This window comes from Thermobia domestica, chromosome 8, assembly GCF_964235325.1.
Source record: "Thermobia domestica chromosome 8, izTheDome1.hap1.1, whole genome shotgun sequence".
NCBI lineage: Eukaryota > Metazoa > Arthropoda > Insecta > Zygentoma > Lepismatidae > Thermobia > Thermobia domestica.
The window spans coordinates 258,626,606-258,770,784 of NC_137461.1; the positions used below are offsets into that span (position 1 = coordinate 258,626,606).

Sequence of the window (144,179 nt, forward strand, 5' to 3'; positions counted from 1 at the left end):
GAAAACTTTGAAAAATATAATAAATAATTTATTGTGTTAAATGCATTATTTTCTCTTCATTTAACCTTCTTTTTAGTGTGGCCCAAGGTACAGGACGGCTGTCCCAAGGTACATGAGCATATTGTACCATGATCCATTATGCAGAGTAATTTATATTTTACTATGAAAATTTTGTAAGGTGTGATTTGCGGTTACTTCCAAGGTAAATAGATTCAAGAAAGATTGGAGATTTAATTGACCTCGAAAAACTTGCATATATGATATTAGGAACGACGTCATTTCAATTTTTTTGAAAAGTGGCTCAAGGTACAACGATCTCCCCTACTTTAGTCTAATGCACAGGTAATGAAAAGTAATAAAGTTGTTTCAGCAAAGAGAAGCAAGTAGATGAATAAGCAATGCAACCATAGTCTAAGTTGAACCGAACACTATTGCAATAGAAAAATACAATTAGCATCCCAGGTGTGATATGAAAGTATACGAAACAAGTTCCGAGGAGACAAGAGTACTTAAAATTCTGAATGAGGGCATTAAGCAACGACCAAATGTGAAGTTAGGCAACGACCAAATGTGAAATCAACTGGAAACAGCTGCTGGTTATTGAAAAATAGTCTTTTTCTGTAAGAAATCAACAATGGATATTTTAAATCATTTGCGTGCAAACAACGTTAACTATGCTATACTATACTACAATGTGTTAAATTGAATATGTAACATTATTCAGTGAATGCATGCATACAATTAACATGAATCTACTTTTTGGCTTTAACCTTATACAAATTCTGGGGAAAAGTATGATACTTAAGTAAATTTCTTATACAAGAGAAGGAAATTGGATTTATTGTAATTTTAACAAGTGTGCAACGTATACATTAACATCATCAATAGTCCATGAGCCAGACATTTTGGTACCATCCGGGGGGGGGGGGGTAAAATCACCCAATACTTTTTGAACAGATACCGGTACGTGGTCCAGTATCTCAAAACTGTTTGGTGGACTTTCGTCTGGCACAGCTTTATGCCAAATATGACGCCATCAATATGGCCGCCTTTCATCATAGCAATTTTAAACGATTATAACTGCACTATCGTTCAAGGTAGAAACTTAATTCTTGCTTTATTTTCGAGAATATACTCCAGGCATATATTTCAACACCAAAACTTTTCTAATTGTTTCCGCCATTTTGAAATATAGTGCCTGAAAGTGGAGAAATGTCATGGTCACACATTCAGTCCCATCATTTAATTGCAAATAACTATGAAACAGCTACATTTACACAAAGCCACCACGAAATAAACAAAGTCATGCATTTAAGAGCTTTCGAACGACACCTGAATCATAACTGTATAGCCTATTTACAAATAACGGAAATAATTCATTTTATGCGCTGGTAGGTATGAATTTCTAAGAATTCAAATAGAAATTTTTCTTTGATTTTGATTTGGCTCGAGTTTAGCGTCCAATGGTTATGTCATGGCGGCTAAAGAGGACGTAGAGCTATTGATTATAGTGGAATCCGAACCAGTTTTTTCTTGAACTATATCCTCTCCGGAAATCCAGCCCAGGAGCACGCGCAACGAGGGCAAACGTCACTCCACTACATCAAGCTGGAATCTTCCGAAATTTTACGTGGATCTGACTTTTAACATAGAATGTGAATGAGACATGGTGATATTGATTTTGGCAGAAATCCACGACCTTTAATATGAATTGATCATTTACTGTGGTTCTAGGTTTATATTACAGTATTCATACCGGCGTGAAGTATATGCCCTACATTAAACAAACAAAAAAAAAAAAAAAAAAAACATTATTCTTAAAATATACGTTTCTAGATTGGGGATCCGTGTACAATAAACATCACTTGGTTTACCCTCACTGGAAGGACACCAAGAGGTTGTCTAGCTCACGGTATTAGTAGTCCGTTAACATGCTACATGCAATACTGGAGATAGACATTATATTAGGGGAATTAGACTGCATAAATTGTTGTACGAATTCTTAATGAGATTGACACGGAAATTATTTCTTAAATGGATGGAAATAAATAACCAAAACACCATCCAAGATCTTAATAACGCTATCACACATATTGAATTATTTCGTGACAATGTGTGTTAAGAGAATTTACAAGGTGCATTAGAGAATGTATCCAGTATTCGCATTCTGAATCTCTTCAAAGATTACCAGGAATTTATTTGAAACATAAATGGTGATTTATCCTCATTTTGGATTAGCAATGTTGATATGGCATATTGTTCTTGGCTTAGTTAGAGCTTCTAGAGAAGGAAACTGGCGAAGGCTGCAAATTGACCACTCGCAGTTGTATAATCACTTCACCAGAGAAGGATTCTCTGTACAGCTTGGAAGAAGCAATCCTTTTCCGAGAATTCCAATTGACCAGGCAATAGAGGACAGTTGAAAAGACACTCAAACAGCCGGTGGAGTTCAAGGGATATAGCCTTTGTACAGGTGCAGTGGGACCAGGTATTACATAACAGTAGATTACAGTTGCACATGCCTTAGGAATCTAAGAATGATGACTGATATAAAAAGAGATGGTTTGTCACATGCTGATCTCAAATTTCTAAGATACAGAAGGATGAAAAGAATGTACAGTCACTTCTTTACACAATGGAGGACAGTTGAAGAAATCCTTTTGATGGTTTAGAAGACTTGTCATCAGGCCCGCAACTAGGGTTTCTGTCACCCGGGGCAAACACACAATTCGGCCCGGCAAGGTTTAGTCGAAAAGTATCACTTATGGATTGCAACTGTAAATAACATTCTTAATGAAACCAGTTATATCGATTTTTAAGTACTTTAATCAAACTTACTTTAACTACAAAAATGTATTACATTCATTATGTGCTAACGAGTTTTAAGAGTAATGTTGTACATACTTTTTGCTGTAATTTTGTATGAAGAAATCAATACAAAATGAACTAGAAAATATCTGCCACATTATACAGTTATTAATTGAAATAACACATTTAGTTTTAATAACCCGAAGAATAATTATGAACATACGCTTTCATATTAAAATAAGAAACTAATAGAAAATAAACTAGAAAATATATATATATTTTCAATTATAACTATATATATATATATTTCAATTATAACTAGTATATCATAAAGTTATAATTGAAATAACATTTAGTTCTAATAAACCCAAAAATAATTTTGTACATAAGCTTTCATTTAAAAATATAAAAACAATACAAAATAAACTAGAAAATATCTGGTATATTATAAATAGAGCAACCCAAAAGCATAAAAAGCATAATAGCAATTTAGACATATGCTTGGTACCTTGAACATGGGTGTGGTTGTCTAAGGATCCAGAAGAAACTAATTTTAAAGAATAATAAAGCATAATTTTAGAAAATAAAGCATAATTTAAAATATATAGCATAATTCTTGGAAACTCTATTTAACTGCAAGTTTAACATATACTATATTAATATTTTTAAAACCAATATTTACGATCCAAAATCATTGAGAACATAACAATGCAACAATGAAAAGCTTATTTTTGTTTCTGTAAATTTTTCGGTGTAATCCTTTGATGTGGAGAAAAGAAGAAAAGAAAAGAAGAAAACTTTCCATCAACAATGAAGCGCACAAGAACTCCACACTATATTGTTATGTGTACCTCTCGAACTTGAGCACTTTCTGTACCTTTTGGGCACCTTTCTGTATACTTTCTCTTTCTGTACCGGTATATATGCACCTCTAAGGTGCACACAAGTGATAGAAAAAACTGATTCGAGCAAAGCATATCTCTTTACAGTGCATTAACTAGAAAGTTCATTAAATATGAAAGAAATTGCTTCATAAAATATTAATAAATAGATCAAGATATTTAGATTATTTAATGTATATTAAATATTATACATTATACACGATTAATGTAAAAAATGATTGAAATTAACAATAAAGCATAAGTTGGACTGATAGATAATTCAAAATGCCTCGAAAAGCTCTCAAGCAAAACTAATAGATAAAACTTCATACAACCTTCACTCGCAAAATCCCTTGGTAGGCGTACAAGAAACAATTAAATACACTGAGGCGTGTAAATTATCTTTTCCGCCACAAAATTGCCCTCTAGTTTAAAAACATTACAGTAATTGCGTAACATTACAGGGGGCGCATCTGAGCTAAACTCTTCAACCACCAGCAAGCAACAAAAATCAGGAACTTTTCGCCCCCGCCCCTATTGATAACAGTGTTTTAAACTTGAGAGCTGTTCTCAATGGAATTATACAGACAAACAGTTCCTTGTGGTAGGAAAAGGAAAGGGGGGCGGATTCTCTGTGGTCGCCCAAGGGAACAAATGCATACAATATTAGGTTTTTAATGTATGACATTACACCTATTTAGATGAGACTCTCTCTCTCTCTCTTTATATATATATATATATATATATATATATATATATATATATATATATATATATATATAAAATCAACGAAAAGAGGTTTCTAGAATAAGTTCCTCAAGGGAAAGGGTGCGATTTTTAAAACAATCGATATATCTTCTTTCCGGCGCCCCCTCCAACCACGCGCCCGGGGCACGTGCCCCCTCTGCCCCCCCTAGTTGCGGCCCTGCTTGTCATTGTCGACTGGCATAGTTGCTACTAGCGAAATTGTAAAAGATCTTCTCAATGCCAAAGAGAAGGGGATAATTGCTTTTATCGGTTTTAAACTAGACAGAATGAAACCCAATGAGGTACCAACCAAATACCATGACCATCTCCAGCAATTAAGGATTAAGATTTTCAGTGATATGCAAACGTCCAAGAAGTTGAGAATTTAGAATAAGGAAGTTGTTTTGAGAGATGATAAGCTATTTGGCCATATGATCTTAGTAGCTGGAAAGAGAAAACTCGACCTAACATTAGTTCTACAATATCAATTAGAACCACTTCCATGTGCTTTTTGCTAATTGTGATGGAACCATGAAGAAAACAAACAAGGCTAATCTTCGCAGATATCTTGAGAAAAAAGTGTATGCTGCAGAAAACATACCGAAACCATCAGCCTGTATAATGGAGGGATGTGTCTTGTTCACAGGATTAACGGAGAGCAAAAACTTTTGAAGAAGTATCAAAGAGCAGCAGCCTTGCTAGCTGGTGTAAAACGGGTTGCTTCCTCATTGGGAAAAGATGCAGGCAGAAGTCTTGTTAGTTTCCATCCATTCACTGGTTGTGATTCAGTCAGTGCATTTAGTGGCCATGGGAAGATTGGAGGCCTTAAATTTATAAATACTGATAATGAACTTCAGAAAGCAATGGTAGCTCTTGGGGAAAATGGCACCTTACACTAGAACTCCTTCAGAAGCTACAGGAACTTAACATGTAGGATCTATGCACAGAACTCACCTATCACTAACGTCGATGAGCCTCGGTACCAATTGTTCAGGCTGAAGAAAAATGACATCGAATCTGAGCAGTTGCCACCATGTGTGAATACACTGCACCGTCACGCTAAAAGAGCTAATTATCAGGCAGCTATCTGGAAGAGAAGCCTCGGAAAGCATCCCAACATTCCCAGCCCAGATGGATATGGATGGCTATTCGAAGATGACCAGCTATAAATTGAATGGATGAAAGGTCCTCCCGCTCCGGATGTAATTTTGGAGTTCCTGACGTGCAAATGTACCAAAGAGTGAAGGTCTCCTAGTTGTCAGTGTATTAGCAACAACATGAAACGCACACTGCCTGTAAATTTCAAACATGTAGTAACATGTTAGAAGAGGATGCTTTTTACATTCAGGAGAACACAGATGAAGACATGTAACATGATAAAGAGGTGTATCAAAGTATTACAATACTAATACATGGTTCACTTAGAAGCAATACCAAATGGAAAAAAAATGTGTAGATAAAATTTTGTATAGTAGCATACGTTCGATAGTACTATAACTTGTAAAATAGGGTGTGAAACCAGGTATAGTAACGTTCATACAATACTTATGAGGCGTAGTAAATTAGATACAGAAAGTTTTCCCTATACTTTAAAGATGATTTCAATACTGCTATTTTTTTACATTATAAAAATATTTTGGGTTATTTGCGTATATCATCATATAAAGTATTACGTGTGAAAGAGTAATAAATAAACAAGTTTATGACAAAAGATAGAAAAATAGTATTAAAATATTATATATACTTTACAATACAACATATGACTTAAAATGAAATATTTAATGTACTTTTTCAGTGAAAATATGACTGTATGTATGAGTTTGTGTGTGTGTGTGTGTGATACAGAGTATAGTTTATGTTTATTCATATAATAACTGTGAATAATATTTTGTACATTCAGCATATAAGTAATTATGTCATTTACGATTGCATAATCTATTCATATTTGCTTAGTAAATTTTACTGTGTATGCATCTTTGCTTAATTTCCTTTAATTTTTAAGACACATTGCAATTGTAAATCTAGAAATACAATAAATGATAAGTATTTATTTATTTATTTCATTTTCCGCCGCAAGAACTTAGCGTTCATGGCTTCGTCAAGAGATACAGTTACAATTACAATTAATAATAATAATAATAATTAAAGAGATACGCTACAATTAAAAATACAATTATTAGAAAAATAATATATAATACAATATTTTTTAATATTTTTTTTCAACGGAAACACTATTTCTTCTCAGAGAGGTGTACAACAAAGTGATCCCCTGGGCCCAGCACTTTTCTCTATAACCATTCACTCTTTAGTTAAATCACTGGATACCGAATTAAACATTTGGTACTTAGACGATGGAACAATTGGTGGTGAACCTGAGATAGTTATTTCATCGTTAATAGAAATAAATAAGAAGGCATCACTTCTTGGCTTGCGTCTTAACTTTTCTAAATGCGAGATTGGTTGTCTTGGAACAGATGAAACTGCATTCGACGAAATCTTTAGAAGATTTAATGAGGCCGCACCAGGCATACGCCCTCTAACAATTCAGAATGCTTGTCTTCTGGGTGCTGCTCTCACGTCGGAAGCACTCACTAACGTGCTATTGAATAAAATATCTACTTTAGAATTGTTCTTGTCTCGACTTCCTTCAGTTTCAGCCCATTCAGCCTGTTTCCTTTTACGAGCATCTTTGTCAATCCCTCGCTTAACCAATTTTTTACGATGCTTTCCATCTTGGCATGAAAGTTCTTAGCTGGAAAAATATGATACTGTCCTGAAAACTGGCCTTGAATCAATTCTGAACTGCTCCTTAAATGACGACTCTTGGACACAAGCATGTTTACCTGTTGGTTTGGGCGGTCTTGGTATTCGACGAGCTGTGGATATGGCGATTCCTACATTCTTAGCGTCATACCACGGATCTCTGCGTTTAATCGAAGCTCTCCTTCCACAGGGGTATTGTTTGGGCCCAGATGGTTCAGTTCAAGAAGGCTCTAATAAGTGGGCAAACTTAGCAAATCCCTAATAGCATGTTGGTTTGCAGCAAGTCTTTCATTATATTTGATTTTAACTTGCTAGACTTTCCGTGCACTGTACACCTGCTGCAGGCGTTTTGAAAGAGTTAGCCGCCAATGTCGTATTTTGATTTGCACTTGCTAGATTTTACTTGACTCGAAGGCTTGCTGTAACTTTGTAGCAAATGTGTCAGTTTTAGTTTGTACCAACAGGTGGCGCAAAAGTCTAATCTTAGAAATCTCCTCGCCAGGCCGCCACTTGTAGTAGGTGTCAAGTGTGTGAAGCATTAAAACAAGTGGATAATTAAGATAATTACGTAAGTATCCAGTATGTATAGATAATTTATATTTTAAACGTGTATTGTTTGACAAAGTTGTTGAGAAATATATACTGTGTGATTGTTCGTATACAGTAAATGTTCGGTTTGTAAAAGGCATGCAATGCAATGCAAGTATATAGCTGCAGAAGACTTACTACACTCACTTGCTGAACACCTCGTGTAGACTTGCAGTGCAAGTGGTATCCTTGCAGAGACTTGCGTCAAACCTGCACTAATTTGCTGCCGACTTGCTCTGCACTTGCAGTGCAAGTGGAAACTTGCAGTAGGCTTGCTGTGCAAGTAAACCCCTTGCAGAAACTTGCTTTGCAAACTTGCCATACACATGCAATGCAGGCGTGCTGCAAGTTCGAAGAGCGTCAACTAGGATGTTTGCATTAAACTTGCATCAAACTTGCAGACTTGCGTCACAAGTCTGCTGCAAGTTTGCCAGATTTCAATTGCAAATCTGCTGTAAGTTTGTTGGAAGTCATTTTTACTATCTGGGATACAAGCCTTCCGGAAATTAGCAAAAAGTGTTATCAGTCATCTTGGTATACACCAATTGCATGTCAATTACATAATCATTTGTTACAATCTGTTATTGTTCCGGAAGATAAAGCCAGGCTTCTTGCTGCCTCGTCTCCCGAAGCGGGTGCATGGTTGATGGCGATACCTTCTCCGCCTTTAGGCCTTCATTTGTCAAATGAAAGCTTTCGAATTGCTGTAGCCTTACGTTTAGGCTTAGCAGTTTGTGAGCCTCATCGCTGTCCAGCTTGTGGAGATGAGGTTAACCAACGTGGCCTGCATGGCCTTTCATGCATGAAGAGCGCTGGTAGATTCGCCCGACATTCCTCTGTAAATAAAAGTGTATTTTTAGAGAAAATATAAATGTTAATATATTTATTTTTTCATAAATATATAAAGAATTTAATGGAAATTTGTTTATGTGTAAAATATTTCCATTGTTGCATGGTTATTTTTATTATTGTAGATCTCTCTAACTTTATTTCCAAATGTCAATGCTCTTAATGTACTAGACGCCGTCAGAAATTACAAAAGAAAAATCTCTTCTAGTTCTTTACCAGTGGGTAACGTGCCCATAATAGCGGCTACGTCCCCTATTTGAATGGCCATGCTAATGCGTTGAATTAGAAAAGATTTAGCTCGAGTGTCTCCTGATTTAATGGCTATACGCTTGCCAATTTCGTTAATAAATTTTGCGCTCTCTTGATCTCAGGATCCACTAGATTCAATTGCTATTGCAATAAACCAATACTTATCTAGAAGATTAACGTATTTATTTCTTTTTTCTTGTGCTCTTTGTGCAGCGTTGGCAAAAAAAAAAAAAAAATCATTAAGTAGGTTTGCAATATGATGTTTATTGGTTATTTCTTGGTCATGGTGTATTTTTTTTTTTTTTTTAATTCCAATTTTCTGCAGTTTATATGCGGTTGATTGTTCGTTTACTAGTTGCCATAGGGTTTTGTTATTGTTATGAGATTTAGATATCCTATTTGATGTGTGCATTTTCTTTGCATCTTTTATTACTCCTTTAAGAATACTTCTATATTTATTAAAATATTCTTTTAGTTTCCTATTATTCGCTCTTTTCACAATTGTATGTAGTTGTTTCTCATGCAGGAATTAATTATGCCTCGTGTTATCCAGTTACATCTAGTTTTGTTAGAATATACCTTTATCTTCTTAAGTGGAAAGGCTATTTCGAAATAGTGCCTAACGGTATTAATGAACTGTCTGTAGTTATTGTTTACGTCATTTTCTAGTAATGTGTCCGTCTAGTCTTCCTTGCTAAGAAGATATTGAAAGTACTTAACGTTCGTTTCATGAAAGTTTCTTGCCCACTTACATTCTTTTCTATCAATTTTCCGATTTTGGAGTTGAAGTGTTATGCTTATTTGAACTGCATTATGGTCGGAGACTGATGTGTTAAAATTATTTGCTTTAAAGAAAGTAGTTTCATTATCTATTATAATTTGATCTATAGGTGCCTTCCATTTCAACTCAGGCAAAAAAAAAAAAATAAATAAATAAATAAATAAATAAAAATAAAAAAAATAAAAAATAAAATTGTACCATCACCATCTCAGATATTGTTGAAACTTTTTTATAGCAACTAGACATGTTTTTAAGAGACCCATATTTTTTTGTTTTGTCGAAAAAAATTTTCCCGCCAAGTAATGGGCCATCAAAGACGGGGAGTACAATTTATGAATTGTAAAAGACATGGAAAATGATCAACTTCGGAGCCTCACCATTCAGCTATGGAGACAGGTAGAGTTATAATTCTTGTTGTAGTATGTACATAGGGATATAAATAAACTATATTTTATTGTAGTTCGGTTTGCGCATGCGTACATTTTTGTACATAAGTTAACAAATGAACGTAAATTTATCTGAAAAGTCGAAGTTTGCGAATTTTTTTCGAGCTTTTCCGGTTCGAATTTTAAAATTCTGTTTGCACGGTTGGTAAGACCTAGTTACCCGCTTTCCGAAAAAAAATTGTATTGCTTCTGTGTCCAACCGTTTTGTCGCAAAAAATTCGAGAAATTGTAAAATTCTCAAAAATCGCCATTTTCTCGAAAACACCATCTTTTAAAATTCTGAAATTTTGTCAGATGGTTTAGCTTTACATGAATAATAAACACACCAAATACCATTCTCGACCAATGCTTCATGAATTAACTACAGCCTTTTGAAGTTAGCGAAGTTTCGTTAACTTTGATGTCACAGTTAGCAACACTGGAAACAATAAAAATGCAATGATTTGATTATGTTTGTGGTTCACATTAATTAAATGAAAAATAAAAGGTTTTCCTGGCTGGTTTTTTATTATTTTGATCAAAAAAGCGCTCTAAAATAGTATAATAAGCCTTCCCCCTTGTCCGCCGTTTTTTTTTTAAAACGAAGTAGTCTGAGATGGAAATTACGATTACGAAACACAAATTTTAAGTTCATTTACTTAAAATGGTCTTCGGAAGCAAAATTTCACTGATTTTTTTTTCACATCGACCAATCATTTGCTTGCTTGGTGTCTTCTTCGCTAATAGCAGTAGTACACTCACAACTCGTCCAGAGGTGGATCCAAGGAGTCGATCGCCCTCCCAGAAGAAACGTTCTTATTTTATATGTAAATAAAACCCATTCCAGTGTTTCGAGCTCTTAAAAGTAGCTCTAAGTAGCAGTATTACACCCCCCAGAAGTCCGTTCTGGATCCGCCCCTGCGTAGCACATTGTCGATAATCACAAAACACTTATTTTCACTTCCCTTAGGGCTATGCTCTTCTGGAAACCTGTACCCTGCTCAAAGTCCATGTGGAAGCATAAACAGCACTTCAACTGTACATAATTCATGAGTTATTCATAATTCTGCTACGCACCACTGGTTATCATAAGTATATGCAAGGGCGCCGATCCTGGGGGGGACCGGACCCCCCAAAGCTGATGTGGGGCCCCCTATTGTATTTATGAATATACAGTATTTGGCATAATTTGAATGCAATTTGTCTTAAAATCCTCATATATATACCTTCTGCATCTGAATTCCCCCCCCCCCAATCTACAGAGAAATCGGCGCCTTTGCGCATATGTATGTAACAAAAGTTCTTTTTTGCTGACTTCTTAAATCTACACTTTGAATTGCAGAACCTCGATTATGGGGGAAGCATGAAGTTAGTTTATGGTGACCCGTTACTGCTATAAAAACTTCACCATTTTCCGAAAGCCAAAGGTGACATCGTTAAATACCAGTTACCGGTCGCATACTTTCCTTTCCTTTCCTTTTTTTTTTAAGTTGTCGAATTCAGTTCCAGGCAACAAAACGAGAGTAATACCCGCAGTTTGTACTTGCACTATACTCACGAATTCTGCGGTTTTAATACTGTGTCTCTGTTTTTGCCTAAGGTTATGCCGCGTTGTCACATTCTTTACACCCCCCCCCCCCCCCAATACTGTCGCAGAGACCCTAGCATGGCCGGTTTCACTGCATAACCACTGCTTTATCTGACCTGTCTGCATCTCGAACATCTGAAAGCGATTTTTAAAGTGGGATGCAGCACCATCATAAATCACTGACAAGGTTTGGGAAATTGTAGACACTTATTTCCACGTATTCGAACCTTTTTCTATAACCTATGTTTTCGCTTTTCTTCGAGTATTTTTAGAATCTTGTCTATGGCTATGAGTTCATGAGCCGAATCGTGTGTCTTGTCGTCGCTTATTACAACAAAACTGTCAGTTGTTCCATATTCCGGTGATAACTCTGAATTTCACTTTGCAGAATAACAGTCCAGTTTTCAACGAAGTCCACATGAAGTAAAATAGAATTTGCATCTTGAAATTTTATACGATGCTTTTCGGTAGCAATTAATTCTCTTTGGATTTTCTTGATATAGTCATGAATTACAATTCTTATAGTTAAACCAGCAATGTACGATACGAAAACGGAAAGTGGCACACTTTTTTTTTTTTTTTTTTTTTTAACGAGATCATTTGTTTTCGCATACGGCGTACGTAACACTTTCATTTTCAGCAGGATCAAAGACTCCACACTTATTCCTTTCATTCCAGGACATTCACCACATTCTTGAAGAAGACAGCTGTCATTTTCAGCGGATCATACTACTAAAGGAAATAGGTCACTCATGACAGCTTCAATACAGGTTGCACCTTTGATTTGTTGCAACGCAGTAGCAGATAACTTAAAATTTGCACAATACACACACACACACTTCCCTCGCAGGTTGCGTACTGACCCACTTTAGTCGAATACTATAAAATTCCGAGTGACCCATTCTTATGCTGAGATTGTTCTGTTTAAAAGAAAGTCCGTAAATTTCTTTGATGGAACGCGTAAGAAAATGTTTCGATTTTTTTTTTTTTTTTTTAACTTTTTGTCCTTTTTCGATCACTGTAATGACATCGCACTTAATTGAGACTTTGTCTGGATCATTCCAAATCATCACTGAGGTAATAGTTCAGGCTTTTTATAGATCATCAGAATTTATTGGATGGCCATTTTAAGTAAACTTAAAATTCGTGTGTTTCGTAATCGTAATTTCCATTTCAGATTACTTCGGTTTAAGAAAACGGACGAGTAAGAGGGAGGCTCATTTTACTATTCCAGAGAGCTTTTTTGATCAAAATAATAAAAAACCAGTAAGGAAGACCTTTTATTCTTCATTTAATTAATGTGAACCACAAACATCATCAAATCATTGCACTTTTATTGTTTCCAGTGTTGCTAACTGTGACATCAAAGTTAACGAAACTTCGCTAACTTCAAAAGGTTGTAGTTAATTCATGAAACATTGGTCGAGAATGGTATTTGGTGTGTTTATTATTCATGTAAAGCTAAACCATCTGCCAAAATTTCAGAATTTTAAAAGATGGTGTTTTCGAGAAAATGGCGCCCAAAAATGGCGATTTTTGAGAATTTTACAATTTCTCGATTTTTTTTTTTTTTTTTTTTGCGACAAAACGGTTGGACACAGAAGCAATACAAATTTTTTTTCGGAAAGCGGGTAACTAGGTCTTACCAACCGTGCAAACAGAATTTTAAAATTCGAACCGGAAGTGCTCGAAAAAAATTCGCAAACTTCGACTTTTCAGATAAATTTACGTTCATTTGTTAATTTATATACAAAAATGTACGCATGCGCAAACCGAACTACAATGAAATATAGTTTATTTATATCCCTATGTACATACCACAACAAGAATTATAACTCTACCTTTCTCTATAGCCGAATGGTGAGGCTCCGAAGTTGACCATTTTTCATGTCTTCTACAGTTCATAAATTGTACTCCCCGTCTTTGATGGCCCATTACTTGGCGGGAAAATTTTTTTCGACAAAACAAACAGATATGGGTCTCTTAAAAACATGTCTAGTTGCTATAAAAAAAAGTTTCAACAATATCTGAGATGGTGATGGTACATGCTCTGCCTGAATTGAGATGGAAGGCACCTATACAAGATTTTGACTTTTCTGTAATGCGGGTTGGAGTGTTTATAGTGTGTTGTAAGCCGAAGGATTGCAAAGTGTTTGATAATATTGTTAGGTGATTTTATGGTGTCAGGAAATCAATGTTTAAGTCGCCACATAATACCATTGGTTTACTTTCTTTTTTAACTAGAGTTAACAATTGTTCTAATTTTTCAATGAAACGGAGAAAGGAGCTGTCAGGTGTTCTATACATGACTATTACAATGAACCTATGTCCTGATTTTTCGATTTCTATTACTGCATGCTCAAATGTCTGTTCCTCATTTAGATACATGCTGTTGTTTTTTACTTTATACTTTAATATTTTTCTCACAAACATTAAAGCACCCCCGCACCTACTGAAAATCCGGCAAAATCCACCAACACATATATAATTTGGTAGGACTGTACACTCTATTTCACCTTCCCTCAACCAGTGTTCGGTAATACAAATTACATCTGGGTTCATCAGCTCACTGTCGTTTCTAATTAGTATGACTAGTTCATCTATTTTATTTCTAATGGATTGTATATTCTGATGTAGTACATTTATATCAGTGGAACACTACATATTTCTATCGAAATCAATATCACAAAGTTTCATTCATATCGTATAATAAAAGTCAGGGTCATATGTTGACAACGTGATATTTCTGATATTTAAATTCTTAGAAATCTATATCTAGCAGTGCATAAAATTAATTATTTTCGTTATTTGTAAAGATACAGTTATGGTTCAGGTGTCGTTCGAAAGCTCTTGAAATGGACAACTTTGTTTATTCCATAGCGTTTTGTCTAAATATAGCTGTTTCATAGTTATTCGCCATTAAATGATGCGATTGAATGTATGACAATGACATTTCTCCACTTTCAGGCAATATATTTCAAAGTGGTGACAGTGATTAGGAAAGTTTTAGTCTTAAAATGTAGTCCTGGAGTATATCCTCGAAAATAAAGCAAGAATTAAGTTTCTACCTTGAGCGATAGTGCAGTTATAATCATTTAAAATTGCTACGGTGAAATCAGTAGGCGGCCATACTGATGACGTCATATTTGGCATAAAGCTGTGCCGAACGAAAGTCAACCAAGCAGTTTTGACATACTGGACCACGTATCTGTTCAAAAAGTATTGGGGGATTTTGCTCCTCCGGATGGTACCGTTGACCAGATTTTACGGGTCTGGCTCATGGACTATAAGACGAAATTAGATACGCTAATGAATTTCTGACAAGAAGAGGTCACCTAAACCAATAACAGCCAGGATTCATAGAACTTCTTCACAGTTAAATGTTAACGTTTTCGTCTTTTTTGGGGTAAGAAGTTGGATTTGGTTTCCGTTGAACAACTTATTATTTGCACCTCGTGTAATTTCTTCGGATTTCTATGGATTCGTATGGATTTCTTAAATCAATCCTTGACACTCAATAGGAACGTTAAAAGCCAGTGAGGAAACCTCGTAGCTTTGACTCTTTCATCAACCACAAGGAGTTTCCATCAGCACCTTTCTGCAAGTAAACAGCTAACAAAATGAATCTACAATCAACAGAACAGAGGTTAAAATATCAAAATGCCAAGCTGTACTCTATCTCAACGTTGGGAGATTTTTCTCCAACATAACTCCAAAGTCCTTCAACTGAAGAGTAATAAAACAATAGACACAAGTCTTGGCAGCTCATGCGAATATCTAAATCAGAAGATAATGGTGCAAAACTTGCTCATAGAAATTCTCACTATAAATGATTGTGGATCGGCAATTTTTTCATTCCTAACAGTAAAAGGTAAGAAGCTATGCATAAAAGTTATCTATTTCTTTGTTATAATGCAATTTATTTTAGAAGAACGTCTCGTTTATAAAGAATTCTTGCAAATCATTTACTAATTTGGACGATATTTCTTTCCTTGATATCTTAAAGTATTTGAAAAGTGTTTACAGAATTATCTTAAAACATTTTATATTAATATTCTACATTTATTTCTGAATTTAAATATTAAATCCACATATTAGTGGGAATTTCCATTGATCGATTTTCTTCAGTGTATTTATCACTTTCCAACGTCTGGCTTTCAAAACAGTTTCCACGATTGCCTTGAAATTTTCAATTGGACGGGTTTTCTGGAACATTGGCACCCATCATTCTCGTCCCCCACCAGAAATATGTCCTCAAATTTCCCTTTCCTCATAAACTTTACATTTCCCAGAATTGTAGACACACTTGACATGTAGAAAGGGAACATTGTACGTTTTATTTATTCCATATCCTATATTTCAACCTTTAAGGTCCTAGGGTCTTCGTCTCGGCTCTAGGAAAAAACTCAAACTGCTTATAAGTGGATCACATATTTCGATCTTTTCAAACTGAGATTGGTACTTCACCTATTCTCTTTTTATAGATGTAATGTCATATAGCAATCTCTAAAGTATCATTAACGGGCTGTAAAGATATCTGAAGTTAGTTTGCAAGTACAGTGCAAAAAGCCGTTGCCATTCAAAAGCGTAAGTAGATACTATTTATTTACGATTTAATTTGTAAGTTAGCTTGAATTTAATCTCTCATGCAACATCATTATCATTAGAGACCGGATGTTAGTCAAAATGCCTATTCTTTAATATTAAAGATATGATCAAAAATAATGCTTTAAAGTTTATATGGGGGTTATAGTTTCAATTTAAATCAATTTTAGTTTGCCTATTTCGCCCATTCCTGCCTAAATAGTTGCTTTAGTCCTTAAAGTTGCCTATTCTATGCATTTTCTTCAAAATAAGACTTTATTGGGGAAAATATATAATTTAGTATCTCAAGAAAGGATTCTGTCTCTTCCTAGAAATACAGTGAAACCTGTCTTTAGCGGAATCGAGCGGGACTTGCAAAAATTTCCGTTAAAGTCAGGTTTCCGCTTAATGGAGGTAGACGTTGGTTTTTTTAAAACACATGCTTATAATGGACATACTGTGAAAATGTTCTACGTATCTTTTTCAATTACAGTATTTCTTCAGTATTTCTTTCTTCTACGAATTAATACACAAAAAGTTTAAAGTTAATACAAAATATGTTAAGCACATGCTTTCTTTATTTTTTCCAGTAGTCAAACAGTGTTTTTTCTGTATGCATTGCTGCTTGGCTGCTCTACTTTCCGCACACACTTTGGCCTGAGAAATCGCACTAAGTAAATCAGAGTCATTTTTTCGTAAGGCAAATTGTTGCAGTTCTTTCAAACTTCTGAGAGCATCTCAATACGTCTTTATTCTAAGCTCTTTTTGGAACACGGTATTCCTCTTCTTCTTCCATCTCGTCTTCTCCTTTCCGACTTTCCGTATGATTCTTGATTAAGGTGAGGGGATTAAGGACAAATTGTGGGGGTGAATATGAGTAGTGGTTGGGGAAAGTCAACAATACCCAAAAAAAATTTCACAAAAGAACGAAGAATTTATCACAGACAGTATAATGTATAACACAGATGGCTGGTTAAAGATAGAAGTCAGTGGAGAGATTTTGTGAACCGGCATGGAACCTCCGGGTTCCATAGACCATAAAGAGAGAGTATATGTGTGTAAATATATGTGTATCCTCTCTCACAGGATATCTAAATGCTGTAGTCCGGAACTCATAATTTTCCGTTAAAGGTTTATTTTGCTTTCCGTTGTCCGCATAACACAGTTTCCGCTTAATGAAGGGACTTTTACACGTTTTTTACTGGAAAATTCACGGGACCGTGAAATATTTCCGTTTAAGACAGTTTTCCGTTTAATAAAGGGTCCGTTGAAGGCAGGTTTTACTGTATAACTGTTATTTGTAGTGATAAGATGTAAAACTTTGGACTGCTGTGTGTACTGATAAGTGTATAAAATTTGGACCGTTATGTGTGGTAATAAAGTGCTGATGATTCTTATTAAGAATTGCTAATATAGCGGCTCCACCAACGTTAAATTTATTAGGAGAAATTAGTTTGTTAAATAGAATTGTTGTATAGAATGTATTTACCAAACATACATGGAATACATGTTAAGCTTCGTTTCTCTATATATATATACAGTAAAACAAGATATTAACAAACAGATATGTTTTTAAATTCTTTGAACATTATTCACGACTTCAATTTATTTTTTAATTGTATTGAGTATTTATCTTCACTATCTCAAGTTACACTTTACTGCCTATTTTTTTTAATTTTAAGTGCCTATTTTCTAGGTTTTTATAGTGCCTAAACATCCGGTCTCTAATTATCATTAAATGAATACCAAAATTACCCCATAGATACAAGGCACATTACGCGATAATCTGAAACTTACAGATTGCAATAGCAATATCAGCATACACACATTAACGTTCGAAATAGAATACAGAGACTTCAACTATAATTAACCAGACAATTACGCAGCAAATACAATTCATTCGATAATAATAATATTAATATTGATTATTACCTTCTTTTAAATATAATGTCGACTCTACACGGTATTATTTTATCATTTATTTCAATTACAAAACGTTTCTTTTATTGATTACAGACGAGTCGTGCTGATTAGTAACTCGTGTAATTCTTAGTGCTAACAACATACTCGACTATAAAAGCACGTTACGATCTGAACGAAAGTACTCAGCTACGCATAAATATTTAATATGTTTTGGATGTCATGGTATTAATGTAATATATTTTTACAAATTATTTTTATTTTGAAACGTTTATCCAACAGAAAATGAGGATCGATTCATTGCCGGACTGGGCAGGCCTTTCACGCGAATTTGCTTATTTCCACATTCCATCTTTCCAATCTCTATCTTTTAGACACAGTGATTTAAAAAAAAAAAAAAAAAAATGAAACAATGATAACTACAGCACACAAATCAGTTAATCCTTCGATTATCTATTTCATATCTCTAATCGCTATTACTTTGTAAAAACGAAGTTAGATCTCGTGAGTTTATATCATTTCAAGAATTTCAGAAAGAAAAAATTATTAGGTGTGAAAATCACGGCCACTTCTCAAAACACTGCAAAGAAAACAGCAAATTCCCTACAAATTCGGAAATATGTAAAAGTTATGGAATTATTAATAGTGAATAAATGCGAGTATGTAATAAACTAGAGACTGTACCGATACACTATATGAGTCGTACTAATAACATTACACAATTGTTAACGAACGCAACCGGTACACATCAATTATGAATAGGACAAAGTAAACTGCATTTGTGTAAACACAAATATAACGAATTAAAAAAAAGAAGGAATACAGTTTTATGCTGAATCTGTAAGTTTTAAGAGATGATTTAACGAATAAAATACGCAATATTTACTCTTGTAAATACTATGACCAAGATATCAAAATGGAGGACTTCCTTCAAAACTGGAAATAGTGTTTAGAAGTTTAAATATTTCTTATTTTACTCATTAAATCCCCTTTTGAAACCTACAGATTCAGTGCAAAATCAAAATATCTTACGGCTCTTCAGACTATCTTTTAGATTCTACTACGTAAACCACAGTCTACGAAGAACATTAAGGTATGTGATCTACATAAACAATTCGAGTTTTCTCCCCTTCCCCCTCCAAAAATATTCTGGACGAATACCCTCAGGACCATCAGAAGTTTAAATGTAGGATATGGATTAAACAAAATACATTCTTACTCTTGAACATTTTATGAACCAACACCCACTCATGTTCAATACTGTAAGGAAGGGAAGCATAATGGTCAACAAAACACAAGACATATTAAAACATTAAAATATCTATGGATTTTATTGTACAACTTTTTTTTTTCTATTTACAAGAATAATGACAATATGATTTGTCAAGAGACTTCTTATTTTGAAAAAACAAAAAGCACCATCATATTTTATATTTACACACTGATTGTAGGTCATGGTTAACGTTTTTAGTACTCTTTGGATGAAAAAAGATTTTTATTGTTAAAGTTACATAAGTATTATTATTATTATTGCTAGATTTGAATCTACGTTAATTTCTTATTTGTTACTGAGGATGCCAACTTAATTGATATTACTATTAATTATTAGTGCATTTTAAAATGTATATATATATATTTTGGATGGTATAAAAGTTTGATTATCGAGATTGGTAGACAAGCAGACAATAATTTACATCAAGCGCACACAGTTCACTTACAAAGATATAATTTTCTTAATAAACTAGTTACACTTAATTCATACGACACATTGAAAAAGTGTGTTGTTTCAGTGCAATAGGAGATTCTATTTGTTTTAACTACCTAAATACTATTATGCTATCTTTTGTGTAGGTGGCATTGTTATGCTCGGATATACGAAAATCTGAAACACCCGTGATAAGTAGTACCAGATCGGGACAATTTTTTCCATCAACTTAAATGGGAAAATATATTTCCTTTTCTTTACTAAAATGTGCGAGGAATGTAATGTTGATATAGGTTGCTACTGTCACATAAGTTCGTTTAGCATGAGTTTTTCACAATTTGTGATGAACTTTGTTGAAAATATATATTGACGAGCTGAAATCAATACGTTAATTATCTAACGAAGTAATAAGTGGGTAATATTTTGTGTATTATATTAAATTTATTGCTGAAGTTGTATGCTGAAGTTCAGTCGACATCTTAGCAATTTTCCTATAGGGGTACTTTATATATACGAGGTGTGACACACAAAAAACGAGACTGTGTAGCCTGAAAAAAAGATTGGAGTTGGCAACAACTGTTTTGGTGATGTCATCCCACACACCACCTCTATCCATGCGGCCAGTTTCGACTTAACCGATCACGCCAGTTGGGGGTACTGCATCATTGAGTGAACACGTGCAACTGCATTCTGCCGGAAAAAATGTCTAATGTAAAAACCGAACAGCAAGTCAACATAAGTTTCTTATGAAACTTAAGAAATCAGCCACGGAAATATTTCAAATGTTAACCGAGGCTTATAAAGATAAAACTTTGTCTCGTATGTTTGAATGGCATAAGCGATTTTCAGGAGGAAGGGACAATGTGGAAGATGATCAACGTGCTGGGCACCCAAGGTCAGCAATTACAGACCAAAACATTGCCAAAGTTCGTGATGTGATCCGGGGTGACCGAAGATTGCGTGTTCGTGTAGTGGTGGAGTTAGTTAACTAGATAGGAAAGCTGTACGTCGAAAAAAAAGGCCACAGTTGTGAAGTGATGGATGGCTGTTGCACCAGGACAATGCACCCGCTCACACGGCCCTATCTGTAAAGTAGTTTCTGACCAACAAAAACATTACTGTGATGGGACATCCTCCTTATTCACCTGATTTGGCTCCATGCGACTTTTTTATTTCTTAAAGTTAAATCTTGCTCAAAGAGAACCCATTTTACATCAGTTGAAGAGGTTCAGGCAAAAACGGAGAATCTCCTGAAGGACCTTCCAAAAATCTCGTTCCGGAACTGTTACCAGCAATGGTAGCACCGAATGCAGAGGTGTGTGAATGCTGAAGGGGACTACTTTGAAGGTGATAATGTCACGGAGAACTGATTCTGTAAGTACAATGATATATTGGACCAGTTCTTTTTTTTTTTTTGTGTGTGTGTGTGTGTGTGTGTGTGTCACACCTTAATCATCGGAGAATATATTGTGAAGGTAACCATACACATACATATGCATTTTTTAATTTTCTTCTGACAGATGATGTTATTCAGGTGCGGCTATATGAAATAAAAATTGTCAACTAAACATTCGTCAAATATAAGTTTTATATGGACAGGAGGTCGTTCACCACCTGAACCTTTCTGATTGTCAAGAAATTTATCTGACACCTCGATGAAACTAACGAGGAGAGCCATCTGTGCGAACAAGATATGGCAGCAGTGGGTGGGACTTAAAATTAAATGAATCTCTATATTTTAAGCCCCTTCTATATAAGCGTCGCTACCCGAATCTGAGTTTGATTTCTATAGTCTACCACGTACCAGACCATATTCTTTTTAAAAGAACACTGCATAGTCTGAAAAATACGTACTATTAGTTTTCTGTAAGATGGGCAAAAATTTGGGCAGTTTTCCCACGGAACCAATACCGAACAAAATACAGGGTGACTAAAACAAACGGGAATTTTGAAAATAAATTAGTTTCATGAAAACATTTTTTTTTTTTAATTATTTACCTCATTTAATAGTAAAAATAATCCCATTTTAGAATACATACAGTACAGGGTGGCCACTGGTTTGGCCAGTAGCCACCGATTACTATTTGGTACCAAATGTTTACCATCCTCTTAGGTATTGATGAACATAAATATCATCTATGACTTACGGTTCCCGAGATATGGCTTCTTAACACTTTCAGCCCCATGTGTATCTTTTTGATACACAGTGAGGGTTTACTGATGGACCACGTGTATCAAATAGATACACATTGGCTGACAGTGTTCATAGCAAACTGTAGTCTGGTCCCGGGATGAAATTTACTCAAACAGGGTTGGGGCTGAAAGTGTTAAATCTTCCGAAATTGGAACTTCTTTAGCCAATATCTCGGGAACGTTAAGTCATAGAGAGATTATCTTTGTGTTCATCTTGGTACTAAATAGTAACCGGTGGCCACTGACCAAACAAATGGTCACCTGTTACTAGAATTGTACTGTATGTATTTAAAATGGCGTTATGTTTACTATTAAATAAGATAAATATTTTAAAAAAAAAATGTTTTCATGAAATTACTTAATTTTCAAAATTTCCTTTTTTAATCACCCTGTATATACGTATTCCTACGTCTACTACGATATGTTACAAATAGGTCCAGTAAAAAGTTAAGGTGTTCAGCATCACAAATGAAATGAATGAATGAAAAGAAAAGGCAGGACTGTATCAGAAAAAATATTCACAATCCAAGCTCAGAAAATAGTTTTCGAAAAAACCTACAGAATAACAAGTACAGATGGGCACATTTCCATCATATATAACAAGTAAAATTTAGTTGATACTTTCTTGAAAGTTTGGGGTCTATTCCCATAATACTATTCCCTATATCTTCATGTGCAGCCATGAACGAACATTAAGTGGTACTACAAATAACAGTAACACACGTTCATGATACGAAATAGATAAATATTATGTTCTAAAGCTATTTTCATTTAAAATATATGTATTGAAACATCACAATACGGAAAAGTATTTAATTTACTCCATTTTAACTTATCACTTATTCTCCTTATTGCTACAATTTGGGTTGTTCCTATTAAATGCTTTCATTTTCACTTATACGAAATCATAATAATAAAAAACACACTAATACTACAAACTTGTGATCAAAAAAAAAAAAAAAAAAAGTCAGAATATGAAAGTTTTTCCTTATTATTATTATTATTATTATTATTATTATTATTTTGAAGTTGGCAACCTCATTTTTAGTGTTTAAGGCACTACAAGAAACTGGTGTTCTAAAATCGGTGTTATGCTATTAAAATGAACCTGGAAAACTTGGCAATTCTCCAGATATAGTGAAATATTTTGAACTGTTAGAAATATATGTTTAATATTGTACATTCATTTATTCACTTCGTAAATCAATCCACATACCTGACTGGTCCACTAAGTTCCTTTACTTTCAAGGTACAAATCTGCTACGTAACCTTTTAAGTATTCTACAACGCACTTAAATAACATAAAAATATCAGCAAAAACGTAACAAAGAAAGAAATGAATTGATCCCGTCTTGTCGACAATTACTATTCATAGTATCTCATGGCGTATGTCCACAAGAAACAACCAAGAGATCGTAGCAACTCTCACAAGCAGAATAGAATACAATATCCAACTGGTTAAAAAAAAACACCTATAAAGTCTATGCTATAGGGTGACCAAAAGTCCCGCACTATCGGCAAATATATTATATAATGTTCTTGTGTTGTAGTGAATAATGCTATTGGAGGATGAACGTACGGAAAGAATACTGCTGTATGGACGTGAAGATCACTTACACCAAGATGAGTTCAATTGACGCCATCCCGAACAACAACCGGCAACCTACATCACCATGGAACGATTGCTGGAGAAATGCAAAATAATAAAGGACGTATGCGAAGCAATTGGCCGAAATTATGTCTCCCGTGTGTTCTACAAACATGTGTAAAACTTGACGGAGAGCACACTGATTTTTGCCTATGGTGTGGGAACTTTTCAGCCACCCTGTATAATTACATTAAATTTGCATCTTATCTGTAATATCTGGTAAAAATAAGCCTTGCAAATAACACATTCAAAAGTTAGATAAGAATAGAACAAAAACAAATGTAAACCTCGATTGAGGCTTTTTTAAAGTATTACAAAATTCAGATATATTTGGTGTTATATACCTAGGTATATTACTATACTGTAAGATAGCAAGGTGTTTGAGTGACATCACAAAAATATCGAGGCGATGTCTTCGGCTCTTATGAAATACAAAACCGAATGGTAAGAACAAACGAAGATATGTTATTGTACAGAGTACTGACGAGTTGTTCTACTTGTCAAAAATTTGTCAAAGAACATGTCATCAAAGTTACCGCTTAGACTAAAACTCCTGACAAATTTCTTAAAAATATTTTTAAGGTCAATGAGACACGATCACCAAATATTAGTACAATTTTTAAAAGGTTTTCTGCTCTTGACTCAATGCTCGTAAAATACTTAAAATTCGTATTTAAACGGTGTGACAAACATCTTGGCATTTGAAGGTGGCGCTCCAAGTTCCCTTTAAATGCTGCTAGCAAATGAGAGGCCAACGGTATTGCCATGTTTATTTTATACTCATCCACGTCTATCGTCTGCCACCTGATCGCGCTATAGTTCGTCTGCTTAGCCATAGCCACGCCCCTTAGCACTCGGCAACGTCGCGTCAGAGCTTGCGTTTTATTCGTTTAGCTGAAATGCCAAGATATTTGTCACAGGCTTTAAATACCTTTGATACTCTTGTTCCCTGAATTGCACACTTACCGAGAATAGTATTCATTAGACTTTCAACGCATTCTAATCTCGAAAGTTAGATAAGAATAGAACAAAAACATATGTAGATCTCGATTTTGGTTTTTCAAAAGTATTATAAAATTCAGATATATTTGGTGTTATATATATTAAATGCACGAACAAGTACAACATTTAAACATTACTTCCAAACTAATGGCAGTTTGTCATTTCTTCCCCCCTTCTCCCCGAAAAAAAAAGCTCAAAAAAAGTTACACAGAAGGTTTCTTTATAGACTTCTCGGTTTTGATGGAACTTAGACAGAACCTTATTTATCATAAGAAGTTTAACCTGGAATCAAACCACCTATAGGGTTATTCAAAAAAACGCGCCAGTTTTATTACATCATTTTTTTTTTTTTTTTTTTTCAACACACACTCAAAATTCATAAACATGTTCATCACACATTCCGATATCAGGTATGGTGAATGACGTCGGGCATATGACCTCCGTACTGCGCTGGCATGCAATAACTCTAACCGATTACATTGGACTAACCGCCACACAGTCATGAAAACCGCAATGTTTTGCTCAGAACGACCACTGCGACGACGTCCAGGACTTTTAATGTTCACTGTTCAACCCGTTTCAATGAAGTCTGCGAACTGTTGATTTATTCAGTGCTTTATTCCGCACTAGAACCGCGCGAAGTCGACTGACAGTTGCTGCATAACTTTCTCCGTTCTGATAAGAAGTTTTCACAATTAGTACACGTTGCGCTGTAGTAAACTGCTCCATGGCTAGACACAGACACTGGAAATTCAGACCAAGGCGACAATCGGAATGTTCGTGGATAGAGCAACAATATAAAACAATGTCAGCAACCGAGAAACAAAAATTTCCTCGACGATCCAAAAACCGGCGCGCTTTTCGAATAACCCTTTAGTTACCTGAAACTGGATACTGAATAGTAGGGTGTATCGAAAAAAACTTTTTTTCGAAATCCGGTTATGGCTAGTGCGGATTTTTGGCCAAATGGCATCAATAAAACATATAAAAAATCTCAACTCGATCAGACAACTCCTTCTGCTGCCGAGTAGAGCCCAAATATTAGAAAAATCAACAAAAGATTCACTTTTCAACTGATTTTCCAAAAAATATTTTTTAAATATTTCCTATATTTTTTGGTCTTTTAAATTATTGAAATAGCATTGGAAAGGAGAAATAAATACATAAAACAAATTTATTACGGTTATTTCTGTACACCACAAGCATAAAATCTAGTTAATTGTTTGTAAAAATGCACTGATTTTCTGGCGTATCGTACAATTAAATTTTAATATAAAATTATTGAAGTCTCTTGAATAACGAAGAAAACACTTTAGTGCTAAATTCTAAGAGCAGTAATAGTATAAATAATTTGCTCCCAATGCCATATGCATCTGCTTATCACACTAGATCACCTGCCGCCCACCTCTCCCCGAACGCCTCTTCTTCTGTACTTGCCCAGCTGAAAGGATCTGTCTTATCAGTCGCCAGTAGTCAACCAGCTGTGTCGAACCTGATTGTCGCTGCTTGAGTTATTTATTAGTGCTGTAGAAAATTTTAACTAAATAATTTGTTTTCGTGTGAAGTGCAGTATGCAGAAGTGACAACAGTGTTTTAGTTGTGTTAAGTACTTTTTATTAGGAGGAGAGTGACAGATACGCTGACGTTATGGCATCGACAAGTTTCTAACGGTCTGACGTTAGGAATAGCATTATTGGGACACCCAAGGAATTGGGTAGAACACAGCTACAAACCGTTGAAATGTATTGAGACAATACCTATGGGATCGAGAAGAAAAAATGAGAAATACGGGATTCCGGAAAGAGCCTTCAACAAAGGATTTATCTTCTACCGTCGCCAGGAAGATTGTAGAAAATTGAGATTACGCCTCAATCTTGTGGTTCTTTGATCTAGAAAAAAGTGCCTCTAGCACTGGCACTTTTCTTCCTTTTTCGCAGTTGCAAGCAAGAGGATCGGAACACTTACAAAAGGTTATATCAAATGAAATATTTTTGGCAGACTGTTGAAAATCAGCAATTCGTTTCGCAGAAGTTTGGAAACCGGACTTTGCTGAGTTTTGCAAGTCACGGACAATATTATGGTACTTCAATATTATTGCAACAACCCTTCTGACACTGAAAATTGCTTCGCCGCTGATTGAGGCGTAATCTCAATTTTCTACAATCTTCCTGGCGACGGTAGAAGATAAATCCTTTGTTGAAGGCTCTTTCCGGAATCCCGTATTTCTCATTTTTTCTTCTCGATCCCATAGGTATTGTCTCAATACATTTCAACGGTTTGTAGCTGTGTTCTACCCAATTCCTTGGGTGTCCCAATAATGCTATTCCTAACGTCAGACCGTTAGAAACTTGTCGATGCCATAACGTCAGCGTATCTGTCACTCTCTTCCTAATAAAAAGTACTTAACACAACTGAAACACTGTTGTCACTTCTGCATACTGCACTTCACACGAAAACAAATTATTTAGTTAAAATTTTCTACAGCACTAATAAATAACTCAAGCAGCGACAATCAGGTTCGACACAGCTGGTTGACTACTGGCGACTGATAAGACAGATCCTTTCAGCTGGGCAAGTACAGAAGAAGAGGCGTTCGGGGAGAGGTGGGCGGCAGGTGATCTAGTGTGATAAGCAGATGCATATGGCATTGGGAGCAAATTATTTATACTATTACTGCTCTTAGAATTTAGCACTAAAGTGTTTTCTTCGTTATTCAAGAGACTTCAATAATTTTATATTAAAATTTAATTGTACGATACGCCAGAAAATCAGTGCATTTTTACAAATAATTAACTAGATTTTATGCTTGTGGTGTACAGAAATAACCGTAATAAATTTGTTTTATGTATTTATTTCTCCTTTCCAATGCTATTTCAATAATTTAAAAGACCGAAAAATATAGGAAATATGTAAAAAATATTTTTTGGAAAATCAGTTGAAAAGTGAATCTTTTGTTGATTTTTCTAATATTTGGGCTCTACTCGGCAGCAGAAGGAGTTGTCTGATCGAGTTGAGATTTTTTATATGTTTTATTGATGCCATTTGGCCAAAAATCCGCACTAGCCGTAACCGGATTTCGAAAAAAAGTTTTTTTCGATACACCCTACTGAATAGTTAAATTTGCTCGGAAATTAATTTCTGTAATCATATAATCTGACAGACATCAAAATACAAAACTGCGAAAGGAACAATACTCAATACTGCATTTCGGTAACTTTTTTTTCATAATTCATACGAAAACTCAAAAAAGCAATTTTACAGTAGGACTACATAACCCTTCTAATAAATTACTTACTCAAGCTGCATCTATCATTCTTACAACATACACAATTACTTCGACAAAACAAAAGTTCTTCCATTTCTTTCCCACTTATGTTTTTACACAAAATAACTTAAAAAATGTACAAAACGAAATATACACGTTTATGTGATATATGTGTTCTAGATTCTAGAGCTACACAATAATCTTAATTGATCAACACAGTACGATGTTAACAACACCAGAAGACATTTACGAAACGAAACGTATGAAGAATTTACATATTTTCATGTTACATTACCAAATACAGAGTCAATTAAGCATAATTTAACATTCTCACGAGACAAAAGTCAATTTGTCAGCACTTTCAACGATATCAGATATATAATCCTCTGATAATTTCCTCTTATTACATTAAGCAACTATTATGTTAAGTATAACTTACATTACTGTACATTCGTATGGTGGTCAAATTTCTCAACAGACAACAGTGCAATTGTTAAAGCTATAGAAATCCTATTACCAGTGTACACTGAAAGAGAATAGAAATATCAGTGTGTTATTGTAGTAGGGTTGCCAACTTAGGAAAATAAAAAAAACGGCACTCCCTCAAAATTCCCTATGATATAGGTCTAAGTGTGAAGTATCTCTGTTCGGACCTATCCATGGAAAGGAAAAGTACTATCGTGAACAAAAGTGCATCAGCACCTGTATTCTGCATATCCTTAGTACATTCACTAATAATAGATACATTGTGCTATAAATCAGAAACTGCAATCGGCATTGATCATTTTATTGTATTTACCAGTAACTGCCACTTTAAAATTATCCAAACAGATGAACAAAAGTATTTTGGATCGAACTTTACGTGACAATTTTGGATTTGGAAAATGAAATGTATTCTTTAAACTTATATTTCAACTACAGGAAATTGCTTTGAGAAATCCTTTTCCGCTCTCAATAAATGTATAAAATTCCTTACAAGTAAATTTCAAATTTTCCCTGATACAGTCCCTGTCATCTCTTTAAAATTATCTAAACAGATGCACAAAATATATTAATCGTTGACAGATGGTGAAAGATGACAGTTTTGGATTTACAGAACGAAAGATACTTTTTATTTCGAACTAGATACAAATTTGAAAAAAAAAAAAAAAAAAAAAAGTCATAAAGGGGCTGGTAAGAAGTTTGTACCGGTCACCGGCTTAAATGAAAATAACAGCAATATTCCGGCCAGTTGGCAACCCTATGTTGTAGTTATAAGCCATGTTCTGCCATTGCCATTATGTAACGGTCACGCTATGAGGCACGAGAAATAATCAACACCGTTGAGAACATTTAAAGTCATCACTGTTTCTTGATATAGAACGACTTAGACGAACATAATCGTAGGCGCCACTTCCAGTGGAACTGAATTATTTAGATGGAATGGGTTGGGATTGAACTATACAACAGTGTGTAAGTGGTTTAATTTCGAAAATGTACCTGTGGATGGGAGGGGAAGCTTGTTCGGCATGTGCCACTACATTGGATTGCATGGAAATGTTGAAGCTTCTTTTCCAGTTTACTTGAAAGTTAAAAAATGTCATCATTATGTTTCCCCGAGTCGGTTACAAAAATATATTAGAATGTTTTGGGGATTGATTCCTCACATCAAAATAAGAAAGAAGTTCATATGAACCTGTGGTCGGAAGTGCACATTTTCGTAATTATAGGGTGCCGAAAACCTGAAAAAATTATCTTTAAAAGGTCCATAGTTCCACTACTGTGAGACCTATCGTAATCGGGTCAAGACATCACTGAGGAACTGGTATGTGGACTATCCAAATATCTATGTTTAAGAATACTCCAATACTTGCACACTAATTTTTAGAGCGGTAGGGGAAAGTGATCAATTACTCCCAAACAGACTCTCTAAAAATGATTCTGCAAGTACCGGTCTGAAAGATGGATATTTGAATAGTTCACATAACAGTTCCTCAGTAATGTCTTGACCCGACTACGATCGGTCCTATAATAATGGAACTACAGAGTGACCAGATTCTGACAAGCGAAAAGTAGGACACAAATATAATAATATATGATAGTTCACTGCGTCGGCAATACTCATGTCCTTATTTCATTTATCTTTAATCTTAAGTTAACAATTCGTTTTTGTTAAAAAAGAAAGTACTGAACAAAACTATTGAAGGAATTCAATACAACTCCAAACGTTTTGATGAATGATAAAGTGGTTTATTTTTATGTACGTACAGTGAAACTTCGTGTAGGGCTAAAGATTTTTTTTTTTTTAATCCATTTTCGGAGCGTGGGGTTATTTTAAGGAATGAGGAAAAATTTAGACCAGCACGAGGAAACTTCTACTTAACTTGGTTACATTACTGTCGTAAGTTGAAAAAGAAACCTTTCCTACCTTACCAATATTTCAACAAGTCCTTTTCAGTAAAAACAATGTACTGCAAAACAAAGGTTTGCTGATTGTTCTCCTTCCCTAATCTTACTTAGTACTCTTGGGGAAAAAATGTAACACGCAAACTTCCAATACACGACGAAATAAGAGCTCCTCGTGCCTATATGGTTAGCATATACACCTTCGACAAAGGAGATCCGGGTTCGATTCCCGGTCGGAGCTCATGTGGTTCGGATGCCACGTTAAACTCTAAGTCCGCGTGTGATATAATCTCGGTGCTCAAAGAGACGCTAAATTCCAATCCAACCGTCCAACGACGGGTTAAGTCATACCTTTATGACGAAAAATATTATAGTGAAATTCAAAGCGTTAAAAAAGTGTGACTGGGCTAAAAGCAGAACTTGGGTCTCTGGTTTACTGTGCAGCTACTCACGGGCATTGCCATAGAGTGCATTATCTCCGGTCTTGAGGTACTGTATGTGCTCAGCCATTAAGACAGACTACACCTCATCTCCTGTTGTGCCTGAACAACCCAATGTTTTATTAATGATGTATAGTTGTTCACATAGCGCAGAGGTTAGTCCACCGGCACGCAGATATACACCCTGCTTCAATTCAAGTTTCAGTCGAACATTTTTACCCTCTTCGACTTTCAATAAATTTCCACCTGTACAGCATACAGTGAGAGAAAGTACAGATTTTTCTTTATTATATAAAAGGTTCGGCGCCTATACCATAGGCCTACATCTTATACATATCAAGTTGCATAAATATCGCATAAGCGTATTTCTGTTTGGAATTCAATCTAAATCGAATGGTGTATTATATTTATTTTCATAATAAACAAAGTTCTAAATATTAGAACAAAAATTAAGTTCTTAAATGAACTCTTCACGTTCATTTGAAAAACATTCTTCCATCCTAAATATTATCGCTCCTATCGATTATCCTCAAGTATTCTTCAATCCTCCACTGAGGCCTCGAGCGTGACTATCAAAATGAAAACGAAACAAATATGACTCGCCAAGACTTAATCAGTCCATAGGGTAGACTAGAGTCAAATTCTAAAGAAGCATTAACACCGGACATGTGTGTGAAATGGAAAAGAAAATTAGCGTTGACCAACAGTTAACATTCTTGCTTCGCAATCGGGAAAGCTTCGAGTTCGAACCCGGCGCTGACCATGAAGTATTCTTTTTTCACGAATTTAACTGGTTCCCCAGGCGAATGTCGTACATACCTTTAAATATAGGCCCTAACCGAGCTCCTTTCGATTATTCTTTGTTACTGTACTATTTTCTTACTGTTATTTGTACTGTATTATTTACAATTGATACCGACATCAATTGAGATTGTAAGCTATACTTGGAAATAAGTAAATCAAACAGCTACTAATGCAAAATGTGTGGAGTTTGCTTCGGATGAGTTTGTTAAATTGGAAAATTTTCCAATGAAGCTCTGATAATAGGAAAATATCCTTAGAAATATGAATAAGGTCAACTAACAAATATATTACCACTACTATCTGACTGTATTTTAGAACACGAAACCAAACTTCCTTCTCACTGATACTTAAAGCAGTAGATTTGCTACATGTTAAATTTTAGTTCATTAATCTAGATAATTTTAGTTAGTTTTAGCTTAACTCAAACGAAAGTATGTTTATGATCGTTATTAATTAATTATTTATTTTTTTGTTATTTTTATTTCTAAATTTAAAATCTATGAATTACATATGACTTAATATCCTAGAAAAATAAAAATGGATAAAATATGTTTAAGTAGAAACGAAAACCAAATCAGAATTTTAAAAACCTTTCACTTCCACAAAAACAGCAATTTTAATAATTTCATATAACTTTATTCTTCGTTTAAACGAACAAACAAATAAACAAAGAGTTGATGCTGCTATCGAAAACGATCGTTTTTAAAGAAATTTAATTGATTAACTGATTATTTTTCTGTACATTTGATATCTTTTCTACTCTTGTGTTTTATGTTAATTCTCCCCAACACAGATTAATAAACTGGTACTGATCAGCGGCGGAAATCTGTCTTCAACATTGGGGGGAAGGGTAAGACCTTGTTTTTTTTTCGATGTCCAAAGCATTTATGAAGTTGAAAAAGAATGCTGTGGAGGATCAGAGTTGTTTTCAACGTTGGGAGGGAGCACATTTGAAGCTTATTCTGCGGGGACATCAATTTCATCTCACGTACCTCTGTGGCAAACGGACAAAAATCATCAAATTTCTCCCCAAAACACATTTCAAATCGGATTATTGAGGGGACAGTCCCCCTCATCCCCCGTTATTTGTGCCAGTGGTACTGGTACTATTAAAAAAAGAAAGCAACTGTGGAAAATATTAAGTCAAGATATCGCACAAGAGGAATTTAACTCGGAGCCCTCTTGATTACGAAGCAAGTACACACTATTTATTTAGTTTTGTAATAAATATTTTTGTCATATATTACCAGCATAACAATAACGAATCTCAATACAATCATTACGCTTTTTCAGTCTCTTTGCTTTCTTGTCCTCATGAGATGAAGTATCAAGAAACGAACAAAAATGTTAATAAATATTAAAGACCACCATACGACCTCTCTATCTATTTAGCGTGTTTTAAACACAACTGCTCTCATTCAATATCATTTTCAATGCTAACTCTCTTACAACAAAATGTTAAATATATTTTTACTTTCACATTGTTAATGAAACCAGTAGACCACCTGATAGCCAGAGGCTCAAATAATAAAATTTAAGTTTTCTAAATGTATTCTTGATAATACAGCTTGCAAAAATGTTAAAATTAAAAAGCAACAAATAGTTTATTTCAATTTCACTATCACTTCGTAAAATTGTTGGTGCACTTTGGAATATGTATACATACATACATACATACACATTACATACATACATACATACATAAATACAAATGTACAAACTGACTGGTGTCATAAAAATAATTGATATATATTTATGGTTTCACTTTACTTTGTACCAACATCAAAGCATGAACTACGGCTTACAAATGCGATTTTAGCCACGTACGTCTCTATAAGACGTCAGGTAGTTTGTTTTCTTCTGCCAAAATCACATGTAGTTTGTGGAAGATCAGAAGTGGCTTCGCCATCAGCGTTACTTCCATCTCACAGCTTTCAGCCGTTTACAAATGCCTCACAGGATTACTATTCTTGTACTCACGATTGTCAATTGTCCATTCTGCCAACCCGGGCTGCTAAGAGCAAATAATTGTCGTCTCCAATAGGAGCTTGCCTGTGGAAGACAAAATAGATTATTTGAAGACAACCTTACAAATACAAGGAAGTGTGTCACAGTTAGAATTGTGTGTCGGAAGTATGTGTTTAGTTGTTAAGAGTACGTCTGTCACTGTTAGAAGTATGTGCGTCACTGTTAAGAAGTAGTGTTTCACCGTTAGGAGTACGTCTGTCACTGTTAGGAGTATGTCTGTCACTGTCAGGAGTGTGTGTCACTGCTGTCTGTCATCAGTAAGAGTATGTTTGTCACTGTTAAGAGTGTGTCTGTCACCGTTAAGAGTATATCTGTCACTGTTAGGAGTGTGTCACTGATAAGAGTGTGTCTGTCACCGTTAAGAGTATGTTTGTCACTGTTAGAAGTGTGTATCACTGTTAGGTGTATGCCATTTAGGCTAAGGGAGACAATGAATTAAAGCAAATGAATGAATGATGAAAGAATTGGTGAAATGAGAAAATAGAAGAGAACGAGAGTACCCCGAGAAAACCCACGTACACAATGTTGTCCACCACAAACTTACTTGGCTGGGTCTTTTTCAAGAAAGCTGCAGAAATAACAAGTGGAGGCAGTAAGTTGAAAAGCTAAGTGAATTGAATGGAAACATGTTTCTGTACTCTTCTATCCAACAATAACAAAATATAGTGACTGGACTGAAGGGAATCAAATTCCTATCTGTCGCCTGAGGCTGAGTTTAGCCGTCTACTTTGAACTAAGTAAGCAAGCAAGCAAGCAAGCAAGCAAGAAAGAAAGAAAGAAAGAGAACACAGAAATTGAGTAGACGAGAGTTCGGCCGAGAATGACTTACCGAAGATTATCACTCATAACATTTAAGAAATTGACCATGAGAAAGTTGCTTGGTCAGTGCCCCAAATCATACGTGACATAGAATCACCAAACTCAGTATGGGGTATAATTATGATTGGTCGCAAGCAGTAGATCCATTCATGTTAGGTTAAAATGAACTTTGAAAATTGTGTGACTTTTTATTCATTATTTTTTTAAAGAGTTTCAGTTGCTTCGGCAAGTATTGGATACAAAGCAACGTCAAAGGATATATAGACAAATAGGTCGTAGCCGTGGGCAGGTTGATTGTTGGCACTAGTTTAGTAATGTTTATAGCTACTAGGGAAGAGGACGGAGCCCTTCAGCTTATGATACTCTACATGAGACAAAACGTCTCTACTATACCCTCACGAACAACATGAAACTGAATTTCGCAGAGGCAAATAGCGACAATATTCTTCATAATTACCATCATCAATTTGTAAACAAATCATTGGGTACTGATAAAAGTTGGATGGGTCTGTACACGTAACCTAAACAAGATTGTGCTTAGGCATAAAGTTTTAAGTGCTCCCGGTTCGACATCTCAAACAATGGTACAAGAGCTGTGCGTGAGAAAGATTATGCTGATCACAGCCATGAACACTGACGATATCGCTGAATAAGAGCTTTGTGACACAGGATAAAACTTACTGTATGTTTCGGGAACGCTAACAGAAAATAATGAGTCTGGGCGTTAATATCCGCAACTGAATGAGATTATGCAACTTACCGGGAGCCATCAATCCTCATATCAATGACAGATAGCATGCATAGCTACGGAATGGCTGTATGAAAATAAAAGCGACATGAATTCAACCCTCCTATCCACCTGATCTGCATTTTGCCCCTTGTGAAACTAAACTAAGTGACAATCCAGGGTTCCTACTGATCTGGAGAAATCTATTTCTCTGACTTCTCCTTGGCCTTTGGCAGAAAATTCCCTGACTTTCATGACAGGTGTCGGATGACTCTGATATATAAATAAGGAATAAATAACGATGAATATTTATATATGAGAACATTTATTCCACAGAGACAAATAATAATTGCTCATACGTACATTCTCCACTTACTCTCATAAAATATCTGAGCAACGTCCCATACTGTTATCATTTATGGTTGGAAAAATATATTTTATAAAATTCCCTGACTTTCTCTGATTTCCCTGAGTTTCCGTGGCCTGCACCATTTTCGCTGACTTCCCTGAACAGTAGGAACCCTGCAATCGATATGCTAACTTCAATGAGATAAAAGCTGCAATTCCACACATTGGTAATGATAGAATCGTACGTGGATGTAAGCATGCTTCTGGAAAGCTCACAATGTGTCATCCACATTAACGGGCACTATTTATAAAGTTACTAAAATTCTCAGCTTCGTGGCTTTTCTCGTTTATTATTTACTTATTACAATAAATGTTTACGTACGCAAAACATACAATCATTACAACTTCCATTTGTTGTACATTTGTTTAAGGCCAACTGAAAAAATGTCGAAAGTAGTCTCGACTGACTGATCCACTGTATTGATGTTTATTTTTACAGCATTACTAACAACAAAGTCTGGAAAGTACTGAATATCAATAATAGTAATAATAATAACAAAAGAATAGCTGATAGGCTCACGGTGTTATTGTTATCCATTTCAGAACAAAAGGGCATCAGCAAATATATATGAAATTTTCTTAATAAATACGTAAAATCTTCAACCTGAACTACTTACTTGCTCCCATACTTTGTTTCACGAGCGAGAATTCGTAAATGACTTCGATGTTCTTGTTCCAGGTTAAATATTGTATCACGTAGACTTGTCAACGTTTTAAAGCACGTCTGTACATCTTCAATAACAAGGTTAGGCAAAAAACATAATTGCTCTCCCGTATATACAGCCTGGCATTCACAAGCATCTGAAAGAACAAGTTAAAGAATTACAAACTATTCCACTCCACAATATGTAATACTATACACAACAAAATCTTGTTTATTTATAGTTATATTTAATTACATACGTTACATTTTTATAATGTAAGCTGTTTGAAAGGCAGGTTTTTAAATATTGTAGACTCAAAAAGGCTCACATAGAGCTCCTTCGTGGCTAAGCGGTTAGCATGCGCGCCTTTGGCGCGGGAGACCCGGGTTCGATTCCCGGCGGGAGCTCATGTGGTTCGGATTCCACGTTAATCAGTAGGTCCACGTCTCATATAGCCTCGCTGCTGAACGGGACGTAAAACTCAAAAATCAATCAATCAATCAAAAAGGCTCTCTTTTATATTTTGTTATAGATAGTTCAAAAAATCATGTTAAACGTTGAATTTTTGATGGCATCTGTCAACATTATCAATACAATTGTTTAAAAAAAAATAGAAAAAAGTGAAGATACGATGTATAGAAATTAATTCCATAGAAAATTACGAAATAAAAAGTATTTTTTAAAACTTCACAATATTCTTTAAAAATTTATAGATATCTTTTAAGATAACTACGTAGGTCACTACTTCAAAACAAAATAATAATAATAATAATAATAATAATAATAATAATAATAATAATAATAATAATAATAATAATAATAATAATAATAATCGTAATAATTATGATTACGATGATCACACAAGACTAATGCCACATAACGATTCAAATTTTCTCCTGGGAATTACAATTGATGGTCAGAACTAAGTTTGACCTCTTCGATTATAGACAGGACAGGAGATTTGCTCGAAATTGAATACAACTGGCAATCGCAAACCGTTGCTATGCAAAATATTAAAGTAGAAAAAGAAGTTTGCAACTTTCATATGTATGTAGCTCACATAGCATCAAGATCACGAAAGAGTGTATCTCAGTTTCTGCTATTTTTCAGGAGACAAGACGAAATTTTGCGTAAGTTTGAGAGTCTCTGACTAACAGCTATTCGCATTTTTTTTTCCAAAACTGTATTGTAAATTTACCAAGATATTATCTAATATCTATCAAAATAATAACTTATGTTTATAGTTATACTGATCTTTGAAAAAATGATGGATCTTGAGTTACGCCCTTTTCTGACTTTCATCTGATCTTATTATATGTTTTATCAAGATATGCCTAAGGAATACAACCATTTTCTAGACAGTGTTTACATATTTTGTATATTTTCTGACTGTAATATCTAATGATGGGAGTATACATACCACTGCTAACATATATAATGAGAATTGGTCCTGCAAAAAAATCAATTCGAACTTTGTTCGTATCCAATAATTTCAATTTATTGAAATTTCGAAAGTAGTCTTTTAATGATTCAGCTTCGTTATAAACGTCTAATGCATAAACTTTACATAGAAGCAACAGTTACAGATAACCATGTTTTTACATGAAAGCTAGCGCAGATTTCACTTAATGTGAATAAAAACGAGTCTCTCATATTTTGGAATTACGCAAAGTGTAGAATATTAAATATACACATATAATGTTTCCAACTAATTTCTTATTGACGAAGAGACAACTAAAATGTAATAAATTTTGGCGATCTTAAAATGGATACCATTTCCGAACATGATAAGTCCTTGTATTTTTCTTCTGATATTTTCCCTTGTTTATTATTAAAATGTTGAAGACTGATACTATTATTTTGACCACTTCGTCCACGTTTCAAATTAATCATTTTGTAAAACTCTTGCATGGGATTTGTCTTGAAAAATATTTTTATCAGAAGTCTTTACAAAAATGTAATTCCGTAATCTCTGTCCAATTGACACCCTCTTATTCGTCGTCCTTCCCGTCTCAAAAAAACTTAAGTTCTTTAGACAAGGTTTTGAGATATAGAAAGTCAGTGAACTCTAAAGACTGAACGTTGTATGGCTGTTTACACCTCGAGTTTGAGTTTGAAGGTGAGTCTAAGCTCTGAAATGACAAAGAGGTCATCAGCTTTCTTTGTAGATATTGAAATAGTACTGTGTACTGAATTCCTCTCATTTCGTCTATGCAGAGCCTAGAAGAAATGGAGCGTAATCTTATCAATGTTGATGAAATTTTCCACCGTATACAGAAGCATTGGAGGAACGACTGAATTTTTATTTGTGCACTGCATCCGTCACAGAATAAATGAACAAATTTAAGTCACTGCAAATCATAATACTTGAGGAAAGATACAAACGCGTTTGCTAACTCCCTTAACCCAAATATAGCAGGAACAGTCTTTCGAGGCTATTTTGTAAACTCCAACCCGGCGTTTGTAGAATACCATGTATTTCACAGAATTAGTTAAAGGAAAGATAAATTACTTATTAGATATCAAAAGAAGCAAGTAAAAAGGGAGTATTCACTTTAGCTCTCTTCACATTCTTCTTTGATCATACGAACTTTGCTTTTTCTTTGGACGTACATCTTAGACTTTTCTTTACAGTTTAGACTTCGTTTCTTTGTCACCTTCAATGTATGATTTAACAAGCTGCACTGGCCCTTTTTTCTGACAGTGAAAGGATAAATTTATTTCTTTATAAACTTTTCTTAAATATCCATTCTTGACTTTTAGTCTTCTCTGTAGTTCTTAATATATATAACAAATATTTTGGAAATATTCGGTTCCAGGTGCATTTTCCAGGGAGAAAGCGGACGATTTTACGTTTTTATTTTTTATTTTTTTTGGGGGGGAGGGGGCAGAATATATTTTAATATAAAGAAATAAGAATTCTGTATATATAATATAAAGAATTTAGTTATATAAAACAAATGGTGTCGCATCGTAAGTAAAATAATTTTAATTAGAAACTCGAACAGTTGCACCTGAAATAACTGCAACACATGAAACACATACAAGTATACTATAACAAACTAAATGTACACAAATCCTGGTTGCCATTTAAAATTCTATTTTAATGAAAATTCTGCATCCAGAAACAGTCTCTCATCGTTTTCTAACGTTCAAAAGATCCTTGCAGGACATACTCAAAATCTCAGCCTCTTGGGAGTTCTGCTCTCAATAGTTCATACTAACTTCTATTTGTGACATCAGTATATCACAATCGATCTAAATTGCGAGATGATGATGACAGAAGGCGTCTAAGAAGTTAAATCTAAATTATTGTCGAAGATACGGTTGGAGTGCTGGTTAGGAGATGAGATGTTGTATTTTTTCTCTGAATACTAAGTTACTTCGTTCGGTTGCGTTGTTAACACTGTGTGAGAAATCAGTTCTTCCAACTAAAAAGTGTACTCTCTCCATATAAAATATTTTTAAAAATGTCCAGTAGTATAATTTTTTGAGTTATTAAAGAAAATGAAATCTTTCAGTTTAACGTCTTACGAATATCCCTTTAGGCTATGGGAGACGGATGATTAAGGCAAGTGAATGATGATGGAAGAATGTGTGGAATGAGAATGTGAAAGGAAACGGGAGTACCCTTAGAAAAACAACGAACACGATGTTGTCCACCAGAAACTAACTTAGCCAGGGATCGAACCGGAGACCCCATGCACCAGAGGTAACAAGCTCTACAACTGAACCATCGTCGTCCGATTTATTAAAGAAACGGAAGAAATTATTGTAGGGGAAAAACAAAAATTAAACTTGCCAGAATAACGTAAAACTTACGGTGAAATGTAAGAGATGGGAACCTTAGATTTTATCAAACGAGAAAGGTGAAGTTTCCAATGTGAACTGTACTGAGATCAAACTAAAGCGTGATGTATTTTTGCTTCAGTTCATTTTCTTTATTATAGTGGTTAATGGTAAATGACCTACCGGTTAGCTGCTAGTAAGGTTACTACTGTTTCTGGTGAAGTATACTTAATATACTTAATACATCGACACCAACACTTACTTAGAACCTTTTCCAGCCGGTCCATATTTGTCATGAAAAGTGAATGGATCCTTTGGAGTTCTCGGTCTGGATCTAAGTTCATAGGAAAACCTGCTTCCATTTTCTGCGAGACTTCACAACAACCTGGTGCCAGCTCATTCACCGATTTACAACTAAAGAAAAAAAATGTTATAATATATAACAAACACAAATAAATATTTACGCATCTACTTAATCTTTATTTAATTCTTTTACTGAAGAAAATACAACTCTCTTTCAACAAACAATTTACTACGGATAATAACACGAGAAAGAACAATCTTACATATTCTAAACACATCGACATTAATGAATGAAAAGGAAATATAAACTACTACCATAATTTTGAGGTTTAATTTTTAGAGAAAATTACGCGAAACTGTGAGTAAAAACTACGACCACTACAACCTATAAACTGAAAGCAGATCGCCTATAGAAGATGGAGAAATAATGTCAAAAACAGAGGAAAGTTAGCCATATCGTTGGCAGCCTAATTGGTTAGAACAGCGTTTCTTAAACTGAAATCCCCGGACCACAAGTCCTTATCGCTGTCTGCTCTAGTGACCCTCTTAGACTGAGCGTTAGTCAGACAAAAGAAGAAGACAGAAAAGCTAAAAATTCAAGTATTTTTTAAAAAGTTTACCGTCCCATGATTACGACCTTTACGCTAAAGGAAACGGATGCTTAGTGAAAGTGAATGAGTGTGAATATATATGGAAATGTGATGAGAAATGGATTGAATAGTGGAATGAATAGATTAGGAGGAAACGAAAGAACCCCGAGAAAACCCACGCACAAGATGTTTGTCCACCACAAAGTTCACTTGGTGCTAGCTGGAAGTTCTACCACGGAGCCACCGCGGCCTCTCCTCTATTCATATTGTGTATTAAGTGAAGTAAGAAATTTCAACTTATGTTATTTTTTTCCTTCAAGACTCATTACATTTTTAGTATAAAACACTACTGTAATTAAACAAAGAGTGTTTCTCAGCTTTATTTGTTACAAGAGCTTCAAACTAGGGCAGTGAAAGACCAATTACGCTATTAGTGGAGTGAAAAAAAAGCAATGTTCATGACCATTATCATTATTATTATTAATAAGCCACACACGATACCGGTTGGTGCTCATAAAGAACAAAGGAAATTTTATGAAGCACTACTGAAAGTAATAAAAGTAATGCTTCTAAGAAGAAGAAGTTAATCAACGGTATAAAATTAGTTATGCTGTTCTTCTTGAGTTTAGCGCCCACTTCAGTATCTTGACTGTATAAGACGTGGACCTATAGCTTAGCGTGGAATCCTAACCACATAAACCCCCATCTATAAACGTTAGTTTTCTGAAACTATATGTGCTGAAGATAGTTTTTTTGTTAAAACGTTCAATTTTGGATAATTTTGGGTTCTCTTGGGCTAAAAAATGCAACTGCTATGTTATTTAATCCACTCTTTTATCGAATCGGTTAACTTGTACGAATGCTGCGGAAGATGTTTGAACCTTTAATACTCCAACGCTACGAATTTCCGGACCTATGAGTTGCTTCTTTTACAATCAAAAATTAAATTAGCCGTATATTTTTGACACATCCTATACAGGCATACTTACCACAACCAATGTCCGTTAATGAATGCCGCTGGATGATATTGTTTAAGTCTATTACTGTTATTTTGACATATTTTCGTCAATATGTCAATCCATTCTTTCTCTTCAACGCAATTGTTCGCCTGGAAAACAAAAGACGAATTATTAATAAATAAATAAATAAATAAATACAATCAAGACTTAACGAACACTTAAAGCATTCCTTATGTAGTATATAACTGTAGCATACGAAGTGTTCAAATTCTAATACAGTATTGTATTTGAAGTTATTTCGGCAGTCAGCATCTCACTTTCTTCTTAGCAGCAGCAGCACGAACACCAGCAGCAGCAGTAGTAATAGCAGCAGCGGTAGCAGCAGCGCAGCAGCACGAACACCAGCAGCAGCAGATGCAGCATTTTATTATTCTTTTTTTAATTATTGTTGTTGTTTTTGTTATTATTATTATTATTGTTATTATTATAAGATAAGGATAAAATAAATAGAGAAAAGCTCATTATGCATTAGCTCAATTTTACCTTAAAAACTCATCTTTGTACATGTTCCAAAGAAGATAGCAGATAGCAGATCATTAAACATGGAATTTGCGCAGTTGGTAATCTGTCTCTATGTGTAACAATAAATTCTTCATTTTGTAACATAACGCATTTTAATTATAGACTTTTTTCTCATCTCTTCTCAATTCTGATCCTATTCTAATCCGAAACTGCAGCCATTACTGAATGGCAGAGGTTTTATCTGCGTGGTACTGTCAGATCCATCCCAGTTCGCTCTATAAGGACTTTGCATAAACACTGTACATATTAAGAGGTTTAGGGTACTTTTGATTCTTTCTCCTGCGTGTCATGAATGTAGTGGTTCTCGTCCCCCGACTCCGGTACAAGTGTCATCATGGCAGGAAATTAAAATAATAATACAAAAATCAATAGGTTTAGTCAATGAAACAGTCGATTCTGAAAAAAAAAACTAGGGCGGATTCGCTTTTGTCATATTCGCAGCTTTCGGTGTGAAAGTGCTTTTATAGAATCGGTCACAGTTTTGTCACCTTTAGCCTGAATGTCCAAAATAATTCAAGTATAATTTCCATGATACTGTTTCAAAGTCATGCTAGAGTGACATAAAATAATATTAAAATGCTACTTCGTATGTTCATCACCAACTCCTTTTGATAATGAGATTTCAGAAACCACAAGCTTTAGAACGTTCAGTTTTTTGCTGGTCGATTTAAAATTTTGAATAGATATGCGTTTTAAGTACAGTTATTTTTCTATTCAACGTTTTAGGGATTGTTTTGAGCCCATAAGATTAACATTGTTCCTAGGGCGTTGCTAAGTCAAACAAATAACGAGGGGGAAAATTATATTATTATTATTATTATTTAATGATAATTTTTTCCCTTTAAAAGTGCCAATTTCTCGTTTGTGATCACGAAAAATATGCGAGTTTCTCGAAAACATACTGTTACACGAACCGAAACTCGAAAAATCGATGTTTAACAGAACTTCTATTCACTTAATCTCTATCGTGGCGCATTCTTATTTTTTTGCTCCAGAAAACAGTGTCAGGGGGAAGCTTTAGCCACAATATTGAACTTTCTTAGTTTAAAAATCTCCAAAATCTTTCTTAGTTTAGGAGTTACTTGCTTCAAATCCCAAACCAGCGCCGGAAGCGGAAAGAAGATCCAGTATCGTTTTATCAACGAGTTGAGTTGATTTTAGTTTAGCGTCCCTTTCAGCAGCAAGGCTATATGAGACGTGGACCTACTGATTAACGTGGAATCCGAACCACATGAGCTCCCGCCGGGAATCGAACCCGGGTATCCCACGCCAAAGGCGCGTACGCTAACCGCTTAGCCACAAGGGAGCTCTGTTTTATCAACGAAATAAGATTGTAAATAATAATTTGATAATGTTACAATGAAAATTCTTGTATCTCTTGCATTCCACTTGAGAGTCCTCCTTCACTTGTGTTTACAAAGGGACATATACAGATAAAGTGAGGAGGAAGGCGAAGGCGATTTATGTTCATATTAGAATAATATGCGGTATAGACAGCGCAGGTACAGCTAAGAATAATAATATGCCAAACACCCGCTTCAGACAGGCAGACTAACAAAAGAGTGGAGACGTGCAAAGGTTTCGTTTACTACTGGAATATTCTCAGATGTATGTACTGTTTTTATATTAACACTTTTTCTTTAGTGTACATTTATAACCTTGTGGCCCTGCGTAGGGTAGTCTCTAACGCTCTAGCCTTCGGTGAGAGCGGTCTCGGGTTCGATTCCCGGTGGGGATTTCGGTAGAAAAAGTATAAACAGCTTTTTCACGCCAGCCATCCTAAATGAGGTTTTCCTGGATTTTCCTCATTCACACCAGGCAAATGCCGGGGTGGTACCTAACTTATAGGTCCCAAGTCACTTCCTTCCTTTCCCAATCCTTTCTTCCTTCCCTTTCCCCGGATAGTGTGCTCGGCGAGGAACGTCATCCCTCAAAACGTGACGGGCTAACATGAAAATACATGCCGAAAGCCCAGAAATCTAAAATCCTAAATCCTACATTTATAACCCTAAAGTTTCGAATTTAGATCTTCATTCATTAGAATTAACACCCCCTTTTAGCATCCGTGATACACGAGTCGATATCAACAGCTTAAAGTGTGGTAAGAATATGATGCACTATCGCCCGTTTCACTCACGCCATGCTGTATTTCGTGGAACTCTTAGTAGCACTTAACAATATTCGAACATTTTGTTTGTGATGAAGTATTTACATATTTGGTAAGTACATATGCATTTTTGCTATCTACTATACGGACACTTGTTCACGAAGACTTACGGCTACTTATTCATAAAGTTTTAAGTCCCTTCTCACCAGGCTTATCATCACCAGTATTCCACCATTATTGGCAGGTCACTAGCCGCAATTGAGAAGCTTCCATACTTCATGGTCTTCAGCTAGCCTCTTCATCCTCACGTATGATTTTTCTATTCTAACACCATCGATCAACTGTAACTTCTCTCGCACCCTCCTCTTTTTCCTGCCACCATATGCTCTACCACGTCTTTCATGATACAGTTCCTTTGCAGCCACTGTCCCAACTAATATCTCTCCCTCCTCTCAATTACATCTCAAACTGTTCTTTTATTTCTCACTGTTCCTAACATCTCATTCGTTTTCCGCTTTACCACATAAGTCCACAACATCACAACACACTTCTTTGGCTTATTATTAATAATAATATGAATTATAATACTTTAAAACTATAATTTCTATAAAGCAAGGACTCTCTGTAGTACTGAGATGTGTTGCTGCCGCTGGTGGCGCTGACCTGTACAACTGATCAAACTACGTCAAAATTGATTTTGATTATTAAATACACAATGATTTTTAATTCCTAAAATTTCGCGACACAGTGGTTGGGAACCACTTGGCTAGTGGACCCAAAAGTAGCGTAAAATTCGTACTACTGAGCCATCAGGAATTGGACCCAGAGCTTAAGCAAGGAAGGTAATTAAAATAATAATCAGCCCAAGATGAAGCTTAATAAACTGACATTTCTTAAACCGCTCCAACACAATAACAGAAACCACTAAAATCTGTGCAATTTTAGCTTTTGATTCTGCAACAATACTTTACGTAAATTAGGGTTGTTCTTGCATTATTCTATTACCTACAATGCAACAGTATTTCATTACTTCACTAAACAATTACTGAAAATGTATATGTACATTATTTGACACACAAAATCTGATTCATATTGCTAATGTGAATCAGTACAATAACAATTAAAAATAAAAAGTAGAACGATTAAACAGAGCAAAATAAACACTGAGAATTGATTTTAAATGAGAATATTTTTACAATGAAAACAGCTGCATAACTAACGATCTCAACATAGAAATGATAGCCTGGACGGAGCATGACGGTCAAAGTATACACCCATTCTTTGATCCCAGGATATGATAGAAGAAAAAGTAACTTAATTACAGAGAGTTGTCTGATGTGAATTAAGGAATTTTTTGCCGAAAATATCAAGTAGGATAATGAACACACACACACACACAATCAAACCATACATATTTTTGCGCACATACAATAATCCAAAGAGAGATGAGAATCACTTCCTTCACTTAAATGAAATCAGTATTACATTATCTTGGTGTTAATATGCAGAACTGTCTAATAAAATCCCTCTCTCCTCAACAGAGTTCGCCAGAAAAATGTATACACTCTTTGTCATCCTGTATCAGGATATTGGTATTGACAATTGTTCTGAAATTTAAGTATGTTGTAGTATGGTTTATCTTTGTCATCCTGTATCAGGATATTGGTATTGACAATTGTTCTGAAATTTAAGTATGTTGTAGTATGGTTTATCTTTGTCATCCTGTATCAGGATATTGGTATTGACAATTGTTCTGAAATTTAAGTATGTTGTAGTATGGTTTATCTTTGTCATCCTGTATCAGGATATTGGTATTGACAATTGTTCTGAAATTTAAGTATGTTGTAGTATGGTTTATCTTTGTCATCCTGTATCAGGATATTGGTATTGACAATTGTTCTGAAATTTAAGTATGTTGTAGTATGGTTTATCTTTGTCATCCTGTATCAGGATATTGGTATTGACAATTGTTCTGAAATTTAAGTATGTTGTAGTATGGTTTATCTTTGTCATCCTGTATCAGGATATTGGTATTGACAATTGTTCTGAAATTTAAGTATGTTGTAGTATGGTTTATCTTTGTCATCCTGTATCAGGATATTGGTATTGACAATTGTTCTGAAATTTAAGTATGTTGTAGTATGGTTTATCTTTGTCATCCTGTATCAGGATATTGGTATTGACAATTGTTCTGAAATTTAAGTATGTTGTAGTATGGTTTATCTTTGTCATCCTGTATCAGGATATTGGTATTGACAATTGTTCTGAAATTTAAGTATGTTGTAGTATGGTTTATCTTTGTCATCCTGTATCAGGATATTGGTATTGACAATTGTTCTGAAATTTAAGTATGTTGTAGTATGGTTTATCTTTGTCATCCTGTATCAGGATACTGGCCTTGACAATTGTTCTGAAATTTAAGTATGTTGTAGTATGGTTTATCTTTGTCATCCTGTATCAGGATATTGGTATTGACAATTGTTCTGAAATTTATGTATGTTGTAGTATGGTTTTTCGCTCAACAAATGTACGCATTGTCAATTGTTTTCAGTTAAAATTATGTTGTACGGGCTTTCGCTCAATAGATGTGGGTACTGTGAGCATGGTTAGTGAGATAAGAAAATGGCAGCGTAAGTACGTTTTGAAGTGTTTTATCAGGTTTGGGAATGCCATCGAAGTACAGCGTCAGTGAAGAGGAAGAGGGGGGGGAGGGGTATGAACCACAAACCTGCCTAACAATCAAACGCACAACAATCGAACGTCAAGCGTGCACTTGCCATTTTCTTATCTCACTAACCATGCTCTCAGTACCGACATCTATTGAGCGAAAACCCGTACTACTGTACAACAAAATTTTAACTGAAAACAATTGAGAATGTCTACATTTGTTGGACGAAAATCCATCTACAACATATTTAAATTTCAGAACAATTATCAGTGCCAGTATCCTGATATAGGATGACAAAGAGTGTATACGTTTTTCTGGCGGACTCTGTATATTCCGAAGTTCCAACTGAAAATCCTGCTAATGACTTTCATTACTGTATGTACTATTATATCCTGGATGAAGTTTTGAGAAGTACTATTATATCAAAACTTCAACAGCCTGGATGAAGTTTTGAGAGATTCAAGAAAACTCAGACATAGTATAAACTTACAATGAACAAAATATATAGAAACAGTAAGGTACATTTTTCTTCACGGTTCTCGAAATAATCTCGCTGCGATAAACATATTGGCACTGTAAGATTAGTCAAAACACACTTAACTTATATTACTGTGTAACATGCACATAAAAATATATAATGTTATTGACATATACACACAAAGAAGAAAAGGAGAAAATGAGTAATTACTGAGAATCATCATCATCATCTAAGTTTTTACCCAGTTAGTTGGGGATCGGCTTTGCAGATCGCTATCTTCCACCTGTTTCCATCTTGTGTGATATCCAGTGGCGTATTTACGATTTTGTTTCGGGGGAGCTTTACTAATTTTCGGGGGGGGGGGAGCTTTGCCTGAAAATGTGAAAATTCTGCAAGATATTTAATATATTTTACTATAGTAAGTAAAATTTCGGGGGAGGGGCTTAAGCTTGGAAGCCCCCCCCCCCTAAATACACCACTGGTGATATCCATTGTGATACTACGTTGCACCATATTGTTATTTACACAATCTCCTCACTTCTTTGGTCGGCCTCGCGCTACTTTCTCGATTCAGTTCTATAGCACCCATTCGGTGAGCTACACATTCTGAAGGTCTTCTTTTTACATGTCCAAACCATCTCAGTCTACTTTCTTGCAGTTTTTTTCTACTACTGGTCTCACCTTTACTGTTCCTCGGATCACTTCATTCGTGATTTTGCCTTCCCACCTCGCTCCACAAATCCACCACACAGGGTGTCTACTAAAATTTCGTGACTTTTTCGTGACCTTTTCTTTACCAAATCATAAAATTTCCTAATATTTTCAAGAGCGAATTAGGCCGAATTTTCATCCATGCGATTAAAACATACTTTGCTTGCGATTTGGTAGTGTCTAAAGCCGATCATAAACATTTTTGGTGGTGAACTTTGACGTTTTATAGAACAAAATTTTCCAATCTGCACTTACATTTGAACAGTAAAAAAAAAAAAAAAAAAAAAAAAAAAAAAAAAAAAAAAAGGCTAAATTTCGAGACTTTTTCGTGACCGATTGACACCCTGCCGCATCATCTTCATCTCCGCAACATGCAACTTTTGTTCCTCTCTTAACTTCGTAGTTTAACATTCTGCTCCGTATAATATGGCAAGTCTCACTACTATTTTATAAATAGAAGTTACTCAGAATACATAACAAAAATGTATTAACAAAAAACAACAAAATACTACGAGCAGTCAAACTTTAAAGAGTCAACTTACTTGTACGTAAAGAGCGCGTTCTGCTTGTATTATTTGGAACATATTTTTCATCTTGAAAGAATCTTCCTGTAACCTTTCCACAGCCAGTATGTTCTCCAAAGGAATTCGACATAATGGTTCCTTACCTTTAAAATATAATAAAATTTAACATTAATTGATTAATTGATTCAAGTTTAATGGGCACGTCAGCATCGAGTTATTTGTCCCAGTAACGATCAACACGACTGATCAAACACAGACTGCCGTAAGCAAAATTTAAAAACGAACATATCAAAATAGAACAAAAAATAGTGCAAACAATATTTAGTAATAAGAGTAACAATAGAGAAAATAAAACAATAATAATATATAATAATAATAATAATAATAATAATAGAAAATATATAATAATAACAAATGGATAAAAAGTCAGAAATTAACGTTTGAGGTAAACTTTTCCACGTGGGCCCAATTGTAACGTACCCTTTTACCGGTACTTTACATTGTTATTGTTTTGCCCGTTACTTTGCATTGTTATTGTTGTGCTGTTGTTTTGTTAAGTGGCCCCCGTTTGGTATAGTCTTGCCATTAGTTCAAATACACGTTTTATTTGTTTTTACGTGTTAGCTATTAACGTTAGTTATTGAATTGTTTTTTTTTTTTTTTTCTATTAATACAAGTCACCGCAGGGTTATTCCATAACTGTACACTACATTCACATATAACTAATATCAATTACAAATGATTTTTGACGTCATATAAAATCATTCTAAATGTTCTAAGTAAAGTCTATTCTGTGTTTATATTGCCATAATAACAGAAAGATTTTTTTATTCTCTAAATCTTACCCCGTGATGTTAGTCTGTATTTTGTGATGATTACATAATCAACCATCGACAATCGATGTTTACTTATTGCTTGCGCGTTGCATGCTGGGTAGTAAAAATAAACATGGCGCCTTCCACCGTTTACGCTCTGAAGAGGTGGGGGGCGTCTATTGGATCATCTACACTTGATGGAACGGAGAAACTAGGTGATATACATAAATACTTTATTTTTAGCTTGAGTAATCATTTGTGTAGTTAAATATATTATATATATAAATACTTCATTGAGTTTTAACATTTAGGAAATTAATTATGATAAAATGTTAGTTATTATAATAAGAGAAATACGGTGTAGCCTGGGTTATGTAGTTGCCAGGTAATGCATGACGCTCCACCATTTTTCATTTGAAGTGAAATAAGTGACGCTGTAGGCCTCCGTAAAACCTTCGAAATTTTATAGCCCAAATTGGCTTATTTTAGGATCAAAGTGTACAAAATTTAATCTGGACTAACACATAAAGTATTTAGGCAAAGAAATGTGGAGGTCCTACTCGAAATTTTAATCAAACAGTTTTGGATAAAATGCGTCACTAGAAGATCGACTCAGCCTTGGATGAAAATCGTCGGGCAGCCGGTCATTTGGCTGTAGACATCACCGGTGACAGTCCTGGATCAGGCTCCTTCATGGAAATGTAGAGGTTTGCTCGAGGAGGGTTCTGGTGAGGTAGACAACCTTTAAGCAGGTAAAATCAAGTTTTACCTTTTTTTTTTTTTTTTTGTTTGACTTATTGGGACTGAGAACAACCTAATATACGGTACCATTTTGTGTTTCAAACTTTGAAATTCTGAAAACATTAATTGCTTAAATTTTATTTTCATCGGTACTCAAGTAATATGACAGTCATGTGTGAATAGTGCTTTTTGCTGCGTTACGCATCTTCTGGTCTCGTCTTAATATTATCGCTAATTCGCTAATATTATTATCAAAAATTCTATTATGCATTAGTACGACTATAGAATTAGCTTCCAGTACGAAAATTTTACCGGCTTAATTCAATGACTTAATTCGAAAGTTTAGGTTAGCTTCGGCATGGTCAAATAACTTGTTTTTTTATCTCTTCTGAGTAATGCGATGTATCAATTGATCCATATAATTAAATGAAATACTAATAGTATGATAAGGAGGGTAATAAACATTTTTTTTTGTATTTATTTCATCTTCATTTGTATATAGTACATATTCATTAATAGAGAGAATCAATGTAGTGTTTGTAAAATGTGACCCATGGCATAGGAGCCAGTATTATAATATGCTACACATGTTTGAGTTATGAAACGATTCCCAAAGTGGAATGATGATGTAGTATACGTATGGGCACGTGCAAGGAACATTTTATGCTATCACCTTATTTCTAATTAGTACTTTGTACTCTCCTGAGTTTAAATGAATCATAAATGGATCAATGCCTAATAATATGAAATAGTAGTAGCCAAACATCGCATGAATATTGTCTCACTAAAATATAGTAACTTATATTGATATGTTTGATCTAAAATATTAACTTATATTGATATGTTTGACCTGCCAGAAGACGCTATTAATAATGTAATGTATCATGTATCTGTTTATAGTTTTTTTTTCTCTCTTTTCTTCCTTGTACTGGAAAGCTATGAATATGTAAATTTTGTTACAATACTAACGTGGTTATTGAAATCTATGTAGTCATAAAATGTGAAAACTGAAACAATACAAAGTCAAGATATTTGAAAGCTAATAGATTCTGAAATCAATAACCTTGGTAAATTGTAATTCGATTTTTTTTCTTTCTTTTAATCTTCTTTCTTTGAATCAATAAATGATAATCTCCATTTTTGAATTTATAATTCCATTCCAGAAATTCATATTGAATACCTAGATTATTTGATAGTAATAAGGTACATTTTTAAGTTTGTGTCTAACATGTGCTAGATTGCACATCTACTAAAATCTCATTGAGGGTCTACCGCTACAGCAAGAACCTGTGATAAATGTTAAATTCTTGTTGCGCGTGTAAATTAGAAATCATTATTAATTTTCATTCTGATTTTTAATATTGGGTTAAGTTAGTCAAGCTACTGAATCTAAAATATGTTGAATTTTTTTTTTTTCAATCCAATCTGAGATTTTGTTTGGTATATTCTCATTTATTTTTATGACGTGAAATTGAACGTTACACAATCACTGTTCACTCAATATCTATCAAGTCATCTTCCAGCATATCAGATTTCAAAGAAACTACAAGTGGATTACAAACAGGTGGAGATTTTGTTCTTTTCGGGGAAAGAATCGCATCATTGAGCCGGCATATATGGTGGCTAAGTTTATGTCTGTGATATAAAATGAGCAGTAAAGAGCTGGAGATCGCCGAAGACAAACATTAATAGAAACACCTGAAGTTTTTAGGAGTTCGATAGTCGATTTGACTGAGATCTAAATTTCTGGATTTTTGTAATAAAATTTAAAAATGCAAATGTTAATCCACAAACAGAAACAACGTGATTTAATTGTCTTTATTAATGTGTGTGTGTACAAGAGCGCCAATTGCAAGCAGATGGCAGCATATTACTCCTATCTTTTCAATGTATGCTTCACGAAGCGACAGTAATAATACGTAAATCAAATTCAAAAGATGAATGTTAAAACGTTGCCCATGGACAAATTGAATCAATAATTATAGGAAGCATCTGTGCACTTTTTCCTCTTAATATTTTGTGTCGTTTATTATTAAAAGAGTTTTAATTACCAGAAGTATGTTGCTGAAGTGTAACACACAGTGTCGTTAACAATGAATGAAGAAAAGCATGGACTCTATTTGTCTTTGGGGAAAGTTCTCATCCATTTTTGACTAGGTATGAATTAATATTTAAATGAAATGAAATTCCTAGTTTTCCAAATCGTGGTTATGTTCTTTTGGCTAACGGAGGCTGATGATTAATGAAACTGGACGTTATGACAGAAGCGAGGAAATGAGAATGTGGGAGTAAACGGAAGAATTCCGAGAAAACTCACAGACACGATGCTGCCCACCACACACTCACATGATCCAAGATCGAATTAGAGAGCTCTTACAGCAGAGATGAGCGCTCTACATCGTGCCCCCAGACAGTAACCGCTAACAGGTGAAGTAGTAGTCTAATCTGAAGAATGATAATTCAAAAAAAACCTAACACCAAAAGTCAAATTGCGACTGTTTTTTGACTTTCGTGTTGTATTTTTTCTGATTTCTTGGCTTTTTCATGAACGATACACACATGATACGTGTAATGGTCCCTTCTTCTTCTTCGTATCAAAACCTGAGACTTAATCCCAAGAGACGCTTACATAATATAAATAAAATATGTTTATTAAGGGTAATTAGCAAAACAAATATAACTTAATCATAATACCCAAGGTTCAGGGAATTTTATATAAATTAGGCTTTTCCAATTAGAGCAAATTTTATTCAGGAAACCAAAAAAAGAGAATTTTCCCTAGTGGGATTAAAAGTTTCTTAATTAATAAAATTGAGTTCTCTAATTTGTTCAGTTGCCTAAAAAAAATTAGGTTCACCTCTTAGAACTAGAGGTCACCGCCTACTTAATGCCTTAAATTCTGCTTGCTTCAGTCCGAAAGCGTTCAATCCAAGAATAATTAAGATTTATCTAAAAGAGATTCTGAACATGCGTTCTCGTACAAGCCATCATAAACCTCGAATTCTCGAAAGACAGCCCCAACATTCTGAGCACTGTCTGGCCTAAAATTTCTAATTCAGGTATTGCCCTTTATTGGACAAACCTTCAGGAAAATAAACTGGCTATTAATCATTAATCAGGGAAAAAAGGAAAATAGGGAAGTTTCCTTCATCTAGGAAATTTCCTTCACCTTCATTCAAGGCTCGGTAATAGGAAACAATCTCAAACCCCACAGCCTGTCATCCCCCTACGTGAGGAATCAGCTGTGTAAAATAATCTAATCCAGCTAGTCAAACACAACTGACTGTTTAAAAAAAAAAAAAAAAAAAAAAAAAAAAAAAAAAAAAAAATCGGCTCCGGTTGCCATAGCAACGGCCTTCCCTAAAATTCAATCAAAATTCCTGTAACAGCCAGCGCCCAAAAACGGACGTTGCCTACAATAGATCTAATGATCCCTACTAAAATACATTTCACACAAAATTCCTATCCGGGAATCACACCTATTCTTAGTCTAAACCCCAAGGACATACAACCAGAAATTAAATGTTCCGATTCGTATTCCTCTAATATAAATCTAAAACTTGGTCCTAAGCCACAGCCATCTCCTCGGCTGCACCCTCGCTACTGACTTAAAAAAAAAAAAAAAAAAAAAAAAAAAAAAAAAAAAAAAAAAAAAGTCGCGAAGAAAAACGAGACCTCGGGAGCACGGAGGCTTCTCCCGAAAGAAAATTCCGTCTCAACTGCCTGAAAAGAATGAAGAATCTGCCGTCCCTATGCTATTTTCCTTCTTTCTTATATACTATTTTACAACCTCCCCCTCTCCGCAATAACGAGAGAAGCTGTCGTTCTGCTTAGCAGTGTTTCAAACTAAGCTACCAAAACAAAACTTTAGCCTGCTTTGGAATTATTTTCTCTAAAGCTGTAAAAGATATTTTTTGATTAACATACACACACACAATTATATATATATATATATATATATATACATTCAACAATATACAAAATGATCAAACAGAAAAAGTATATGTATATTTATATAAATGATTAATAAGTATTTACCATATTTTATCATGTTTTTACCAGCGCTGGTACTAACTACTAATTATATATGTATTAATAAAACCAAAGAAAATGATATGAACATTAAAATACTTTAAAATATATGTAGATATATACAAAAACTAGCAATGAGCCTGAAAGTGCTCATTGCATGCGAGATGCGTTCGAGTTCTAAGGTCTTCTTTTTCTTTTTTCAAGTACTATGAGCAGATGGAAGGATGTAGTTAATCTTAAAATACGCGGACACTCTTTGTGAATTTGTGATATACAAGATAGCACAGTGCAGTGCTCATAGTTCCTATAGCCGCTGATAGAGTAAGCAGCGTATGATCGTCCATTTTCCCCACCTCTGTGATGTGGCAATTACCAATATTCATCAACAACACAGAAAAACATATGATGATGGTGTAATGGGACGTGAAAAATTTGCGTTCGTGGATACGGAAGTTTAAAGAGAGTAGAGCGAAGTTCGACCACGGACGAGTTGGACCGACATGACTGCGTGAGTGAAGAAAGTTATTACAGAGGACAGCCGATTACATGTGCGTGATATCGCCTTCTGTGATGAGATTATTCTGCATGAAGACCTGAAAATGCTACACTGTTGCCCACAATGCTGCACGGGCAGTAATGTGTCAATCAATGTTAACGCGTGACGACACAATCAAAGAGTTTTCTTTTCATCAATTGTCACAATGAAGAAGACATGGATCCCGATTTTCAATTCTGAAACGGAAATGGCAGCAATCCTCAATCATTGTGTTCCAGAGGACACTACAGTAATGGCTGCATCTTACGAACGTGTTTTGAAGACAGTTCATTCCAATACTGTAAGCAAAACAACCTGAGAAGGCTGCTCCTCTGATTTTTCATCAAGACATTGCTTCTGCTCTTCAGGCTCTCTTAACTTAGGATTTTCGTCGTAATAAGAACTTTGAAGTGGTGTCTCATGCTCCATATTCGCCACACTTCACTCCTAGCTAATTTTGGCTTTTTCCGACAACGAAGAACCTCTGCGTGGACGTTTATATTACAGTCGGGCCGCTCTGGCATAAGTGATTTAAAAAGTGACACAAGTTTCAATTTTCTGAGGTAAGTAGTTTGTGACGAAAGAAAATAACATCTAAAAACTTAAACGAATCTTGTATATGGCAATGTGAATTTCGCACTGTGTATCTATCTTCAGTTACATGTTTTCTACTTTCGTTTTTCTCTAAATTATATAATCAGAAAGCCTAAGTGCCTAGTTCTTTCTTTGAGTTTCGCGTCGAATGCTCCATCGCGAATATTCTTGAACGTGTTAAAAATAAAGGTGTATAAAAGTATGATTCTTGTATAGACACACAATGTCGATAAAACATTCATTGGTACAAATTACAAATGATATTCGGAATCTAGCTTACCTTTGGCTTTGGAATATGTCAGATCTTGAGTGGTGAGTCTAAAATAACGTTGCTTGAAATTTTTTCTACCGAACTTTTTCCTTCCCTGGGCCCGTTTAATCATTATCCTGCAATAAAAACCAAACTATCATTAGAAAAAAAAAGAAAAAAAAAAGAAAGAAAGAAAGAAAAGAGAAAACTATTAATATAATGTTTCAAAATCAAAGTTATTTTCTACTCCTAAGCTTTGATCTAATAGTGACTGCTTAATGGTATAGTACAGAGGTGGTAAACCAACAGCAACAGGCACAAATTATTATGTGAACAATCTTGAAATTGCCAGCATAACTTAATGTAATTTCTTCTTTTTAATGATATGTATAATTCTTGTGCGTATTGAATTGTGTTATGGTCATGGAAAAAGTCATACAAACATCTTAGATGTGTAACAGACGTATTCTCCTTTGTTATCACTCTGCAATATAACTGCACTTTGTAACTGTAACAGTAAACAAAAAAAATAAGTAGCTACAAACAACAGCTGTGTTGGAACTTTTCACCCATATTAGCGTCCCAAGAACATGTTATCTCAGCCGTTATTCCCTATTGAAATCGAAAGTAGTAGATCTTCATGATTCGTTATTGGATCCACACAATTCGGAATTTTACTATAGTTTCACAGAGTGAAACAAAAAATACTTGTTTCTGAAGTAGCGTTCATCTCCAAGATCAGGAACATTAATCTCTAATGATTGTTTCAAATAAATTAACAAATGATACTATCAAATTTCTCTTGTACGCCTAAGTATCAAAGCACCCTGATAACAGACATTAATAAAGAAGAGCGTTTTCTAAACGTAATATACAAGAATTATTTTTAAGTAAGGTTCTTTTTGCAAACACTGCCCAATCACTATTTCTTCTGCGTTCAAAGAAACATTTATTTTCTGAGATTTGTTATGAGTTATCTATTTTTCTTGCCGGTTAAAAATTTATCATAACGAACTAGTTTTGGATACTATTTTCATAGTACTGCCGCCTATAATCGTAAATTATTCACGGTCGTTTTCAGTGTTCAACAATATCCAAAACGCTTACCGCTAAGGAAGCTCTTCAGATGGCCGAAGCGGTGCTCACCGCTAGGCGCAAGGTCTGGACTCCTAGATGCGATTTGTCACGGATGTTCTTCCCACTTTCTTTGAACATTCTGATGCACTTTTGCACTTTACTGTCACTCATTGCATTGTCATCATACACTTCACATATTGGCGATGATTATACTCAACTGTCACGTTTCTTGTTCTTTGGAGCTGGATGACCGTGTTTTACAATCGGTAATTGGCTTGATTTTCTAAAAACATGTTAGTTAAACACTACGAAGCAAACACACTGGTGCTGTGAATGCAAATGGCGTTTAATTGAGCGCACAAGATGTAGGGAGCCTGCGTGCACATTTATTTTCAAGGGCACACAAAATTTCATACGATATTCACAAATTGACTTTACTTAAAAATAACCCTCGTATATACAATAATATCTACCTTCGGAAAAGAAAACACTTTTAAAAACAAAGTAAACTGTATAAACGTCTTCAATTATGCATGATTTACTCTCATCCGGCAGAAAAGACAAATGAGAGAAATCCTTAGCTTACAATTACAAAATGGAGGCTAAAGGAACATTTCAGTTTCTTTTTTTTCCCCAATTCTTTAGATCTTTCTTGTTATTTCTATTTTTCTTTCTGCATGTAAGCCTATCATAACGTTTGAAGGCATTCTTATAGTTTTTCTTTCTTTATTTACTAATTTCCCGTTCACTGCCACATTATCTAACAAATCTCTTAAGTTTCACGTACCTCTCATTGAGATTCTTCCGTTATAATTTTACAAGTTCATATGTATGTGTAAGTGATAAATATTCAATATTCTTGTAAATTTAAAAAGTAGGAACTCTCAATGAGTGAAATTGACTTGTAACATCTGCTCATAGTAGCACATACACACTGTTTCGTGTGTATCTTGAGAACGAATTGGATCGGAAAAATTTTTTTTCAGTTTAACATCCCACGATTATGCCCGTTAGGCTAAGGGAGACAATGATAAAGCAAGTGAATGATGACAGGAGAAATGGTGGAATGAAATGTGGGAAGAAACTGGAGTACCTCGAAGAAAAAAAAAAAGCTACGGAAACTATGTTGTTTTCTACATACTTGGCCGGGGATAGAACCAGGGACCCCACGCACCACAGTAAGCGCTCTACCACTCATGAAGTTATTTCCAGTTAAAGTTGAAGATTCTGACACTAGGCGACGCTACGGGTACAGCTGACGCAAAGCGTAATATACCTAAACGGAAAAAGACCTGCTGGTTTCAGAATGACGATATTAAAAGTGAACCCTACTTACACCAAAGGGTTACCCGTAGCATCGCACACCAAGGAAGGGTTAAAAAAAAAAAAAAAAAAGTCTACCACATCAATCGTTATTTTCTGTCCCAGAAAACGTAATATTCTTCTCTATTTTGTACTAGCTATAAATTAAGACAACTGAAGGCACACAGTAGAAAAGCATATTATATTTTCTGGGACAGCAAATAATTATTTATGTGGTGGACATTTTTAATCCTCCCTTGGTGTGCAATGTTACGCGTTATCACTGGTGGTACTTTTGGTGTACGTAAGGTTAAGAAGTTAGTGTTTGGTTGTGTAAATACTTTCAATATTTGTGTTATTTCCTATAATATTTAATTCCCATATATATCCTATTTTCAGGAAAATCTTGCTTCTTCCTTGTGATAATGCTGACATGTAGCAGCGAAAATTCGACGATTCACGTAATTGTTGTTGAACTAATTTTTAACAGGATACAGAAGAGTAATTTGAGTACCTTTTGATTTTACTTCTACGTGTCTCAACTTATATTTCACATTTATTATTATGGTTTCACCCTGCCATACTCCCAACCTTTTGTAATCGATACACATACAAAACTAACGAGATCCAGTAGAATACTTAGTGAGCAAGACCAGAATACACTATAACCTGTCACCAGTTCGATTGATGTTACTTATTTTAATCTAGTATATACACAGGCAAGGGCAGATCCAAGGAAGGGGGGGCTAAGAGGCTATAGCCCCCCCCCCCCGCTTGACTGTCAGGTTTGCACTGGATAAAATGGGCTTCAATTTTGCTTTACACTGGATAAAACGACAAACTATGGTTTAGCCCCTCCCTTGATCATATTCTGGATCCGCCACTGTACACAGGTAATTATCAGAACTTGTTAATATTTACTACGATGATAATTCAAATAACTAGACATAGAGCGTTCACCTCCGGTGCTTGGGGTCCCTGATTCGATCCCAGCTCGCGCCGTGTGGTGGACAAACACCGTGCTCGTGGATTTTCTCGGGGTTCTCCCGTTTCCTTCCACTTTTTTCATTCCTCTCTCATCATCACCGTCTCCTTCAGCCTAACCGGCATAACCGTAGGACATAAACCTTAAAGATTTCATTTCATATTTTTTTCAAATAACTAGACATATTCTGATCACTTAGGAGCACTATATTTCCAAATTATTGATAACCGCTTCTTAGCAATTACATACACTTCTAACAAACATTAACCTCTAGCAGTAGTCACATAAAACATTTATAAAATCGAAATTATTCAAGACATTTTTATAATATTTCTTGTTCTAACTCGTAGCTATTGCCAGATAAAATAACATTTTTATCCAACAAATTAACTAAAATAAAAGTAGTAAATGCATGTTATCGTTACAATGCATGTTATACGCTTATCTTCTTAATACTGCCATGTTTACAATAATAAAACATTCAGCCTCGTTCTCCAGAACTAAATCATGCTACACAAGTTATGTTAAAAGACGACTATGAGGAAAATTAGTAAAAGAATAATCTTATCTTAAAATCCTTTTCAAAAAAATGACTTGAAACCTCTTTCTATTTTGTTTATCTCCGGCAGACTGGGAACCAGATGGTGACTATAATTTAAATCAATATTTAATTTCATTATCTGGAGTATAACAATCCCTAGTTACCGTCTGAATTGAACCGAGAGCACGCATATGTGCTAGAGCCTTTCTATTTCAACTGTGTCTTCAGAAAATATGTGAAACAAACTCCGGCCTCAGCCCCGCCATCCTATCGATACTTTCCCTTTTGCTTTGGGGAAATAACCCTATCCGCACCAAACTATTGAAGGATCTCAGCTACAGCAACTTTTCCCTTCTTTTTCTAAGGAGATATGGCAAACACACATCGACAGCAGCGCCAGCAGGGGTACACTTGAAATAGAAACACACTAACCATTTACTACTTGGTGAATCCACAAGATTCTGAACACTCACGAACATGCGCTACACTTTTCCCTACATTTTATCTATTTTAGCTGAATACTAATCCTTTAGACGAAGTGTGACGAAGCTCAATGGAATATTTTGAGCATGAACTTCAGTTTAAGTTAAGATTGTTCTTTCATTCCTTTTGTCCTCTGAGCATTATTAGATGTCAAAACACTGGTTTGTGTGAGAGAGGTTTCGTTACTTAATGACTGTTACTTTGTAAAATCATTTTCTAATTACTAAATAAAGAATAGTCATTTATGGAAATACATACCTCCTTCGTCTCAGCACAACGCAGCTTAGGAATAAAAATACATGCATTAATAATAGAAATATATATATGTGTGTGTGTGATGTGTGTTACACATATTATAATGTAGAATGAGCAACACTTAATCTTAAAGCGTTTATATTTAAAAATTACCATTATTTATTCCAATATACTATTATTACTACTTTATTCGTTCAGTTTATTGTTTAAAACAAAACATATGTTGTCAGAATACAAATAACAATATGTGAATTTTTTTGTGTATGTAACTATAGAAATTATCACCACTGAAGCTCCAATTTAAATTTAATTTTTAGATTTAAAACTTAAAGGTGGATGATATAGTGTGTCTGTAAAAGGTGATACGGCTGACGGCATCAGAAAGAATATCAACAAGTGGGTTTAAGGTAAAAGAAATTTGCTTTTATTTTGAATAGTTGTAAATGTTTAAACGATGAATCATATATGACATTCTTAAAATTTATTTTTGTTAGGAAGTTATTGTAACGCGCTAAAAAATTTTATTAATCTAATTTTAGAGTTTTATTTACTAACTTTTTGTTAAAATATGTTTCGTTACTTTAGTTGTGAAAAGTATAACATTAATTCAACTAAAAATACGCGGACAGACCAAACGTTCTTTCCCTCGTCATGACATAAATGTACTAGGCGTTTGAAATTCTACACAACTATAAGCTGTATCTCAAAAGTCATCATGCTAATTAATATCTTTACAGGTCCTGGTGAACTGGAGTTAATGGATCGAAACTAGGAGACAATTATGTTGGACAAAATTTGAGTTTCGAGCCGATTAGCTTTTGCATCTTCAAGAGAAATGTATACAAATATCCTTGAGGATTCACACGATGTTCAACAAGATAATTAAAAATGTGGACGCACAAGTCTTCAAGATGATCCGTGGCAGCAATTATTGATCTGTGGTGGCAAAAGTGGAACAGAAAGTGCTTGAAGATTCATGTTGATGTTTGTTACTTAGCTCGGAAAACAAATATCAATAAAGAATCAGAGCACAACTTGTTGCATAGCATCTTGAATATGAACGTGGTGACTTAAGGTGGGTTCCCAGGATGATACCTTACCAAAAACAAAATATGAGGAATGTGTACGAAGCATCTTGGTATGTGTAAAAGTCATTCAACAAGGCCATGCAGTGTGTGGAAATACAGATTGGATTATTTATAAAAAAGTCTACTATAACAGCGGCTTGTGCAAAAATTATCAACACTGTTAAAGGAACAAAAGGGTGCTTCCTATGTAAATTTGTTACTACTAGCTGACAATGCATCTGAAACTGTAATTCTATTTTCTGTCGTGTCTATAAACTTTGCTCTGTCCGCCGCATTTACCATGCATCGAATATTAATTCCTTCTTATAAAGATGTCTTCATTATTATACGACGTTTTTACTCAAGTAGGAAAACCGGTATTGCAGGGCTTATTCATAAATGTGGAAGTGTATGGCCATAGGAGCTGGTTATTGAAAAAATGAGAGACAGTGGATGAAATTTGAGATACCCTAGCACATCCGAAACCAAGTCAGGATAAGAACTTCTGGCCTACCCTATTATTAATTTTTACGTTTGTATTGGTACTTTTATTACATTGTTTATTATTACTGAATCAATTATTATGTCATATTTGCTCATTAAACAGATTTAACTATCATTAAGTTTCCCTTTCAACACAGTTAAGTAAATAAACATATATATATATATATATATATATATATATATATATATATAAAATGAACACTGCAGAACTAACGAAATGTATATTACAACTTAGAAAAAACTGGCAGGAATGATTATATTAGGCGAAGAATAAGTAAGTGTTTTATTAATTTGTAACTCCGAAATTTGATTTGATAAAATCAAATATATATAAGATTGTCCTACTAATAAGACAGTGAAAACAGCTATTTAAAAAAAAAAAAAAATGATTCGCACTTATTTAAAATTGCTTATGATGCTTTCAATTAAAAATACAATTAATTTTGTGTGTATTTATTTCTAAAGGTATTTGTCACACAAGAAAACTGTCAAAAGTGTATTCTACGGAATATCAGCGGGGGAAAAAAGAGCAAGCCGTATTACCACACAATATCCTAGAACTTACCCTTCTTTAAGCACCACTGGAGTATCCAGAGTCCGATCACACGGATTTGATGAAGCAGATATTATTTCCAAAAACTGTAAACAAAATGTCCAATATTACAGGTAAAGAACACTTACAACAATTACTTAAAGAGGTAATAGCATGTATATCAAATAATCATAAGCAATAAGTAGACGATCAATAAGATCAAAGAATGTAAATTTCTCAAGGGATACGTAGTGAAGGTGAAAATTTGTCGCTGAAATGTATGCGTTGGGATTGCTAAAGGTCAGTTCTCCAACTTGTTATGATTAATATTCAGAACACTTTAATAAACATCAAATGCTACAAACCAACTAAAATATACATTATTGTGATAACGCACATTTTAGTTTAACTATTTTAAAATCACTTTAACAATACAATTTGAATATTGGATTTATTTATTTCAGCTTCAATCTCCAAGCTTCTCAAATTAACATGTATACCAGGGAGAGCCAATCTTTTTAAGTCTGAAGGCTACCTGACATTTTAAAAATCACTGGCGGTCTAATTATCTGTTCACATCGACCGTGATAAACACGTTGGTCAGCCCTAGCATATACCGTACTTGATAGCGTATAAAATGCCACTATTTTCAGCATTCAACTTCGAGGAAAAAATATTTTCACCCACATTATTACTATTACAGGGTGTCTACCAAAATTCCAAAATGAAATTTCGTGACTTTTTCTTTACCAAATCATAAAATTTTCTAACATTTTGAAGAGCGAATTAGGCCGAATTTTTATACATGCGATAGAAACGTACTTTGCTTGCGATTTGTCATTCCATATCTCCATTGTCATTCCATATCTCCTCAATAAACAACTAATTTTGTTACAGTTACAAGAGTATGAATGCTGTTAGTGCTTTCGTCCGTTACTCTGCACGATAACTCTTGAACGAATGCATTTTTTATTTTAATTAGATACCAAAAGCTATCTAGGCCGAGTTCTTTAATGGAGTCAATCCGTTAACATCTTAACGCATAACGGTAAGTTCAACGATAGCTATCTACATCCCATACATGTACGCGATTTTTTTGTTTTTGCAATAGATAGCTGGAGTGATTCTCCTGATCGAGTTCTTTTATCAGGGTGTCTACCAATCTAATATAAATAAAACAGAGTTAGTATGTGTGTGTGTGTTTGTCTGTCTGTCTGTGTGCGGCCTGGGGACCAGACGAGTGGACCGAGAGTTACCAAATTTGGGTCACGGGTACCTTGGTCCTGGCCCAAGACCACGACGAAGCGTTTTTAATTTCGAACCGGGGGGATGGGGGGATGTTACTTTATGAAATGAGTAAGGAAGAATTTGGCTAGTGTTAGTAGATTAAATTACTCTTATTGTAAACTATCCGGAATAGTATATCTCAAGTAATCAAACTTGTATTGCTCCCTTTTGTTCACGCAACGGTTTAATTGAATTTGTAATGGCACGCTATCGATAGTCATCATTATGAAAGACTATAGGTGACACTTATTAAAGCCCTTGAGTCGCCACTAGAAACATTGTTCTAGAAAATATACTTCAACGCATCCAGATTCGTTGAACGAGTTGACCTTACCCCAGAGAGCAGACATAAGAATGTATAGACCTTTGTGTATAAGGGTAGTTGGTTTAAAGGATTATGACATGAAACATATACTCTCTATATGCAAACATACTTAACTACTGAAAACCAGCAACAAAGTAGTTTCAAATTTTATGGTTTATATTTTGTTTTCAAAATAGTAAGGTCCAATAATAATCAATTACAATAACTAAAACATTTCCTGAACTGACAAACGTATTTCAAATTATGTCATAATTTCGTTATTTTCCATCATCGTCATTAATCTTCAACTTTAGATGTTGGTCATGATCATAAATAATTGCTTAGACTTCTTTCTTCGATGACTTTCAGATGTATTGACTTCAGTTAGTTAACTTTCATGAATTATAAATTAAAATAATTGTGTTTGTTATCTTGTAGCTTAATATATATAAAACAATTATATGTGTTATTTAGATTCCTTAATTATTTTATCATTTCACTTATTTATACATTCATTTCTTCGTACGTAGCTTCATTATTTATTTATAAATTACTTATTATTTATTTATTATTTTCTTATCTTATTCTTCATATTTATTCGTTAACCTCACTTTTCATATTACTTATTTTTATTCATAGCTACAGATTACAATTACACAATTAGACTTGCACTTCCTTTCATGAAAATTCATAAAATACATATTTATAAAAAGATCTCATCGCTTCAGAAGGTTTGGTGTTTATTCTCCAATCAACAATTAACTTAATCGTCATTTCATGACTAAAATTATAAGTAACGTCAGACACAAACATCTTATGTTTTCTACGAAATACTGATATCAAAATTTAGACATTTTTATTACTAGTAAACACAATTAAATGTCCCACATTTGAGAATTATTAGTATTAGTTTACGTATACAGAAATTTAGATTTGGCTTCAAGATTTAACTTAATGCATTATGAAGAACATTTGGGAGAAAGCTGTGGCAGGATAATCCTGCCGGAATTAGCTAGTTATTCCTGTTTCATTATTACTCTCACTTATACCACAAATAAATATTAATCTAATTTGTTGTAATTATTTTATAACGTTTAAAACGTATTCTAAATACTTATTCAGATTCGTATCTGTTTTGTGACTTCAGAAACATAATCAAGATCTAGGAAATTGGATTTAGAATTCACTTGCTAAATTATCTTCTTACTTGTAAGAGATTTCATATATATTATATTAATAATTAAAATTTTTCTTCTTTTAACAAATATACATTGGCACCAAAATTATTTCACATTGCCAATCACTATTCTGTAACCTTCGGTGCAGGTTCAGATTACCTCAACTAATACAAAATATATTTAAACTAACAAATAATATTGAAACATAAATAATAAACATAACTGTGCAGGTCAATTATACATATAAGCACCATTAAACATCAGTAACCTGAAAAATTGTGATGTAAAAGCGAAAGCTGGAGCATCACAAACTCACACTACACTAGTTTGATTCACTACATGTTTGATGTGAATCATGAAACTACATCACTAGATGATGATTTAGTTTCAAACTAAATCATCACTACATGATTCACTGCATGAGATTTGATTGTTCACTACATATAACAATCTGTAAACTTTATTCTTACTCGTAATCGTACCTCTGTTCTTAAATCATCTTAACAGTATCCTCTGATTCTTACTAATTCATATAATTATTATATTCTTTCTAATCTTTGTCCTTACGACATATACTCAAAATCTTCCATGCATCTTGTTTATCTTAGCAACGACCACAAACTATCTAACATAAATCTTAGGCTACATCAGCATGTGCACTCTTTAGTGACACTTCCTGCCAACTGCCAACAGGGAAATGCATGTACTGGGACCGGCTTGGGGACCATACAACTAGACCAAATTTTGGTCACGGATACCTTGGTCCAGGCCCCAGACCAAGGCGAAGCGTTTTTCTCAAAATTCGAACCAGGGGGGTCTCAAGGGGGGGGGGGGGCGTTTACCTGGAAATGTAATAGTAGTAGAAAATGACCGATATTAGTGTCGAATTCATAGTTTTCGTGATCGCTGAGATCAATTTTGAAGCTCTGATCGCATTAACTTCCAAATTCACCCTATTCCGCTGCGGGCCGGGGGTTACCGGGGAGATGGGAAATACTGAGGCATGTAAAAGTAATCCAAAATGACCGATATTAGTTCCAAATCCATAGTTTTCGCGGTCGCTGAGATCAATGGTGACACTTTCATTACCAATGACTTGCAAATTCAGCTATCATTGTATGCGAGATGGGAGTCAGCGGAAGCGGGGAGGGGTACCGAGACATGTAAAAATAGCCCAAAATGACGGATATTAGTGTCAAATCCATAGTGTTCGCGGTCGTTGAAATGAATAGTGATACTCCCATAAGTGTTGATTTCTAAATACAGCCCCCATGCGAGGAACGGGTATATTCTGCTAGTCTTTTATATAAATCAAATTCCGTGACTTTCCCTGGCCAAATGATAAATTTTCCTGACTCTTTCGTTATCATTTTCTTAGCATAACTCATGAAAAATAACGTATATTTAAAGCATATTATGAGCTTTCACTATTGTTTATATGGTTATGCGCACTACACTACAAACTTACGAACTATCCAATTTATTTATCTCTAATTTATGACTATTTTATAGTGGTCTCCCTTCACCCCTCATAGCCACCCTTTCCACTCCCATTTATTACTTATTTCGTTTTGTAATGTTTTTAGCAGTCAACATAACACAATTTAATGGCAAAAACTTAAAAACAAAATCAACATACATTTTTCAGTGTTTTACGCAAGCATTTGGAAATTGTTCCTCCTATTCAATGACACTTTTAGTTAAACAAATAATCAACCGCGACTATCATCACAGACATTACATAATTCATCACATAGACACAACAACTTTCAGTGAATAACACTACACTTCACGAACAAGCTCCACATATAATACAGAGTAAAAAGTACACTTATGTCCAAAATTATTGTCGCATGTCTATAAATATGTTTTTCTAGGAATATAATTTGATAACGAATTCGCCCGGTATTTCTTATAATGTTAGTATGTGTATAACCGGCAAAGACATGTACGTGGCAAATTTCATGTCAAAAGAGCAGTAATAAGAACAATAAAACGAAAATAAAATTTTCTTGTCCATTTAGCAACATTTTATTTTACTCATTATAATTTTCGTATTTATAATTATTTTCCTATGAAATTTACCACAAATATACATTTCCCGATTACACACATAGTACCAGTATTAAAACTACCCTGCAAAATCATTATCAAGTTATATTCTTACAAGAAGACAGTTATAGATATGCGACAATAATTTTGGACATGAGTGTACATGACTGAACAGGGACTCGAACCCGGGATCTTCGGTGTATCGTGTCTATTCGTTAATTACTACACTACCCGGTCCGCGCCCAAAACATCCATACATTCTCGCACTCTTCGGTATTCGTCCATTGAGAACACGTGACCTGTAGTACCACAACCTAACTGTTGTGTTTGGGCAAATCCAGGATCTATGTTCAAAAGCTCTACATATGTTTTCATACTGGCTTGTACAGTCAGCAACAAAATTTCTTTCCGTTTGGTATAATTTATTTTGGGAATAACAGTGGTATGACTGAAACGTTCAGAAAATTGCGTTCTTTTTAATTTACTGAAACCTGTACTCAACTTGTCCTTCCATTCTGAAGTTATTTACGAAACTAATTTCATCACACGGAAAGAAGTTTTGTCGCTGACTGTACAACTATCCACAAAAGGTTTTCCTAAACACTGTGACCCAACAATCACCCACAAGACAGATTACAAAAATAAAACAGAAACAATATTCAACTTTAACGTACTCGGTTTCTATGGGCTAATCAATATACTTTTGCAGACTGTCTAGAAGATTATGAGTATTGGATGATAGAACTCGCTACAAAATCATTAACAACATTCTCAATATAAAAGTCTTGAGTAAAGAATTTTTTCCCTGATCTGTAACGAAATTCCCTGACCGTATAATTTCCAACTTTCCTTTTTCCTGACTATGAATTCCCTGACTTTCTCTGACCAGTAGACACCTTGTTAATGGAAGGGAGAATCAGAAACTAAAGTTACAAGGCCGATATTACTGGAGTTTTGTCTGTTATGGACGAATAATCTGGAGGAATGTGCGGTAATTTTAATACATGGAGTTGGCAACTGTGCAGAGTTTCAGTCGCCCGCCACCTACAGCGCTAGTTGTAGAGAAACACAAATGGCGACTTGTTTCGAAAACTGCTTTCATGAAGTAAGTCTGCTCAGTTATTCGATTTCTGTAGATGAAACATGTAATCGCGGCTAAAATTCACCGGCAACTGGAAGAGGTTTACGGAGAGACTGTAATGTTTCGTCAGCATGTCGGAAGTTTACGGCTGGTAGAGAAAACGTAACTGACGAGAAGCGCAGTAGCCGAAGCAAGTTTCCCTGAGATATCATCGACCACCCTCCTTACAGCTCAGACTTCGCTCCAAGCGACTTTCACCTGTTCCTATACTCGAAGGAGCACCTAGGAGGCCGACACTTTGCTTCAAATGAGGAGGTGAAACACTTCGTGACAACGTGACTGAACACGCAAGGACAGGACTTTTACCAAGAGGAAATCTTCAAACTAATCCCACGATCCAACAAGTGACAACCGATATGGATACTACGTAGAAAAATAATCTAATGTATGTATTATCTGTTGTCTGTATTGGTTGCATGAAATAACAAATACAAGTTTCACTTCAAGCTTTGTAACCTTATTTTTTGATCACCAGTGTATCACCTAATTACACGGATTATTCTGTAATTATTGATTTAATTCGTTTCTGGACAAAGTTTCGAAATTAATCTCTTGATTTTGACTGATTTTTTGCGAATTTTGTCGATACCTACCAAAATGCATTGCAAAGACAAGGGAAACCTGCTCCCATCTATTGGCGATAATAGAGTCTTTACACTAACCTTAATAAAATTTAAAGTATTTCTTCTTTAACTGTACGATCCCCTAATATAAAGGTAATACAAGTGTACTGTAAAACTACACTAGCACTATTTACTAAACTACTATTAGCACCTACTATTTCAGAGAAAGTATAAACGCAAGCTGAAACTTACCTGTCTCACAGCCTGTACATGTTGGTCCGTGTAAAACACTTTGTAGACCGCTGCCATGTACTCTTCTTTACAGGTTTGTTGGGAAGAACGTGAGCTTACCAAATTACCTACACTTTGAATTGTCTTTGAGATCAACGTTAAAGTTCTATTTGTCTGGGAATCCTATAAGTAACACGAAACGTAATTATTACCATTAATGTTAAAGTGCTAGAAGAATCAACATTGGTGTTACTCTTTATACAACTTATACTCTTTAAAAAAAAAAAAAAAAAAAAAAAGACAAATGAAGTTACTACATTTTCAGAAATAGTTGAGAGGGTGTGCATGTGAGAAAATCATGTATTTGAAATAAAATAGAATCCTTAGCTCGTGGTTATGCCTGAAGGTAATGAGAAAAAATTACTATTGCAATTGAATAATAAATGCAAAAACTGACGGAATAATGAAAAATATTAAAACATGAAAAACCCACTGAAGTGAGGTTAATCGCTATAAATGATCACTTTATTTTGGGTTGATAAACTGATAATGTTAGTAACTTCTAATTGCTTCTGGTATCATAAATACTGGAGATAATTCATCCAAAAACAATAGTAAATTTTAGTTGGTCATAATTATCACAATTTTATACATGGAAAACTCCTTTCTCTTTTCTCCAATTGCTGTATAACCTATAAAGTGCCTACTGCCAAAACTGGAATAAAATATGTAATTTACCCGTCCCATGATTATGCCTTGTAAAGTTACATAAGATGTATGATTAATGAAGTGAAGTATTATGAAATGGAATTATGATGTTGGAAGAAATGGAAGAACCCGACAAAACTCATGGACATGAAGTCCATTACGAAGTAATATTGCTTGGGACTAAGCTAGGAATCCTTGCATCAAAAGTGAGCGGTCTACCACTAAGCCACCACCAAGGTGGTACCTACATATTGCTAAATTACTCTAATTTAGGTATACTTCTTGATAGATACAGACACAACTATGTTATCGTTGTAACAGTACAGTCTGCTCTAAAACGAAAACATTCGTGAACTTTTTCTCTCGTTAATATAATTATTCTGAAACAGGCGCAATAAAAATTACTCCGACAGCATGCAATGCAAAATGGGGTAATTTTATTACGATTAGTAACTCGCTTGAAGCGCTACAGTGTGTGAAACAAAGGAAGGGATGATTCGGAAGCTGAAAGTAAGACGGCCAATTCCAAGATGATGATGATAATAATAATAATAATAATAATAATAATAATAATAATAATAATAATAATAATAATAATAATAATAATAATAATAATAAACAAAAAGTTTTGTTTCGCACATGTGCAAACTAAAAAGAGTATGAGAATCAGTGCCCTTTTTCTGATTCAAGCCAGCGCTATTGCTTGAATGAACTTCCCATGCCATTGGAATAATGATATACGAGAGTTTGAAAGAGTGTTGGGCTATACGTTTTTATTTATTGATTGATTTTTTATTTATTTATTTTTTAATCATTTCCTAAAACACAACTATATGTCTAAATGTACACAGTTTAATCTTAATATAAACATTTGAATTGGTCGACTTACTATTTGTTCAGTTGTTAATTCAAACAACTTTGGTCCGAGTATCGCAGCGGCGAAAAACCGCAAAAAGATAAAACCAGATATGGCTGAGTACCTTACTTCCTTGTTATCTGAAAGAAAGAGAAATTAGCACTAAAACTCGAATGTAAACAGTGTAAAATTCAATTAAAATACACTATGTTTATTTCTCACTCCTTATTCGGTATATTATACAGTATGTTCTTAATTTATTATTCCTTCGCTCTCTTGCACTCTTATCAATTCACCCGAAACATTACATTTATTTTCCTTCATTACATTCTAACTACTTCCAACCTGATAAGACGTCTACTAAAATTCACCCGAAACATTAGATTTATTCTCCTTCATTACATTCTAACTACTTCCAACCTGATAAGACGTCTACTTAACTTCCAAAATGAAATTTCGTAACATTTTCTTTACCAATAACATTTCGTAACATTCAAAAGCTAATAACAGTAGGGCTACCTATATTCTTTAGCACTTATTTTTTATCTTACCTCTACTTTCAAAGGCTGTTCCCTGGAGCAATAAAAACTTTGTGTCTTCTCACATCACTTTCAATATATTCATTGTATGTAGTCTGTTTTGTTCGGTAACTAACCAACAGCAAACACTCACAAATCTATTAATCTTAAAATTACACATGATGTACACTCATGTCCAAAATGACTGTCGCGTATCTAGAACTGTCTTCTTGTAAGAATATAATTTGATAATGAGTTTGCAGGGTACTTTTAATACTGATACTATGTGTATAATTGGGAAATGTATACTTGTGATAAATTTCATAGGAAAAAAATTATAAATACGAAAATTACAATGAGTAAAATATAATGTTGCTAAATGGACAAGGAAGTTTTATTTTCGTTTTATTGTTCTTATTTAGTGATCTTCTGACATGAAATTTGCCACATACACGTCTTTGTCATTATGCACATACTAACATTATAAGAAATACCGGGCGAATTCGTTATCAAATTATATTCCTACAAGAACATATATATATAGACATGCGACAATAATTTTGGACATGAGTGTACATATATTGACAAACCCTTAGCAATCCTTTAAAAATGTCACACTGATTGTAAATAGTTATACTAATGGATTCTATCTCTCTCTCAAGTTGCCTAATATTTTCTCCCCCTTTTTGATCTCCTGAAGTACTTCAACTTCCTCTTCGATCTGTTGTAACAATCTCCTTTTCTCTCTTTCAGCTCTTTCAGGTATTCTGCTTCCATATTGATTTTGTTTTGTCTTTCGTGTTCCTCATAGAATTTTTCATGCATGCGATAGAAGCGAGCTTTGATTGTATTTGGTAGTATTTAAAGCCGACCATAGATATTTTTGACGGTGAATTTTGACGTTTTATAGAAGAATATTTTCCCGTCTCTACTTATATTTGTACAGATAAAAAAAATCGTGACCCAAAAGCTAAATTTCTTAACTTTTTCTTGCCTTTCATGACCGTTTTCTGATTCCGTAATTTTCGTAACCGATAGACACCCTGTGATCTTTGTCTCATGTGATCACCCATTTCAAGATGGTACATACTTGAACGGTTCACAACTAATTCTCAGTTAAAACTGTACTAACCTTATACATAGTTGCATACGTCAATACTCAAATAGTAATACTCTGATAACAACCAATACATATTAAAGCGTGATCGCTGACGAGATAAGAAGGTTTCCAACACTTACCTGGAAAGCGTAAACTTGCTAATTCTTTGAGATCATGGAATGCTTGACACATTAACGATGGGCAGTTTAAAGCTGACGAGGTAATTGCTTGAAAAACCTTCTCTACGTAATCCTGCAACGAAAATAATAATAATAACAATAATTAATGCTTATTTCAAAATTACGTATGAACATAAAAATTTTAACTAACTGCCATAATTAATAATAATTTTCCTCTATTTTTCATTTTAAAGAAACATGAAGTAGTAAAGATCCGAAAAAATTCATCTCAAATGAAAAATTCAAAAAAACTATATAGACAAATACGCAATTCTGGTAGACTGAATTACTTTTATATATATTTCTCGTAAAAATATGAACACTTTCCAAATGAAACATTAGCCCATATAGAAAAGAAAAAAAAATGAAATGAGATCTTCAAGTTTTACGTCCCACGATTATGCTGGCTAGGCTAAAGGACACGATGATGATGAAAGATGAATGAAATGATGGAATGAAGGAAGTGGGAGGAAACAGGAGAAGCCCGAGAAAACCCACACACACGGTGTTTGTACACCACAAAGTTATCTTGGCGCGAGCTGGGATCGAACTAAGGACCCTATACACCAGAGGTGAACGCTCTATCACTGAGCCACCGCGCCCGCAATATAGAAAAGAAAAGTAACAGGTGAATTACTTCGTTGGTGCGAGACAATAATGTGTTGTAACTACTGACAGTGTAAAATTGATTCTGGATTCTTATTATCGCAGATCAATATTCGTGTTCCTCCACGGCGAACTCGTTCTTTTAATTTGCTAACTTACGAGACACCTAAGTTATCAATCATTAAGCGCTCCTTCTTTTACAGACTAGCGCAAAATTACAATACAATTTCAGCAGGTTTTAACATTTTTACTTCCGAACGAAACTTTAGGACTCAACTGAAGATATTATTGTAATTTGAATGTGTACCTTCTTTATTGTATTGTTTCTTTTTTTGGGGGGGGAGGGGGGTTCTCTTATGTTGTTCAGTTTTAGCCAAAGGCCTTGTGCTTTATGAAACTTTGTAAATACATAAATTATGTACTGCAGTCCTACTTTTATGTTGACACTTGCCAGAAGCGATGATGTATCAGAAGGATCAGTTAAGCAACGAATTTATATCCGAACAGGACGTGATGCTTTTACTAATCTTAGACCCGGAACAACCATTTCGAGATTGGAAATAACCAAGTCTGTCTCACGTAATTAATTCGTACTGTATATGCCTTCTTGTCAAGAAACATCATATACAGCAAACATAACTATTCTGCAATCGAGGCAGTGACTCATTATACTCCATGGATTTCGTGCTCGCGTTCGCCATCTTCAATAAGGCTCGCGTTCACTGTGCATCATTGTCAACAACGGGATTTGAACTTTTTCGAATTACCGCTTTGGTTTATTATCCACTTACGACGAAATCTTTTAGTTTAACGTCCCACGTTTATGCCTGTTAGGCTAAGGGAGACGGATGGTTAAGGCAAGTGAGTGGCAAGGCAATTTGGTGGAATGAGATTGTAGGAGGATACGGAAGTACCCCAACAAAACTCACGGGCACAATGCTGTCCACTACAAACTTACTTGTCAGGGGATCGAACCAGGGACCTCACATACCAGAGGTAGGTGCTCTACCACTGAACCACCATGACCCCATCCCGCACCCCCGCAACGCTAGTGCTCACACAGATTACCTTGAACTATTAAGCTCAAGGCGACTGAATCCGGGAAGCAGCAGAGCAGCTGTTCCGCAGTTGCTAGCAAAAGTGCATACTCACTCTATGTTTTGTTATTTACTTAGGGACCTATGGACTAGTTTCAGGCATTTTCCCCTCCATTAATAAAAGCTGTCAGTTTGCTATTTTAATGTTAACTATACTCAGCGCATGTATGTAGAAACCGATTCAGCAGGTAGAGAGAGAAAAATACGACTGGCAAAGAGTACTTTCTCATGTATTTTCAATCTACAGGATGGACCAAAAGAACAAAGAAAGAACAAAACTGTGTAGGTGTAGTATAGAAGTCTGTATTTATTGCTGAAAATAGGTAAGAAAGTATATGAAATGAAAATTCTAGTTTTACGTCCGATGATTATGCCCTTTAAGCTATAAAAGACGGATGATTAGGATAAACGTGAATCATTATTGGTGAAGTGAGAATGCGGGAGGAAACGGGAAAACCCCGATAAAACCCATGGTGTTGTCCACCACAAACTCACTTGACCTGGGATCCAACCAGGGACGACCTCTAGCACCAGAGGTCAGCGCTCTACCACTGAGCCACCGTGTCCCGAAAAAAAAAAGTAAGAGAACCATAATTTATCATACATACTTTATAAGTTTCACATTGTTTGTAATATATTCTATTAATTCTTAAAATTACATATGCAGTTCCTCTTAGGGAAAACGGACTTTTGAACCACCCTGTCCATCACAGCAGTTTTACCATTAATATACTACTAGGCTAATACATAAGTGACTGCAAAACTTATCATTCACTTTTACGATAATTACAAATTTACAATATATGTGATCGATTGCAATATAGGACACTACATCCTTATTATGAAAATTTACACTCAAAAGTAAATTAATGTGATACGCATACATTATCTACAGCCTTAGAAACAATACTTTAAGTACAATCTAATCATTCTCAGAAACCTAATCACACAAAAATAAGGAAAAAACTAAATCTTCGAATTCTTACCATTAAATTCGATAGATTAGTTTCTATTGTTGTAATATCCTTAATTCGAGTAGGGTCGATTTCACAGGGTTTTCGTTCCTGAAAAATCTCCTCTAGCACTGGTTTTAATGTACTATGCAGGTAATGCAGTCCAGCTAACTTCATAAACTCATCCATCATTTTTGACACTAAACTATTCCCTCGAAATATCGTATTCGCATCTCTGAAATGACAAATTTACAAAGATCATTAAATTACAAGTTAAAAATGTAGTGATTACTGATTACTCATTTAAATAAATCTTAAAATTCTTATGACCACTGATGTTTAACCTTATTCTCAATCCAAGTGTTATTTCATTTTTTTTTTTTCCTAACTTACCACCGATTTAACAACAATCACTAAAATTAACACTGTTAAACACTACTAACGGCTAACTAAGAAAATTGACATCACCACCGTCTTATCACAAGTTGTATAAAAACCCTTACATAAATCAACAGTATTTGTATTTAAAAAAATCGAACAGTGAACTATTTGTTAAGCAAATTTAACGAATATTAAAACCGTACATAATAACTGCTACGAAAAACTTTAAAATACAAGTGCTTCCTGGTGGAGATACTTGACAAATCTTATTGAAACAATGTTTGGTACTATTAGCCTCTCTTTTAAAACTACACCAGAATCACTTCCCAACACACCAGAATCACTTCGGTAGGTGTTCAAAATACAATAGGTATTTCATAAAACTAGTCATTACAAGTGAAAATAAAAATTTCTCTTTGATTAGATATTATAATCTTTTCGTTCATTTCTTATCTTAAGAGTTTCCAATATTTTTTAAAATACTTCTAGTACTAAGTGAATTGAGGAAGTACAGTGTAGAACTTTAAAATATGATAGGTACCCATCCTCGAATGTCTTTTACAGATAATAAAATCAAGACGTCTGTGTTAGGTTTGACATTTGATCAAACTATACCGTTATAGTACGGAAGCTTGACCTTTGGGTAGGCTAAGGCTGTACTACAAGGATAATAGAAGGATGAATACGTATAAAACTTACCTCGTAAATCATTCTTCTCAAAAGATAATTACATCTTCAGCTATATTGTAGAGTATACCAAATTTAAAAACCTTGAAATTATTGTAAATATTTAAACTTTTGTAAAAACCTATGTAAACAATTCAAGGCTGGCTTGAGTGCAATACCAACTGTCTGAATTGAATGAAGTAAGTTCGGGTTGTTTCCAAAATCTAATACGGTTTATTGAAATACGCCCAAAACTTATTTTATTCTATCAGACATACACGTGAAACTTTCAGATTAAGAAATATGAAAGGCGCAACATACTTCAGCTCTAGACTTGCCATTCGTCTATAAGTTACATCAGTGAAGAAGAGGCGGAGCTTTCGAGGTTTACTTCAGCTGCCACAAGGAACACAATGGAAGTTCCTTTTTATATTAAACTTTTGTAATAGTTTCAGACTCCTTGCTTCGTACCTCAAACACAATCTTTATACATGTGTTGTAAGAGCAAGTAGGAAATTAAAACCTTTTTATCACTCTTTTATCAGTTTTCTACTGTGATCAATACGTGTTTGTCTCTCTCTCTCGCAATATTCTGTGAGAAATCAACCTAAGACTCAGATAGACAGAGAACCTACAATCAAGTGTTCGATTCTCAGTTTACACTCCAGTATTTAGTATTCTTCACAAATTGACAATATGTTGAAGTAGTCTTGCACTAGTTCATCACGCTACTCCTTTTTCTTCTACTTTGTTAACTTTGATATTGTGGTCTTGTAAACTTCATAAACTGGCTACACTTGAAAATATATAACTAGTGCGTACGAAAAAAAGAAAAAGGAATGGTAATGTAGTCTATGATTCCTGTCACAAGTTTGCTTGTGAAACAATTTCGATGCGTCTTACAAGATGTTTTCCGAATTATTTTGCGCAATAACATGCTTATAAGTGAAAAACACAATAACAGCACGGAGAACAGACCTGTAGCTAGAGGATGCCCAAACGGGGTTCTGCTCCCCTTACGATCAACTTCAGTTCCTTGAAACGCACATAATTGTTTAGCCAATACTTTAAAACAAAATCAAGAAATTTTCATAGTTTACTTCGGTACAAACAAACTGAAAGTTCCGATTTAGTTGTCGGGTGGAACAAAGAACTCAGCTATAAATTTCAGTATGTCTGACCCAATGTTTCTCCAAGAGAAGGACACAGTTTCATTATTATTTTATTACACTTCACGGCTCTGTTATCATGCAGATTTGTCCTTAATCACTTGAAGGACAGACAGGAATTTCTCGTAAGTTTCCAACTTATTTATTATATGTTCCTTACGGTCACTAACTAAATATAAGGAATATTACGAAAGTAAGTAAGCAACACTCCTGCCAAAGATTATAACACATTCTGTTAAGGACAAAACACTATAACACCTGACTGAATTTTATAACTATTGCTATACCAACTATTGCTATGCTAACCATCTTATATACTTACGTCACTTTCGAGATTTCCCACTTGGAAAGTGCCCTTAACATAGGAATTATTGTACCATTATGCATAAACACACGAACTAAGGGTTCTGCAGCATCCAGTTTATTAGGGACCACTTCCCCTAAAATGTACGCTGCACTCGAGGTGACAGGCTGAAATAGAAAAATCATTTAGATATATATTAAATTTGCGGATAAGAACAAAACTCTCAATTTACAGCAGGAGTCTTCCATCCCCCCACTGCTCCCTAGGACTAGGGCCAATCCCTCAAATTTACCATTATGTCCCCAAAACCGTTTTTCTCCTCACCAAACCTACCTTTGTTTACCAAAATTTATCATTCTGCTCCCCAAATAATCTCTCAAGCGCAACATATGCCCTAAAAACAACCTGTAGCATCCCTACTTTACAGAGAAATTAATCACTATACATAGTGCATCACTGTAACGCAAACGTATGGGTATACACTATAAAAAGAACTTTCTTAAAGTGAAACAATTAGCGAGCACGAATTCCCTGGCTTTTCCAGGTATCCAAATCACGATTTAGAAATTTCCACGTTAATGTATTTAAAAAAAAAAAAATCCTTATCTATTATTCGTGTACATGTATATAGTGTCTGTGTGTAGGTTGAGAAGTTTTGCAACACGAACTATTTTATAAAATATCCCCTACCAAGCAGCCGAATAAGGCAAAAGAGAAATGGGTTCTGAAAAGGTAAAACCCGTACTTAAAATTCCCAGGCTTATCCATATTTTTTTCAACTTTTCATAAAACTCTCAATTTTTTCCAGGACGTTTTACCAGTGAATTTCCAGACTTTTCCAAGTTTTAAAGGTCAGTGGAAACTCTAATTATGTGTTACATTAAAGGGCAACAACAAAGAAGTATTTTGATAGTGTTCACTGAGAGAATTATATTATAGTACAATTTTCTATAAAGTAGTGACCCTATGTAGTACTGAACATTGTTGCTGCAGTTGGAGGCGTTAACTCGTACAGTCTGTCTTTTATTTATTTATTTATTTAATGATTTTTAAGTTCTAAAATTTCACGACACACCCTACGGGTCTACGCGACATACCGGTTGAGAACCACTGTGTCGTCTTACTCAACGTCTGCAAGTTCTTAGGACTTCCAGTTTTCACTATTCTTGAATCATTTCATGCAATGAGACCTCACAAGACAATATAACAGAAATATATACTGTAGAAAATTTTGTATAGCGAAAAATACATGAATACAGTGAAAACACTGAATAACGGACACCGATGGTATATGATTATTTATCCGTAAAAGAAAAGCGTTCGTTACAGAGAGATTAAACAAATTTACATTATTTACAGCTTATGCGATAATTATATGCAATATACCGTAAGTACCAGGATCATTCCATAAATAATGTAAGGTTTTAATATTTTTATAGTATTCTTTTAAAGGCATTCAATGAACTCTCCCAGCTTCTCAATGAGCGAGCCCCAACTCCAGAAAGCTTCAGTATTTTATCCAAGATGCCTTTTTTGTACAGCTGTCGAATAGCTTGTGTGGCAGCGACACCAAGTTTCTCTAGAGATGCAAAACTACGTCCAAGCATAGTTGTTTCAACTTTGGGAACACTGTAGGGAGCATGGGGTAACATCTCCCGATCGTTTTCAAGTAGCTTTTCACCTAGATATTCCGAAGTGCAGGTGAGCATTGTTGTGGAGAATGAGTGGCCCAGCCTCGAAGAAACTGAGATTAGGTTTTTGTGTACTTTGTATGTAGTTTTTGCAATAAGTCACGATAGAACGAGGCATGCCTTAAAAAAAATAACGGGGCTGGCAATCCTGTCAGTAGTATACGTAGAGTAGTAGGGAGCGCATGCGCGCAGAGCAACCTTAAACCTTCGAGAAGAGAATGATATACATGAGTTGCAGCTCTCAGTCGAGTTGTCTGTGAGCAGCGATCGAAGACAGAGCTGTGCAATCGTGTTGCCGGAAGAATGGCAAATGTGAAAATTGAGCAGCGCATTAACTTGCAATTCCTTGTGAAATTAAAGAAATCACCGAGTGAGTACGCGACTGTTGCAGGATTTATATGGTTATAATACGATGTCACGTACGCGAATGTTGAAGTGGTACAATCCGCGGCAAAAAACCTGCAACATGAGCATATAAGTTTATTGTGAAATGACGAAGTCTTTTGCTCCAAAATAAGTGTGCACGGGGGTGAGGCCGAGGTTTATCCTGGCGTGATTCGTTCCACTTAGACGTTATGTTCATTCCCTGTGCTGTTAGGCGTAGTTTCACAATAAACTTACATCCTCATGTTGCAGGTTTTCTGACGCGGATTGTACAAATGCTTCAGCGAGAGACGCGAGAATGTTAATGATGATAAAAGATTGAGGCGTCCTGTCACAGAAACAATAGAGGAAAATGTGGCAAAAGTGACTGACATTGTCCGGAAAGATCGCAGGATTAGCATTCAAATGATAGTAGACATAGTAGGCATCGATAAAGAGTCTGTCCGCGCAATCATTTGAACGACCATTTGAACATGCGCAAATTTTGCGCTAAAATGGTACTAAAAGAAACCTCACGCAAGAGCAGAAAGACTTCCGGAAGCACGTGTACAGTGACACAATGGAACGCCAGGAAGTAGAAACAAACTTGTTAACGAAAACCATTGGTGAGGAGACGTGATCTCTCAGCATGATCCTGAAACGAAAAAGCAATCCATGGATGGAAATCTCCCTCAACACCGCGAATAAAAAAGCACACAAGATCAAATCGAAAGTAAAGACCACACTCATTATGTTCTTTATTAACGACCTGCTCCTGATTGAATGGGTACCATCAAGTCAGACTGTGAGTAAGTAATATTAGGTTTTGGTGAAGCCGCGAGAGCACATGACAAAGAAAAGGCCCCTCTTGTGGAGAAACAATGAATGGATTATACATCACGGTCATGCTTCTTCGCATATTGCTTTGACTGTTAAGCAGTTTCTAGCAGCTAAGACGACTCCAGTGTTGGAACATCCAGCTAATTAGCAGGATTTGTCACCGTGTAATATTTCTGTTTCAAAAGTGAAATCCGCCCTCAAGGGAATTAAATTTCAGACTGTGGAAGAGGTGACCCCGAAAACGGCAGTGCTACTCAAGATGGTGACACCTAAAGATTTTCACAACTGCTTCCAACAATGGAAACTTTGTATATAAACGTCTACAGAGAAGGGAGGGGAATATGTTGAAGTGGATCACTTTATATTTGTGAGTTTGTAAAAATAGACCGTACTTTTGGCTAGCACCAGTCAAACTTTTGGCTTATTTTTTAACCAGACCTCGTACACTGCTGTGACACTTCTTCCACATGAAACTGTCTGTTATAATGATTTCTTAGTGATCATATGAAAAAAAAAAAAATCCTCATTTGTTTGACCTTTGAGCTCTCCACTCGTTTACGCTCATATGATTACTACGTGAAGGAGTAGCCTAACTAGAAATTGTACTACGGTCCACCGTTAACTCACTGCAAACTTCACGTAAAACACTGTGGATTTCTATCGAGTTTATGCTACATAAAATTTCAATCTTGACCTTTGGTGGTACCCAAAATGCATTTCCAATACTTGTGAGCCCGTCACTACAGAACTTACAAGCAATTCTAGCTCCTTCATGAACTGAAAAAATGAAATGAAATCTTTTGAGTTTTACGTCCCACGGTTATGCCGGTTAGGCAAAAGGAGACGGTGATGATGAGTAATGAATGAAATGGTGGAATGAAGAAAGTGGGAGGAAACGGGAGAATCCCGAGAAAACCCACGCACACGGTATTTGTCCACCACAAAGTTCACTTGGCGTGGTTCATGAACTGAAGTTCAAATAATGCATGGTTTATTACGATTCCACCATCCACTGTGTAACTTGTGCATTGTTCATAAAATGGCCTTCGCTTATTACTTATAAACGAAAACTTAGGCTAATATTAAAATACTGTACTGACTATTGAGTGTCCGAATTAAAGTATTTTCGGAACAGAAATATATTCATGGAATAAATAAAAGGAAATATATTCATGGCTCAAATTTTATCGTAAAATTAACGGCATTTGCTCTTTGAAACTGCACGAAAAGATGTAAACCTTATGAGGAAGAAGAAGTGAATTTGTCAAGAAAAGGAAGTTACGCATAGAATCCTTAATCATACGAGTGGCTCTCCAAGATTGTTTTTGTTTATTGAAGGTTTTCTAGGATTCCAACCAGGGAGTAATTTATTATGAACTGAGAAATGAAAAATTCAAATCGAGTTTGCAATTACTCTGTGTGGTGACTCACGAAGTCACTGGAGAAAGACATTTTGTGGGGAAAGGAGTCCTTATCTACTGTATTTGATCGAAGATTTGTGTCTTTTTCTGCACTCAATACATATGAAACGAAAATAATTGCTGTCCGGGTCTGTATCTGAGAGTACCCATAAACGGGAAGGTTTTGTCCTGTAGTAATACATATGAAGGGTAAGGGGAAAAAGAAGGAATGTCCACGTATGTGCTTTATCGGATTCTTTGTCCTATTTGTTGCTGACTCTTACTACTATTTGACTGTATATGCCACGCATGTGTAGATGTAGATATGTGCATGTAAAAAGTGGCAAAAAACTTAACTAACCCTATTCTTTTTACGCGGTTTACAATATTAAAACGCCGTTTTCTCGAAAATGTAGTTTTGTGACATTCCTTATTTTTTCCCCTTACCCTTCATATATTTTTAGAGAAGACAAAAAAAAAAAAAAAAAAGTCCATATTATGAAAGCATCTGTAAAGGCCACCTTTCACTGTATATGTTTTCAACGTGGGATATGGATTAGAAAATGATTTGAGAACAATAATAATTATTACAGAGACAACCTATTTCAACAACCTATAATTATAGATTTTTTCAACATCTTGTAAATTATATCAAACAACTAATTAAACACAGCACGCTTCATGCAATACTTACATCTATTTGCGGACTCTGCAGAATTAATTTCCTAAGCCCATCGTATACATGACTAGAAAAAACGTGATCAGCCGTATAATGGATCTTCAAACGTAGAGATCCCAGATCCGTTTTATACGTTCGTGTGTTCTCCCGAGGCTGTAGAAAATACCTGAAACGGAAACATTTATTCATTAAAAAAAAAGTTTGTACGTCACGAAAGAGTTAAAAATGTATTTCACTATGATTTATTCATGATATTTTACAGAGATTGTTTCCGATCTATGGTGAGGAAATTACACACTTTGTGCAGCACAACCAAACGGGAAGAGAAGGAAGCTACCAGTCGTGTGGGCACCTTGGACCACTGACTGTGTGTAACAGGTGTAGTAAGTGCATATAGGGACAAATGCCGCCCGAAATAAGTGCTTATTGGGAGGGCTATGTAACTACCGACGTGAACTACAGTTATAGTACCATTATCGAATTGTGCAAGCGTGGATTCACTGTGTCCGAAAATGGCATATCACGAGTGTTGAAAGCGGAAGGTAAGGCGAGGCGTGGGATGATTCCTGTAGGGCAGAAACAGGCCAACCCCCGACCTGCCACTAGCCGCACAGAAGCTAGAATTCGGGAAGTCGGGACTCTGGTCACCAGGGAGAATCAAGGAGTATCACGAACCTGCTACAGACATCACTGAAGACAGTACACAACATCATTCACCACGATTTGAGGTTGGTAAAGCGACGGAAGAGGCGTGTTCATAAGCTCTTACCAAAACACATCCAGAAACGTTGCACCAACTGTCGAAAGCTGTATAAGCGGTACCTGGCCGGTGAAAAGTGAAAGTTCGTTGTAACACTTGAATATGTTTACCTGAATGACTGTAAGCCACGTGCAGTTTTTTATCGATCGATAGTGCGAGGGACTTTCAAAGATGGTTCACTGAATGCAAGGAACGTTTTGGCACGGGTTTCATCATCATTGCTGGATACTCGTACCAGGGCAAGCTGACGTGTAGCTAAAAATACGAAGGTGAATTCGAAATATCAGGCTAACGTCCTGACACCTGTTTATCGCCATGATATTTCCCATCTCTAGGGGAGGGACAAGAATCGTGTGTGGGTGCATCAAGACAAAGCGTCAAGTCACACATCTCGCTCAACCCACCTCTTTTTCCAACAAATGGCAGTAGAAACTGGAATTCATGCCATTTCATTCACAGACATTCCAGTGAAGTTCCCTAATGCGTCACCGACGGACTTTCGCGCCTTCGACCTCCTGAAACGAGTCATGTCTCACAGGAAATCCCGCATCATTGAAGGGCTATGGAAAACCTATCAGGCGGAGTGACTGCGGCTTGACATGACTATACTGCGTGGAAACTTCGCTATCGGGCAATTGCTCAGATGAAGGCCACCAAATAGAGCACTCTCGACGGTAGCGACATGGTTTCTCTTAAAACGCAGTTTGAAATTGTCACCACAGATCGGAAACAACCTCTGTAAAGTACGAATTTATTCATAGCATTTACATAAATACACAATTTATAAGTACATAAATAAGCATAGCACCATATTTATAAGTAAAGTGAAATATTTCTGTTTTACATTGCCATGATTAAGTTCTCAGACTCAAGAAAACTACAAAAATTTAAAAGAAATGCTGAATAAATAACTGTGAAATTAAAGTGAAAGCAAATGATGTTATGAAAGCTTAATAGTATCGCGGACTTCCAATGTGAAAAAAACAAACTCCAAACAAAACCCAAAAAGGTAAATCGTGCCCACATACTTTCCATTAACGCTTAGTTGCGTTGTATCAATCGTTCATTTTAACCTAGTCATGATCGATTCGTTCTTTTCAAAAGGACTTCAATCATTCACTGTGACAAAGTAACTTTGGTCTCGAAAAGCACTTCAGGCGACGACCCATCATCTTACAACAAGGTCCTCTGTTTAATTGAAAACTGTGGATGTACTGAAAGGCTAGACATCAAGATTGCATTGAACCTGAACTTTTTGAAATGTTCTCTAAATTTTCTTTCTTGGAGTAACGCCCTTTCAGAAGGAAGCAATATAACCATGGCAGGTTGAACTTAGGATTAAGTCTCTTTCCACTTCATTTCTTGAAGAGCTCTGAATCAATTTACGACTAACATTTTTAACTTTTTCGTGGCTAGTTTCGCATCAATTCTTTTCCAAGTTTCTCTACATTTCTGAAAAAGTACAGTCGTTACAAAATACCACTAACTAAAATCGACGTTTTAATATTTCCGATATGTTCCCAATTGACACAGCACTAACTAGCAACTCCATTTTAACAAATAATATTTTGTTAAGAATCACCAAATTATATATACTGTATATATAAACATGAGCTGAGAATTATGATAGTGTAGTATTTAATTTCTGCAACCAACAAAATCGCAGGAATGTCCCGAAATCTGAAAAATATAAAGCTGACTTGAAGTTTCTTTTTTCAGTTGATATCAATGTCCCGGTGAAACTGAAACTAAGTCTGAAATAAACTTTATGCTCTTTCCCAGATTTTTGTGTTTAGATTCTCCAACTGAAGATAAGTGAATTACCACTATCAAAAAAATTAATTTCAGTTTTTAATCACAGGAAGAACAGTAATCTAAACATAGTAATAAGCTTATAACTAAGCATCGTACTTTAGCCCAAGAAGCCTAGTTCGTTACAGTTTTGAGAAATGAAGTTGTTTGTTTTTTTTGTCTCAGGTAGGTCCTGAAGGCGGACAGGAACCTTCCTCATGCATTTAGTTTAGTAACATTTCATTATACAGCATCTATCAGCAAATTTCGGTTTAACTTTTATATTTCGCGATACAATTCGGTTCATATTTAAGTTATTATGTTCTATAGCGTCTATCAGTAAATTTTTGTTTAACTTTTACATCTACCATTATATTAAGTGGTTAACGGTTGGCTGTCCTTGGTATAATCCATCACATCTTATCCAGGGTGTCTACTAAAATTCCAAAATGAAATTTCGTGACCTTTTCTTTACCAAACCATAAAACTTCGTGAAAGTCAAAAACTAATAACAGTACCTATATTCTTTAGCACTTATCTTTATCTTATCTCTATTTTAAAAAGCTGTTCTCTGGAGCGATAAAAACTTGTTGTCTTCTCACAGTTGAATAAACTGGTTATATAGATAGGTGGTTTCGGCGATGCAATGCGATTTGCATTGCCACTGCTCAGTGATGCCAACTGAAGGACAATCTCAAGAGAGAATTTGGGTCCGAATTACGCGGAACTATTATGCATGAGATAGAACCGTTGTTTGCTTGCGATTTGGTAGCGTTTAAAGCAGACCATAGATATTTTTGTCGATGAATTTTGACGTTTTATAGAACAAAATTTTCCAGTCTCTACTTATTTTTGTACAGATAAAAAATCGTGACCCAAAAACTAAATTTGGTGACTTTTACTTGACTTTCACGACCGATAGATACCCTGTTATCGACTCATAAGAAATCGACGATGCCAGATGAAAAATGAAATGAGTTTTTTTCAGTTTGAAGTCCCGCGTTTATGCCCTTTAGGCTGAGAGACGATGATTATGGCAAATGAATGATGATGGAATAATTAGTGGAATGAGAAAGTGAAAGGAAACGGGAGTACCCCCCCCCCCAAAAAAAAATGAACAAGACGTTGTCCGCCAGATGAAAATATTGGCTCGAGTAAAAAGTTTTATCTCAGTATGCAGTATTCAGCACTTCTCACATTTCCAAAGCTATTATACCTTCTGAGTCATTGTTATGTTCTCAACTCTTATGACTACGGTTATCAAACTGCATCTTACTTAAGACAACAGAACTTAGAAAACACTGCAATGAAAAAATTAATTGCATATATGTTTCATCACATACGTAGTTCAAACAAAGCACAACAACAGTAGCAATAGTCGTCTGACAGTGTTACTAGCCTCAAAATATAGTGACATATTATGCTATGTAATTTATAAGCGAATTGCATTTGCATTGTTATATTTTCTTCTTAATTATTTAAAGAAAGAAAAAAAATACTTACCAAGCACTGAGTTCCTTTTGAATCTCAAGACCTAATGGAATTCTGACTTCACCAAGAAACACATTCTCGAACATTCCCGGTGCATCATGCCACAGCGCTACGCGGATCTCGGAAAAGACAACTTCTTCGTCGTGTAGGTTGTATGTCGTCTCCCGATCATGATTCTGGCCTTTATTTGGAAGCTGCAACAAAAAGATTGTTGTATTGGAATCACAATACAAAAATTAATATAGCAAGAAAGTACAACAGTTCTTCACTGGGAGTGGAATGGTGTGCCAACATTTGGACTATTTATATTATTATTGTATTAAATCACTCTACGTAATACCAGAATAAAAGTTTTACCTGAATAGCGTAATTCCTATTTTATTTCAACGATAATTCTGTCAGCTAAACTCCTGCTAACTTCCCCGGGATGATTCTGCAAATTTTATTACTTTAACTGCTACTTCATTTTACTTTGCTCTTAACTTGAATTATAAATTAAATACATTTACAAGACTTGATTTTTTCAGTTACATTAGCGCCGTTGGCGATCCACAAAAGCAACTTATTTTATAATTAAAGTTAAGAATACATAGAACAGAATGGAATAAAGTAGTATCCAGGAAACCTTTGAAAAATCAGCCCGGAGAAGTTAGAGGAATTTGATTAATGAAATTATTGCTGAAACAACATAGAAATTATGACATTCTAGTCAAAATGTCATATATTTCAGAATGTCATATATGTCAAAATGTCAGAAATTTATATATTTTTCTCGTGCTACTGTAAGTAAAAAGGTCCGTTTGATCGCATGCGGTCTCCGAATTGTGCTTTCTTTGCACTACGATTTTCTGACTTTACCTACGCGCCATTTTTGCACTAAAATGAATTTACATAATCTATTAAGGTGAAGTGCATTATTTAGAACAGAACAGTTCTTTCCGTATGTTCGATAACAACTGTTCAAAAAGAGCTCCTTCGTGGCTAGCGTGGGAGACCCGGATTCGATTTCCGGCAGGAGCTCATGTGGTTCGAATTCCTTGTTAATCAGTAGGTCTTGTCTCATATAGCCTTGCTGCTGAAAGGAACGTTAAACTCAAACTCAACTGTTAAAAAAAAAAAAAAACGTTCCCCAATCTCTCTTGATTTCCTATGTGAACAAACCGCAAATCACGGATCTCTCGACGGTGACAGCTTCAAGCTAAAGCTAGTGTCTTCCAAAACACCAGGTGAGTACTTTCACTTTCGTGCAATTCCATTCTTTATCCACAGTAAGTTCAACACTAATCTATGATTCGTCTATAAGGAGTAACTGTAAGGCCTCATGTACTGGAATACGATGTCCTGTAGAAATTTATATGAAGTTGTAGTTCACGGTTCACCTTAGTTTTCACTTCTTTAAATGACATTTAATGTAAGTTAAGTACTGGTAAAAAGTAGCTAATGAATAAGGAACCCTGCTCACTCTACTTTAACAACTACAGTGGTAGGTTACAATCCTACTTTTCAATCATTTTCTTTTTCGTTTAGCCTTGATAGCATTCGTCAATTTCTCTTTTCGCCCTTCTTTTTGTAAAGTATAAATCATTCTTGTTGCCTTCAAGATTCCTTACCTGTAACACTAATATTCAAAGTTTGAAAAAAAAAAAAGTATTTATTAAAAAATGCAATATTATTTGATGCACCCTTGCACGCTGCTTGCCGATTGAACATTTCTTTTTTCGCATTTCACTCTCCACGATATGCAATACATGCAATAATCATGAACACAAAATAACACCCGCCAAAAGAAGTCAAATATTCTTGTAATATTTACAGATGTGGTATTCGGATTTTAACATACTTCTAATGAACTACACAATTTCAACCTACTGGGCGTTTAAATACATTTCAAGAATGAAAAGGAACCTATTAACTATTAAAATAAATGACCATGAACTATTTTGGATCACTTCAAGAAAGGAAAGAACAGCCTTCAGATCCTTTTATTTAACTTCCGTTCCTACGCTCTGTAAAAGTTCAGACTCTTTTGTACTATAAGCGGTCAGTGTTTTATATCAGAAGAATATTAACTGACATGTACACGTGATTACTTATGTAACGAAGCCGTAATTACAAAATTCATGTGTATGTAGTATTACTAATTCCAACTCTCAACCGAGGCCGCGATAGCTCAGTGGTAGAGCGCTCACTTCTGGAGTATGAGGTTCTTGGTTCGCTCCCAACTTCCGCCAAGTGGGCTTTGTGGTGAACAAACATGTGTGTGGGTTTTCTCAGGGTTCTCCCGTTTCCTCACGCATTCATCATTTCACTGTTATCATTCAGCTCATCACCACCGTCTCCTTTAGCCTCTGTGTATAATCATGGGACGTTAAATAAAAAAAATCAATTTCTCTACTCCAGCTCTTAATTTTCAGTTTGCCATAATCACAGAGGAAAGAAAAACTAGCCATCTTACTTCTGCTCCACTGACTTAGTGACCCTGCCTAGTACGTAGGCTAGAATCTGCCTTCGGGTAGAACACTTAAGGCACTGGCAGATATTCTAAGCCATAGTTACTTTCATTTAGCTTGCTCTGCGAATACAAAAGACACAAATATCGTTTGTGTCTTACGATATTACTAATTGAGGCACTTATATGTATGCGTCAAATTATATACTTGAATAAATCTACCTAAGTACTTCATATTATAAACTATAATTTAGTCTCAAAAAAAATTAAATCTAAGTTTTACGTCCCATGATTATGTCGGCTAGGCTAAAGAAGACGGTGATAATGAGAAATGAATGAAATGGTGAAATGAAGAGTGGAAGGAAACGGGAGAACTCCAAGAAAACCCACGCACAAAGTGTTTGTCCACCACAAAGTTCACTTGGCGCAAACTGGGATCGAACCAGAGACACCATGCGCCAGAGGTGAATGGTCTACCACAGAGCCACCGCGGCCTCGATTTAGTCTCGAGTTTTAACATACGAGGTTATCTGAGACATATTCTTACAGATTAAGGTTGCATTTGAACCCATGACTCTACACCAAAAATCGAACCCGAGTTTCCAACGCCATACTACAATTTCATACAACTAACCAATTCTATCGTTTGGCCCTACAAAGCAGTTTGTCATGCATCTGTTAAGGCAAATATTAAGTGAAGGGGAACTACACCATTTGGATATTCTCCATTATCACGTTTTACATTTTATTCTTTCTCTTCTAAAAGTATAACAGTCATCAATAAGGTAAACACAATACAATGAAAAAAAAGAAAGAAAGAAAGAAACAGGTAACAATAATGAAGGAATTACCTCAAATGTGAACGTTTCGTCGAAATGCGGACACACCGTTTTCTTCCTAACTTTTGTTCGTTTGCACTCTTGCTTTGTGTTTGAGTACCACATTGTAACTGTTGCAAATGGATCACAAGCGCCATTTTTGATTGTCAGATCACTGCATTCAATTACCCTGCAATCAAGAAAATTGTTAGTATATTATCAGAGATTGTCCCCAAGATCGGAATTTATAGGCTACCAAATATAAGAACATCAGGAAGAAACTGCAGCATAAAAAGGTAATTTTTTCAACAACTTTTTATTGACAACAATAAAGCAAAGAGCATTTTCTATAGTGTTACAAAAGATACTTAATTCACTTGTCTATTAGATAATGGTGTCTTTTGCTTTTGATAAATATTTTTTAGTTCTAATTTTGGAAATCTTTTGAATCAATTTCTTTAGGATTTCAACAACATTTCTTGCAAAAGTTAAAGTAAACAATATGCATCTATACATATCTATTAAAAAATATCGGATGTACTTTGTCCATTGTGTCTTCAAGATTTTTAATGAAAATTTCAGCCACTTATTCTATGACCTCTCTCAACAGGTAAATCACTTTATGAATCTGGCTCCTCAAGCGCAAGTTCTAAAATTGGAAAACTGAAAAACTGATCTCTTTATAGCTAGAACATTTGCACCTAAAGAGCAAAAACTGAACGCTATAGAATACATATTACTAAAGTAAATTAAGTATCAACTTTGACCCCCCCCCCCCCCCAACACATATATTGTATTATACATTAAATAATTTAAATTCTCTCAGGAGTCTTAATCAATAACACTTCTCCCGCTTTGAACTTTTTCTTGATTATTAATCCACGTGGGGGACATTCTTGAACTACCAAAATTATGAGATTATAGGTATACCTATATCTCATAATCTCATATCATTTATAGCAGTACAATACATTTCAAAAAGGGTTTGATCTTTGCATAAATAAAATTGTTCCGTTTTTTTTTTTTTTTTTTTTTTTTTTTAAACTGTGTTATTTTTTGGAGTATAAACACCATTCTTTCCGAAGTGTAGACTATTGAAATAACGGAACATTTTAGAATTAGTAATTTTGCTCAAGAGTATGGAAACTTTCAATTTTCCATTAATTAACAAAGGAAAAAGTACATATAAAAACTTTCACAGAGAAGAATTCGATTGGACACGACTTTAGGTGCCGTTTCAGGAGCGAGGCTATATGAAGCGTAGACCTACAACTGGATGTGGAATTCGAACCACATTAGCTCCCGTCGGGAATCTCACCCGGATCTCCCGCGCCTTCACAGAAAAGAAGTTAAAGTTATTTCTGCAGGAAGATTATAGATAATAGACAAATGTTACTGTAACTAGAACCATTTTTGTGAAGTACCATTGAAAAACATGTGTATTTTAACGTTTGCTCAAGTTTTCTACCATTATTATAAGCCCAATAGTGAAGATGTATGATGATATACAACACAAAATTTATGAGTTTTTCTTTATAATCTTACTCCCACATGCATTGATAATCAAGTTAGTATCAGGGAAAGTGTTAACTGATGAAGATTCCAGACAGGATTGAAATCATTTAATTTAATATAACCATTCGTTTGGGATACTTCATTTTGATTCGATTTTCATGTGAATGGTTTCACCTGTTGAGAAACGTCCCAGAATAAATACGAACTCTTTGAAGCCGCAATAAACAAGATAAGTCCATTCTACCGCTTTTTAGAAACAGGCACATTTGTACGATATATGAAAATTATAAATGTTTATCTAAATACGCCTAAAATGATTCCAATATTTCGACTGCTATGCTGCAGTCTTCTGCCAAACCACGTACAGTTTCGTTAAAACCAAGGGCTCCTGTATATTCTGATGCCTTCCTTACACCCAAGAACTGATGACATACTAGTAATTTACTTCATTGATGTATCTTACATTTACGGATCCTATAAATTTACTCTCTCAAGTACCGTAATTCCTTCTTCAATGATCGATAAACTCATCGGTGCAAATCCAACTGCTTTGTTCAAGAAAAGAAGGTATTAGGATATAAAAGAGCTTTCGGTGTCAAGTAAGTTTGAACATACACCGATCAAAATTTGGAGTCGATTTAACCTAGTTAGATAAGCAATTATAATTTTTACCCAATGAAGTCTGCGCATGCTGGTATTTTAAACTTACTATAATCTGATATATATCCAAGTTCGCAAAGGCCTCCGGAAAACGAAGGAGTAGCGCACAGCCGGAGCATAAGCATGCAATTATATTCACGTCTAGCCATGTATATGTTAGATTTGTAGTTCCTTACCTGACAGTAATCCTTTGTTGTTGCTGTTCTAAGTCGCTCCCACTCTTCAAAAACGGTTCTTGCTTTATTTCTATATTCACTTTTCCCTGTAACAAAATTCGGCAACAAATTAAATCATTGCAGAAAATGAGTGATTATTACAATTTATATAATGTAATTCCTTGTATAAAATAAAATACAAATTCTGACTAAAGCATACACTATCTAATAAATAATAGCGTTACAGTTTTGGCAAAGATAGACTATTATTTGTTAGATAATGTACACTTTGGTTAGAATTTGTCTTTTATTTTAGACAAGAAGTTCCAAAGATAGAATGATTGGTATTCAAATGTAATTTCATGAAGTAAGATTTTACTTATTTATTTTCTTAGCCAGTGACTTATATAAAGAGTCTTCCTTTTTTATCCTTTGAAATGAATTTAATGCTACATAATGCGAACCTCTTAAAAGTGTAATCTTCACCAATAAACTCAAAAGGCAGCCGTCTTCCTCTTCTGTATTCTATTATACTAGTTGTCTCCTTAAACCCTCAGCTCGTCTACAAATTGCCTGGGCGCTAGCGACATCTCTTGGTGCCAGGTAGGAAGCAGCGTTGCTTGTGACAACTGACATAGTGAGGTGCCTTGCGTTTATAATAAAAGATTAAGAATATCTACATAATTTCGCCTAAATGTTTATGCAACCCGTAACTATTATGTTTTGAAGTTACCATATTAGCGTACTCAACACTGATATGTGTGTACACCGATGAGTTTCGGGCAATAATTGAGTGAATTTAAAATATTTTGATACTTTTATTTCAACAGAATGTAAAACTCTCGAAGTTTCGTATTACGGTCACATACACTCACAGTGAGCTGTAATCGAGCAATGAATCATACAGCTGAGTCCCTGTCATATACAGACGCTTACCAATGTCACCGGTGTCGATGGTACCAACCATCGTCAGATGTCATGTTAGTGCGGCATGTATGCGGTAGGTATCCCGTGTGCAAAATAGTCTTTCCATTAACCTCACAGAATTTGTCCTACGTAACTATATTACACAAAACAACTTCTTCAGTTGTGTCGCCACATTATTTCTCCTACTACGGAGGCGTATGCGCTAAACGAAATAAAATGCAAGCAGCTGATCTTTCCATGGAGATACAGTACACTATTTTATTGTCATTCATTACAAAAACACGGTAATACTAAATTGTAACGAATTTTCTGGATCACTTTGTACAGAGCAGGATATGAGTGAGAAGGAAATAACAATCCTGGTCGAACTCAATCAGCAGAGAATAGAATTCAATCCCGAATTTTTGTTTCTGTGGCATTAAACCTAAGAAGTCGAGATTAAATCTGCTAAATAAAATTCGAAAATATTCAAGATTTCAGTAAGATAAGCAGGTTGTATTCCAATGCTATTAGTCCCAGTTTCGTAGACCGGGGTACACTACTTCTTAAATTAGGCCGCTTCTCAACTGCCTCACAATGTAGAGTGAACACCGGGAATTGAACCTGTGGTCAAGCTGGGAACTGAACCTGTAATTCACACACACCGGTTATACAGCAGCACTATTTTCGAAACCGTAAATAAATAACTTTAATAAAATAAATAAACCTCCAATCTCGTAATAGATAAATAAAAAAAAGAACGAAGTAACTCCTATCTCAATATCATGCAGTTGCCTCCACATCCTTCACCTGTCACAATAACTTTTATCTTTCACGAATACAAATTAAAAGGAAGTAAGTGCAACAAAGGAAGCAGCTTCAGTTTATCACTCATGTGATTTCATCCTGTCAAAGAGACTCCAATAAAAGAAGCTGTCCCACTTCCTGTTTATAACCACAAGTACAGACTGATCTAGGTAAACGTTTACCATTTTATTAGCTTCTAGCTTTCAAACGAATTACAACGAACACATGTGATCAGTAAATGCATGAAGATAATTTTGTTACTGGAAATATTGGAATGACGTCCACCTTCCCGTTTATTGACGTGAACAAACAGTAATGTTGTTAGTTAAATATTATTCCTGATAGTGTTGCGAAGTTGTTATATGCACTATCATTTCTTCATGAGGTGCCGTAAAGAAAAATCAAGGCAAGATAGCCTACGTGATCTGGGAAGTCATATGCTCGAATTGTTCCACAAACTCGTTGAAATGAGAGCAAATGTCTCAAGTGTTCAGCGTAAATAAATAAATAAATATATAAATAAAAATTACAATTTTCAATACAGACAGTGTGCATCAAACACCGACTATTTCAGAATGCGGTGATAATTTGACATTCTGGAGAAAAAAATCTGATCGTAGAGTAAGAAAAATCTAGAACCCATGGCAATAATGCATCATTCTTTTTCAGGTTCTTCCAATTCATGCTTCACATGCTATTAATATGGTCAAATGTTGGCTGGCCTCTCACAAGTACCACCTGAATAAGCAGTCTTCAGGTTTAATTGGCACTGGTGAACGTCATCGAGGAAACGCAGGTCGATATTCATCACATTCACTGATAAGAGAGCCCGTTACCTCGAATTTCCTCACAAGAAAAACAACAAAAAAGTTTGGTTTGTTTTAAATTTAATGTGCCTTTTCAATGCCTAAGATGTGAATTTATCGTAAGATTAAATCGTATACGTGGCCTCGCGTAGCATAGTCGCTAACGCTCTCGCCTTCGATGTGAGCGGTCCCGGGTTCGATTCCCAGTGCGGCACTCGGTCGAAAAAGTGTAAAAATCTTTTACAGGCCAGTCATTCTGAATGAGGTACCTAACATACAAGTCCCAGGCCTCTTTCTTCCTTCCCCAATCCTTTCGTCCTTCCCTTTCCCCGCTGTGATCGCCGAGGACGTCATCCCTCATCTAACATGGCCATAGATGCCGAAAGCCCACAAATCTAAATCCTATATCAAACTATATGTATTTCCACTGAAACTGGAACCCGGGTCTCCCGCGCCAAAAGCGTGATCGCTAACCCATCTAACCACATAAACAGTACACTACCCTTCCCGCTGATCTAGTGACTAGAGCGTCTAATTCTGGTACACAGTGTCCCGGATTCGATTCTCAGTAGGAGAGCCTTGAATGATTTGGACATATTACAGTGATTCAGATTCCGCCTTAAACTGTGCGTCCGTCTCTGTACGTCTGCGTCGGTGCTAAAACAAACTAACTCCAAGCCAGCCAAATAACCAACGTAGGAGCTCGCTATCGAAAGAACTGTTGAATTGTTCGGTACATTACGAACACTAAATAGTCTTTACAGCGTATTTCATCTTGTGTATCAAAGAATTTGTTATCCAGTATGTTTTCAGCGTATTAAAAAAAAAAAAAAAAAAATCGAAGAAAATACTACATACGAGGGGCATTTCAACAACTTTGCACACACCGCATGCGCGACCGTTTGAGTCGTGTGATTAAGTTCAATTTTATGTCAGTTGTGAGTCAGTTTGGACTTATGTTTATGTCTGTGTTGTGGGAAATTCAGTGTCAAAATAGAAGGTAAACCCGATTCAGGTCGGATTACACAGTGACCAGCGTTCCTATATCAAAATCGAAACTCTACGTGGAAAGAATCCAACTGAAATTTACAATGCTTTGCGGAAGGTTTGTGGAAATACTGTACTGGATCGTAGCACTGTATTACGGTGGTCAGCTCGTTTCCGTGAAGGTCGTGTAAGTCCTGAGGATAATCCAAGAAGTGGAAGACCATCAACTGCAACAGACTGCACCTTTGAGATTATTGTGAATGACATTTTTAGAGAGGATCAACGAAAACGTGTGAGGAAATTGCATATTAGGCCAGGATGTCTGTTATTTAAGTTTACAGAATTATTAATGAAAAGTTAAAGATGAGAAAAATCGCTGCCAGATGGGTTCCGCATGATCTGAGTGAAGAGCAGAAAGCAGGTCGCAAAAGAATCGCAGAATTGCTTCAATGTTACCGAACAGATCAGTTTTACGAAGGTTTGTTGCAATTGATGAAACCTGGATATGAGATTCTGAACCAGAACTGAAGTCTCAGTCGTCACAATGGAAAAGTTTCGATACAACAGACCAAGCTTCCAGTGAGGTGACTCGAGTGATCAGACAGCTCAACAATGAAGGCACTCTATCCGGAACAGAGAATTTACCAAAACGATGGGAAACTGTCATAAGCACGAATGGAGATTATATGAAGGCCTGTAATGGTATTTTGTACAATAATGGGCTATATTTACTTCCATAATATCTTTCAGTGTGCAGAACTTTTGAAAATACGCTCATGTTGACTCATTTATTACTACCTATTTTTCAATAAAGTCGCGTGTTACTTTTGGTGAGCTGTTCAATGATTCTCCCACAGCTACTACGGCAAACAAATGCAATATATTGTTCAAAGAGAAATTATACGTTAATAAAACGATAAATACTTGCATGGACCACCACGTACAATTGTTGGTTAATAAACAAAGAGAACTCTATGAAAAAATGCAAAAGAACTGTTATATCTGTGTGCACCTACCTGTACTTCACTGTCTGCATCTACTGGCATTATATGAAACCAATGATCTTTGTTGTGGTACTCGCTCAGATCTTCTCGTTTAATAGCTACTTTCCCAATTACTTTGTCCTGCTTCATAGGCCGATCTCTGTCGTATACATACACCGAGAGGAATCGAAATCGTCGTGGGACTTCAAACTGGAATTCCTGGCCAAAGAACGGACTGAAAAAATAAATAAATAAATAAATAAATAAATAAATAAAATAAAATAATTTTAGAATTATAAGGTACAACAGTGAAACTATGAGCTACTATCAATGGATACATATAAAAATTTTCAGTTGCTGAACGGTAAAACAAGCAATCTCTGGTGGATTGAGAACGTTTGAAAATAAAAGGGTATAGCGCATGCATATTACTTCCTGTTGAGACTAATAAAGTTTTAGTTTTAACAACTCAAACAAAAATGTTGAAAAATTTGGGAACTGATCCAAGTAGAATTGGAGATAGCCCTAACATCCTTACAGATCACAACTATCAAAAGCCAATTCACGGCAGACTTCAAAATGTGGATGAAAAGTATAGGTGTCAAATTGCCTTCCAAACTGCCTACTTACAAAAATTAAAAAGAACCTAAGGCCACTAGGTTTCTGGAAAATAGTATCTACCGTATTATTAAATCTACAAGATGTTTACTTCACTACAATGGATGACGCAGAACTACCAAAATATGGGTGCTATCCAAACTGACTAACGCTTAAATGATTTTACAACGAGCTCCACATTCATGCGTTAAGTATTCAATATAGCCATTGCACAGCACAAAATTTTAGCGCAGAAACATAACCTGAAAACGACTCAGCATATATTTTCTCAATTTACTTGGACAATCTGACAATATATTTCAAGCCTTCGTGATCCAAAGAAATGAAGATACATAATGAAATAAAATTTTTAAGTTTTACGTCCCAAGGTTATGCCGGTTAGGCTAAAGGAGACTGTGATTATGAGAAATGAATGAAATGCTGGAATGAAGAAAGTGGGAGGAAACGGGAAAACCCCGAGAAAACCCACGAGCACGGTATGAACCCAGAGAAAACCCACGAGCACGGTGTTTGTCCACAACAAAGTCCACACGGCGCGAACTGGGATCGAACCAGGGACCCCAAGCACCGGAGCTGAACGCTCTGCCACTAAGCCACCGCGCCAAGTTACATAATTAGTAAGTATGATTACAAAGGGATCTTTTAAAACTCGGGTCTCCCGCTTACCGTACCGGTTTCTTAACCGTTATATAATACACAGTTCACCCGAGACCAGCAGAGATCTTGCGGACGGTAGCTGGGGACGACCAGATGTGTAGTGATTAAGGTATGGCCACAGTGAGCCGGAGATCCACATACGATGGTCAGTCCAGTCACCCAACACGGCATATAGATATCTAATTTCACTTCCACTTACAAAAGGCAGCAGGATAATAATAAGCTCTAGCACTTTCCAATTTTTAGTACTTTCTATGAAACAAAGTAATTACTATCTAACTGGTATTGTTTATTCACAGAACAGGCGGTTAAATTACGCTGGGATATAAAATAGCAAGAATGTAGCACCCACTTTCTTCCCTAATACTTCTTAAGGATTATAACCTTGTTCCTTGTGGGTAACTCTTCATCAGCAAACTATATGAAACATGTACTTACAATTTTAACGTAAGACCGGTACCACTTCTACTTCCAGCGGAAACTGAACCAGAATCTACGTCAGGAACTGGTATGAAACTCTCATTTTTACATTACTTAAGATCGTTTCAGATCTCCTTTTATACATAATGATTCAGGGTGTTTACTAGAATTCCAAAATGAAATTTCATGACCTTTTCTTTACTAAACCATAACATTTCGTACCATTCTCAAGAGCGAATTTGGGTGCGAATTAGGCCGAATTTTCATGCATACGATAGAAGCATACTTTGCTTGCGATTTGGTAGCGTCTAAAGCTGATCATAGACATTTTTGGTGGTGAATTTTGAGGTTTTATAGAACAAAATTTTCTAGTCTGTACTTCTATTTGTACAGATAAAAAAAAATCGTGAAAAAGCTGAATTTCGTGACTTTTTCACTTTCATGACCGTTTTCTGATTTTGTAACTTTTTCGTGACTTTCGTGACCGATAGACACCCTGCGATTTCACTTCTTGGATGCTTGCATAAGTCACAACATTTCTTATCTATACAGAAAGCTTCATTTGGAGCCTTAAGCAGTTTTATTAGACGATAAGGAATCAAAAGCAACACATTCGACCTCTAAAACGTTTCATCAGATGACAGATGGTCAAATGCAACACACTCGTGCTCTAAAAGCTTCATCAGATGATAAGTGGTCAAAATCAATAAACTCAAGCTCTAAACAGCTTTATCAGACGATAAGGAGTCAAAAGCAACACATTCGAGCTCTAAAACGCTTCATCAGATGATAGGTGGTCAAAAGCAACACACTCGAGCTCTGAAAAGCTTCATCAGATGATGAATGATCAAAAGCAACACACTCGTGCTCTAAAAAGCTTCATGAGATGATAAGTGGTCTAAAACAATACACTCGAGCTCTATAAAGCTATATGAGATGATAATTAGTCAAAGGTAACACATTCGAACTCTAAAAAGCTTCATCAGACGGTAAGAGTTAAAAACAACACATCTGAGCTCTAAAAACCTTAGATGATAATTAGTCTCAATTAACATATTCGAGCACTAAAACTCAATCACACACAGAAAGCAAAATAACATTTCCTTTTATACATCCAACTTATACTTTATTTTCTGTGGAAGTTCATAGCTAAAACTCTGCTTGATAAATATTTGTTTAGCATCTCCTAAGTATCGACTAATGGGAAGATACGACCAAATTCTAGGGGCACAGAAGCGATCTATGTCCAAAAGATCAAACTAACGGTCCTTCGCACTAAAGATGAAAATCCGATCACCGAGCCACAGTGAAATATGAATTATCGTGTTTAATAAAGGAATTTTAAATTATAGGTTTTCAGTAAGTATTTTAAAAGAAAATTCAGACTGTGAAAAAGTCTTTTTTTATGTTAGTGAATAACTTAACAACAATACAGAACATACAAAATGTCGAAATTGAGCCACGTAGTATCTACAAAATGCTATTAAAAATTTGGACAGTAAGCCAAATAATATCTACAAAAATCTACTTTTAAGGTTTATCGAAACTTCTGGTCTATAAGAAAAGTTTTAGAAACAGTTATTAGTTTACTTAATAGTGATTTGTATAGGATTGACTGGCTTGGTTTGAACTAGTTGTTCTATTTAAATCAAATACCAATTGGTTTAAATCAAAATAATAAATTTAAAAGCAATCCCACAATTGTGTGAATTTATAGTGACATTCCACATATCTCAGACCATCTAGATCTTTTTTCATATATTACAAACCAAGAAAGCACGAATGTAGAGGATTTATTGGAATCAAAAGTACTTTCTGTATATGTACGACCTATCCACAGCCAGAGTGAACTCAATTGATTCGTATCTTTATTTCTTTCTTTTATTGATATGCAAATTAAATGAAGTCGCTGTATTTCTAACTCGGTGAATTAACTTTGACAAAATTAAATCTTCTGGATCCGTAGTCTTTTGAAATTGTCCATTTATTTTATTATAAGTGTAACTGTGTACAATGATTTCACTTGTGCAGTTGTGTATCTTTTTGCCTTTCTGAAGTGACTTTTAAAATATTCACAAGTATGCAAAGGTCAATACAACATACTTCTATGAGTTTTTGAGTACTTCTATGATGAGCAGGTACACTCGTCACCTTTGTAACTAAGGAGTCCAACGTTTAAGTTAAGATGGAAGACAATTTCTCTCGAGTGCAAACCGAGTAGTGGTACTCGCTCGTCCACCATAACCCCGTTGTTACAAAAAAATGTTAAGTTCAAACAAATTTATTTCTATCCATGTGTAATATAAACAAATAAAGTGAATTTATTTAAACCAAAAAACATGGTTTAAGAAAAACTTTTTCATTAAATAAAAAAAAAAAAATTGTATTTGTCAATCCTGGTTTTGGAGATACTGCCGGGTTCACTTGCTACAAGTTCTGATATTCTTCGTTGTCTTAGAAGTTATTCACAAAATGAGCCTTACAGCATTGGCACAGACCTTAAGACACGGGTTTGATTCCTGGTTCAGTACAGGACTGTTTTCACTCTGAATGTTCATTGAATTCATGCCTGTAAGAGGTAAGTAGTAGGGAAAATGTATTGCTTCCTCCCATTTTTTCTATCTTTACTAATAAAGCGTGTATCTGTCATCAGATTTCCGCATACAAAGGAGTCATCTCACCTACAATCATCAAATTTTGTGGATACCAGATCTAATCGTGTACGAAGTAGTTTTTCGATTTTCGACTTGAGAGGGCAATGGAGGAGAGCTCACACATTCTAGAAGTTCAAAAAGTGTAGAGCATCTCAGGAGCCCTTCAAGTTAGACAACACAAACTACTTTAGTAAGTTGTGGGTTGTATACCGTTCAGTCCGCGCGAAAAACTGGCACTTCTGCTGGTGTATACATGTCAGAATATTTCAATTTCCCAACTAAAAAGATAAAACGGGCAATAAAACCAAAATTTGTTACAGCTACCTGTTTAATTTTTACAAAATATTAAGGAATAAAATTATCAGTGCTGTTGAGATGTTGCCACGGCGAAATACCTACATCAGACTTATGACAACATCGTAATAACAGAATAGTGCTGTAAATAGTAAATCCTAGTACTTGACATTGATATTGACATAAAATCATTAAGTTTTACGTCCCAGGGACATCGCTTGTAGGTTAAGGAAGACGGATGAACCCCGAGAAAACTCACGGACACGATATTGTCCACCACAAACTCTCACCGCCTGGAACTGAACCAAGAATCCCTCGCATCAGAGGTGAGCACTCTACCATTGAGCCACCGACCCCTTTTTCACACAGGTATTGATTTTCGTTCTTGTGTTATTTCGACAATAGCAAATGAATAAGTGAAGCAAGTGTAGCGTAAACAGAGCATATTTCTTGTATTACTTGAAGTGTACTGATTGAATGGAAGTCTTGTATTGCCTGTCGTGGTGGAAGGCTCCTGTAACGCTTGAGGCATGGTGGACAGTTCTGTATTGTCTCGTGGTGGAAAGTTCCTGTATCACTTGAGGCATGGTGGACAGTTCTGTATTGTCTCTTGTGGTAGAAAGTTCCTGTATCGCTTGAGGTATGGTGGATAGTTCTGTATTGTCTCTTGTGGTGAAAAGTTCCTGTATCACTTGAGGCATGGTGGACAGTTCTGTATTGTCTCTTGTGGTAGAAAGTTCCTGTATCGATTGAGGTATGGTGGATAGTTCTGTATTGTCTCTTGTGGTGAAAAGTTCCTGTATCACTTGAGGCATGGTGGACAGTTCTGTATTGTCTCTTGTGGTAGAAAGTTCCTGTATCGATTGAGGTATGGTGGATAGTTCTGTATTGTCTCTTGTGGTGAAAAGTTCCTGTATCGCTTGAGGCATGGTGGACAGTTCTGTATTGTCTCTTGTGGTGGAAAGTTCCTGTATCGATTGAGGCATGGTGGACAGTTCTGTATTGTCTCTTGTGGTGAAAAGTTCCTGTATCACTTGAGGCATGGTGGACAGTTCTGTATTGTCTCTTGTGGTGGAAAGTTCCTGTATCGATTGAGGCATGGTGGACAGTTCTGTATTGTCTCTTGTGGTGAAAAGTTCCTGTATCGCTTGAGGCATGGTGGACAGTTCTGTATTGTCTCTTGTGGTGGAAAGTTCCTGTATCGATTGAGGTATGGTGGATAGTTCTGTATTGTCTCTTGTGGTGAAAAGTTCCTGTATCACTTGAGGCATGGTGGACAGTTCTGTATTGTCTCTTGTGGTAGAAAGTTCCTGTATCGATTGAGGTATGGTGGATAGTTCTGTATTGTCTCTTGTGGTGAAAAGTTCCTGTATCGCTTGAGGCATGGTGGACAGTTCTGTATTGTCTCTTGTGGTGGAAAGTTCCTGTATCGATTGAGGCATGGTGGACAGTTCTGTATTGTCTCTTGTGGTGGAAAGTTCCTGTATCGATTGAGGCATGGTGGACAGTTCTGTATTGTCTCTTGTGGTGGAAAGTTCCTGTATCGATTGAGGCATGGTGGACAGTTCTGTATTGTCTCTTGTGGTGGAAAGTTCCTGTATCGATTGAGGCATGGTGGACAGTTCTGTATTGTCTCTTGTGGTGAAAAGTTCCTGTATCGCTTGAGGCATGGTGGACAGTTCTGTATTGTCTCTTGTGGTGGAAAGTTCCTGTATCGATTGAGGCATGGTGGACAGTTCTGTATTGTCTCTTGTGGTGAAAAGTTCCTGTATCGATTGAGGCATGGTGGACAGTTCTGCATTGCCTATCGTGGTGGAAGGTTCCTATATCGCTTAAGGCATGGTGGACAGTCCTGTATCGTCGGAGGCATGGTGGAGAAATCATTTACTTTGCATTGCTGAGGGTACATGAATACTTTACTGGTGTTCGTGAATCAAAACAATATCAATCGTGAAACAGCTTTGCAGCTCTCTCGCGATGGTTATGCTATATATCTGTAAGGATGGAAAGGAAATTTTTATTTCCTTAAGAGGAGGTGTATTTATTGTGGTCAGTGGAAAGAAGTGCTTTATAAACCAGTACTACCCCTGTTTACAGCAGGCATTAGTCTGTGTACTTTTCTAGTTTCATTTTATGATGTCAGAATTGGTATTTTTGGTGAATTTGGTTGTTTGTATTATAGTCCTCTTTTTATGTGGAGAAATTACATATGAAATAAAGATACTTATATTGTGTGCTACCATATATCATTCGAAAATTATCTATTGTGCATATTATATAGAATAACCAGAATAAATGTTGACGTCTCCATAGCAACTATATATACAGAGTGTTTCAAAACAACACCGACAACGTTTGGGAGGTGATTCCTGACATCAAGATAAGACAAAAAGTATAGACCAACCTGGGTGCACAAATGCTTCCTTTCGGAGTTATAGGCTGCCGAAAACATGAAAAATTGAACTTTAAAAGTTCATAGCTTCAAAACTATGGGACCCAACGTAAAAAATGAAATGAAAATGAAATCTTTGAGTTTTACGTCCCACGGTTATGCCGGTTAGGCTAAAGGAGACGGTGATGATGAGTAATGAATGAAATGGTGGAATGAAGAGTGGGAGGAAACGGGAGAACCCCGAGGAAACCCACGCACACGGTGTTTGTCCACCACAAAGTTCACTTGGCGGGGGCTGGGATCGAACCCGGGACCCCAAGCACCAGAGGTGAACGCTCTACCACTGAGCCACCTCGGCCCCGGGAACCAACGTAGTCGGGTCAAGACTTCACTTAGGAACTAATATGTCCACTGTCCAAAAATACATGTGTTTCAGACTCCTAAGGTTCTCACGTAGCAATTTTTGCTCAGGGAGTTTGGCTACGGGTGTATAACTTGAAGTAATCACCAACTACCTCTATAAAAATTGTTGCGGAAGTACTGCAGAATTCTGAAGCATGGATATTTGGATAGGGCACATATTATTTCCTAAGTGAAGTCTTGACCAGACTACAGTAGGTCCCATAGTATTGGAGCTATGGACCTTTACAGTTCAATTTTTCGTGTTTTCGGCAACCTATAACTCCGAAAGGAAGCATTTGTGCACCCAGGTTGGTCTATACTTTTTGTCTTATCTTGGTGTCAGGAATCACCTCCCAAACGTTGTCGGTGTTGTTTTGAAACACCCTGTAGATTTTGTTCTTCATATACCATTAAATTAATATCAATGGGAGGAGCGGTGGCTCAATGGTAAAGCGAGATCTCTGGTGCATGAGATCCTTGGTTCAATCCCAGCTCGCTTCAAGTGAGCTTTTTGGTGAACAAACACCGTGTGTGTGGATTTTCTCTGGATTCTCCCGTTTCCTCCCACTTTATTCATTCCACCATTATCACTCATTTCTCATCATCAATGTCTCTTTTAGCCTAGCCGGCATAGCCGTGGGACGTAAAACTTACAGATTTCATTTTTAATATATATATTGTATACAAAGCAACAATTTCATTTGTGTTTTGAGTAATGTTTACTATCAGCAACAAGAATCTGCTGTAACCTCTTCTTTATCATCTTACTGAGAGAGGAAATGGAAATAAACAATTACAATGAGTAACACATCAGATATCACTGAATCATGCTGGCAGCAAATGACAGAAAAACTATGCTGTGCTTCCTGGACTACTTCCTTCATTTCCTCGATCAACATATCAATAGAATTTTTTATTGAAACAAGGAAAATCTCAACTCTCAGAGCAAGGGAACAAACCAGTAATGAATAATCTATGAATAAACCACTGAGCGTCCTATGTTAATCATGTTCCCTCCGTAAAGGCCGATGGGTAACAGGAAAGCATCTAATTGTCTATTTTTGCAATATCTTTGGTAGGTTGCTATGATCATCCTTTTCGCATCGTCCATTCCTGATTGGCCACGTCCCCGTTCTTGCGTTAAGAATATATTAATACATTCTGAATGACAAATTAAAGGAGCAATCATGGTGAGTTTTCTCTAAATACAATTTCATGGTCAAAATGCATTCCCCGGCCTTCTATCAGTAAGTCCGTTGCATCTTTCTCTTCTATGCCAAAATTCTTCTCCAGCTCCACATTTCGATTGTCTCTAATTTTATTCTTCCTGATTTCTTGGAAATGCCCATACTTCTAACCTAAATAGAGCAACAGCTGCCCGCGCGCACGCACACACACACACACACACACACACACACTCAAAAACTTAAAAAATATCTTTCTTACGTATGTCGATACGTTCTCCGAAGTCAGTTCCTGCAAAATGTCTTCTTCCTGTAGAACGTTTTCTTCCTGTACAATGTCTTCTTTATTTCTTACTGCCCTAGATTAAACGAATTTTTCTCTTCTTCCATTCAGAAATATTGTACAACCCAAATATTTAAACGTTTTCACTTCGAAAATTTGTTTTCTCTAAATGTACAAATTAAGGTGAAGAGGTACAATGTGCGAATTCGGGATACGAGAAATCCTCATATTATCGTGCAATACATCCATGATTCACCAAAAAATTAATGTGTTCTGTGCGGTATCAAAGTTAAAAGTTGATTTTTTTTCTCCTCTTTCTTTCCTTCTTCAGTGAGCAGATAACTACAGGAAACGTCTTTGGACATGCTGGAGAACTGACTGACAGTGTGGAGTTGCTCTATCAACAGAATGGTGGCCCCCATTTCCATCGCAATAATTTGTACGTTCTTAAATACCCAATTAAGAAACCGGTAAATCGGCCTTGTTAAAGCTGATGATCAGACACTCCTGTACTGGCCTGCACGCTCACCTGACTTAATCCTCAGATTTTTTTCTGTGCGAATTTCTTAAAAGCTCCGTGTTTGTGCCTAAGGAGGCTAAGGGAGACGATGTTTAAGGCAAGCGAATGATGATGGAAGAATTGCTGGAATGAGTAAGCGGGAAGAAACGGGAGTCCCCGAGAAAACCTACGGAGACGATGTTTTTACTACAAACTTACTTGGCTGGGAATCGAACTAGGAACTCCACGCACCAGAGATAACCATTCTAGCACTGAACCAATATGTCGCCCTAGACTCGATACAGAATTAACAAGGAAAGATATTTCGAGCAGTTGTAATGTATTAAAAAAACATGAGGACCTCCACATTACTGTAAAATTTCGTAACAATACGTTAAATATTAAAGCCAAGGTAAGATCACGAAAAAGCTCCAATCATTTATAATAGCCCTGTACATATCCACCCAGAGGTAATCTTTGCTGATCATAGAGGGGAATATGGTATCTTCAGAGGGTATCCTATTGTGGTCAAATGGCTAAAGCACGTGCTTTTTGTGCGCATGGCTCTGGGTTTACCTCCTGGTGAGGGTATCTGCCTCAGATACAAACCTTAGTTGTGGTTCGGATCTCATTTTAAACAATAGGTCCCCGTCTCATATAGTCTAGATGTTTAAAAAAGGGATGATAATCTCAAGCTATCGAAGTCATCTTAATGATCACATTTATTACATTTTCCCGACAGGGGGAAGGGGTATTTAGGATTTAGATTTGTGCACTTTCGGCAACTATGACCAGGTTAGCCCGTTACGTTCAAGAAATGGCGTCCCTCGGCAAGCATACAAACTGGGGAAAAGGAAGAAAGAAAGGACTGGGAAGAAAGGAAGCGGCCTGGGACCTATATGTTAAGTACCACCCCGGCATTTGCCTTGTGTGAATGAGGAAAACTTAGGAAATCCTCATTCAGGATGGCTGGCCTGAAAAAGCTTTTCTACACTTTTTCGACTGAGTGCCCCCACCGGGAATCGAACCCAGGACCGCTCATATTTTCCCGACAATTTGCTCTGTTTCTAATGTGACGTTCTGTACGAAATGTTATGGTTTTGTTGTTATAAGTAAATTAAGTAGCCCTTCTCGCTGGTCTAGTGGCTAACGCGTGTCCCTTTGGTGCATGGGGTCACGGATCCGATTTCCAATGGGACAGCCTTGATATTCGAACGCACTACGGTAGTTTGGTTTCCACCTTAAACTGTAGGTCCACTCTCATATAGCCTCGGTGCTGAACACGGACGCTAAACATCAATAAACAACAACAACAAAAACAACAAATAATTAAATATATATAGTTGAACAACTTAACCTTTTCTGATTCAATTTTCTCTCAAGGCATTGATGACTCTTGCTGTTAGATACTTTTTTATAATCGTCTACCCATCCATGTGAAGTACGTTTCGCTAACATCCATCTGTAACAAGAATCCTATTTACAGCAATCTAGCAAATAACTTACAGCACAATATAATGTAATATAATAGGGAGTGTGTCGGGCATATCTTCTACTAAATAAATAAGAGCACTCATCGATCCTGTGCCTGCACAATTAACCCTCGAAATTATTTCAGGGGTCTACGTCTCCTTTCGTTAATCGAGAGCCAAAGAAAATGGAGTTTGGTATCAGTGAATTAACGTAACATCAAAAATATCTTCTTCTAACAAAAAAGAAAAACGTTAAATAGAATAAGATTTAGAAGCAAGCTGATCAATTATTATCACTAACAACACATCAGAACACAAGTGGTTTTACTACAAATTTTTTGTTAGAAGACGACAGGTCTTGTGCTGTGTGAATTCATCGATACCAACTACAGTTGTCCTAGGATCGACTGACGAAGAAAGGTACGGACTCCTGAAATAATTTAGAGGGTTAATTCTGCAAACGCAGCTATATCTTTTAACTAGATTAAACTTTTCTGTGAAAATATCATACATTTCACAGAACTCGTCTACAAATTGTAATCTGCTAACTTTTCGATGATAATAATAATAATACACCTTTCATACAAAAGCCATACCCATAGGTAGAGAAGCACCAATGAAAAGAAATTAATAAACGGTGTTAAATAAACTACCGAAGAGCTTGAATTTTCGTGTCTTGCGTCGTTATGCAACACCGAGGTTATGAATCACAGAACCTACTCCGAGCCAGCACACACCAGAGCTTGAATCCGGTGCAGCGCGAGCCCACATCACCTCGCAAGATCAATCCTTACAGTACAGACTAGTCATTTAAACTGAATGCTCAATGACATCACAGTTTGCTCCTCCTTTTCTCAGTGAACAATACGAAGAAGGAAAAAAGGCAGAAAATTTAACGCTGATAAAATACAATAGTGACAGACGAACAAGAACATCGATAGCATAAGCGATGGTTCCATGACTACGCGTACACTAAAAACCCTGGTGCTTATTCCATTCTCCCACTGCATCTTCTCCCCTTCTTTGCTCAACGTCTTTCTCCCTGTGATTTCTCTGTTTGTATAAATGTGCTCCTCATCGGATTAGCATTAGGAATCAGATTTCTGGGCTTTCGACATTTATGGCCTTGTTAGCCCGTCATATATCAGGGATAACGTCCCTCAGTGATCACACCACCCGAGGAAAGGGAAGGAAAACAGCGACCCGGGATCTGTATGTTAGGAACCATCCCGGTAATTGCCTGGTGTGAATGACGAAAACCTCAGTCAGGATGGCTGGCCTGAAAAAGCTTAAACAATTTTTCAACTGAGTGTCGTCAGTTATACATCGGCCAGTTGGAAATGTCTGACAAGATATTCCTACCACATCACCTCCAAGAGATCACAACGCCACCGCGCAGCGTAGTTGCTAACGCGCTTCCATCTCATGCGAGCGGGCTTGCATTCGATTCCCGTGGGGGCACACGGTTCAAAAAAGATATCAATATCTTTTAGCTAGCTATTCTGGATGAAGTTTCTCCTAGGTTTTTCTCACCACAGGCAAATGTCGAGGTGTTCCCGAACATAAAAGGTTCCAGACCGCTTCCCTCCGATTTCTTGGGTAGTGTGATGGCCGAAGAACGTCATTCCTCATACGTGACGGGCTTAGAGAGGCCATAGGTGCCAAATGCCCACAAATATAATTCCTCAGCCAAGAAATTATAAGAGCGAGTTACCGATCTCAGAAAGAAAGAAAAAGAAAAAACACTGACGCATTTCGCAAATACAAATATTTTCTCCCTTCAGCGATACTTTTACGAAGATAGGTTCCGGTTTACCAATCAAACTCCTTTATATATTTACCTGTCGTCAGCCCGGGAGACAAAAATCTCAATAACTATGTGATGGATCACCATTTCCTGATTTAACATTGATCACCAGGGTTGGCAAACACCATAGTTTTTATTGAAAATAACAGAAAAACCCGGTTTTTTGGTTTAAGCCCGGTTTTTTGTTTTAATTTGCTCTACATATTTATATCACATATAGACAGAAATAAGTTTGCTCCGTCTTGGTGTTATTATGCAACAACCGGGTTATTCTGGAAGGAGTCACATAAGCTTAAAGCGGAATTCAAACCGCTTCACGGCTTACATCCGAGAGAAATTGTTCTTCATTTGAACTCGAAACCGGGACTAACTGGTCACTGATGCGATACATCTGCCGACTCGCTCACGAAGGACTCCTGATAAAAATACCTTGTACTGATCTTTACATAGTCATTTCAGAAGCACAAAAAGATAAACAGTTGCACAAGTGTAACTATTATACAGAATTATATATGGACAATTTCAAAATACTGCAGAGTACAGAAGAACTACGACTTTTATTAGTCCAAGTTAAAGAAATACGACGACTTAATTTGCATATCAGTAAGACAAGTGAATAAAGATACAAATTATTTGAGTCCACTTTGACTCTGACCCATTTATACATTAATAGATACCAAAGATAATTCTGATTTCAATAAATCCTCTCGTAGGGTTTGTATGACCCCCCCCCCCAAAAAAAAAAAAAGAAATACAGCATTTCTTCGATGTATTTTATCAATAGTAAACATTATTAAAACGGAACAATATTTAGAACTTTTCTTTGATTGAAATTACATAACAATAACAACAAACTATAAAAAATCACAAAAGAAACATTCGTAATTTTTTAAAGTATAATCTCTTTGAGTAATGAATGGGTTGAGTTGATTTTGAGTTTAACGTGCCGTTCAGCAGCGAGGCCATATGAGACATGGACCTACTGATTAACGTGGAATCCGAACCACATGAACTCCCGCCGGGAATCGAACCCGGGTCTCCCACGCCAAAGACGCGTACGTTAACCGCTTAGCCACAGAGGAGCTCGAGAAATAAATGGGGAATTTAGGTCTGAATATAATACGAATAATATACGGGAGTGAAACGTGATAACCCACAAATGTGTGTTCACCAAGAGTTTACGAACACTTACACTTTTACGAACATTTTTCGTTTTTTTTTTTTTTTTTTTTTTTTTTTTTAACAGCCAACCCTGTTGATCACCATAGAACAAAAATGGTAACAAATAGCGAGAATCTCTTTCCTGCAATCGGTTCAACATCCCAAGAATATACTTCAACTCTATCTTTAACTCTCTACTAAAACCGGAAGTGACCGAAATCCACTTTGAACTACCGCTTTCAATATTTACCTACACAAGCAAAAAGAATATGAGATAACGAGAAGTATTTTATTTGTTTATTTATTTTGGAATCACGTTAGCGTCCTAAGAATTGGTATCATCATCTCTCATGACCCTCTATTCTAATTGGAATTGGCACAAAACAACCACTTCCCGTTTTAACGGTATCGCTAAAGAGTAAAAAACGGTAAAAGCGAGGAGTTTTTCGCAATCAATTAATCGTCCCAAAAAATATATCATCTTTACTCTAATCTCTCTACTACCACTTCAAGTCTCAATATTGTTTGGAAAAATATCACACTATACAAACCAAACTCTTTCACGTGGTGTACACATGACACAGTTACTAATTACAGAAAAAGACGTGATCTTTTCCTATCATTTTGTTTTCATTTTTTCCGCTCCCCGGTAATTGTCACATAATTTCCCCTGTGTTCTTTTCATGTACTAGGATCTTTTTCTTCAGTCCTTCGTTTATATTTTCTACTGTGTTTTGTAGTCTTATTTCCTTTACGAAGCCAAATTAATAGAAATACAAATATTTACCACTGGTAGAAATTGCTTTCAAACAACCTAAGATGAACAGTTCCGCTTACCTGAGAGTTTTTTCCACCGTTGCCGTCCGAAAAATTTCCTCCTGGTCCAAGGACAGAGTACAATAAACATCTCGTTGTCCGACGGAGCCATGGCTTCTTGGAGGTAGATTCTTTGCTTCCGCTGGAAAAGTTAAAAAAATATTATTGCTCTTTATGCCTAAGGAAATAGATAAAGGAAGTACAACTATTCACTCTTAATTTTATATTTTCAAGTTACGTCCCACGTTTATGCTCCGAGGGTAAGGGAGAGAGTGACAATGACATTGATAATGAACGAAATTGTGGAATGAAGAAATTGGGGGAACCCTGAGAAAGTTCACGCACACGGCGTTTGTCAACCACAAAGCCCACTTGGAGTGGATGGAATCGAACCAAAGACTCCACGAACTAGACATAACCTCTACCCTTGAACCGCAGTTGTCCCATTTACGCTTTCGAAGAAATACATAATGGAGTAAATGCAAATTTCGAATCAAAATTCAATTTATAATGTTATATTATGGTTGTGAAAGAGTAGAGAGAGAAATTGTGAAGTCCATTCGAATTAATTAAATACTAGTTTCACTTTCTCCTCGATAAAGTATTTCGATAAATGCATCCGATTCGACCTATGACTGGGAACAATCTGAACATGCTTTGCAGCAGTCTGTTTCAAAGTTGCATTAATATTATATGTTTATACTTTTAAACCAATCACCTTTATCTCTTGCTATATGCATTAGTAATTCCTTTTTCATCAAAACTTGTCAAAATAAAATCAGCGTAATATTAAAATTCACACGGATTAACGAGTATTATTATAATGAAAATTAAGGATTACACTGGGGTCAAGAAAACAGCTGTGTAGGTTATCAGCTTATAATCCACATATATGTACACCTCAACCATTAATGAGATAATGTGGTGTAAGTACATTAGGCTAATAATCATAAGACCTGTCAGTCACGGATTCGAATTTCCGACAAGGGGATGATCATTAATGCATCTTTTTCCACTTTTATTTCTCGCCATTTCCTTTAGCCTAAAAGGCACGTAGAACGAAACTCAACAATAAATAGTAATAGACGTAAAATTCAATATTTTGCCAAACAAGCATTTAAAAATATTTACTTATGGAAGCCATAGAATGCTATTTAAATATTAGAAATATCTGGAAAGTTCTCATAAATAGGTCGCTGCGGCTATTAAGTTTATAAAGTAACTGCTTGGTTTCATAAAATCATAGACAAATTAAGCAGAAGGTAAATTTTACATGATACTACAATATTAAATACCCAGTTATATTATTTGAATTATAAATATATCCTCATTCACTGTTTACAGATATTCAGTGTGTTTACTAGTACTGAAAAAAAAAAAAAAAATGGAAGAGTGCATGTTTTCTCGACTTTATTTCTCCCAGAATGCCTGTAATAATTGACTTTTTTTTTTTTTGTTCCACTCACCTTATAAAACAAATAATTTCTTTACCTGGTTCTTCGCATTTCATATTTTTGAACTTTAAAAAAAAAATCGTATTCGATTTGGTAAACCAGTCAAGAGATCATCTGAAAGAAAACTGATAATGAAACAAGTAGATCACACTCGAAAAGGCAGGACAGTACGGAAAAAGAAGTATGGCTGACAAAAAAAAAAAAAAAAAGCGCAGGTGGTGTGTGTCTGAGGAAACATATTAATGTCATACTCAGGACTAACTGGTGCCAAAATTAATTAAGGTCTTATAAACACTATCAATTTTCTTTGTCGAACTAGTAAGTTTTTCAGTGGTTGGCCAGTTAGCCCTATCACCACTTACACTCAGATGACGAAGATCTCGATAGAGATTTTTACATTTTTCCAGTATTACACAATAATTTGCAGTAGTTTTCCAGGATTTCAAGTATCAGTAGACACCTTGATATTGGAAATTATAAAGCAATCTAAATGTATTAATTTTTTGAAGAAAAAAGGTTGCTCCTTTTGTAATTACCCCCTTTGAATTTTATTTATTTATTTAAATATAAGTGTACCTAATTTTATTAGTTCAACTGATTTTCTGAAAGCAATCATCAATGTAATCAATTTAACTTAATCCTCATATAACCATAGCATTATTCTAAATTAAAGCGCTCTACATGTTTGTCGTTTCCATGCTGTATGTTCTTACGTCTTGAAATTATAATCTCAAATTGAAACCAGAAGGAAACTCTTAAGCTCTTAGCACGATTAAAACCCCAAATCATGTATGGAAATAGCGAGCGAATACTCTAGTTGTTAAGAGTACACGGAAGAACCTTGAATCTTGCAACCGAACAACCCAGTTAAAGCTAAAGTATCCCTCCATTTCATTTGACGACGTGAATGAATATGAAAATAATAATAATAATAAATGAAATGAAATCTTTAAGTTTTATGTCCCACGGTTATGCCGGCTAAGCTAAAGGAGACGATGATGATGAGAAATGAAAGAAATGGTGAAATGAAGAAAGTGGGAGGAAACGGGAGAACCCCGAGGAAACCCACGCACACGGTGTTCGTCCACCACAAAGTTCACTTGGCGCGAGCTGGGATCGAACTAGGGACTCCATGCACCAGAGGTGAACGCTCTACCACCGAGCCACTGCGGCCCCAATAATAAATAAAGTTGGGTGCAACGAATACTTCACCACAAGAGAGACAGCCCTGGATTTTCCAAGAAAAACTAAACACTATATTATAAGATATATACACTATTAACATAACAACCACATAAACGTGAAGATATTACTACATTCACTTAGTTTTTCCGCAATTATATCTGTGTGTTCTCTACTCGATCTCTGGCAAACACTTTGTTTACATATTCAGCAAAGTTTAATCTGTAATTGAAATAACGATATTGATCTCGAATTTAAGACGTGACAAGCACTTAGCACGAAGTTTTGTAAACTTAAAAATAAATGTGATAGTATTTACTAAAAATCGTAGTTGATCCCAACAAATCAAAAGCTCTAGTTTTGTATACACATATTTCATTACCTTAACAACATGTTTCAACTAGTTCTCCGATTTATTACTCACTGCAATGTTACGTTTATATTATATTATCTATGTTAATATATATATCAGCGTTTTATTTAAACGGTATCGCATCGCCGATTCCTTCACAAAATCCTAGAAACGCGATGCATCTACCATCATAATTTATTACCGAAGTGGGCTATTTTTGCAACAGAAACCAGATTATCATTATCTTTCCTTTATGACAGAATGTTTCTCTTTCGACCTTCCATTGTTAAAGCTAAGCGAAGAGTCTTCTTGGAAACCCGACATTTGACATCATTTGACATCATTTGACATTTAACCTTTAGGTGTTTGTTAGCTCTCAAGAACACAATCTACTATTGACTACAAACCAAAATATTGGAAACAGACTGTAGAACTGATGACAGAGACCATATCCTCTTCGACACTTTATTCTATCTGTATAGAAAGTGGTTCAATCGATTCTCCAAGTCCAAGACTCGAGCGTACTTTCCATACACTAGATTACTAGCTAAAACACGGGACCATAGCAGTACTGTTTTCTGCCCTCTTTATTTGTTCATATATGTTTCATAGTATTGACCTTGAAATATACATCTGCTTTGCTATGCTCGCTTATTTTACATTGAAGTTACGAAAAAAAAAAAAAACTGTGTTCGGTTTAAAATGTTTAAAATATGGGAATCTGAGTAGCAGTTGCCTACAATTAAAAACTGGACTTTGTGTGAAATAAGTTATTTTGTTTTATCGATATATATATATATAACTGCTGTTACTCTCTCCTTGCTTTGCTTTTCATTTATCATACTAGTTTCTGATGCATAGAAAATGTTTACTACTTTACTTCATGAAATAATAACAATAATAATAGTATTTTTCTTGGCTACCGAGAGTGCGATACGAAATTTGCAAATTGCGATGCAAATGTCAATACATATATTAAATAACGAAACCTATATACCCTAAATTCCCATCTACTAATTCACAACTTATCAAAAATAAATAACCGACCACCTTCACAACATTTATATAATTACGTTGAAACCATTTTGTTATTTCTAACACTTTCTAACAATTGACAAACGAAAAAAATTGCTATCACAATGCATATTCTATTATACATTATTGGGCAAGTAGGTAATGCGCGTGATTCGTTTCTGGTGAGTTCCAAAGGAATGTTCCTCAATGATTGTATTTCAAGGCTGAAAAAACTCACGACTGTATCGAGAACCAAGCCCGTGTTCCCGGCTTACAGTGCCGCTGCCTTGACAACTACACAACCCAGTCCACCATTCCCTGATCAGCCACATGCTTTTACACCCCCAGAGGAACTTACGATGGCAAGATTTTCGTTGAAAGGAAGAATTATATTTTTTGTTGAAATTCCGACAGTAGAAACCTTAGAGAATAGATGCATCAAAAATAAGGGGTTCACTCGAGCAGACGGCTCTACCAAAAACAAAATTTATAGGTAACATACGATATCAAACGCTTTTCGTAAAAGAAGTAGAGTGTGAATATAAGTAATTTCTGTCATTAGATATCACATTGAAATACATTTTGAATGGGAATGAACGTATTCTAAGTTGTAACTATTCACTGAAGCAGAAGTCGGAAGAATACAAGAATGCGAAAAAGATGGAAATAAACGGCGGGAATATTCTGTTCGTGTTAGAAATGGACATTTGCGGTGCAAACATACGATTTTATTACAAAGAATTGTGTGACAAAGAGCGTCATATTATAAAGTTTTGTGCAGCGTCATGGTATGTTGAAACGTAACATTAAAAATGCAAAGGTGTGAAAAAGAAGTAAAAATTAGAAACAAACGAATTTCTCCTCGCAACGGGCCATTTTGAAAGTAAGAGTTATTACGATTATTTAAGTGTTTTTGAAGGTCAAAATTATTGCGGATATTGTATATATTTTTCCACTATCCTTGTTTGTGCATATGCCCCAGTCGCTGACGCGCGTGCCCCCTGCGGATGCACCCACTCGCTCCGCTCGGGCCCCCCTGCTACGCTCCTGCCCTGACTCGATTAGATAGCATTCGTGCTTTTAGTGGCCACCTAGCACAAGTGGGTTCGTGGTTATGCATTAGCTCCTCATTTAGTGCATGCTCTGCAAGAAGGCATCGGAAAATGCAATAAATGTGTGAAAATTTGGTAGAGCCGTCTGCTCGAGTAATGCCAAAATAACGAAACATACGTACTGGGATTTATTCCGTTAAGACCCGCCAGCTTTTCAGCATGGCAATAATGATTTATGAATTGCTTAGGTTAGGTTTGGTTTCGTTCACTTACTTAGTACATGGATTTGGGATGGAAGCGCATATTGGAACTTAATCCAATGTACTGCATGAAAATAAAAGCGAATTAGATACGGTACTGACCTATGTTTTCTTTACTTAAGAACCTAATATTGTTTGGTACTGAAATTCTAACTTTAGAAACTGCACTTCAATTAACACCGAACTGACTCATCCATTTGCGTGGTGGCATGAACTATCATCAGCAAGGTTCTAGATTACTGGTCCCCCTTCCCATTGATCAGTAATAAAGACAGAAATCAACGTGACCTGCGGGGCTCTAACCCGCCTTCTCTCGCTAACGCTCGCTCGGCAGTACTGTGTAAATTAAATGTATAAACTTTAGTACAGAAAGAAATCAACCCAGCTACTAACCTACATGGGGGGCCAGTAATCTGGAACCTTCCCACTATCATCCATTTGCTGAAACATGACGATGAAATCCAATCATTTTTTTTTATTATTTATTTATTTTTATTGAAAGCATAGGCCCCAAAAGAAAACTGCATGAATTCCAAAGCTTAATATTTAAACAAAACGTATAACACAAGCAACAATACACTTCGAAACACGTTTATACATTGTAGATCATTTATAAAAATTTACATTCGGATAAACACTTTTAAATCAGTCAATGGTAAATTAATCTGTTTATAAGATTTAAATCAAGTCATGAACCGTAATAAGTCAGCGCGATCATTATACCAAAAGAAGTCCGGGAGTGTTTAATTTCAGTAAAAGAAAGGCTAATGTTTAGTTGAGGGAGGGCAACCTTTTTCTCAAATCGAAAAAATGTTACAATTTCGCTAATTTCTGTGAATATTAGACTAGGTTTGATATTTTCAATTAGCACTTACCCTAATGTAAACATTTCCCTCCCTTCATCTAAACACAAACCTAAAATACATGTATATATAGCTAAAAATATATTAACCCAACCTAAACTACAAAACTTAGACTTCTAAACGTTTTTAACCCCGACCCATGAATGAAAATTTACAAAGTGCAACACCTGGTTAATGAACTACCACAAATCGAACTTTACCCTGTATTTCATTTATTGAGTCTATATAGCTCTTTTGTTTAAATTCTTCTATCGCAGTATGCACATTTTTACTTTCGTATGGTCATACTTCAAGTCTCATATTTCTCTCTTTAAAAGAAAAAAATCAATCAATAACAAAATTCAAATAGGCCTATATAACGAAATTCGAAACTTAATTTCTTTGAAGTTCGATTTGAAACAAAATTTATGTTGTTCATGTGCAAGTTTCCACGTAATGGTAATTTTCATGTACTTTCTTTAAGGATATACTACTATTATTCAATGACCAATGCTGTTCTGAGTCATTTACCTTAAAAGGATCAATGTTGTGTAGGTGTTAATATGACGAACGCTCAAAGCAATTGTTATAAAATGCAATGACTCGACTATACAGACGCTGTACCAATATTTCAGCAACTTCAAAACGAAACCGTGAGAACAAACTACGAATGAAAGAAAAACAAGCATTTATGAACTTTGTTTTGAACCTCCGAACAGTGTTTTAACGAAAAACTTATCATAGTCATCTTAGTGGAATTCATACTATCATCTAAATCTCAAAATATATCATGTTTATGTGAATTATGATGAATTTTAGCGAAAAAACACAAAACAGGTCGATGTTATACATTGGCCTAGTTATGTGATTCACGGGCATTTTAAGCCTACAGACACAAGAATAAACTTGTTTTTCCTTTTAACAGTATTTGATGATCACTAACTAAACAGCTTTCATATTTCTAATCAGGCCCAACATCTTTCATCAGCTGTTCATTTGTCAATTGATCTGCAATATTGACTTTGATGGCCTTTATGAATGAACGTAGTAAATCAATACAGCATCGAATCTTGATCAAGCATTTATGAATGACAATTGTGCAGTTCAACATTTTCATCCACATAAGGGGAGTACAGTGGGCATTCTTATGATTTTTACATCGCAATCTTGTAATAAATGGTTGAAATACAGCACGTCTATACTTTAACTACTGCGAAATCATGCATTTGCACCCAGCTGTATGTTCATTCAGTAGAAACTTCATGCTTCAGTACCACCTGTTCTAAAATGTTGACAAATTGACAGCACCATATAGGACAACACTAGGTAGATTCTATGAATGACACTCAACATTTACAATCTATGCACCTTCTACTTGCGTTTTGTAAAAGTTAAAGAATGAAAAATAAGTATAACTCACCTATTTTTATTTTCACACGCTCCTCAATGCGGACTTTTCGCTTACAGTCCGCCATGTTTCGGCCATCCCTGTTTTGTGCTGGTGCTGAACGTTTCTATCCTACAGCAACTCAATGATCACTTTTGGCGCCCCTGAAAGTTAGACTGCCTCATTTCCTGAATGTCGCAACTATTCTCCCCCCTATATCCAACACGCGGAAAAAGGCCACACCTCATTCAACCACACTTCCGTCGTTTGGTTTAACCATCCAATATTTGAGCCTCAACCAAGTTAGAAACCATTCCACTGTTCACAATATAAATTTAGCTTTCGCTGTCACGAGACCTCACTTATGAATGAAGCGACAGTAAGGATCTGCAGACGGATAAGAAACGCGCTTAGATTGAGTAAATAGACCAGTTTGCTACACAAAACAAGGATATAAGATTCAGAAACGACCAAAAATAACTTCAAATCTATTCCTTCTGATTAACTAAACTTTTCTCTAACACAGAAAGCAGCAACGTAGCGTATGTACACAAAGAAACCGGGCGTTGTACTCAAGACCGTGACAAAGAAAGCCATTTGCCTTGAATCCAGAGCTGTCCCACGAGTCAGTGAAGCGCAGAAAAATAAAGTATACCTTACTCGTCGTGCAATGGTGAAGCTATTATACACAAACCAACAGCGTTTTCTGTTTAATCGAAGTCACGTGAACTTTTACTCTGTACGTTTAGTCAGTTAATTATATTACCTTCATAGTCTTACTAGCATCCAAAACAGTAAGCTAAATTTTTAATTGTTAAAATTACAACAATAATTTAGGATGCTTTTGAAAGATTACAATATTCATTTTGGAGACAGGATTGTGGACGGAAAAGGCTGGGTTCTTTATTTAAGATGCAATCCCGACATTCTCTGTGTGTGTGGTTATAACAACCACAAGTATCAGCGGACACTGAATTATTGAAGCGATCATCTGCTGTTAGTGTCCTATTCTATGATAGTTTTCATTAAAATGTGTCCGGTTTTTATGAAACTCCCCTCCGGTGCATGGGGTCCCTGGTTCGATCCCAGCTTGCGCCGTGTGGACTTTGTGGTGGACAAACACCGTGTTCGTGGGTTTTCTCGGTGTCTTTCCGTTTCCTCCCACTTTCTTCATTCCACCATTTCATTCATTTCTCATCACCACCATCTCCTTTAGCTTAGCCGGCATAATCGTGGGACGTAAAACTGAAATATTTCATTTCATTTCATTTAATGGAACTCCAGGTACTTTCCTCGAAGCTTAAAAAATTGTAGCCCAGTGGCGGATCTAGCCTGGGACCGAACGGGCCTAAAACCCCAAGATTTTTGAGTGACAAAAAGAATATTATTATTTATATATTTTTGAAATTTTATAGTTAACTCATGATATACCTAGCACAATCTGGGTTCTAGCTGCTCCCCATCATTTTATCTCCTAGATCCGCCTCTGTTGTAGCCCTATTGCGACCGGATGAAATCGGTCATGAATTAAGAAAAAAAAGTAATAGGAGGAAAATTCCCCGGTTTGGAGTGCTTCTTCACAACCGAGATGCGTGTTTCTGGAAAAGTGATCCCGGATTCAAATTTCCAGAAAGAGAAGATGGCGGTTTTTGAGGCAAGTCACATCGTTAAAAAAAGAAATTTTGTCACTACAGTTTACAAACTAGGGAAAGAAACCTTACCCAATATATTAATCATGTATATATTACAAGAATTAATACATTTAGCTAAGTTTTATTCTCTTAGTTTGAGGCGATAAAATTTTAAGTTTATACTGATGTGGCTTCCTTCAAGAACCGCCACTGCCTCGGATAAAAGCCTGAGGAATTGTTTTAATGCTAGTTTAACCCGTTTTCGATGTTGAAAAGGAACGTTAAAATTAACTGCAATTCCTAATTTCAAGTCTGTATAGCAATACTGTATAGGCCAGTGACATCAAAACCATTTTCCACAATAACTTTCGTAAATATGATTCGATTTTGATTAAAATATGGCCTATATTTTCTTTGAGGATTGACAATTATCCCCTTTGGAGTTTAAATCGATAACAAATAACGAGATATAAATACGCATAAATCAGACAGCTAAAATATCTTAAGGAGGAAAGAAGAATACGTACACTAATGTCCAAAATTATTGTCGCATGTCTATAAATATGTTGTTGTAGGAATATAATTTGATAACGAATTCGAACGGTATTTCTTATAATCTTAGTATGTGCATAATCTGCGAAGACATGTATGTGGCAAATTTCATGTCAAAAGAGCAGTAAATTAGAACAATAAAACGAAAATAAAACTTTCTTCTCCATTTAGCAAGATTTTGTTTTACTCATTCTATTTTTCGTATTTATAATTCTTTTCCTATGAAATTTACCACAAATATTCATTTCCCGATTATACACATAGTATCAGTGTTAAAAATGCTCTGCAACATCATTATCAAATTATATTCTTACAAGAAGACAGTTCTAGATATGCGACAATCATTACGGTTCCATTGAACAGTGCTACCTTGCTTATTCGTTTCATTATCAATATTCGTTCCTCACTGTAGTGGATAACATAGAGCCCGTGGGTTCTCCCGCGGTTCTTCCAACATTCTCATTCCACCAAATATTTCATAATTCAATCTCGTTTATCATCTTCTATATATGTAGAAATGAAAGTGACAATGTTCGTGACTTAATAACTCTTGAACCACCCGACCGATCTCGATCAGATTTTCAACATAGACGAGGTTCGAACCTGGAATGGCTTTTATCATTTCACTTTGACAGTGCAACTTTGGGGAAGGGAAAGATATTTAAAAATGATCGAAAATGGCAGATATTAAAGTCAAATCCATAGTTTTCTGGGACGCTGAGATGGACACTGACACTTCCGATTAAGTTTAAGTCCAAATGAAGCTTCATAACTTAGGGGAGGGGAAGGAATAGATCAGGGGTAGGGATGGTACCGAGACCGAGACCGAGACGGACTTTTATATACCGAGACGAGACCGAGACCGAGACGGACTTCTAAATACCGAGACGAGACCGAGACCGAGACAGACCTCTATAAATCGAGACGAGACCGAGACGAGACTTAGGTCAGTCTCGAAAGTCTCGGTCTCGTCTCGAATATTGATATTGATATATACTAAAATACCTTCACTCAAAATTTGTTTCGTTGCTGTGTTAGGTAATATGAGAACGGTTGACTGATGTACAGTGGCGTATTCAGGGGATGGTTATCAGGCTTAAACCCCTCCCGAAATAAATTTGTGATAATTTTCTTGCATTGCACGTACAACGCAAATGTTTCTTACTCGTTCCTCAAGCCTCTCCCGAAACAAAATCCATTGCTGATGCAAATAGAATTCTCTCTCTCTCTCTCTCTCTCTCTATATATATATATATATATATATATATATATATATATATATATATATATATATATATATATATGGTCGCGGTGCCATCCAGGGCCGCCCTGCATGGGTTCCCGGGGCCCAACTTTAATTTTCAATGGAAGCAAGGGGTGAGTAGTACCTCGTTCGATACATCTTTAAAAACTAAAAAGCGTTCTGGCAAAAGATCTCTCATATCGGGCACTGTATTTAAAATGGCCGCCAAGACATGTTGCCTCTACCAGATACAGTAAAACATGCAGTACCACTAATACATAAACGATTGAACATAAATGAACCGAACAACAACTCAAATAGAAAATGTCATGTGGCACATCGATTGATATTGTCGCGGAGGCTCCCAGGGTCACCCTTCATGGGGGTCAAGGGCGCAACTTCAAAATTGTAAATGGAAACATGGGGTGGTGGTACCTCGTCCGACATATCTTTAAAAACTAAAGAGTGCTGTTACAAAAGATTGTTCATATGGGTCACCGTTTTCAAAATGACCAAGACATGGTACCTGCATCAGATAAAACCTCCAGTATCACTAATATGAAAACACCAGAACAAATATTCGAATAAGAAATCACAGAGGGTATTTATCATTCTATATCTCGGGAATGTTGCAACAATCAAAAAAATGATTAGAGTGAAAGTACCATAATGGAAAGGAAGAAATCTAACTCCTAGAAAATTATTGCTCCAACCTCACTCTGTAAGTGGGTGAAGCGGGAAGGATCCATAGAATTGCAGATGAGAGCCTAAGTTTTTGCAAATTGTATCTACGAAACAAAGTTATTTGAAATATGTTTTTATAAGAAATAAATATGTCTGTAATGCGATAAAGTATGTAAAATTCTTGTTAAATGGTACCTTCCATATTGATTGCAGGCAAAGGTTTGATGCAAAAATGAATCAACTGAAATGCGAAAAAAAATTGTCGAACAATACAATTTTAGAACAATATTTACAAACGTTGGTTTTGTTCAACAGTCGTCTGCATGATATTGGTTCGCTTCTTTTCCTTCTATGTCTTCTTGCATGTGATAGAATATGAGTTTCACTGAGATGTTGTCCACAGTTACATTCCGAATAACTTGGTAATTTCAGTTGTGATCCTTAGTAACGACAAAAATCTTGCACGCATTGCGTTAAATTATCAGGGGCGAAGGGGCGGGCAAAATGTTGTTAAACTTGAATTTCACCTTATTTTTATTCACCTTATTTCACTTTATTTTTATTCATTATAGTACCAGTCATTTGTATATACATACAAGTGTTTCAGACAAACCATATCTATTGCAAATAAAAGTGAGGTTCTCATGTGAGATTTTACCATTCATTCCCGCTTCACCTACTTACGGACAGAGATCGGAAAGGTAATTTTCTATCATTTCCTCTTTTGCATCATGTCAATTATACTTTAATAATCTTTTTCTCCGTTGCATTTAACTTGAGCTGTGGAATGATAAATACACTTTGAGCTTTCCTATACGAGTTTTATTCTGTTCATTTATCTCCAACTATTTTCATATTAGGGGTCTAGTGGTACTGGACAGAGATGGAGTGGTCAGTGGGTCAAGTGGGTCAAGTTTTCTGAGTGGGTCAGTGGGTCGTGGGTCAACAGCATGTGACCCACTGTGACCCACCACCCACCATGACCAACTGCGACCCACCGAATCATTATTATCTACAAACTCACTCTGCTCACTGCATTGTAGACAGTATCTTCTGAAGACTGGTAAATTTGTCTTCGTTTTACTTTCAAGACCTTCATTTTCCTTCTTTTTCCATTTGTTTCTGTCTACTTACCTGAGATGAGTATATTTAAACAAGTGAAAAAAAGAACTTCAGGCACTTTTGGATATTGATATTTGTAATTATAATAATAGCATAGGACTTATGCTACTACTTGGCTTTCGAGACCTGTGAGTTTTTAGAGGAGCTAACTACTGGAAAAAATACATTTTTGAATCACTATAAATTATTATATAAAAATTGAATGTAACTATGTGAATGTATCAGCACGGTCAAATTGCAAAGTCAAATGAAATTACTTTTGGTATATAGTTAGACCTTAATCCAAACTGGGATGTTATAATGCATAATATCCTAAGGATGTAGTGAGGATCCGAATTTTTGCGAAAAAAAATAGTATCTCGCACGCCGTTAAACTTGCGGAGCTGAAATTCAGTGTATTAACTCTTTATTGAAAATAAACAGAATGTGTCCTAGCATTTTTAAAATTCTCCTTTAAGGGGGGCTGGGGGGTCACTTTCTATGTATGGAAAATTGGTAGTAAGTTGGTTTGTAAAAATGATCGAAAACGATCGATGTTATTTAAGAAAAAAATCAGAAACAAAACATATAGTGCTTGGCTTCATATATCCATTGCTTTCTACTATAATAATTGCTGAAGCTTATGTTTATTATATGGAGCGCTTACAGCACAGGGCAATCAACCCATAAAGTTGTGAGAAAAATAGGCATAAAATTTGTACTGTAAGTTTAATTACACGGAAATTTTAAGTTTGGATTGTACGCATAATTATATGGAAAATTTTACACTTTTTTCCCTTTATGTTGGACTACTTACCTTGATTTGGAACTTTCAAATTTCGTCCTTTTTTCCACCGAAAAGTATCGATAATGGAACAAGGAAATAATTATACTATGATATTGAATTGAAATTCATCGTAATTTGGCACATGGCAAACAGCAGTGTGGTAATTGAAGTTGAAGAAGGAGGGAAATTCCCATTCATCTCTGAACACTTTCCAGGAACCTCGTTCCCTTTTGCTTTCTAGACGGGGGAGGGAACTTGGTAATGGCATCAAACCTTCATGTGTAATTATAAAAATTAAATTTATAAACAAATAAGAAATCATCCGTTTATCAGGCTTTAATTGATAATTTATTCACAAGATTCCCTATCGAAGGCGTGGTAGATGAAGTTTCTGTTCTCCATGAGTTGACAATGCCAACTGATATGGTCAATATGGAAAAGATTTTGTGTAGTGATAGAGAGATGATACTTCTTGCTGAGTATTTCAAAACTGACCAAGAAAACTCGTTGTCAGACTTAAGTCTAACAAGCAGATTGTCGATGAGGAGTTGCAGAAATCGGGTAGAAGTATTATCAATTTCCACGACAGAGTGCGAACGGGGATTTTCCCTTATGAATTTACAGATGACTGCAATTAGAAATACACTAAGTGCTCAAACATTGTCTAACTTGTTGTTCATCAATGTTAATGGCTTACCACTAGACAAGCTCAAAGTAGACGAGCTAGTTATTTCTTGGCTGAAGGATGGACATCATTTTGCTACAGATGATTTACCACGAAAAAGTTACCAACAGGAAATAAACCCGATTTCAGATTTGTTTTAAGGAGGATAATTACGAGTTATGGAATATGTATACTTGTATTACTAATGGATTATTTGTGTTATTCAACTTTGTACCTAATTTTTAGTAAGTCTCTTCTTTGCTTTAGGTAAACTACTTTGAATAAATATTCATAATAATTGCAATTATGCATATTTGTTAAATTTAACGTGGTGTTTTAATGATTACACAAATTACAATTATGAGTATACTTTATGGAGATGCTCTCACAAAGGGTACCCGAACACCTTTATACACTATGAACAACTGATTTTTCAAGTCTTTTGTGATAAAAATACTGTGAACTGAGAAACCATAACATTTTCCATATTGTACACTGGTATTTTCCTGCGAATAGAAATTTCTTTTGGAACGCGTTCAGAAATTAACAATTGCAAGAATACTCTCTTAGTACAAGTATATTTTAGGCACACACTAATTTCCCTTCATCTCGAAGTGCTTCAATTTCCTCATTGACAAACAATTTACCATTTGATATTGTAAAGATTAGATCCACCGTTATTGTAACAGAGTGGTGCTTGAGCGATTGACTAGAAATTCAAACTCTGATTAGTGATAATTTCACATTCTTGTTTTATTACAAGTGTAAAGTCTTTAGTCAGTACAGAAGAGGCCGTGGGTCGTGTTCAGAGTTGATGACGATGGATTTTGGTGGGTCAGAGTAGGTCACAGTGGATGATAGTGGTTCATAGTGGGTGGTGTGTCACGGTGAGTCAGAGTGGGTCACGGTGGGTCAGAGTGGGTCACGGTTGGTGGTGGTTCACAGTGGGTCACGGTTGGTGGTGGTTCACAGTGGGTCATGGTGGATGGTGGGTCAGAGTGGGTCACGGTTGGTGGTGGGTCACAGTGGGTCATGGTGGATGGTGGGTCAGAGTGGGTGGTGGGTTATGATGGGTCGTGGGTCAGAGTGGGCCACGATGGGTCGTGGGTCAGTGGGTCGTGGGTCAAGTTTTCACTGACCCACGCCAACTCTGGTACTGGACTTTTATCTGATACAGGCACCATGTCTTGGCGGCCATTTTGAAAACGATGACGAATATGAAAAATCTTTTGCAACAACACTGTTTAGTGTTTCAAGATTTATTAAAGACGTATGACTTAACCCATATTTTGGTTTCAAATTTCTAAGTCTGGCCCCCTTGAAAGTCATCCCTGGGAGCACTGCGAGAACATTACTAGACGCGCCCCATGCCTTTCCTGTTTCATTTTTTGATTGTTCGTTTATCTCCAACTGCTTTCATATTAGTGATACTGGACGTTTTATCAGATACGGGCACCACGTCTCGGCGGCCATCTTGAATACGGTGACCGATATGAAAAATCTTTTGCCACAACGCTTTTTACTTTTTAAAGATCTATGGAACGAGGTATTACTCGCCCCATGTTTCCATTTAAAATTTTTAAGTTTGGTCCTGGGACCCCATGAAGGGCGGCCCTGAGAGGCACCGCGACAACACCGTTCGGTGTGCCTTATGGCATTTTCTATTTGAGTTTTTGTTCGGTTCATTAATGTTCAATCGTTTTCGAGATATCTTCGTGGAAAGATTAAAATGGGTCATCCTCTCTCTCTCTCTCTCTCTCTCTCTCTCTCTCTCTCTCTCTCTTTATATATATATATATATATACAGCCACGGATCCAGTATATGATCAAGGGAGGAGCTAAACCATGGTTTACCACTTTATTCAGTGTAAAGAAAGTAAAATTGAAGCCCATTTTATCCAGTGTATACCTAAGCGTTAAGGGGGACTATAGTCCCTATAGCCCTCCCCTAGGATCTGCGATATATATATATATATATATATACAGTGACGGATCCAAGGGGGGCAATAGGGGCTATAGCCCCCCTTTTGACGCTCAGATATACACGGGATAAAATGGGCTTCAATCCTGCTTTACACTGGATAAAACGGCAAAATATGGTTCAGCCCCTCCCTTGATCATATCCTGGATCCGCCCCTGTATATATATATATATATATATATATATATATATATATATATATATATATATATATATATATATATATATATATATATATATATATATATATATATATATATATATATATATATATATATATAACTTTTACTAGGTAAAGTAGGGTAAAAATGGATCCAAAATTTAATGGAAGTCGTATAGGCAGTATTGAGGCTATCTGAGACAAATTCTATTGCTGAAAGTGAAATATGGGTTACTATTAGGGTTTTAGGGTAATAAACCCACTGATCACTGAACCTGGAATACACGCATGGAAACCATTAGCACTAGCAAATTAGCTACGAAGAGGTACACCATACCATAATTCTAAGTCAAAAATGAAAGGAAAAAATAAGCGGAAACGACAGACTGTACGAGAATAATACTTTCACTATTTTAATTTCACACCATTTATTTCGAGACTTTCGAGACTTTCGAGACGAGACCGAGACTTGGTACTCGAGACCGAGACCGAGATCGAGACAAGCATCTGTTGACCGAGATCGAGACAAGCATCTGTTGACCGAGACGAGACCGAGACCGAGACGGTGATTTTTTACTCGAGACGAGACCGAGATCGAGACAGCTATTTATCAACCGAGACGAGACCGAGACTGTACAGAGTCTCGTCTCGTCTCGTCTCGATATCATCCCTAATCAGGGGCGTCATTTAGCGTGCAGGGAGGCGCAATTGCCCCCTGAGTTTGAGATTTCTATAGATTTTATCAATAAAATAGTAGTAAATCAGTGAAATACGTGAAATTTTACTCATATCAAGGGGTCTTCCCCCCAAGCAAAATCTGAAATGACGCTCCTGGAATAGATATTTAAAAATGATCGAAAATGACCGATATTAGTGACGAATCCACAGTTTTCGGTGTCGCTGAGATGAACAGTGACACTTTCCAATGCCATTTAAATTCAAATTCACCCCTTTATGTCCAAAGTGAAACGTAATTTCCCCGTGCGAATTACGTGTATTCTGCTAGTTATAAAAAAATTACTGAAACTGAACATAATCTCAGAAAGCTGAAAAATATAGCATAGGTACATGATAAGACGAAACTAATGGTACGGTGCACGGTGGTTCAGTAGTAGAGTACTAACCTTTGGTGGAGATCTCATTGGATCAATTCCCAGAGCGAACATCGTGTCAGTGAGTTTTCTCGGACTTCTTTCGTTTCCTCCCAAGTTCTCATTCAATTAGCTACAAGTATTTTCTTTCAATAATTGGGGAGGGCACAGTGGCTCAGTGGTAGGGCCCCTATCTCTAGTGCGTGGGGTCCTGGTTTGATCCCTGTCCAAGTAACTTTGTGCTGGACAACATAGTGTTCGTGAGTTTTCTCGGGTATTCCCTTTTCCTCCCTCAATCTTATTCCACTAATTATTTTATCATCAGTAACTTGCCTTAATCAGCGTCTCCCTTAGCCTAACGGGTATAATCGTGGGACGTTAAACTGAAATATCTTATTTCATTTACTTTACTTGCAATAATCATCCGACTTAATTGAAAGGGCATAAAGTGGGACGTTGAATTAGAAATTGTGTTACATGTTGAAATCAATGGAAGTGTTTATGCATGCCCAAGTGGTTAATGCGATTGTTTTCTCTGTGTGTGTATTGGTCCAGGTTAGAACCCAATGGGACTACTTATGTTGCATTAAAGTGCAATTATTCAATTGAGCTCCTTCATGATTATGTGGTTAGCGTACTCGCCTTTGGAACGGAAGATCTGGGTTCGATTCCCAGTGCGAGCTCATGTAGTTCGGATTTCACGTAAGCTGTACGCCCATGTTTGATATAGTCTCGCTTCTGAGAGGAGCAACCAACTCCAAGCAAACAAAAACAACAACATAAGTACAAGTACATACAATCATGACTATAGGCTATCAGAACCAATATTGAAACTTGCTATCTTATACAATCATTTCTATAGGCTATCGGAACTAATATTGAAATTCCCTATCTCTTACAATCATTACTATAGGCTATCGAAACCAATATTGGAACTTTGTATCTCGTACAATCATTACTATAGGCTATCGAAACCAATATTGAAACTTGCTATCTCATACATTCATTACTATAGGCTATCGGAATCAATATTAAAACTCGCTATCTCATACAATCATTACTATAGGTGATAGGAACCAATAGTGAAACTCGCTATCTCATACAATCATTACTATAGGCTTTCGAAACCAATATTGGAACTCTGTATCTCATACAATCATTACTATAGGCTATCGGAACCAATATTGAAACTCTCTATCTCATACAATCATTACTATAGGCTATCGGAACCAATATTGAAACTCTCTATCTCATACAATTATTACTATAGGCTATCGGAACCAATATTGAAACTCGCTATCTCATACAATCATTACTATAGGTTATAGGAACCAATATTGAAACTGGTAATTGTACTACTTTTTACTACTTCCGGATTGAGTAAAAGAAGAATAACTTACGTGAAACTTATTCTTAGAGAGGAAGGTGACACAGCGGTTCAGTTCTAGAGCCCTTACCTCTGGTACGCGGTGTCCCTGACTCGATCCCTGGCCAAGTAAACTTGTAGTGGACAACATCGTGTCCGTGGGCTGTCTCGAGGTACTCTTGTTTTCTCCTACATTCTCATTCCACCTATCCTTCCATATCACCAGTTACGTGCCTTAATCATCGTTTCCCTTAGCCTAACAAGACATAATCGTTGGATGTTAAACTGAAAGGTTTCATTTTACTCTTAAGAATGCTGAATTCACATCCAAAAGTCGTTTCTTGCTATCTCTGACCCGTTTTATTCTATATAAAAATTGATATTGGAACCGGAAGTGGAAGCAGACTTGTACTACTTCCGGTTACAATAGGGAAATAAAGTAGCAGGTTGGATCGATTTTTGAACTCATACCAGAAAACAACCAATGATGAGAAGAAAGTATGACGATCGTGAAAAAAAAGTCAAATTCGAGATTTAAACAAATTTACATGTACCATGGCTCCATACCAGCAGAAAAAGTAATTTTTGGATGTCTATCCATGAAATGAAAATAAAATCTTTGAGTTTAACGTCCCACGTTTATGCTTTTTAGGCTAAGGGAGACGATGATTAAAGCAAGTGAATGATGGTGAAAGAAATGGTGGAATGAGAATGTGGGAGGAAAAGGAAGTACCTCGAGAAAACCGACAGACACGATGTTGTCCGCCACAAACTTTCTTAGCCGGGGATCGAATCAGGAACAAATGTCTGTTCATCTGTTTGTCCCAACGTAAGTATATTCATTCGTCTGGAGGTCATACAGTTCTATGTATTCGCACCATTATTTTGAACTTTTGAAGATTTTTATTAGGGATGGGCAAAACCGGTTTTTATTTTAAAAACGGAAACCGGTTTCTAGAAAAACCGAAACCCGAAAAACCGACATTTCGGTTTTCTCCAAAACCGGTTCAGTTTTTCACCGAAACCCGCTTCGGTATTATCCAAAACCGGTTCTTTTTCACCGAAACCGGTTTCGGTTTTCTTCAAAACTAGTTCGGTTTTCACCGAAACTGGTTTCGGTGAAAACTTTCGGAAAACACATAAAACTATTTCTGTGGAAACAGATTTTTGTTTCCGGAGAACAACGAAACACTATTCTGGTCAAAAATAGAACAAATTTTTGGGGGGAAAAAACGGAACCGGTTTTGAAGAAAACTGAAACCGGATCCGGTGAAAAACCGAACCGGTTTTGGAGAAAACCGATAACAGGTTCCGGTGAAAACCGAAGCGGTTTTTGGAGACAGCCGAAACCGGTTTTTTGAACATTTTGGTGTTTGTGCCCACCACTATTTTTTATAAGTTCTCCAAGGGAGCTTTTTCGAATTTTCTTCATGTCCTCAGAGATAAAGGTAGTTTTTCCGAAGGGTGAAAATAAAAAATTGCAACTCTCATGGAAACGCTAACGATTTTGTTTATATTGTATACATCAATATTTCATTAGCAACCTTATAGTGTGGTATATATGAGTCATTTCTCTGGTGGTGGTGGAGGGATATCAGAAGAGGTAGTTATCTCTTGAGGTGAGTTTTCTCGGATAATTTTCTGAGAAAACGACTCAAGTAATTTTGTTCATGTTTCACAAATGAATGAAAGAAAGTAGGAACGCTCTTAAAGTTTTAACTGGAAACCCAATCGGAAAACGACCATTAGGAAGACCTAAGCGTAGATGGGAGGACAATATTAAGATGGATCTCGCAGAAATAGGAATACAAAGTAAAAAGTGGATCCAATTGGCTAAGGATAGAAGTCAATGGAGAGCTTTTGTCCAACGTGGCATTGAACCTCCGGATTCCATAGGCCATAGAGTTAGTTACTTAGTTCATGTTTCATGTTTCATTACTAACGTAACGTGTTAATACGGTATAACTCGTTTGGTCTGAAAATTTCCACAAAGGTTAGTTTACTCTAAGGGATGAGTTTTCCTAAACGGTTTTCTCAAAAACGACAAAGCCATTTTGTTCATACTTCAGACAAATATTCCAACAACAACCGGACAGTATGGCATAACTCATTTTCCTTTAAAAAAAAAAAGAAGAAGAAGAAGAAGAAGAAGAAGGGTAGTTTACCCTTGGGGTTATTTTTGTGTATTTTTGAAAAAAGGCACAGTAGATTTTATTCATATTTCATAAATAAATATTTCATTATTAACCTCACAATAAAGGATAATTAATTTCTTATGAAATAGTCCACAACGGATGGTTTACTTTTGGTGCGAGTTACTTTTCGGACGTTTTTCTCTAAATTGACTTAGGCGATTCTCTTGATATTTTATGAATCAATATTTTAATAACTTACAATGTTGCGTAAATTAGATCTCTTCTTATGAAAATATCTACAAGGCAGGGGCGGCTGTGTAATATAGTTACAAAGTCACATGCTTTCCCAATGAATATAAAGAATAATAATTAACAAAAAAGAAATAATTATGGGCATTAATTCTTGTAATAGAACAAATAGGACTGTATTTAACATCTAGCCAAAGTCAAATAGGAAAGGGAATACCTCAAGAATCTCCCCAGGAACCGCTTCTTTTTTCTCTTCTTATCAATGATCTGCCAGGAAAAATTAAATACTCAAAAATACTATTTATTATACGCAGATGGCATAAAGCTCTTTAGAGTAGTTAATAACAAGTATGATAATTATCTGGTGCAAAAAGACGTAGATACAGTAAATCATTCGTGCGAAAATAATTATCAACTCTGAAGAAAACCAAACATATGGGATTTACTAATAAAACTCAATATTTTGTTAGCAAATATAAAATTAGTGAAGTAACAATAAACAAAGTAGAACAAACTAAGGATCTCGGCATTTTGTATGACAGACAATTGAAATTTGATAATCATATAAATGATATAGTGCAATCAACATGAAAAACAATAGGCTTTATATTTTATCAATGGCCTGATTTTATAAATGATTGTTCTTACGTGTACCTATATAAGACACTTGTTAGATCCAAACTGGAATTTGTTTCAGTTGTCTGGAACAGTCTACACTTGTTAACAAAGTCTAAGCTGTACAGGAATGTTTTATAAAGCTACTCTGTTATAAATTGAAAAAAGGATTATATTATCCACGTGACTATGAGAATTGGTTAACATTTTGGGGACTTCAATCCCTATCGGAAAGGAGAAAATGTATTGATAAATTATTTATTCAAATGATATTAAATAACAAATATAGTAGTGAATATTGCTTAGAAAATATAGAAATAAGAACGCCAATTTATAGTGTTAGGAATCGATCGATATTGGTAGCATTAAATTCAAAATGTGAAATTCTGAGAAGAGTGACAATGTCTTACAATTTAAAATAACATATGTTAAGAGAAATAACAGAACAATTCTTACAAAAGTAAAACCGTTTTAATAGTTGACAACCTTAATTTTATTGTTATTGTGTATATTCCTCATGTATTTTTATGTCATAATATTTTATTCAAAAAGCTAGTCTTTTACATTAAAATATGACAATGTGACCAAAATTTTTGAGCTGGATGTGCAATTTTAAGCAAGATTAATTCATTCTTTAACTGGTAATTAAATGAGACTTTAATTTGCATAGTTCTGTTAATAGCATATTATGAAAATGACTGTTCAATTTTTTTTTAATTTTTATATATCAGTTTAAACCCTGTTTAAAATTATTATAATGATTTTAATATAATACTGTATTTTTACCTATAAGTTGTTCACAGTACTTAAAATAATTTCTATTATTATTATTATTATTATTATTATTATTATTATTATTATTATTATTATTATTATTATTATTATTGTAGTGGTGGTGATATACGATATAAAGTTATTGTGAAAACTTACACGTGAGAGAGTATTTTTGGTCGTAAATATATACTATATTCCAGTATCGTTAAAAAGGTTTTTTTTTTTTTTATCTCAGTTTGTGAAATCTAAAACAACTCATAAATGAATTAACTTTGTTCAACTCAAAGAATTTTGTAAACAGTTATTTTCTAAGAAGATTTCTTATTATGATTTAAAAAAGAAAAAAAAGAAATGTGTTCAACCTTATTAGTCAAATTAACTTGTTTACAAAAAAAATAATAATCACGTCATATTGAATACCTTTCCTTTGAATTGTTTCTTTTAGCTTTCGCTTAATTTCGCTTTAGTTAACTTCTTTAAATATTATGCAAATACGCTGGAATGAGCCATTATCCATGACAGTGACATTGTTAAAAATGTTATTATGTGTTTACTCCTTTGTAAGTTCACTTATGAAATTTACATACAACATTTATTATAATCTTAAAATGTGCACTAGCATAATGTTCTGCTGTACGAGTTTCATTTTGTACTTACGTCTTACTCATGGTGTTGATCATTGTGTTAACGAAACTGATTTATAAACTTTCAGGTTTTATTGCATATGCATGTATTATTGTAATATGTCTATAGAATGTTCGAAAAACAATATAAATTATAATAAAATATAGATGTAAAAATTTTCTTGAATAATAAGGAGTAACGAATTAAAAATTCTTGCACAATACTGGAATTTTATAATTAATGAAGTCAGGAACGTACACACGGGATGGACCCTAGGGGTCCGGACTGCTCCGCAATCCCGAATGTTTTGAAAATTAAATTTAGTCTAATTTTACGAGCGATATTACAATTTTTAATATACTTTATGCTCATATTAAAGAGCCTATCTAGCTGCAATGATGTGAACAGACTTTAAAGGAGATTGCTGAAATTCAGTTCAAATGAAGAAGGGGATATGTAGATTCTATATTCCCAAAGCAAATTGTCCTAAAATAGATGGAACATTGTCAAACAAAAGCACGAAACATTAACATTAATGTCAATGGAATATCAATAATAATAATAATAATAAAATAATTCCTCCACTTATCTCAAAAACCAAAGGAGAGAGATTGCTGAAATTCAGCATAGATATGGATGAGACTATGTAGATTCTGTATTCGGAAAGCAAATTGCTTTAAAATGAATGGAACATTGTCAAAAAGCACGAAACATCAACATTAATCTCAATGGAAAATCAATGAAAAAAATGTTCACTTATCTCAAAAACCAAAAGAGAGACATTGCTGAAACTCAGACTAAACGTAGAAGATGGCTAATTGAAAGCTTATTGCAAAGACATAATGAAGACCTTAAAGACGATGTATAGCACGTAAGATAAATATGGATAGAACATTGTCAAAAGTCAAGTTGTTTGAGTAAAATCAATAATACTGATGAAGTGTATGCATCTTCTGCGAATTACACAGGGCGCCCCACTCGGAAATTACGTGCTTGAAATATCTTATATCTGGATTTGAACTCTCCAAACTCGTCCTAGCACGGAACGTGACTTTTGACCTGATCACGTGACAGTCTTTTGCTTATGGCAAACCGGATAGGTTCTTTGGAGCCCCGAAATAAACTCCTAGCGTACGTGCATGTAGGACCTGCTGCAATTGAAACACCTTCACAATTTATTCTGGCAATGTATTTGAAGTAGATGGCATATTATGAATAGTATATACCTGTACGTAGCAGAAAACAATATTCATGTTTGTCCATTTATTACGAAGTCACTGATGAAATAAATTATGTGGTATAGAAAGAGTTTAATGTTCTTTGTGTGAGTTATTGCATGAAGGAATTGAACAGTTATTAGAGAGAGTTAAATCTGAATGAATATTACGTTTTTTTTTTTTTTTTTTTTTTTTTGTCACCAGATATTTTAAATTCAATAGAACTTGAATTTGGAACACTTGCGCAGAAAGATCGCAATAAAATTTACGAACTTTTATGTCGATTATGTAGCAGCAAGCCTACTACCGACTTCGATATTTATACCTAGACATACATTTGCAGTGCACAAGCATGCAAGCACACTACCTGGGTCTATGAAGTGCGAACGTGAAATAAAAGCAAGTATAGAAATGATGAAAGAAAGACACCTAGGAGGAAGAAAACTACTTTGTGAGTCCTTGTGTAAAGAGTTTAGAAAAAGATTCATAAATTGCTTTATGTAATGTATTGTACCGTATGGGCAGAAACATGGATATTACGCAAAAACGATTAAAAATAACTGGAAACTTCAAAATGTTTGTGTAAAGAAGCATCAAGAGAATTATAATGCTGCCAAAATGTCTTGAGCCGTGGCAAAAATGTGAACTAAAGCTCACACCCTCGTGTTGAGCCAATAAGGGTTTAGCTGTTGCTAAGCGAGAGAGCCTTGCAGTCGTCTAATGGGGCGTTTACACTTGGTCGATTTAGTCGCACGACTAAATCGATTTAGTCGCACGACTAAATCGACTCGCTGCATTTGCCACTAAACCGAAGCAACTAGGCCGAATCAGATCGATGGATGTGTTCAATTATTTCAACCACAGAAAATAGAACGTCTTTTAATTCAGTTGCCAGTCGATTAGTCGCTTTCGATCAACAAGCGATTAAGTTGAATTCCCGTTTACACGGTCGATTGAGTTGAAAATGACGTCAATTCAACTGAATCGAACGCAAATCGACTAAGTGTAAACGCCCCATAACGGAGTGGAATTCTTTCAGCCGATAGCAGCGCTTGAAATGGAAGACTAGGTGTCAAGTCAATGTGATATATCTTTAGCTGAGTTGATCGGAAAACGAATGAGAGGGTGTTAAAATTGGTGGGGGAGTAAAGAATAATTATAGATGTAATTAAAAAGATGAAGAGAAATTGGTTGGGACATTGGCTGAGAAGGAATTATATCATGAGGGACATTGTAGAGGATATGGAGGAAGGAATGAAACGGAGGGAGTGAAGGAGGCTACAGTTAATGGATGATATCAAAACAGAAAAATCGCACGGGAAGACGAAGACATTAACTGAAAACCGTGGAGTATGAAAGCTTCTCTGTTTAGGCAAATGATCTGCCAATAATAAAAGAAAACCTATTATTATTATTATTATTATTATTATTATTATTATTATTATTATTATTATTATTATTATTATTATTATTATTATTATGTACTTCCAGTACACAAGCACGAATATTTTAGCTTTACTTCATATTTGGGCCCAGAATAATAATATAAAAACATAGGGCTACTTTATGGTTATGTTTTAGGTGAGTTTCACATTGCTTTGAAATATATATATGCCAATGTTGCCAACTAACACAGAACCACTCAACTCTTCTCTTTACAGGATCAACAATGAGCTGTAATGCTTCAGAGCTAAAATATATTTATTCAGGACTAAATAGTTCTGTAAAATTATAAAATTCTTAATAAACCCATACTGTACAGAATTTGTTAAATATTGATTTATTTTTGTAAGCTATTATGTCATATTTTTGCCATTTTAGGGTATAAACTCATGAATATCTTCAAAGTTTTTAAATCAAAGAAATCAGTCCTATTGATGACCATAAATTAGAGAACTAATAATGTTGGATAAATCATATATATATATTGCTAAACCATTATGAATTAAACTCGTCGTGTGAACAAGTTGAGTTCGAGTACCCTGAGTGTCAGAGGTAAAAGCACAAAGGCAGCCTTTTCTTGCTTTTTTCTTTCTTTAACCCGTAAGTAGACGCGTAGGACTACGATATACCCTTCAGCTAGTTTCTTGCGTGATTTTCTTCAATGCATGGTTTACTACACAGTTATGACATTCAGTACTTTCATAAAATAGAATGAATATTCCAATAAGGTCAAATACGTCAGTGTTCGAGAAGCCGTTAAACTGTGAAAACTTCCTAAAGCATCTGGGGATTACGATACACCTCCGCGCGTCTATTTACGTTTGTGTTTTTATTAAAAATAGGTTTTGCTTCCTTTTTGATTGAAGTGCACATTTTATCTGGGATAATAAGTTTAATAGCATCAATCATTATGTCTATTCTGTTGTGCTTTTCGTTCGTATGGGAGTTTTTATACAGTAATATCGTATGAACTAGAACAAGGTTGTATTCGAAGACTTCTTCATGATGCTTTTCAATATAGCGATGCTGTGAGCGCTTATATGAATGAGGACTAGGTTTTGGCCCAGAAGCCTGAACAAGACAAAGATGAAGTGAACACATGACGAAAGTGAAAACATTTTACCGTAAATGCCGAAAAGAATATGTTTGCCTCACATGCAAATTGTGATATTTCCCTGGAAATGTGAGAGAGAGATTTTCTGCGTACAGATGTCAATTTCAATGACTACTAAAGTACAGTTATTTGTCTTGATTGTTTATTTTATTTGTAGCGTTTCTTATGTTACTAAATGTGAAGTTCTTTCATAGAAACTCTGGGTTTTGATCATTGACATACATAGTTTCGTAAGTGACATAATGAAAATACGATATTACATATGGGATTCGACTTCTTTCAATAGTTATTACTACAACTACTACTTCTACTACTACTACTACTACTACTACTACTACTACTACTACTACTACTACTACTACTACTACTACTACTACTTCTACTACTACTACTACTTCTACTACTACTACTACTACTACTACTACTACTACTACTATTAATTTTACTATAACAACTGATAATAATAAAATAGTACATATATTAGAAGTAAGATTTTAGGTTTCTATTACAAACGTAGTATGAAATTAACTGTAAAATTGAAGAAAAAAGGAAAAACTCTCATATTCCGATAATTTAAATTTCTGTAAAATCAACCTTTAAAAAAATAGTCAGATATAAAATTTTACCAACTTTTCTGTACATGTAATTAATAATTATATAATTTTTGTATTTCTAAAACAATAATATTTTTTGTATTGCTTTTATCTTATCTGCATGAACCAAACAATGAAAACATTCAAAAATAATATACATTTTTACATCTTCGCGACATACTTACTAGTCGAGTCAAAATACGGTTTGACCTGGGCAAAATTGCAACCTTTAGTTTTACACCTGTATTTTGTTTAGGTACCCCACCTGATGAAAATATCCAAAATCCGACAAAATCGGACCACGGGAACACCTCCAAAAACGGGTTTCAAAATGGCGGACCATGGTTTTTCGAAAAAATCGTAGACATTTACGTTGGCGGCTCTAGTAGTCCTCTTAATTGACACAGAGACATGAATGATACCTCGTTGAAACGCTCATAGACAACAAATTCCAATGAAGTGACTTTTGTACCCATCATGCCCAACCCCTAGAAAAAGAAGAAGAAGAAAGTTGATTTTTTTGTTTTTTTTTCTCTTCTAAAGTGATCCTCCTCCTTGCAACACTGTACGTCCTCATACGCCTTCAGAAAAATTCCCACGCGTAGACCAGATATTGGTAACAAAACCTTAAAAAATGAAGGACGTAGGTTCAACAGTAAGGGAGATAAAAATTCGGAACCACGGACCAAGGAGGGTCACTCTGTATAATTTTTACAGTGGTCTAACGTATGTTTCTTAGATCTAGCATCCTCCCTAATTGTCACAGGGACATGAAGCATACCGCATTGGAAAGCTTACAGAACCCCCTTACCAACGACGTATCGTTTGTGCCCCCTGTGCCCAACCTGTAGAAAAAGAAGAAGAAACCTTGAAAAAATTGGGAAAATCTACACTTTTACCTTTCTTGGGCTCTGGCAACCCTGATAATCGTTGTACGCTTGAAGAAATCTTGTTTCTTTCTTTAAATCAAAGGTCGCTTTAATATAAGTACTATACATAAAACAAAAATATTCTTAAGCAAAAGAATGGGAATAACGAAAGACTTTGGGAGGAAAATTACACATCTACATCGTCATTGCCTAAGCTAACACTGTCCTCACCATATTCATTTAAACAGTTAAAACATTCAGTTTCTTGGCACACACCACAAGAAATAGCAAATAGAAGGTCATACCATAATACAGTGTACAAGACAATTCGTTTTATGGAAACATAACACCTATATATAAAGCAAAAATATTCGAAAGCAAAAGAATGGGAAGACGAAAGACTTTTGGAGGCTAATTACACATCTACATCGTCATCGCCTACGCTAACACTGTCCTCACTATATTCATTTAAACAGTTAAAACATTCAGTTTCTTGGCAGACACCACAAGCAATAGCACATGGAAGGCCATGCTTTCTGCAAGTACAATGCGTTGTTGCACACCCGGTAACACAGTTGCAATGAACAATGGTGAGCAAATTCGCTGGAGCTGGTGGTAGATCACATAAGATTGAGTAGAGCTCACCATTCCTTTCTTGCCAGCCCCATTCTGTAGCGTTTGCAGGTTTCGACTTCCACACCTGGACCTGGTGGTAGGTGCGAAGAGAGTGGAATTTGGTGGAAGAGGCAGTTGGTGGCAGTCTTTCTGGAGCTACGAAACATTTGGCTGTTGTGACTTTTGCACTGAACATGCGATGTCTAAGACGAGTGAGGTCGATGTGATCATCACCCCCAAACAATAGAACCATTGCTTTATGCCCGGCTTCGATTATTGCGCTTGCTGGCTGGCCAGGAAAACAAAATACAGAAGCTATTTCTCGAAGTCTTTCTGCATTTTTATAAATGCCTTCTGCTTTCCAAGCCCATACACTCGTGTTGTGCTGTCGCAACCAGTAAAGACATGCAAAAAGAGGAGATGTTCACACAAGCTGGGACTGAGACTTTCACGAATTAGGTGAATGTCATAATCGGACTTAACGTTTTTTCTTGTATTTATGTCACTGAGGTAGACGAAGCGGAATGGAGTCGGTTGTGAGTAATATAGGAATAAAAGTAGTACGTCTGTGTCTTCTCCAATCACAAAAGTGTGATAGGTTTTGGAAGCTGTGGCTGCTGTTGTGGCTATCAGAACATCAGCATCTCCGTCAGCATGAAACACTGTGCAACCTACTTTCTCTAGGTGGACTGTTATGAGGTCGATCATTTGCTCCTTATTACTTTTGTTGGACAAGAAGCTGTCCTTTTTGCCAACGAATTCCATCGATGGCATAAAATGCACTGTTGGGCCAGCACAGGATCCAGCTCGACGGCGGTGTGTGACATCTTTCGTTGATGGTGATCCATACCCATCAAACACGATGGTTGATGTGCCATATTTACGAACTATATACTCAGCAAATGATGCAGCGATATTGTCGTACGAACTGCCTTTACACCATTGTAGTCTATGTAACAAAGATCCTCCGTCTAAGACATACAGAATATTGTCTGGTTCCGTTTCCTCAAACTGTGCGGTCTGCTGCTTGCTGAACTCTAGTATCACATGGGCCAGTGGGGCTTTGTCTGCCTTACGCATCATGCTGGGTGACTCAAATAAAGCTGGTGGGTAGGCACATAATTCATGAGCTAAGGTCTCCTCTAAAGATGTGCTGCCTGCATTAGCGACAACTAACAGTCTTTGAAACAAAAGATTCGAATCGACGGAGATATCGTTGCTGATTTTAACACTACTCGCGGATGCTAGAGTTTTGACTATCAGCACGCTTCCACTTCACAGTGAACAGGTCTTTGCCAGATAGTTTTTTTCGCAATCTCTTCCCCAACTGAAAATAAATTATGGACGTTGACCGAGGAATCCGCTATGACGCCAGTGACAATGTTTCTCAATGATTTGTCTCCGTCAAATGGTGAGATGGGCTGCAGTCGTGCAAGAATGCGACGTGTGTCACTGATATCACGTTACATTCTTGACGTTTCGGCTTCTTTATGTTGTTCGCTAGTGACATATGCTGTGTGAGTAAGAGTTTGCATCGCCAGATTATACTCGGAGCATGCTGGCATTGAGAGCACCCGCAAAGATCGTTGCATCTCCGACATTCCACTCCCATGGGTTAGACCTCCAGTGGATTTTAGCGATCTCATCAGAACCTGCTCTATGACTAGATCAGAAAACAACCCAGCCCAATAACGGTTGCTTCTTCTAATAACTCCGAACCTATTTTGAAAGCTTTCGTGAACTGTTGGATTAACCGATGGCAGCGTTAACATTGTTTGCAGGTACAAGCATGTCGACTTCAAATAATTGAAGTGTCCTGCAGCAGCGAATATGGGAATGCACTCTGCTATAGCATCAAGGTGATCTTCCGAGCTTCCTGTTCGGTCTGCTGCCACAAGTTTCCTTGCTGTAGTCAACATGCGCTGGTATGCAAGCCACAACTGACTTGTTTTTGATGTGTTAATAAGTTCTGACTTTCGTTCTTCTATTTTTTTCTGGGCTTCTTGAAGAAGAGGTGAAGAACTAGCTCCAGTTACATTAATCTCACCCGACATCAGACTCTGGTAGAGAGAGTAAGCATCGTTGATAGTTCTGTGTATTCCGTTATTGGTCTCCAGAAAATCATTCTCCACAAGCAATGCACTTAATGCGAGGTCAACCATCATGTGCGCACGGAAGGCTCTTGCTACGGACTTGCCACTTAACATATGTACAACCGAATTTTCTCCATAAACCTCATGCAAGATTTCACGTAAGCCTGAACCATCCATCAGGGAACCAATTGCTCCTAGAAGGTTCATCAGAGTATGAAATGAGCCCAACAGGAGAACCGTGTCCTTAATACTGGTGCTATGTGCTCTGTCATGCAGGATACTTGAAGCTTTCCAAAACAGTGGTTGGTCTAAGGTGATGATTGGTGTGACTATATTTTCTCGCAAGGTTATTCAGGTACACTAAAGTGGAATAGATGCATGACATATCAGATGGAGGGAGGTCAATAATCGGTAAGCAGAGAACAGTGGATTTCCCTGGATGGTGAAGAGATGGATCTGCGTGAATGGCCTGCATCATTCCTGACCAGTTTGGAGTGCGTGACGGAAAGTGCCAGGAAAGTTTCCACAAAATGTCCAGGGAGCTTTCGTTCGGTGATGGTGCTGTTACCAGTTCACAGTTGACCTTTTCAAGAATAGCCCTGGCTTCAGTGTATGCATGAATAGGAACACTGGCAAGGGACTTCACATCAGCATCAGAGACAGGCTTCCGAAGACTGGTTAGACCTTTGAAACAAAACACAGCACAGAAGTATGAAAACAATTCAAGAACTATGAAAATTGAAACATGTTTACGAGTTATTATTGAATCGCCTTTGCTAACGTAGTGAAACAATATTGCGGAACACTTAAAGTAAATGTAACATCCATCTTGGCTTATTAAACTACATAGTTACTATGGTTTATTCTTTATGATTTTAAGTACGCTATTCAGTACTGATTTGTAGAAAAGCTTAAAGAACCCCCTTTCCAACAACGTATCGTATGTGCCCCTTGTGCACAACGATTTTTAAGGTTGCCAGAGCCCAAGAAAGGTAAAAGTGTAGATTTTCCCAATTTTTTCAAGGTTTCTTCTTCTTCTTTTTCTACAGGTTGGGTACAGGGGGCACAAACGATACGTCGTTGGCAAGGGGGTTCCATAAGCTTTCCAATGCGGTATGCTCCATGTCTGTGACAATTAGGGAGGATGCTAGGTCTAAGAAACATAAGTTAGACCACTGTAAAAAATATACAGAGTGACCCTCCTTGGTCCGCGGTTCCGAATTTTTATCTCCCTTACTGTTGAACCTACGTCCTTCATTTTGTAATGTTAACGTTACCAATATCTGGTCTACGCGTGGGAATTTTTCTG

At 35.7% G+C, this 144,179-nt stretch overlaps 1 protein-coding gene across 1 annotated transcript; it reads right to left on the reverse strand.

The window, feature by feature from the left end:
- Positions 1 to 28,354: 28,354 nt before the first annotated feature.
- On the reverse strand, positions 28,355 to 119,944 carry RasGAP1 (Ras GTPase activating protein 1). Its single transcript, XM_081769663.1, is given in 20 exon segments — positions 28,355 to 33,625; positions 33,628 to 33,677; positions 36,225 to 36,408; positions 40,303 to 40,454; positions 41,923 to 42,041; positions 48,981 to 49,105; positions 55,960 to 56,066; positions 62,709 to 62,782; positions 69,453 to 69,614; positions 71,029 to 71,135; positions 72,753 to 72,864; positions 75,481 to 75,682; positions 77,986 to 78,134; positions 82,956 to 83,106; positions 86,995 to 87,176; positions 90,283 to 90,439; positions 92,601 to 92,686; positions 97,102 to 97,303; positions 111,749 to 111,869; positions 119,304 to 119,944. Coding segments are annotated over 20 exon segments (2,544 nt in total). The 5' UTR covers positions 119,359 to 119,944; the 3' UTR covers positions 28,355 to 33,578.
- Positions 119,945 to 144,179: the final 24,235 nt, after the last annotated feature.